The following is a 144,179-nucleotide window of genomic DNA, read 5'->3' as shown; positions in this document are numbered from 1 at the left end:
ACTTTAGTTTGACCCTCGTCTAGCTTTTTTTTTTTTTTTTTTTTTTTTTTTTTAAACCGTTACTATTATGAACCAACATTCAAAAATAACGTCCCCTTAATGTTTTGTCTAACATTGTCTTAACATTACAGAAAGTTTATAGAACATTTATTCAACGTGATCTTGTCTTTAACGCACATTCTCAAAATTCCAGTACAAAAAAGTTATTTATACATCGTTCATGGACCATGGAACGTTTTAAACATTACTTACTGTTAATATATTCTGAGAACATCCAGAAGTGTTCCTATAATGATAAAATGGAATGTTCTTGTCAGAGAACGTTTTTGTAATTTAATAACTAACATTAACAAAACGTTCTAAGAACATATTTTTGTTAGATGGGATAAAATCAGTCCATTTGTGACTTGTAGCTCTGCGTGAGAAATGAATTCAAGACACAAATGAAACCAAACACCAACTGGACATTTCAATTTCAAATACACAGATTTGAAAAGATTTTGAAGACTATAATTGAGCTTGACAGCCCTTAATTAATTTCTGGGGGGCCTAAACCTTTAAGAATTGCTCTGTTTATGAAGCAGGTAACATTTCCCTTCCGTGCTCCATCTATATGTTTCTCTCTCTCCCCTCCATCATTCCTGTCTGTCCATTAGAGCGAGATGCTCCGGGTAGGAGGCTGACCTCCTTACCAACACTGATACAGTCCCCAGAGACGCGCGCCCCATTTAGACATGCTGACTGAGGACTTTCACCGTCTTCTCTCAAACTCCGGACTCTAAACTCATCTCCTCCGTTTCAGATGCTCAGGATTTCAGGGGGATTTGATTCCATTCAACTTTTAAACCATGTCCTGGCACAGCATACTACTTGGCTGCATAATAAAGAAAAATGTCAGACTACAGGGAGACACAACAAAAAATATATTAGACTATTTACTTTGCTTATTAGATGCAAGGTTATACAAATCATACTGTATTTCAATTCCAGTGCTCTGAAATGCCAAAAACAGGCGAAAACGCATCTGTATGCGTTGCAATACCTGACTAGGGAAAATATATTGAGTCACACACACACACACACCTCTGCAGCTGAAGACAGAGACTTCCAAACTAATGTTTGAATAGCAATCCTTTGTATGCACACACAGCTACTCTTACAGGATTTTTACAATGCTTCCAAAATGCAAAAAATAAATAAATAAAAAAAATAGCAGCAGAGAAAACTATTGTTTGCCTTTTTAATTTAATGACAGTGTCACATACTGTTCATTTTCTGAACAAATCCCTGTATTTAAATGATTTCCCCATGAACAACGATGGCAGCAGTGCAGGTTGTGTACATGCATCCTCTGAACACATGCAGCTGGGTTGAATGGGAATTCTAACAGATCGTTCTCAGAGCATTTTGGTGACATCCGTCACATAATATGGAGCAAGAGTACCTTTAATTTTGTATACACTACACTAAGATTCATTAATGATTTTTAAATAAGTCTCTTATGTTCACCAAGGCGGCATTTATTTGATAAAAATTACAGTAAAAAATACAGTGAAATATTATAATTAAAGATAATTTTTTTCTATTTTAATATATTTCTAACTTAACAGATCTTCTTTATGCACCAAAAGCTTGTAACACTCAAAAGAGAAAGGAAAAATTGAAATTGCATCATATGAACCCTTTAATGTTTCCTTGATAAACAAGAAATCTTACTGACCCCAAACATTTGAATAGCAGTATATGAATTTATACATTAAGAGTATCCTTGAGCTAACTTATGAACTTAAAGACTTGGCGTCTTGAATTTTCAAGCAATGCTAACAAGACTTCTGAAGCCTTTTTGGCCACTTTGAGACACTGTGCATGTGCTCTGTATGTCCTCTGGGTCTGTGGAGTCTGAGACAGACAGGAAGATCAGAACAGGTCAAAGCAGAAGCGCTTCAGTCTGGAGCGGACACCTCGGTGCTGTAGCTCAAAGGGACGTCCAGCCTGATGACGGGTCCAACAACACTGAGCCAAGTTACGATATAGTTCACCCTCCTGAGAACAGATGAGATAATCAGAGCATCTACCCATATTACAATGCTGCAAATTAAGAAATTATTATATCTTGTCATATCTAACTAACATCATAAATGGACATGCCAGATCTAATAATTAGACAATGGTCGATGACATCCCTGAATCAACAATGAACTGATTTTAACTAATAAAATGACCTCTTGCATTATCAGCACGCGTTTTTCCTGTTTAATACTTTAAAGCTGCTTTGACGCAATCTGTATTGTATAGAACATTATATAAATAAAGGTGACTTGACACAGATGTAATACTATGAGATGACATAATACCACTTTAAAATGTTAAAAGGAATATTTCTGTAAATGTAACCATGCACTGAACCCAGAATATTCATTTCACATACTGTAATGCAAGACGACTAAAGCTGCAGCAGCGAGAAACTGACTTGTTTTCAGCTTGTGCCAAATCCAGAGCAGGTTTCATAAACTCCTCGGTGCGACATGGATGAAGCATGAAAAACGGTTGGCCCAGTAAAGGATGTTCCTACACACACACACACAGAGAGAGAGAGAGAGAGAGATCGTTCAGCTTTTTGTTAATGTCTATTCTGACCTCATTTTTTATTAGGAACAGGTTCTCACTGTCACACGCTGTAACGCAGCCATTAAAACGATGCCAAAACATGTGTTTTTCCATTTTAACTTAGTGTTAACTAGTTACATGATACTTTTCACTACCTGAATTCAATTACTCTCAAAGCTTTGGATAAATTAAAAAGAAAATTACGAGGCAGATTTAAGCAAATCTGCCATGCGACACATGGGCTTCATTGGCACCCTGCTGAGCCGCTCTCGAGTGAGTCTCACACACTGGAGGGCACTCATGCACAGCAGAGATGGAGGAATTATCTATCCCATAATGCCACACCAGAGAGACCTGCACTACACCATCACACAGAGAGATTATTATGGAGCATTTGAAGAAGTCATACTTAGGAAGACGTTTGGAACAAAGGCAGAGGAACAATCTGAACAGAGCTTTCATCTTGAATCATCAAGGAACAACATCTACAATCAATTCAACATCTGTAACCTCATCTAATCTGAAATATACATCAAGAATTTTTTTTGGAATTAAATACAAATAAATAAATAAAAAGAGCTGAACTGAGAGCACACAATGTGTGATTGCGCATATAATTTGTATGTATTTTATGTATTTTAACATCAAAATAGACTTAAGGAAAATATTCAACTGGAAGTAACAAGTATGATATTCAAACTGACTTGACTTGAAAGCACAAGCCATTTTGAAAAAAGGTTTGCAGATCCACAATTTGAGCACCAACTCTAGTGAGATGTCAATAAGCACCGTTTAAATCCAGTCATCCAAAACCTCAGAAAATAAATAAATAAATAAATAAAAATCTCCTCTACTCTGCAAATAAAAACAACCTCAATGCTCTGTCACTACCCGCATTAAAATTCACAACATCAACTGTCTGGATGCATTGCTCCGTTACTGTTCAAGCACCAAAGACGTGCTGACTCTTCAAATTCCCCCGACAGCCCCTCACTGTTAGCATCAGCGGTATAGAGTTGGACTTTTTCAGGTTATTTGTGAATAGCAGTGCCATCGTGCTCCTATACTGCGGCACGACTCCAGCTCTGTTAGTCAATTATCATGACTTCATCTACAGGCCTCATGGGAGAACAGACCAAATCACTATACACACCAAACTGCTGTGAACATGGACACTAAACACTTTATTCAGAATCTTGTTCTGTTGAAATAGGGACTTCTGTAATATTAAATTCAACATTTACTAATGCATTATTAAAACCAAAAGTTGTGCTTGTTAACATTAGTTAATGCACTTGAGAATTAACATGACTTTTCTTCTTAGATTTAAAATGTAATGTTTATCTCGCAATTCAGACATTATACCTCACAATTTTTGAGAGAAACAAACCCAGAATTCAGACCTTTTTCCTTACAACCTCTACATCTCTTCTGTGGAAGAAACGGCCTTACATACTTTATTTTTGAGAGTGTACAGTCTCAGACTACATGTTCACATTCAACATTAGAGGCCTTATTGCGTCCTCAAGAGTGAAGTGTTCTGTGTCGTCCTAATCTACTTTGGTACCTCCATTATTGGTTATGCTAAGAATGCGATTTGGGTTTGAGAAAATTGGGCAGATAAAGAGAACACGGAGATATAAGAGGGCAAAAACAGAGGAAACGAGAGACCGAGCAGGAGATAAAGAGAGAGAGAGTCCACTGGCGTCACTGCTCATAAGGCCTCGATGTGAGTCATTCATGTTTACCTGCGTCAGTGTTCCATCTCCTGTCAACCTCCAGACCCTCAACCCTTCCCGAATCTCTATTACGGCCATCCCTCTCCTCTAATATCCTACACTGCCTCTAATCAGCCTTTTCCGCATTATTTTTCCACTCTCTCCATCCATTCAATATCTCTCTGTAATCATGCCTACTGCTCTGCATCCCTGGCAGCCTAAAGCAGAGCAGTACCAAACAGCCGGAGTAGGGTTTTCCAAATGCTCCAAGAGATCTACAAGGAGGAAATGCCAACTATCAGCATGAAGTCTGATCCACATTGCAGCTTATTCTCAGCAAAAACTTCCCACTAAGACAGGAACGGTTATCTGATTGACATGTAAACTGATCAATCAAAGGCTGCATGAATTGATGCACAAGATTTTCCCATAAACACATGAAACGATGTCAACTGCATAAGTAAACACATTAAAAAGGCTACTCCTGATGTTGATTTTACAGTTCAGAGTAAATCTGAAATCAGTGATTTGACAATAAAAAAAAAAAAGAAAAAAAAAAAGAAAGACTATTCAAACAACACAAAAGTCTCCATAAACGGTTGTACAGACGATATGGAAATGACTGGAAATGTGTACAACTCATGGATATAGTAAAAATTTAAGATTAATTTTTCCAATTGCAATTCTGCTTAGCAACTCCATTCTTTCAGTACTTTTTTTTTTAAAAGTGGCTTGCATTATTTTCAGATACATTTTTAATTCAACATTACCACACACACACACACACACATAATTTATTACAACTGTATGCATATAATTTAATGTTCTTGAAGGAAGTCTTTAATTCTCGTCAAAGCTGCATTTATTCATTTAATAAAAAATAAATTTAAAAAAACAGTAATATTGTAAAATATTATCAGATTTTCAAATAACTGTTTTATATTTGAACATATTTTAAAATTGGAATTTCTTCCAGTGAGGCAAAGCTGAATTTTCAGCATCATTCCTCCAGTCTTCAGTGTCACATGATCCTTCAGAAATCATTCTAATATGCTGATTTGCTGTTTAAGAAACATTTCTGATTATTATCAGTTCTGAAAACAGTTGTGATGCTTAATAATTTTGTGTAAACCAACATACATGTTTTTCAGGACTCTTTGGTGAATAAAATGTTCAAAAGAAGAATATGTTAAGGGAAGACTTTTGAAACATTAATAATTGTCTTTACTGACATTCTTGAACAATTCATTGTGTCCTGTAAAATTGTTAAATATGATATTACATATTATTAATAGAAATTGTAATTATTAAGAACTCTGATACCCTGTAGACCATGTTGTCTCTACACAGACCAATAAAAACCTGTGCAGCTTGAGTCTTAGAAACTCCAAATCCGTCCGATCACAATGGAGCATTGATAATGAGAAAGCAACTGCCACCTGCAAAATGTGTCTTTGTGAAGACTTTTCAACAAATTCAGTCCACTCATGATGTCACACAGGTTACCTGTTGGGTCAGCGTGTCCCAGGGTCCCTGCTGTAGTCTCTGTCTATAGTTCAGATGAACATTGCTCCAAACCTCCTCAAGAGACAGGGGTTGCCCATCTGCAATAGAGAATGACAGTATTTGTTAACTTTCTCAATAACAGCTCCAAAAATGTTTACATGGCAGCTATTAATGTATTTACAGCACAAAGTCAAACTTTGTTGAGCACAGACGTGAGTCACCGCGCTGCCTGCTTTGTAAAAACTCAAACACCCCCGTCGAAATGGGATCTCAGTGTATATGTTGAGTCTGTTTTTGGAGCGCACATAAAACCAGACACTGAGAAAGCAGAACACAGAGGGTTCTGAAATACACACTGATAAGGGAAGCAAACAGCATATAAACAAGACTGTGCAGTTTAATAATAGAAATGTAGTGAGAGCGATAATGTCGTGTACCTAACGCGGAGGCTCTGAAATAGAGGACAGGGATCTGATAGCTGAAAGAATACAGAACGTGGTATTCATAGCGCAGCACAGCGTGAATTTCACATACTGCCTGAACTCCAACCGTTTCATCCTCAACGTTTGCCTAGAAAACAAGACAGAGAGAAACGGGTAGAAAGTGAGAGAGACAGACTCATGCCATTCAATGACAAATATAAAAACAAAAAAAAGAATGTCAACTTCTATAAATTAATATCAAATCAAATTCTGAGACATTGTACTAAATTTAACCATTAGTTCAATCACAATATTGTTGTTATAAACTCATATGTATTATTTCCATCCATAGAATACAAAATAAATGTATTAGAATGTTTACACAATTGTTGTACACAAAGTTTGGGGTCATTATGATTTTTTTTTTTAAGAATTACACATTGTAATTCAACAAAGATTCATTATATTTGCAAAAGTGACAATAAAGATATTAATAATGTTACAAAAGATTAACATGATATTTGAAATTAGTGCTGTTCCTTTGAACTCTACAGTCATCAAAAATTCCTGAAACAAAATCTATATATAAATAATAAGAATCTTAATAATATTAGGAAATGTTTTTTTTAGCAGCAAATCAGCATCCTTGAATGATTTCTGAAGATCATGTGACACTGAAGACTGGAGTAATGATGCTGAAAATTCAGCTTTGAAATAGAAAACAGTTATTCGAAATTGTTATATTATAGTAATATTCACAATATAACTGTTTTTACTGTATTTTTGCAGTAATGGTAGCCTTAGTGAGCATTAGAGACCCCAAACTTTTGAATGAGTAATTAAGCTCTTAAAAAACAAACAAACAAACAAAAAAACATTAAAAGTGGCCAATATGACTTAAATCCTATAATCAAAGTTTACTGAAGTTATACAATAGATTTGAGTGAAGAACAGACCAACATTTAGTCTTTTAAATCTTACATGCGTGCAAATATGAGCTACAGCATGAATAACTAATATATATATATATATATATATATATATATATATATATATATATATATAACAAAACAAAGAAATGGCAATTAATACAGTAAACATGGAATTTTGAAGAAGAAAGACTGAAATTGCGTTTTGCAGTAAAACATACTTCAATAATCTTTATTTACAGTACAACTTGTGGGCTAAACTTAATAGTTGATTAAAGTTGTTTCTGACAGTGTTTGGAGCTCAACAACATGCATCTGTGTTCATTTTCAGAGTCCACACAAGAGCAGCCAGCACATTCTCCTAAACATCTCCTTTTCTGCTCCAAAAGAAATCAAACAGGTTGAGGGTGCATATGTGAATGGATACATTTTCATTATATTGATTTACAACAGATATGAAACCTTGCCACATAAATGCTAATTCTGTTAACCTCACTTCAATGATCTTCTGCAAGAAAATGAACTGGCGTTCCACATGCAAGAAGTCATGTATGGAGCCATATCGCATATCTGATCCATGGTACGTGTGCAGACTTGCCATAAATTTTGAGCTGTGATACCAAACCCAAAGCCAGCGACATACGTGAGTGATTCTTCAACTAACATGTGACTTCATTCTAACTTGACTGATGAAAATAAGGCTTCCTCTGTGTGAGCAACAACATGTGTTTACCTTTTTGCTTTCCTCTTGCATCCTTCATTCTTTGGATGTTGTTGACATGTTGAGGGAGTTTGTACACTCCCCCTTTGTGTTGTGGAACATGAGTAATGGTCTCATGCACAGGACCCTCGAGCGAGTCCGCATGCACAAATGTTGTGCAGACTATTTACCAAGGTTACCTCTCTTTCGGGTGGTGCGCACTGGATTTTCCCGCTCTTTCTCGACCTGCAACCCCTAGTGATTAATTGGCTGTCAGAATGTGGAATAAAGGTTTAGGGCGCTGTAACTTGCACAAACACAGATAAACAGGAAGGGATGCCTTCATACTAGGGAGGAGTTCACAATCATTAATGGGGAATAACTAGAACAAAAAAACAGTGACGCAACTAGCTTACTGTAACCACATCTTGTAGACATCAGAGACTACATCACAGCATAGCTTCACCAGTAACAAGCTATTTTAATGGACGAGTAGCGATGTAACACAACAAAAGTCTATGTTGCCATTTTATGTAACAATTTGGAAAGTCAGAATTGTTTTAGTAAATCAGTTAAATTGGATAGTTGTAATGACAATGCGACTCAACCAAATGAAAAAGAAGTGATTCACTGATTCGAGGATCTGCAGCATTTTGCAAGAAACCCTTGAGTTTTATTTATTTAGTTAGTTATATATTTGGTGAAGTTAGTTATTTTTAATGAATTTGACCTTGAATAATATAAAAAAAATACTAATTGTTATCTTTATCATTATCAAATATGTATGTATGTATACACACACACACGTATATGTATATATATATATATATATATTATAAGTTATAGTTTTATATATATATAAGTTTGGGATCAGTAAGAATTTTCTGTTTAAAGAAGTTTCTTATGCTCTTAAACTTGTTAAAATTGTAAATTCTTAAACATTAAAATTGTAAAATATTATTGCAATTTAAAATGACTTGTTAAAATACTTTCTGTGATGCAAAGCTGAATTTTCATCAGCCATTACTCCAGTCTTCAATGTCACATGATCCTTTAGAAATCATTCTAATATGCTAATTTATTATCAATGTTTTTTTTTGTGATACTTTTTTCAAGATTCTGATGAATACAAAGTTAAAAAAGAACAGCATTTCCTTAAAATAGAAATCTTTTGTAACAATATACACTACCACTCAAAAGCCTGGGTCAGCATGTTTTCTTTCTATTTTTGAAATAAATTATTAGCATTATAATCATCGTATTTTTATATTTATATGAATTTATAAATACCATTTTTATTTGTAAATAATAAAAGATAAAGATTCAACTCATCTATAATAGATCCTTTCAATGCATCTACTTTTGTTATTGATTTGTAGGCTTTCACCTTACAAAACAATAGCTTGATTGTAATAGATATAATACAATTTTATTGTAATAAAGTCTTTACAATACAAATTCTTTTTTGCACTCCTAAATGGCACCTGTGACGTGTTTTCTGTCAAAGTAAGTGGCTTTGAGATGTTATGACATCATTATGGCCTTTGCGGTCTACATTGATACATGCAGGTTTAATTAGCTATAGTGTCTGAGCGACAAGATGGATCAGCAGCGGCGGGGGCTGGATCCCTGGCAGCTTCATTGCGGACTCAAGGATTGTTCATGCATCCATGCCTCCACTGATAACATCTCCTCCCTCCCATACAAGTGCAGTCTTGAGAGACACACTACTACTGTTTCACATCCGACGTCTGTCAGGAATGAAAGGGTTTGGAAAGAGGGAAGGCAGGTCAAATAAACAATGACTTCATGCTTTATCCAAACAGTACCTGCACTTCAAGGTAAAATATCTCCCCCAGAGGCTGTAAAATAATGTTTGGGATGATGAGTTTTAAAAACAGAGCACAAACAAGCAAGTAGAAAATGCATTCAATTTCGGGTCCGCCATGGCAGGAACTCATTTAGCAAAACGAATATTCACAGCTCACATTCAACCTTTGCATAACTGACTCTTCGACTGCATTTGGAATTCAAATAAAGGACAAAAGTTCAGCTGCTGTTTGTGCACCGCTTAAAATTTTCAAAAGATTAAGTTCAAAAAGGGCCGTTTATGAACTTTGAAATGTGTTTCTAGCAACAACTTCTGGCATCCGCCGCCGTTTGCCGTCATTCAAAAGCTGCTGTGTTTACGTTCACGCAGGTGTACAGACGTAACGGTGTAATCGCTAAACGACGGCACCTGTTCAACTCCACAAACATGCAAGCAAATCAAAGGTCTGCATGGCATGTTGCAGCAGACACTTTAAATAGCATCATCTAAAGAGAACTAACAGAGCCATGAGCTCAGGTATACACTTTATATGCACTCCATTTTTCACTGTCAAAAGGAAGATCAATACTAGACGTGCAATAGCAGAGTAGAAGATGTTCCCCTCGCTTACCTGAATACCAGAGCTTGGCTGGGTAATTTCAGAGGATGATGAAGGATGGGCTCTTTCATTAACCTAAATAAGCCTTAATTATGGGTTTAATTATCCTAGTAATTCCGTTTACATTCTTCGCACTTAAAGGATTAAAATACCTTTTGCTTCTGCATGCATCTCTTGAGGAACAATTATAGATTGCTTTCTTAAATGTGGTTATAAGGCAGCTACAAATTGGTCTCAAAATTCGCGTGGCATAGAGGTGATCAGTTTGTGGCACTGCTGAGGTGGTATAGAAGCCCAGGTTTCTTTGACAGTGACCTTCAGATCATCTGCATTTTTTGGTCTCTTGTTTCTCATCTTCCTCTTGACAATACCCCATAGATTCTCTCTGGGGTTCAGGTCTGGTGTGTTTGCTGGCCAGTCAAGCACACCTACACCATGGTCATTTAACCATCTTTTGGCAGCGTGGGCAGGTGCCAAATCCTGCTGGAAAATGAAATCAGCACCTTCAAAAAGCTGGTCAGCAGAAGGAAGCATGAAGTGCTCCAAAGTTTCTTGGTAAATGGGTGCAATGACTTTGGTTTTAAAAACACAGTTTTAAAACACAGTGGACCAACACCAGAAGATGACATTGCACCCCAAATCATCACAGACTGTGGAAACTTAACACTGGACTTCAAGCAACTTGGGCTATGAGCTTCTCCACCCTTCCTCCAGAGGACATTGGTTTCCAAATGAAATACAAAACTTGCTCTCATTTGAAAAGAGGACTTTGGACCACTTGGTAACAGTCCAGTTCTTCTTCTCCTTAGCCCAGGTAAGACGCCTCTGATGTTATCTGTGGTACAGGAGTGGCTTAACAAGAGGAATATAACAACTGTAGCAAATTCCTTGACATGTCTGTATGTCTTGACCCCAACCTCAGTCCATTCCTTGTTAAGTTCACTCAAATTCTTGAATCGATTTTGTTTGACAATCCTCATAAGGCTGCGGTTCTCTAGGTTGGTTGTGTGTCTTTTTCTTCCACACTTTTTCCTTCCGCTCAACTTTCTGTTAACATGCTTGGATACAGCACTCTGTGAACAGCCAGCTTCTTTTGCAATGAATGTTTGTGGCTTACCCTCCTTGTGAAGGGTGTCAATAATTGTCTTCTGGACAACTGTCAGATCAGCAGTCTTCCCCATGATTGTGTAGCATAGTGAACCAAACTGAGAGGTAAACCTTTGCAGGTGTTTTGAGTTGATTAGTTGATAGTTAACCATATTCTAATTCAATTGAGTGAGTTTTTGCTAAATGTGACAATTAAAGGAACCAAAGACTTAACCTACTTCAGTCTGTGTGCATTGAATTTATTTAATACACCTGTATATAAAAATTAATTATTCAGTGACATTTTGGTTACATATTGTACAATAAATAACTGAAATAATTAGAAGCAGTTGAGAAGCACATTCTGCTGCCTACAAACATAAAGAAGACACTATAATGACGGGTATTATTTTTAACTGAAGAAATGAACCCTTCATGTACAGGTGCTCACAGACAAAGAGTAACATTGAGCACAGCTCCACAGACGTCAGGTGTGTGGCATTGAAAAGGTTAACCCTGATAGATTTTTGTTGAGTGAGGCATTTATTCACTCCCTAAAAGAATTCCAACACTCAAAACAGGATGCCACAAAAAAGAAAGAAAGAAGAAAAAATGGTCCTGGCTTCTCTAATCTTCCACAGATCTTTTTTGGAGTTGTTTTCTTCCTTTCCTCAACAATGGGAAAAAAAAGAGGCTTTCTCGTAGCCTGCAAGCTACTGCTTGCTGGCGAACAGTCATTACCAAGGTCAAGTTTTCTAAATATTCTTTTATGCAGGGCATGTCAGGTGACGTGCGCTGTGGCACGACTGCACGTAAGACTTGAATGATATGAGTGAACAAAGGAGATGCTGATGTTGAGTTGGTATCACTGCAGACAATACTGGCCTTTTTGGTGTATCAGTAATTCATCAGAAATTAATCAATCTCACATGCATTTCACCTCAACAGCAAAAAGACTGAAAGTAAAACAACACATTAGCATTACGAATATTTTGGTTCATCAAGATTTTCTGGTTGAGATTTAAGCATATTTTTCTTTCTAAATTCTTATTATCATAATGCATTGGGACATTTTACTGCCAAGTTGTTTTTTAACCTTATAATACACAAACACTACCATGATATATAAATAACTTTACATTGTTTTTCATATACTATTTCTTTTCATATTTCAACAAATTATACTTTTTGCTTGAGATTTAAGCACATTTTTCCTTTCATAATGAATAAAGTTGTTGTTTTGTACTATATAAAAAATACTATCATGATGAATAAACAGTTTACAGTTTATATATTACACTATACTATTTCTTGGTGCTTTACAACAATGATATTTTTAGCTTGAGATATAAGTATATTTTCCCTTCCAAAATATCATTACTGTAATGAACTGGGACATTTTACTGTTACAATTTTTTTTTTGTACTTAAAATATACAACTAATAGTACCATGATGAAAAAATACTTTACAAATTATATTATTTCTTTTCACATTATTTATTTTAGCACATATTTCCATCCAAATTTCCATCCAAATTTCCATTACCATAATGAAGTGGGATATTTTACAGTAAACTTGTTTGTTTTACTTAAAATACACAACAATGACTTCCATGATGAATATATAATTTACATAATATACTTAAAAAAAAAAGTACTATTTATTTTAGCACAAAAGACACCGTATATTAAATAATTATTTTATAATTCTTAATATTTTATATTTTCTTCATAATATATCTACAAATAGTAATATACATAATATAATTTTACTATAAAAATATTTACTGTATATCTTAGACCAAGCAAGTTTGTTAGTTTGCCTATGGAAGTTGCTCTAAACAAATACTATTTAAGAGCAAATACTGTACATTTATAAAGATATGTAGTGAAAACCATTAATACTTAGCGCAATGGACCAGCCTTAACCACAGAATATCAGACTGGATTGCATTATAATCAGTTACTTAATAAAAACAAAAATTGCTTGCTTCAATAGCAATGAAATATGGCAAAATCTCCTTCATGAAAGGAGAAGGTGTCGAGTCTTCCCTAGAGTGTGTGTGCTGAATGTAAATAAGCAAGTCGAGTCATTTGCAATCAGCCGGAAGGGCTTACTAATGAAATGGGTTGAGAGTGGAGGTAAAGAAAAATCATCCACAAGGCACAACCCCCATTTTGGAGTCATTTAGACCAGTATACGAATCAAAATATTTCGCTGATACTACCTGATTCAAAGACATACTTTTTAAAGTTAAAATATGTCACACACAACCATTTTCTCCAAATGGAGAATGCATGAAGTGTACAGACAATATTAAACAATAATGTGTGCAACACCCTGATGGACAAAAGAGCGAAAACATCTTAACAGTCACATGAAAGCGAATGCCAACGTTAGCAAGTTTTTCCAAAACTAAACCCAGGACGGTTATAAAGCCCAGGATTTAGTTAAAGTGTTTCCTTCAGGTAATTGATTCAGTATGTGGGGAAACACTTAGGTCAAGTCTTCATTTTCGGTGGGCCATTTTGTAAAGGGTTTTTACTGGCTCATTCTACCCAAGAACCACCCATGGTTCAAAGACAGTACACTTTTATGAACAAAATGGGTAAGACAAAGTGCTTTGGGATGACTTGCTCGTCAAAGGTTAATACGGTTTTAGTGGTATCTTCAAATCACTAATCCTAAGTATGAGTAATAGTAATAGTGATACTCGTCTAACCTGGATGTTATCTGTCACCATGTCTTCATCCTGCATGGAACTCTCAGGTTGTTCATGCAAAACACTGGATTTAACAGGGATGAGAAGAGTCTTCTTCATGAAGCCTTCATCAGTGCCCTAGAACAAAGCAGAAAACCTGTCAAGAACATGTCTGGGTAATTTTTCACCCAAAAATCCAATGAATAAAACTTTTTTTTTTTATTATATACATTATAAAGAAATAGTTTACTCAAAAATGCAAATTTGCTGAAAATGTACTCTTCCTCAGGCCATCCAAGATTTAGATTTATTTTTTCTTCATCAGAACAGATTTGTAGAAATGTAGCATTACATCACTTGCTCAGCAATGGATCCTCTGCAGTGAATGGGTGCCGTCAGAATGAGAGTCCAAACAGCTAATAAAAACATCACAATAATCCACAAGTAATCCTCACCACTCCAGTCCAGCAGTTAATGTCTTTGGCAGCGAAAATATGTGTTTGCAAGAAAATAAGACTTCTCTATTCATAATATTGCTTTCTCCGGTGAAAAATTTATCTGAATCAGGGGAGAAATATGCACAGATCAAGCACCATTTACACGCAAAAACAGTCTAAAACAGTTCTAAACAAATATGTAGATGAATTTTGATGTTAGAAAACAACATACGATTAACTTTTTCACTGGAGGAAGAATTATGATGAATAAAGGACAATTTGTCAGAAGCAAAGTCTTACAGTTAAATTAGTTTCTTATGAACATACAGCTTTTCACTTAAGAACTACATGACTCTAGTGGTGTGGATTATTGTGATGTTTTTATCAGCTGTTTGGACTAATTCTGACGGCACCCATTCACTGCTGTTGATCCATTAGTGAGCAAGTGATGTAATGCTACATTTCTCCAAATCTGTTCTGATGAAGAAACAATCTCATCTACATTTTGGATGGGCTGAGGGTGAGTACAGTTTCAGTAAATGTTCATATTTGGGTGAACTATTCCTTTAAACAATGCTTATTTTTATGTTCCTCAATTCACTCTGGATAAAGCATCTTCTAAAGACATAAATGTAATGTAAACAAAGTTGTATTACAGTCCTTGTAAACATTACTGCAGTGACAACCTAAAAAGTAGGGAGAATTTCAGCAGGGAATGTCATTGGAATGACATTAAATTAATGTCAAAATACCAAATAACTTCTAAAAATAGGCTTAAATTTCTTCATCTTCAAAATAAAACTCTTTCTTTCTTGACCTGTTTCGTGAGATTCACACTTCAGGTTCTTTCTTTCATAATGATCTTCTAAGGAGAACAAGTAGGCCCAGACTTTGTGGAGTTACTCAAACATTCACTTCACCTTGATCTGCTCCCAGCTCCAGCCATCCTTGATGGTCTCAGAGTGTTGGAGAAAGAGCTGACAGCAAAGCCGGAAGGTCCTTTCATCCAGGTAACATGACAAAGGGTTTCTCTCAGCTGCCATCTGAGGGTAAGATTGAGCACATTTAAATGGATAATAACTGAAGACACCTTCAACATCATGCTTCAGAACATCACTGTTGACATGAACATTGTCAAGTCAAAATGAAATACCACTCCCAACCAATTTTACTTCTGTAATGTGATTTCCAGTGTAAGAAAAAAATATGAGGTAATACAACGTCATTTTGTCCATCAGGAGTTGATTGCACCATGAAGGCAAGATCATTGGAATAACATGCAAATTAAACATGCACAATTACACCAGAAATCTGTATTAAGAAAGCAAATTGGGACAGTTCTGTTACTGACCAAGATCTCTCAACAAATCCACATGCACATTTGGAATCGTCGAAATCCAAATTCCATCACAACTTTAGACTGCTTGATCGCAGCAGTGGCTCTGGCTTCAATTACTCAAGAGGAAACGGTTGATTCGCTAAGTGGCCCTTTCCTGCTCATGCCTCTTCCACCCCCTCTGCATGAACAAGCAGAAATGAGAAACATCAAACAAACCGGTTTATTTAATCTTCACTGATCAGTCGGTTTAGTGAGCGTCTACAACTCCAAACTAAATGGACTCAACATGGCTTGATTAATTACAGTGTATGAAGCAATAAACAAAATGTGCACACTCTTGAATGGATTAGCAGTGTCTGTGTGTCTAGCTATAGTCCAATTCTGACATGTGGGGAAATTCTTTAAATAACAATTAGTACTTACTACAGAATTGGACTATGTTCACACTGAAAATTTGGTCCAAATCTGATTTTTTTGCTCATATTTGATAATTTAGTTTCATCACTGTGTGAACAGCACAAAATGGAATCTTCCATATGTGGTATTAAATCTAATTAAGCTCATAACTTTGCTACATGACCGGAACGGAATTCACCCCCAAAGCTTGCACAGAACTTAGCCACTTGACTCTGTAACATTAGGCAGTTTTCATTTAAATGCTGCTTATTGTTGATGATCGCATTGTTTTTCATATGTATATGCATACATCTCGCTCGTTTCTGCGTCAGTATGACAGAGAGCTTCATGTCGTCTTGTTATCGTCCTTTTGCACAAGTGGCTCAGTTCAGGACCGTCTTTCGTTCACACTGGAATCTGATATTGGCCACATTTAAAAATTATAATGTGAATAGCCATACAAAAAAAATACAAATAAATCAGCAATAAATCGCAACTGAGCACTAATGTTTGCAGTATGAATGTAGCCACAGAGATAAACAGTGTTATCAAAAAGTTCCACTCTGAAACCATTTTGTTTTCAAACGTTTGCATTTTCAAACCCACAAACAAAAATTTTCTATTTTAAGTTGAAAATGGTGTAGCATAAACACCCCCTCAGAAAAGACACTGACTGTATTCACACAGGTTTTCCCCACATACATGCACCAGCTGCCATTGGTCAGACAGATAGTCCCGCCCCGAACTCACGCCATTGGTTGAGTCCTGCAGAGCCCTACACTTGTTTGGCCTGGTCAAACAATGAAGAGCCTAATAAAATTATAGTATTTCCACTATTTAACCTATTAATGACTTACATATAAACATCTATTTTAATATGCAGTTATCTCTGGTTTTGAAATGTTGATAGAAATTTTTTAAAATCTAAAAACGACTTACAAATATTAATATTTCATTGTATTGCCATCTAAGTTATGACGACAGTCTCCTGAAACTTTAAAGCCTGTATCAGATCACCAGTATGTTAAACATCAACATGTTTTCAAGAAACACCCTTTACTGATATTGACGTTATATAAAGCGTTATATGGCGTCTTAGTGGAGCTGAGCTCGAATACTACAGCGCAGATCAACATAAGGGACGGAACAACAGTTTGAGCATCAGCTCTCGTGACGCTTCAACCGTGCACCAATCGAGAGCAAGTATTTATAAATTAAGCAACAACGTTGCTTTGGAAACTGAATTTAATGTTTTTGACGTTATAATTTCTAAAACGCCGACTGCCTGACATTTTACATTGCTGCTGCATAACTCGGAGCTGTCAGAAGAACATCCACAACAGCGCAAAGTGCTCTACCGCTGTCTTACCATGATCTCACAGGGCTACTTCCGGGATCCTGAGCGCGGAGGGGGTAAAACGGAACAGCCAATGTTATTCAGCACAGGCGGTTTCAAGCCGCCCACTTTCCGGAAAAAAAGCACAACGCAGACATTAGAGGACAGAGAGCAGTTAAAACACTCGGTAAAATAATATACACAACCGAAAAGAGAACAGATCAGCGTACACAAAGAGGGACTTTCCACCCAACTAAAGATTTGACGCATTTTAGTAGCCACTGCATTTTTAAATGCTAATTCTTATGACCAAAACTGCATCAGATGATGCAGTGAATCCACATTCATAGTGTATTTATAAATACGTTTAGTAAGAGGACAGAGAATAAAACAATGACCCTTGAGAGTCTTCCAGTGTCCTTATATGATATTGGCCTAAAATATAACAGGTTGAATACCGGTATTACAGTAGCTAACAGCACGTTAACAAAAGTATGGTCTAGGACTTAAGAGGGGGTTACTTGTATTATTTACAATATTTAACTAAATTGTTGTTATCTGAAAAATATGTAGGTTGTACTTTCATATGATTTTATACATTAAAAAATAAATGTAAAACCTGTATTAGGATGGAATGATCTAACCAACCAACTAGCCGAGATTAAAGGGGTCATATGATGCAATTTCAAGTTTTCCTTACTCTTTGAAGTGTTACAAACTGTTCTTGCATAGATAAGATCCCTAAAGCTGCAAAGACTAAAGTCTCAAACCCAAAGAGATATGCTTTATAAAAGTTAAGACTCGTCCACACCCTCCTAAAACATCTCATTTAAACACGCCCCACATGTCTACGTCACTGTGTGGGAAGATTTGCATAACACCGCCCAAATGTTTATGCAAAGAAAGGTGTAACTTTGATTCTCGCTGTAGTATTGTTGCTGCCGCTGCCATGTCATGGAGACGCTGTGTGGTTCGTTGTGAAAGTGAAACTACTTTGTTTGGCCTTCCAAAAGAGTGCACAACTAGAAATCAGTGGTTAAGTTGTATTTACAACACATTTCCAGAACTGTTCAAATCAAATATTTGTGTGTGCAAAATACAGAGGTGGAAAGAGTACAAAAATATTCTACTCAAGTAAAAGTACCATTACATTAATGAAATTTTACTTAAGTACAAGTAAAAGTACCAGTCTAAAAAATCCACTCAAGTAAAAGTAAAAAGTAGCTCATTTAAAATTTACTCAGAGTAAAAATTACTTAGTTACATTTTAACCAGTGGGAGGGAGTCAAAAATGGGACAGACCAAGGGTGTCAAACTCAGTTCCTGGAGGGCCACAGTCCTGCACAGTTTAGATTTAACCCTAATTAAACACACCTGATCCAGCTAATCTAATCATTTAGGTTTATTTGAAAACTACATGATATGTGTGCTGGAGCAGGTTTAGGGCTACGGCCCTCCAGGAACTGAGTTTGACACCCCTGGAATAGGTCTATTAATCTCAAACTAGTTGTTTTTAATTAAAGGAATCAGTTATTTAGAATAATAAAACATTTGGGCTGTTATCTGGCAAATCAGTATCAACAAACTCATCTTTTCAATACAGAGGAAATGCAAAAGCTTCATCGGATGTGGCATTTAGATGTATTACACTGTTTAGTGCAGGAGAAGAATGCATTTAACCTGCAGTTACAAATGCATGAATAATGTTTTGATATGCCAGACATAAAATGTTGAATACTCATTTGAAATTGTAAAAACTTAATTATAAAAAAAAAAAAAAATCAAAAGATACTTTAAATGTGAAATTAAAATGGCCAGTATGTGTCAGCAAGTCACTGTTAATAAGTGAGTCATTGCGATTGAACCAAATCATTTAAACGGTTGATTCATTCAGGAACGAAACACTGTCATGTTGCTCAGAGATGCAAAACTGTGCTTTGGTGGCTGTGTTTGGAATAAATTTTTGTTGTAGAAATAGAGCAAAAACAATGGCAATATGGTGTCTAAAACGCAAGTCTCTTAGTTTACTGTCCTGTTGTAAAAAAAAAAAAAAAAAAATATATATATATATATATATATATATATATATATATATACATCAGTGGCGGCTGCTGGTCTTTCAAAGAGGGGAAGCTCATTTTCGGCCTACATTATAACCCTCTGATGGTCTTCATTTGTAGTGACACTCGGGGTCTTTTTGACCCCAGACAATAACATTTCATTTTGTAATAGTAAAATATTTAAATTTTTTACAAATATAATTTTACTCTGTTCATTTATGTTTTTACTAAACTTTGTACAGTTTTTGGAGGATTTAAATCTTTTACATTTCTATAAATAAATAAATATTTATTTAAATAGGCTTTTTTTTTTTTACAAAAAAAGAAAAAAGCCTTTCAGGTAAAATTCACTTCATAAAAGACCCAGATTTCTAACTTTCATACATGGGGATACCATGGATAATTTTATAAGGTTTAATGTAAGATTTTTGCCCATTTTTGGGGAAATTCAGTTTAAAAATTGTAATAAATCACTAGATGGCTATAGTGTGTGTGTGTGTGTGTGTGCGCGCGCACATTTTCAATCTGTCTTAGTTACCAATTTAATTTTGTGGTGGTTCTGCATTTTACAAATATCAAGAAATATTGCCGCAGTTTGTCTTTCGAATACACTTGAGAAATCCGCGATCATGGGACTGAGTGTGAAACAGCTTCACCGACTTCTTATGGTGCAGATCGCTGTCAGTCAAAAGGAGATCGACAGATCCTCCAATCATCACGCGGAAGCCCAGTCTTCATTCACCTCCAGAGACGCTGAGCGTCCGTGGGCGGGACATAATCGCAGCATTTATCCAATGACCGTCTAGCTTCGGAGCACTGAAAAAAACTGTTCAAAGCAGCCCCATCGAAGTCAATGGACGCTCGGCTTCAACAGGGAAATGCACTGTGACGCTACGGGAATGTATGAGAAGAAAATCGAGTCAGCCGACATGTAGCTGATTAACACAATACATAATACACAATAGTACATATTTGACCGTTGGGTTTCTTTTTTTACATTAGAGGGGAAGCTGAGCTTCCCTTGCAGTCTTAAAGAAATCCCCACTGATCTATATATATATATATATATATATATATATGTGTGTGTGTGTGTGTGTGTGTGTGTGATTATGATTTTTAGAGGAAAAGACAGCATTCTTTGTGTGATTTTGATTCTAAATGATTTTGATTGATTTCATTCTAAATGCATTTCAACAGACTGAATCACACAGTGAAAGAACACTCTAAATGCGCGCGTACATCATTAAAACAACAATTATGATATTATCGCAGACAATATATATCGCACACTCCGCACCAGTCTTTTTGGCTAATTTGTGCAAAACCTCTTGCTAAAATGTCAAAGCATCATTTTAACCACCAATGCAATGACGCAATTATTTAGCTCACCTCTATATGCTTACGTGGGGTTGATGTCCTGTCGAGATTTTATAAGCTTCTAGTTTGGTCTTCCTAGGCAAGCACAGCATACACAGCATAATAGAGCATACATATGGCCAGGGGTTCACTTCATTTCCTTGAGTTCAACTTCAGAATATTACGGGGTTTCGTTTTCAGCGGTGTCTGCACCACTAACGCCTGTTTTGTCCGTCTGCATCTTTCTTGTGATTTTAGCGCCAGTTTGCCCTCCTGCCCATTATTTACTGACATAGCTTCCAGGGAGCGATTTTTTTTTTTTTACTCAGTAATTAATGTGTTTTAAAATGTAGCGAAGTACAATACTTCAAACAAATTATACTTAAGTAAAAGTAAAATTACAGATTAAAAAAAATACTTAAAAAAGTAGAAGTACACAAAAAAGCTACTCAATTACAGTAACGCGAGTAAATGTAATTCGTTACTTTCCACCTCTGGCAAAATATTTAACGGAGGACTGTTTCCTGAACCTACATTGCTGGCTGTTCTGACTCACAACCTATAAGTATGATTTTTATATCTAAAGAATATGCCACTGGTGATTCAAATGTGAGTTTTGAACAGTGTAGAGTAGCGCTTGATGTTTGTCGCTTCTCCTATCACAACAAATTGCAGACAAATGGTTTTATGTTTACGCGGTGTGATACGCAATGTGTAAAAAGACAACATAAGTCATTATATTCAGTAATTATGTCCCCACTCGATGGCCCCACTCGACTGGACTCGATGGCGCCGCACATGGCTGCTTCAGTGCATGGCTCTCCAGTGTTTGTACTGTTTTTGTTTGTTTTTCCTGTTTTTTGTTTAACAAACACGATCAGTTTCACCAGGGATGAACTGCTGACCATTCGGCAGAACACACCACAGGATATTTTTCCGGATTTCAATTATACAGACGTTTTACTGAACATTGTTATCGGAGGAGCAGAGGCGCTAATCAAACGCTACAGGACGCGCAGACGGGGAAAGCGAGCGGGAGCGCTCCGCAGACTCAGGAAGCTTGGATTTCGAACACCGTTGCCTAGCATCCATCTGGCAAATCTCCGCTCTCTACCCAACAAAACGGATAAACCCCTTCTGCTCTCTCGGACAAATAAGGATTTCTAACACTCTGCTGCTCTGTGTTTCACGGAAACCTGGCTGAATGACGCTATACCGGACAGCGCGCTCCATCTGCACGGCTTTCAGCTGTTTAGAGTGGATCGCGAAGCAGAATCAACGGGAAAATCGTGTGGCGGCGGGACATGCTTTTACATCAATGAACGGTGGTGTACAGATGTAACTGTGTTAAAGAAGATGTGCTGTCCTGATCTAGAAATCCAGTTTGTCAACTGCAAGCCGTTCTATTCGCCGCGGGAGTTTCACTCGTTCATTCTGGTGAGTGTTTACATCCCTCCGCAAGCTCACGTGAGCTCAGCTTTACAGAAACTCGCTGATCAGATCACAGACACAGAACAACAACACCCGGACTCTGTTTTAATCATTCTTGGGGACTTTAATAAAGCCAATCTCTCCCGTGAACTGCCAAAATACAGACAGCATGTTACATGTCCCACCAGAGACAGTAATATATTGGATCACTGTTACACCACAATAAAGGATGCATATCACTCTGTTCCACGAGCAGCTTTGGGACGTTCTGATCACTGTCTGGTTCATCTTATACCGACTTACAGGCAGAAACTTAAATCTGCTAAACCTGTAGTAAAGACTGTGAAGAGATGGACCAGCGAAACAGAGCAGGATTTACAATCTCGTTTTGACCTCACTGATTGGAGTGTTTTCGAAGCTGCTACAACAGATCTGGACGAACTCACAGAGACTGTAACATCCTATATTAGTTTCTGTGAGGATATGTGCATTCCTACCAGGACTTATTTGAGTTTTATTGTAGATTTGAAACCCCCAACACCCATTCTGACCATCTCCCAACACATCCGTTAACACCTCCTGCAATCCCCCTCTCCAGACCTCCTGCTCTTCAAATCTGTGAAGATGATGTGCGCCAGGTCTTCAAGAAGAACAAAAGAAGAAAAGCAACAGGCCCAGATGGCGTTACACCAGCCTGTCTGAAAATCTGTGCTGACCAGCTTGCCCCCATCTTTCCACAGATCTTCAAAAGATCCCTGGAGTTGTGTGAAGTGCCTTCCGGCTTCAAACGCTCCACCATAATCCCCATTCCAAAGAAACCCAAGATAACAGGACTTAACGACTACAGACCTGTGGCTCTAACGTCTGTCGTCATGAAGTCGTTTGAAAAACTGGTTCTGGCTTATCTGAAGGACATCACTGGACCCTTACTGGATCCCCTGCAGTTTGCTTACCGAGCAAACAGGTCCGTGGATGATGCAACCAACATGTGATTGCACTTCATCCTGCAACATCTGGACAAAACAGGGACTTATGTGAGGATCCTGTTTGTGGACTTTAGTTCGGCTTTCCACACCATCATCCCAACAGCCCTTCAGACCAAACTGACCCAGCTCTCTGTTCCTAGCTCTATCTGTCAGTGGATCACCAGCTTTCTGACAGATAGGCAACAGTTAGTGAGACTGGGGAAATTCGTGTCAAACAGCTGCTCCACCAACACTGGTGCCCCTCAGGGATGTGTTCTCTCCCCTCTGCTCTTCTCCCTGTACACCAACGACTGCACCTCTAAAAACCCCTCTGTCAAGCTCCTGAAGTTTGCAGACGACACTACAGTCATCGGCCTCATCCAGGACGGTGATGAGTCTGAGGTTGAGCAGTTGGCTGTTTGGTGCAGTCTTAACAACCTGGAGCTGAACACGCTCAAAACAGTGGAGATGATCGTGGACTTTAGGAGAAACCCCCCCTGCACTTTCCCCACTCACCATCATGAACAGCACTGTGACTGCAGTGGAGTCATTCAGATTCCTGGGAACCACCATCTCTCAGGACCTGAAGTGGGACAATCACATTGACTCCATTGTGAAAAAGGCCCAACAAAGGTTGTACTTCCTTTGCCAGCTGAGGAAGTTAAACCTGCCACAGGAGCTGCTGAAACAGTTCTACTCAGCCATCATTGAGTCTGTACTGTGTACTTCAATAACTGTCTGGTTCTGTTCAGCAACAAAATCAGACATCAGAAGACTACAGAGAACTGTTCGGACTGCTGAAAGGATTATTGGTGCTCCCCTGCCCACCCTTCAAGAACTCTATACATCCAGAGTGAGGAAAAGGGCTCAGAAAATCACTCTGGATCCCTCACATCCAAGTTACCCCATCTTTGAACTTTTACCATCTGGCAATATTTATGGCTATATTTATATTTATTTGTTACCCCTCCATCCTAGTACATTCCTGCATCTTACTCAATCCTATTCCATTATCATTTATAGCACAATTTTTTATACACTTATTTATTTGCCTAATTGTGGTGTTTTTTTTTTTTTTTTTGTCTGTGTGTTGTTGTCTCTGTGTACTGGAAGCTTATGTCACTAAAACAAATTCCTTGTATGCGCAAGCATACTTGGCAATAAAGCTGATTCTGATTCACTGGATGCAACAAATGCCTCGTTTATAATGGGTTTTATTGTTTTTGTCTGGTTAGGCCAGGACACGGCATCACAGTATGTTAAGGGGCGTAACATTCCTTTCACACACTTTAGGTATTCTGCCAATCACAACGCACTGGATAGGTGGCCAATCAGAGCACACCTCGCTTTTCAGAATGATGAACTTTGTAAAAATCAACGTGTTTCAGAAAGGCAGGGTATAGAGGAGCAACAAAAATATACAGTATGTGGAAAAGAATGTGTTTTTTTAACCTGAAACCACATAAACACATTGCATTACAACAAATACACAACATAATGTTCTTTTTAGCAACGTCATTTAACCCCTTTAAAAGAATTAAGTCAGTGTTTTGAACCCTTTTTACTTCCATAATTGTATGTATTCCTGAGTGAAACAGGGAATTGATTGAGTGGTGAAAAGTGTGTGTTACCAGGACTCAAAATAGTTTGGTAAAACAATGGGTGAACTGCACAATAGCATAGTTACTTGTACTATTTCTGCCATATGTTGTGCAAAATCAGCCAATGGCGGAGTAGCTATTGCGCTATTTGTTAACATTATCTAAAAGCATGTGTGGCCTACCTGACACAGGTGGAAAGGGAAAGCCATTTCAGTAGAAATGTATTGTATTTTGATCATTTTATGAAGACAAACATTTTATTTTCTTTGCAATATCCTGCAAATGATCGATCATTTGCAATAAGACGAAGAAAGTGCATTAGGAAATAAAAAATAGGTAAAAGTAAACAGTCCATTTTGGTTTGATGTTGTCTGTCACATTGACTGTTTACAATCACAAGAATATTATTTTGTCTATATTTTGTCTATAATATAATTTTTTTGTACGACCAAATAATCTTACTTTAATCATCTGTACGAGCAGAAGCTGAAGAATCCGCTCCACATTTGCCATATCACTTTAAATTTGGCCAGTGACAGTCGAGGGTGTGATTGCTTATGAGGGGAACAGCCAGTTGTTTAAAATCCCTCTCAGAACGGTTTCAAATTCCCCTCAGTGCCGGGTAAGTCGAAGTAAGCGCGCGCGTGTGTGTGTGTATATGTGTGTGTGTGTGTGTGTGTTCCACAGACAGAACGCTGGAGATAAGAAAGGGGTTGTGTTTCTGTTGGGGCGGGGCCGAGTAACTGTCACTCACGCGAGTTACCCAACAAAATGGGCGTTCCTTCTCGGCGCTCGGTCCAATGAAAGCCGTCGCTCCTGTAGTCACCATGGTGACGGGGTTGTGTCCGGGGAGGCTGTGATGGGTTGACAGGTGCGTGACAATCGGAGCTCTCTGCAAGCATGTACGCCAAAGGCAAGAGTAACAACGTACCGTCCGACAGCCAAGCGAGGGAAAAGTAAGTTTTATTTATGAGGGGGGGAAACTCTACAATGAAGACAGCGCGCGGATAGACTTTTAGCAAGCGGCGGATACGTTCTTTTTCCTCGGATGCTGTGTTGTCTCTGACAGCGCTTGTAGTTCGTGCAAGAAAGTTGTTATCAGAATTTCTTGCGTCTAATTAACGCGACGTGCCGCCTTTAGTAAACGTATATCAAGCGCAGAAGTTAAGTCTAAGCTTCATATGTGGACTATCGATAAAAAGAGTACATTTCTTCATCAGTAAATATGTATTTATGCATGCAAAGTTGCTTTATAGGTAATTTTAAGGATTTCTACATCTCATTTTTGAATTGGAATTAAGGTGAGTACACAAGTTTGTTTGGCTTTAAAGGAAAAGTGCATGTTAAAATATGGTACGTAGCCGTTTACAAGTTTAAACGCCGATTTCAGCTAGTACGGTAAGCTGAAAAAAATAATAATACTATAATAGTAATCAAAAGAACGAACGCCGTTGCTGTAACGTTAGTCCGTGCGCTCGTGGGAGAGTATGATTGGTGTTGTCTAAAAAGTTCCAGCGCACGAGTGAGAGCAGTACAGCGCGCGAAAGAATATGATTGACATCTCAGCATGAAAAGTTATACAGCGCGAGAGAGAATTCTTGTTTGTGACGGTTATTTCTTTTTTTTCTCTCGCTGTTATATAAGGGTTTTGGCTGCGCGCGAATCTCAGTGAAGATGGTGGTTGTACCACGAGGGGTCCGTCGACCTGAGGAAAATATTTATCTTTATTGAATGTCATTTTAAAATGACATTTTATTTTTGGGCATGATTATTTCGTTTGATGGTGTCTGAAACGTAGAAACGCGCTAAATAGGGAAATATAGAGTTTGATGAGTGATCTTTAAATGATGTCTGGTACACTTACCACGGTCTAATGATGGAATATCTCTATTTAAGAGCTTCCAAGAGACCTATAATTAATATATTGCCGATTTAGTTATAAATCTTAGAAATATGGTATATTGAAGTGTGTTTGGCCTAATGTGGAGATTTTAGAGTATCCTAGAAGGATGCCTAGCACACCTTAAAGGAGTTGTTCATTTCCAGTAAGGTGCCCAGGAGGTGCCATGTTCGATTCACTTAGTTTCGTCGAGGCCACAACATAATAACTCGTGGGAACGTCATATTATATGACGTGACCACGAGATCGTTTTGTTGAGACTTACCATCCTTATGTTTGGTCACAACTTCTTATGTTGAGGGAATTACATATTGTTTCTCGTAGCCACGAGTTTCTGCTGGTTTAATGTGTAAACAAACCTGCATGACCATAGCATCCCAGGATTATCAGAGATGGATAAAACAGTTTTATTAACCTTAAACATTTAATATTTGTATATTATTATTAATTTTACTACTACATTACATTATTACTACACTACATTTATTATCGTTACTACATTATTAAAGCTGTATTTTTATATGAATTGTTTTATGCTTATTTTCCCCTTTCAATGTGTGTAACTTGTTTACGTTTTGTATAATTATGCTAGTATTTTCTAGTCCACCATATATTTTGCAAGAAAAGCCTGGCAATTATTCCAATAAAGTTCTGACTTTTTGATTGTATTTATGCCCATGTGTGATGATAAATGAGCATGTTGTGTTTTCATTTACAAATGAAACCACGTGAATGATTAATTCCTCAACAAAACACTATAGTATTTATAATTACAGTCTATTACTTAGCCGAAAATAAAATGAGATATATGTTACATTTAAACTGCATTCCAGCAAAAACTCCAGTCAGCATAATCAAAGCTTTATTGGCATGTCAAGCATTTAGAGTAGGCTGATATTTACAAAAAGTATTCATAATGTTAAGTAAAGAGATCAAAATTAAAGGAAAAAATGAATATATACAAATGTAGAAATATAACCAATAATAGGCTAATAATAATAATAATATCCAAATATTACGGGAAAAAGACGATCAGTTAATGGACTTACAAGACTGTAGAATGGACAAAAATGTTTTCTTGTAGACCTATCATATATTATGCACTTTATGTAACATTTATTCATGATAAACTTCATTTGAATGCTGACTATTGCATGTAACACAATCCAGTAGCCAAGGACTATGGTTAATATAATAAATTAATAATGTAACAATTTTTGTATAAAATAATATAATAATTTCTTAATTCAAAACTAAATATTAATGAATACATCTCTTATAATCCCGGGATGCTATGGTCACACAGGTTTGTTTACGCATTAAACTTGTGACCACAAGAAAAATATGTTGTTCCCGCAACATAAGAAGTCATGGCCATGAGAAATGGATGTCATTCCCTCAACATAGCATCTTGAGGCCACGACATAAGGATGTTGTTACGTCGACAAAATGAAGTGAAACAACAATGGCACCTCCCGGGCACCGTACACCCAGAATGAAAATTCTGTCATCATTTACTCACCCTATACTTGTTCCAAACCTGTATGCGTTTCTTTCTTCTGTTGAACCCACAAATAAAAAATATTCTGAGAAGTGTTGGTATCCGAACACCACTGACTTCCATAGTAAGACAAATATATATACCATGGAAGCCAAAGGTGCTCATTAACTGTTCAGATACCAACATTTTTAGAATAACTTCTTTTGTGTTCAACAGAAGAAAGAAACTCATACAGGTTTGGAACAAGTGGAGGGTTTGTCGATTATTACAGAATTTTCATTCTGGAAGTGAACTAATCCTTTAAACCATTCTGATAAGAATATGTGCTAGGAATCTCCAAAAAGACCTTCATCATGAATATAGAGTGTTAACACTGCTGAGGTGAGACTTATTTGACAAGTGTCAGTCAATCAGAAAGTGTCACCTCACCCGATGATTTCCTGTGGTCTAAAACTGAATTAGTATATTCATAACGCCTTTGTTGTCAGCTTGAACACACAGAGTTTTGTCTTCATGCAGTGAGATCTTGTCTTGAAGTAATTAGTAATTATTGCAGTTTCATTCAGGCCAGTGTGGGACATGTGTGGGCTTGGGATTTTTCGATGAAAACTCTCAAGCATTATTTGAGCTTGAGAAAGCAGTTTTGCTGGTTATGAGATTTTCTTACTGCTTCTCGCTCTGTCTAAATGATTTTTTCTGTCATTTGGGGTTCTTTACTTGTGCTGGGAATGCTTCAGGATTTCAAAAATAATCACTGTTGTGTAACTGTTAATTTTCACCGTTTTTTTGTTGTTGTTGTAATTTTGGGGTTTTGCCACTTTTTTTACAGGGACAGTGTAGAATAGACAAAAAAATCATGGGAAGAGAGTGAAGGAATGGTAAAATCTCCCAAATGAGCATGACAAAGCACATGCTAACAGCTGCACTATGGCTCCTACATTGTCATTCGTTTCTGTTGTTCTTGACTAAAAACTTCATCTTAAATCCAAGTGTAAAATCTGCATATGCAGGGCTCCCACAGCCTTAGAAATCGGAGAATCCGAGTGACTTCCTGGCCTAGAAAACTTGTGAATATTAACAAAATAAAGTCTTTAAGACATCTTGTAATCTTTTTTGAGAAATATGTACTTATTTAGTTATGTTCGGATTTAAAATATTTAATTGCCTAGAAATTGTTATTTGTGCTCAAAATCCTTATGCAAATAAAATAGAATAAAAAATCCATTAAAAACATCTTAAAGCCACATCAGTTATTGGTCAAAAAGTGTGGGAACCCTGTATATGATCATTGTGCTATGAATGAACACAATAGCATGTGTTCTTTTTTATGAATAGTCAGTCATTTTATACATTGGCTGAAAGTGTGGGAATGGAAAGATGAAATCCCTATGGAAGTTTGACTCATGCTGTATGAAATTTTTAATTGCACATTCAGTGTGAATGAAAAGCTTTACCTGTAATACACAGATTCAATCGATATTTAGTAGACAGACTATGTTTTCAGAGATCACAAGCTGGTTTTAATGATCTGATAGAGTCTTTTTGCAAAGCAAATCTCAGCATCAAATGGATAAAAGTGTGATGTCATTAAGTAACAAAAGAAGCTTTTGACATAATGTTTTAGTTGATAGGAGGACATGCAGAATCAGTCAGTTTTGTTTTAACACTTAAGCTGTTTGAATTCGACAACCGCTAGACCGTATGGTGTTGTAGCACCGGCAGGTTTAAAGAGGTGACGACTTTGAGAAGATCACAGTAGCTTTTATCTCTTCTCTTGAGAGAAAAGTGGACAAGTTGTTAACTGTCAAGGAGGATGGTTTGTGTGATGTGAGGAAGGAAAAAAAATGAAAACCTCAAAGCTTATGTCCCGGTGGCTTGAAATGCGTGCATACCACAGAATTAATCTGTTCCATCATTGATGGAAGTTAGGCTTTGTTTTTAGTTTGGTGATTACCATAAACTTAACCCTCTCAATGAACACATTTAGGCCCAATCCCAATTCTATTTTATACCCCTTCCCCTACCCCTCCGCCTACCTCTTCCCCTTGTCCCTTGAAACAGTGTCAAGGGGTAGGGGTGAATATATTCCCCTAAGGATTGGGACACCACTACTTTGCCGTCACATGCCATCATACCACATGGACTCTTCTAACAGTGCAAGCTTAATTTCACACAATGTTGCATTTTCATTATGCAATAGGCACTATAACGAGCACAAGGTAACGAGGTAAATTGTCATCTTCTATGTTTTGGATTTTATTTCATGTCAAGTAGTATGATGGCAAAGCAACAATTGTAAGATAATACTGCTGGGCATGTTAAACACAAGTTTATAGCTAACTACCTGAATCCAGTCTAATAGCACAGACAGTACATTTTTTATGTCTATTATTATGCTGATTTACACACAATACATTTAAATGAGATTAGATGAAAATAGATTAGATAGAAAATAGAAAATAGATAGAAAAATCTGCAAACAGAATTGAAAACTGATTACCTGTTGACGAAGTTGTTAGTAGGGGTGTCCGAAAATATCGATACAAATGGTAAAATGGTAAATCTAAAATGGAAATTGTGCTTTTACAGCTGTCAACCATGTTGGTATGCAAATGCGCTGTCAGAACTTATTTATACAGTGCATTTTTTTATTTTGGTCGTGGATGTGGACCTGCGGACCACTTAAGTGCACCCCTGTTTAGTGCTTTTAAGCGCATTTAAGATCAATTTCATGCATATTGCATTCCCAAATGTACGTCATAAGTGACTCAAACTCGCAAAACATAGAGAGATAAGTTTGTGTGCAGCTGTGTTTACTACAGACCGAGATATTCTGAGACAATGGAAACCACAGATCATGAGCAGCTCGCGTGTAAAAGCGATAACTGCAATATCGCAAAATCGTGCTATTGACGAGCAAAATGCAGAGGAATTAAGGAAACGCAGCAACGATGATTTTTGCATGTTTTCCTTTTTTCATGGGGTTCCAATCAGTGTTTTTGAATGAATAGGCCTAGTTAAATGAATGATTTAAAGACTCACTCAAAGACAGTCCCTTGCTGCCACCTTGATGAGCAACAATCTAACTGCACTGACTGACAGACCTTCTTGAACAGTCTCTTGTCCAGTCGGATTCGATGATCAGAACGAACTGTTATACATATTGGCTAACAATAGCCTAACAATCGTATTGTCAGATTTATGTTCTGTTATGTGGATCATTATTTTGTCATTCTCTTCTGTTTACTTCACTTCCTGTTTCAATCCTATTTGGTTTCGGTTTAATTTTTTAATATAACCTTGTTATATCGTAACACACACACACACACACACACACACACACACATATATATATATAGAGGCTATATGGCAAAAATACTGCATAAAATTACCGCAAGGGAAATTCCTTCACTGCGACAGCCATATGTAAAAGGAGGACATAGTGCCACATTTTTATTTTGATTAATTTGTACATCCAGATAAATACTTTCTGACTCAAACGTTATGTGCAGCATTTGTATTTGCAGTTTTTGAATCTGTGAGTTCTGGAAACATCCAGGTGTGTTTCAGAATGCAGTTTGTGGTTTCACAGTTTGTCTGCCTGCTGTGGGTATATTACTGAGTTTGTTAGTGTTTGTGTATCTGTTTTAGGTTTTGCGTCTCTCTCTCTCTCTCTCCGCTGCTGATTCTCTGGAGAGGAGACCTCTCTAATACCTCCACGCATTAATATGCAAACAGTGTGGTCCACGCAGCGGCACAAGGTTAAGCATGCGTGACGAGAGGAGAGAGAAAGCACCTCAGATACTGTTGGGGAACTTTGTTTCTCTCCTCCCTGTCACTGCGTGTTCATTACGGGAGTCTATTGCATGGTGAGGGTACTGGCCTGTGACATTCATCTTTTCATCATGGAGACAGGCTAGTGAACTGACCTGCTGTCACAGGAGAGTGCAAATTGAATTAAAACAAATTATTATTATAATTTTTTTTTTGCACAGGTTCAGCCTGAGAGTCCTTTGCACCTAGCAATGTGAACAACTACAAATTTACTTTATCTTTATATTACCATGTTTTTCGGACTATAAGTCGCACTTTTTTTCATAGTTTGGCTGGTCGTGCGACTTATAGTCAGGTGCGACTTATCAAAATTAATTTGACATGAACCGAGAGAAATTAACCAATAGAAAACATTACCGTCTACAGCCGCGCGAGGGCGCTCTATGCTGCTCAGTTCTCCTGTAGTCTACACTGAAGACATAGAGCGCCCTCTCGCGGCTGTAGATGGTAATGTTTTCTCTTGGTGCTTGGTTTTAAATAAATGCGACTTATAGTCCAGTGCGACTTATATGTTTTTTTCCCTCATCATGACGCATTTTTGGACTGATGCGACTTATACTCAGGTGCGACTTATAGTCCGAAAAATACGGTATATAATTTTATATAATTTTCTGTAATATTATATAATGACTTTATATTACATAATATTATATGTTTTCAGTGAAGCTTAAAGGGTTAGTTCACCCAGTAATCAAAATTATGTCATTAATAACTCACCCTCATGTCGTTCCAAACCCGTGAGACCTCCGTTCATCTTCGGAACACAGTTTAAGATATTTTAATTTAGTCTGAGAGCTCTCTGTCCCTCTATTGAAAGTGTATGTACAGTATACTGTCCATGTCCAGAAAGGTAAGAAAAACATCATCAAAGTAGTCCATGTGACATCAGAGGGTCATTTAGAATTTTTTGAAGCATCAAAAATACATTTTGGTCCAAAAATAGCAAAAACTACGACTTTATTCAGCATTGTCTTCTCTTCCGTGTCTGTTGTGAGAGAGTTCAAAACAAAGCAGTTTGTCATATCTGGTTTGCGAAAGAATCATTCGATGTAACCGGATCTCGGTGTGTCAGTCTTTTTCACACTGAATCACACATGCGCAGTATCATCAGCTCCTCGGTTCTCGATTCGGACGCGTCTGACAGAAACGGTTCTTGACTCGAGAACGAGTCAATCTTTTGTTGGTTATCTGGCTCGGGTCGGTGTATGAAAGGTCATTTTTCTGCTGTAGTACAAGACTTTTGCTTATCATCAAATGTCATGGCATTGTCAGTCTTACTTCCCGGATAAAGCTCAAAGCGTATCTCATGTGGTCAAGTTTGGACAACCTTCTACACTATGTGAAACAGGATGCTTAAAACTTCTGCTCTTCCTGTCTCATTTCAATTTTAACAAACAAAATCATTAGGATGTTTCCTTGTATCCCATCAAGAAGAATTATTGTTTTGAGTTATTGTTTTGTCAAACGGGCATGATTGAGGAAACCGCCTTTTGGTTTTTGATGGTTTTCCTAGCCCTTTCATTGTAGGAAAAGATCAATGGTTTTAAAGTCGTTTTGTCTGCATTGTCCATCAGTTCAACTTCCTGTTATGTTTATAAATTGTAACTTTCAGAATAAGCCAGATGGCAAGGCCTGAGCATGTTGTGCTTAATCAAAAGTGAAGTGTCAGGAATGTCTGCTCATGACACATGAGGGGCTGTAGTGGTCATGGAACGCCACATAGTACACTGTCTATAGGCACAGTGATATTTTGCCTAATTTTTTTTTTTAAATGGAATTTTTCCTGTGATGCGCAACTGAATTTTCAGCATCATCACTTCAGTCTTCAGTGATACTTCAGAATTCATTCTAATATGCTGATTTGCTCAAGAAACATTTCTTATTACTATCTATGTTAAAAACTGTTGTGCTGCCTAATATTTTGTAGAAAACCATGAGTTTTTAAAAAATAATTGAAAGATTTTTTGGAGTAGAAATTACAAACAAATTTGTTTGAAATAGAAATCTTTACTAACATTATTAATGTTTTTTTTATTATCAATTTAGTGCATTCTTGCCAAATAATTTCTTTAATATAAAAAATCATACTTTTTGAACCTTAGTGTGTTTATAAATATATATTTATATGGTAGAATAATAACTAATATTTTAAACATTTATTGTAATTATTTTTTATATAGTTATAAATTATAATATAATTATAATATAATTAAAATAAATTATGTAAAATTCAGCCTAATTTGTTGTATCAGTCTTGATGTAAATGATCTTTTGTTTATTAGTGCTTTACCTTGTTAATGGATCTGCTATAGTCTTTAATTCAGTGCATGCAAAAGTGCATACTTTAGGAACTTTATAAGCGAGTGGTTTGACTAGACATACAAGCATCCCTCCTGGTTGCTTGATGTCAATTAATAATGAAGCACCACTTGAATTTAAAGAATGCCACTTTGAAGCAGCAGACACATATGTTCTCGCTTTCAAAAGCATTCTGTTGGATGAGGTTGTGGGAGACACTTCCCTGAATCCGGCCTCGGGGGACACATTGATGAAACTGTTTGTTTTTGCCTGTATGTCATCGGTGTCCTCAGAACGTTCTGTCTCTTCTTCTCTGCTCCTCTCTGCTCAGGCAAGAGGCCCTCCAAGATCCACATCAGTGGGTTTTCAGGATGGCCCCTTGCCCTGCTCCCTCGGGGAGACTGGCAGAGTCTGGCTGCAGAAGATAATGGCAAACTGGCATAAACTTCCAGACATCTCGCGCTTCCTAAACGCAGTGCTGCCACGGTCCCTGAACTCCCAACACAGTCTCACAACTTCTTTTGGCGCTGGTGTGTTTAACTTGTTTAATATTTTACCAAACAGGGACACTATTGCCAAGCAACGTCAGTTTATTTCCTTATTTCTGTCTCTAGGGCTATTATCTGTGTTCATGACGAAGCTTGATAGGCAGTAAAGCGGGTTGCCAGATTGATCTGGTTTGCTCAGCTGAATCTGTTGTCCAAGACAGCAAACTTGTGTACAACATAAGAGGTCCAAGTTTTTTGAATGAATCTTTTAAGTGAATGGATCAGTCTTGTTAACGTCCATGCATTGAATGTTGTTTGATGTGTTTGATGTTATGTGTGGGAGTGCTTTAAATATTATCAGATTGCATATTTTAAATAAGCATTTCATACTAAATGAGTATGATTTGGAGCGGCACTGAATGAGTCATCTTGTTTGTGAATGAACTAAATGAATGAAACATCTTTTTGTCTCACTCTTTTTGAAGTCTCATAGTAGATTTTTAGACACATTTTAGTAAAGGATTCAAATTTGTTTCTGGTTTGAAGGTCTGGTGAGAATTTGGTGTGAATCAGTAGACTATATGATTCAAAATGTTAAAAATGTCACTTGTTGCCACGTGGTATTTAGTAACAAGAAAGTGTTATTTTGGTATCACTGATATACTATTATAGTTTTTGTAAATATTTAGAATTAGATTTTAATTGTTATAATTTATTTTGATTTGAGTAATAAATGGGTTTATATTGTTTTAGTTTTAGTTAAATGTAACACGCTTGTCTCGATATGAATATTTTTTCGCTTTGGAAAAATCCCCCCTTAGGTGACTCTTATAGGGGGGATTTTTTTTTTATTTTGAGGGAGAATTGTGTGTTGACTTTTCTTTATATTGTTAGGAAGATGCAAAAAATGTGCAACCACACAGCTTCAGATGGTGTTAATGTGGAAATGGTGTTGCTCAAGGTGTTGCTTACACAAGGAAACTTATTTTCAATCTTTTAATTGAATTCAATTTTACTTAAAAAAATAAATAAATTGTCAGTCAGTAATAAAATAAGAACAAATAAACAAATTACAAGGTATAGCACAAATAAATACGACAGAATAAATGTACAAGTGAAAAGTACAGAAATACTTGAAATTGAATAAATTAGTCAAATATAAAAACACTGGAGAGTCTTTACTCTTTACAGTTAAAGTTACAAAAGTTATTCAGTCAAGAGCAGTGAGTGATTTTTGTGTTTTGTTTTTGATTAACACAAACAACATCATGTAAATTAGGCTGCTGTCACTTTAAAACAGAACACACAGATCTAATATGCGGTTACATATGTGTTTACTTTCTCAACTGTTTGCATTCACTTAAGACATAACCGAATGTTTTAAGGTGAATACTCGCTAAGATCTGCATTTTGACATCATTATGTATGTATTTGACCATTTAAGCACAAATAACAGTGAAAAATAACTCAATTCTGTACTTGCAAGCTGTCAGGGGGCAACTCTGTGCGTGTTTCGGGTGTGAGTGCACAGTTCTCTTGAAAAGGGAAGATGCAGTAGCGCTGAATCACTCAGTGCCGTTTGTGAAATTAAAGTTTCACGAAGTTTTCAAAATGCTGATTTGATCTGATAATCTGTGTGGATTAATACACTCATTCAACCTATAAACTTTAATGAATATATTCTTGCAGGAATTTCCCACAATATAAACGCAGATTTAATAAACATTCTGCAATTAATCAAATTATGCGCAATTCACACAATCCTACATTGAAATTCAAGTCCTAAGGACACACTTTTGATTTGTACTTTTTGTGGAGAAAATATGAGTGGTTGTTTCCATGCAAAAGTAGTCGTCATGCCAGGGTGTTCTGGATGGGTGCCACGACATTAAGACGTTCTGTTACTTTGAATTTGCCAAATGTAAAAAATAGTAGTGGAGCATCAACAATATTCACCAAATGGTGTGGTTTAAGCATCATTGTATGGACAAATGGTTAGTTTCAATCTATTGGTTGAGCACTGAGGTGTTGTGCATTTCAAACAGGGCAATGTGGAAGTGCCACAGTGTTTAGACTCTTTGGGGAAATCCACCTATGAATGCTTTACTTTAAGTTGTCTCGGTACATTAAGGTACAGATAGTGTTTAACATAAATAAATCACCAACAGCACCTGTAAAGAAGGATTCCTCATGAGAAATGTGCATGATGTGTTTGTGGAAGATTGTCACACACATGCCTTCATCCTCGAGTGACCTGATGGAGAAAGTCGGCCGTCTTTGTTTGGCTGCTGATCGTCTCAGAGCAGAAAGGTCACCAATGTTTTTCTCGTTTCTCTCATTACTCCATTCACCCAAACACTCCTTTCATCTCCTGTCCTAATCTGGACCGCCTCACTGTTATGAAACATTAATAGTCCTCTACACCCCCTACCACCACCTCCTGTCAGTGTTTCATCTCAAGGGGGAAGAGAAATACAGATGAAAGCACGGGTTTACTCAAACACTGACAGAAAAACAGCCGTTTGCACAGATGCAGTGGATGCTCCACTGATGGAATGACCTATAGAAATCACATTTCTCTCCATTTGGTGTGTTGGTGTGCATCAGGAAGCATCTAAGCTTTGCTCATCCCAACTTTGGGAACACACCACAATACCTTTTTCCTCACTCTCTGATGCTAGTGTTCACACTTATTCTTTTCAAGAATCTTTCAGTAACCATAAAGTGAACAGATTTTAAAACTCTTTTCACTTGAGTTTTCATATTCCCACTGTTTTTGACTTATTCAATATAATAATAATAATTATTATTATTATTATGATTACATAAAAGTAATAGCCTTGTAACTAACAATACTGTTGTAGTATAAAATAAAGAGTATTTAATTAAAATTATTATATATTACAACTCTACAATGTATTTTATTATGGTGGTTTTTATATTTCATGTAGCCCTAAATATGTTTTAATTTTATTATTTTTCAAAAAATATTTTCTATAAATATTTTGAATTTATATAATAATAATAATCAGGGAACTACACTAACTTTTTCCACTGGTGGCACTTGCGCTACTAACTTTTTCAGTTACTGGCGCAAAACATGATTTGGTCGCACAAATTATTTATAGTATAGTAATTACTGGATAATAATGAACAATAATGAAACTGTATTGCATACAGATGGGCTTTTTATTTTACTTGCCATCTTTTAAACCACATGCGTTGTTCTATTTCTTACAGTACACACAGTGCTGGGGTTAGAGGGGCCCTGGTGCAGGTTGTACAGTGGGCCCTGCTTAAAATTGTTTAATTTGTACTGTATGTTCATTCTATTTATTTATTTGTGCTATTTACACAATGTTTAAATTTTTTTAAGTTTGTTTTTGTTAATTTAAAATAGCACTGCATAGTCTTCACTGTAAAATAAAATACACAGTCAAACCAAAATGTATTCAGACACCTTCAACATTTCTCACATTTTCACAGTTTATTTGCTGTAGTTTAGAAATTGGTAATAAAATATGACAAGAACTCAGAGTTAAACTGTGTCAGAACAAATTCCTCTCGATAATGTCAGATAACTTTGATAGAAAGATATGTAGTGGAATCAACCAAAACTTCAGACAACAGTATTACAATATTTACACAAATATCAATACTTTGTTGAACAATTACCAAGCAAGCAATGCTTAATTTGGTTCAGTCTGTTGTGTGAAAAGGTTGCATTAGCAATTAAAGAAAGAAACACTTAAGCCAAACATGGTCAGGTCCCTAATTATAAAAAAAAAAAAAAAAAATCAATTTCACTGATAGTCTACAGTATGAAGAATTTTTGGGTATAATATTTCACACATCACTGTTTTTTGTCATACTCACTTACATAAATGAATTCGTGTCCTGCACCCACTAGTAACACAATATAATCAATTCTATCTGATTTTTGGATTGACTTTGGATAAATTCTTGTTAAAACTACAAAGTAATTCAGTCAAGAGCAGTGAGTGATTTACTTTCATTTTCATACATTAAAGACACTGACAGCAGATTTAGTAAATTAGGCGCGGCCACTTTAAGAGACAGTGCATCCATTATAATGATACACATCCGATATCTTTCTCAGCTCTTTACTTTCAATTAAGACATAACCATAGACTTTTTCGAACACACTTTCCCAGACGGGTATTTTGACATATTTTGTATGTATTTGTTGTTGGTACAAAAGCAAGAAGACTTTGAGATGCGTCTCTTCGTGAGCCCTGAACACCAGAACACTGCGGTGATGAATTGAGCTCTTTCGCTTTTCACTCTTTTTTTCTGTTTGTTTAAACTGCGATTTGTATTTGTTTGTTCAGGTGCAGGAGGACGCGAACGTCCTGAAGGAGAGCTCGGTTCAGTGTTGCTGTCCGTGAGATGCGGATCTCTCTCGTGCGCACCGAACACAGCGCGCGAGTCACCAGCTGCTCAGTTCAGCTTTCCCGCATCGCGAGGCTGAAGCCAACTTGATGTGTTGAATGCTCGGAGCACGTTATAAAACGTATTCTTAAAATACACATTTCTGTTTTATTAAATGCTCATATTAAATCATAGCATAACACATAAGTAGGTACAAAAATAATCAGTGATACATTTGCGACCCCATTAAAATTTGGGTCACAATGGCACTTCAAAAGGTCGCATATGCGACCCATTTTGGTCGCAGTGTAGTTCCCTGATAATCATTATTATTTTTTATCATTTTTTATGTGCTGCAAAATTTTATAATGGGGGGCTAAATCATTAATTAAAATCATTTTAATTATGATCAACTTGCCAAAGTTTAATTCCTTAACTAATTAGGTTTGTTAAAAAAAAAAAATAATAATAAAATTGTGCACTATGTATATACTAATGTCCATGTATAATGTGTATTAATAATGGATAAAATTTCTCAAGGTTTGGTTTTGTAGCACGTATTTAGAGTCACCGTTTCAGTGGGGTTTTTTTTTTATCACTGTTTTTGTAATGTATTGAGAAGTCAGAAAGTGTATGCGGTGCAAGTGTGTGCCAAAAACCATGTGTGGAGAACAATATATATATATATATATATATATATATATATATATATATATATATATATATATATATATATATATATACATACATATATCTGTATACAGTATATATATGAAAACATATGTGGCTCATCCAATCATATTTCTAATATTAAGAGGAATATAGAGAAACAGGCATGTCTATTTGATGATTAACATTCTGTGAGCTTCTCTGTTCAGTATCTTGCAGGGGGACATTGAGTTTTCTATTGAGTTCATTCTGCAGCCCTGCTAGGGGGTATTTTCAGTGCGCTTCTCCCCCCGTCATTCCCATCACCATGACATTAACAAAGTTTCTAGACCTCTGGAGTATTAATTGCCCCCCGCTTTTCCACCCACCCAGCTCCTTTCATCTTCGCTGCTGTTTGCGTCAGTATCTGTAGTTATTATCCTCACCACATAGTCCTGCTCGTGCTCCTTTGTTCCTCTGATATTCCTTCTCCCTTCATTCATTTCTCTACCTGTGATTGACCACATTTCACATGCTCTTATATAGGTAGAGCTAAGTGGAAGCATATCTCTTGGTGTAAGCTCTGTCCTCGTCATTCATTAGAATTTGTTTGGTGGCATATTACAGATGGGCTACTCTGTGTACGAGGCTCTGGTAATGACAGAAAAGGCAAAATGCTTATGAAACTCATTTGCATTTGTACTAGAGATGCACGATCATGATTTTTCATGGCCGATTCTGATACAGATTTTTTACAAACAAATTGGCCGATTCCATTACAGATTTCCGATTTTTTTATTTATCTATAAGCATCAAACAAGAAAGAAGGAAAGTGTGCATAAACAAGATATTTATTTGGTATTTAATAGGTCAAACTGGCTTTTGGCTATTGAAAACAATATAGGGATGCACCGGTTGACCAGCCATAAATCGGAACCGGACGGTTTTTGCTTAAAATACACGGAATTTTGGTCTTTTTTCGGCCAATTTTTCCGGAAGTGCGCTCGCGTGCACAGACTACATTGTAATCATTCGCTATCATGTAATTTGTGTGGAAGTATTTCGAAATCTGTGTGCAGGACACGGACAGCCGTTCAGCACTGGAAGTGCAGAGCTACATGTCTGAGGCACAGATAGCAGGAAGCGAACAGCCGTTGGTGTACTGCAGCACAAATAAGAGCCTTTCCTGTGCGAGCGTATACTGTACCTGTCCGTGCCCTGTGAAGGGATGTTCAGCTCAACCTCTCACGTGTTGGATGAGAAACGAAACGGACTAAACTGTGACTTTTTGTAAAGTAGAACTTGCATACACGTTTGAAGAGCCAGAAGTAAATGTCAGTTCTGTATAGGATGATTATTTTTATTTTAACTTAAAATTACAGTGACTTAATTTGATTTAAAAATCACCTGCTGTAGCACACTGAAAAAAAGTTTTTCATTCATCCAATTAAAAATTTTTAGGGTAATGATTAACATCTATATTTTTTAACTTGAGACAATAGTTATTTATTTTTCACCGGCTTAAGTAAAAAAATATAGTTGTGAATCATTACCCTATTTTTTATTTTATTTTTTTATTGGATGAATGAAACACTTTGCATCTTTGTTTTATTTGCACCAACATTATTTGATTTTAACATTTTGGAATAATGTATTTATATAGCATACTTTCATTTAGTCTCACTGGTAAAGACCTTTTTTTAATATAAAACCAAATTTAAAAACTAAAATACTGAATGCTGATTAAGATACAGCTCAATTGGTAGAGCATTGCTTATCAAGCGCAAGGTTGGGGGTTCAATTCCCCGGGAACACATGCTATTTAAAAATTGATAGCCTGAATGCACTGTAAGTCGCTTTGGATAAAAGCGTCTGCTAAATGCATAAATTTAATTTTATTTTAATTTTATTAAATGTGTGTTGAAATAACATCTGAAATAAACGGCAGTATCTGCACAGTAAGTAGACTACATTCAATAAAAACATAGATGGTACAGACATCAGCATTTTTAGCTTTTGTTTTTGAATTGGGTTGAAACTACATAGAACTGGCCTTAAATTAAAAGATTAACTTTAACCATGTGAAATTAAAGGCAATAACTGCATAGTTCTATAATCCAAACAACACAATCAACACACATTCAATAAGATGTTTCTTAAATCAGGATTCAGTATTTTAGTTTTTCAATTTGGTTTTAAATTTAAAAAAAGCAGTGTTGTAAATACAACTTAACCACTGATTTCTAGTTGTGTCCTCTTTTGGAAGACCAAACAAAGTAGTTTCGCTTTCACAATGAAACACAGCATCTCCACAACATGGCGCTGGAGGCAACAGTTGCGCCTTCTTTCTTTCCATGAACATTTGGGCAGTGTTATGCAAATCTTCCCACATAGTGACATAGACATGTGGGGGCGTGTTAGAATGAGTCGTTTTAGGAGGCTTTGGTTGACTCTTAACTTTGATAAAGAATATCTCTTTGGATTTGAGACTTTAGTCTTTGCAACTTTACAGATCTTCTTTATGCACCAAGAGCTTGTAACACTCCAAAGAGAATGGAAAAATTAAAATCGCATCATATAAACTCTTTAATTATATTTACTTCATGTTGACATTAATTTGATGATTTTATGTGTTGATGTGTTAGTTTAATCTTTATTCATGATCCTAATATTATAATAATGTATTATATATATTATTATAAAATTTAATATATATTTTTTAAACTTACTGTTCTACATTAGGCCTCAAATATTTTTATATTTGTTTTTTAACATTGACAAGTTTTAATGTTAATTTGTAGATTTAAGACTGCAAATCTAAAGTAATTTGAAGCTATTCTGCTATATTTGCATTAATTTTTCTAATATCTGAATAGACTAGACCAGCCCAGAATGCTTATAGAGCATCTAATGTGTATTAACTTGAACTAGTTACCCATTATGGATGCTTCAGCCATGAATTATATCTCAAATCTTGCCATGCTGTGCTATGAAATCTATGAAAGGTACCATAGATTTACATTGAAGGAGGGGCCCAAGTCACATCTTTGGATCATAGAGACTTTGAATGAGCTCATTTGACTTGGACCTGTCAATAACCACCCTAGCAACCTCATAGCAACCAAACAGACTTTAGCAACCACCTGGCAATGCCTTAGCTTTTTATTAATATTAACTCTCAACCAGTGCTAAATACAGATGTCACACTTAAGATGTGTGGGAATATTTGGTATTGAGGCACAGAGCTGCGGTGTCCTCAAATGAACCGGTCTCAATGAACCGAGTCAAGTGATCAAATCTGAAAATGCAGAACAATGAATGAATGTGGATGCCTCTTTCTTCTCTCAGTTACCATGTTCATCATTCAAAAGAAATGGTAGTTTTTGGCCTATGCTGACAGGCACAGTGATGCCTCTGATGTTTCATTTTGTTTGATAGATCGTTCGGCATCATGAAAGTTGATCTGCATCTAAAGATTGTCTTTCTGTGGTGCTCACCATTCGGGTGCAGTCTCTAGCCTGACCTTTTCTACACCGGTTTCTTCATTTTTTATGCATTCTTCAGGGGTAAAACTTGCCATTTGTTGATTTTGGAAACTTTGGTTCATACTTCAGACAGTCGGTGTGGTCCAAATTATTTCCCTCCTCACGTGTTTTTTTTTTTGGATGACACTGTGAACAGCAAAAATCACACTGAATATTTGTCAGTTCTAATTTTGGCCACTTTGGTATATGGTAATGGATCATGGATTTTGTAATATTTGAATAGATTAGACTAGAACGTTTAGAGCATAATCTTATGTGGATTAACTTGAACTAGCCCCCCATTATCTGCGCTTCAGCCATGGATTATACCTTAAATCATGTAACGCTGTTTATAACTTAAAAAAATTATGCTTTGTCAATTTCAACCGCCCGCTTCAGTTTATTGAAATAAATTTGATTTTTACATGTAACTCAGATTATTAAAATTGCATGCTTGATTTTACCTTTAAATCACAAAATAATTTAGTATTTACACTTTATAAAATATTAGACATTTATTTTCTCACTTTTTTGTGGCTAACTTTTTATTAATAATTTATATAACAACAACAATGATAATAGTAATAATAATAATTTTAAATAATAACAATTATTATTATCGCCACACATTTTATTTATAATGTGCTAAATAAGAAAAGAAAAATAAGAAAAATTAAGTTTCTTAATTTCAGATTATTTCTAATTATTATTAGTATATATAATTATATATATATATATATATATATATATATATATATATATATATATATATATATATATATATATATATATATATATATATATATATATATATATATATTAGTGCTGGGCAGTTTGAACAAAAATGTATATCACAGTTTTTTTCTAAATTATGCCAGTTTCCCGGTTTATGACGTTTTTTTTTTTCATGCATAATCATGTGTACAATGCATTTTCTGCTGGTTGGTATTCCAAGACGTGGTTTAGCCCAACAGCACTTGCATAAAATGGTTGTTTGCTCGACGTCTGATTTTTGGAAACCAAAATCCCTCCAAACAACAGACCAGGCTCCTCTTTTTGGCACAAGTTCTTCTGTGTCACGTTCTACTAGTTCTGCAGCCTCCATCTTCCCTGTAACGCCTGTTTCACACATACTCTGCCTGCAGTGCATATGCAGTCCACAGCACGGACTCATTGTGCTTTCACACAGGACGCGTTTGCAGTCTGCTACTGATCCGCGTCTGTTTAGTCCACAAACACAACATTTACTACCATGTTTGCGCAGCTGTATTGTGGCACGAAAACTCATATCTGTGAAGATCGCGCGCACAGTTGTCAGCGCTGTCCTGTGATTTATCACTAAAGTATTTTAGAATCTCTAAACTTATTATAGCATATTTTTCTACTTTTGAAGGAACTAGGCTATTTACAACCCCCAGCTTCACAATAATATAGAGACGGTATGACTAATTCACACACGCAATCACTCGTACCGGTACTGTTTACCTTTAATCGGAAAAGCTGAACTGAGTAGCTGGTTACTCTCGCTGTGCTCGGTGCGCACGCGGAGAGAGAGCCGCGTCTCACAGACAGCAACACTGAACCGACCTCTCGTTTGCAAAGTTCTCCTTTAAGTTCCTCCTGCACCTCAACGAACAAAAACAAATGGCAGTTTAAACAAACAGAAAAGGATGTGTAAGAGCCCACTTCAGCACCGTGGTGTTCTGGTGTTCAGGACTCACGCAGAGAGAGGCGTCTCAAAACACTTGAACACCGAATTTGTCTGTTTTTGCTCTTGTACCGACAAATACATAAAAAAATGTGAAAATACCCGTCTTGGATAGTATATTTGAAAAAACTGTCAGTTATGTCTTAAGTTAAAGTAAAAAGTTGAAAAAAAAATCGTATGTGTATTATATTGGATGCATTAATTGTCTCTTAAAGTGACCGCGCCTAATAGGTCTTGGGCGCCACATTGCATTCTGGGACGTGGCGGGCATGTTGATGAACAAATAAACAGAACGAACATACAAATTAAACACTTTCAAACAGGGCCCACTGGTACAACCTGAACCGGGGCCCGCAAACCCCAACTATGGCCCTGTTTACAGTACAAACCTTGTAAGTGAACTATGAGGGGAAAAAAACAAAACAGAAACAAAATAATCATTCATTAATCGTAATCGAGGTAAAATGTTCAATTAATCGAGTTTTGACTTTAGGCCGTAATCGTCCAGCCCTATGCGGCCGCAGCATAACGTTCACTCAGAACGTTGAGTAATTAAATACATCGGTATGGCGGTATATTAAAAATTAATATCTTAACAAAAATATACACCGGTTTTTGGTATGAACCGGTATACCGCCCAGCACTAATATATATATATATATATATATATACTTTATATATTAATGAGACTGTATTTGTGTGTTTTTCTGTCTGTTTCTCAGGCTAGCACTCTACGTGTACGAGTACTTGTTACATGTAGGAGCCCAGAAGTCGGCACAGACCTTCCTGTCAGAGGTGAGCCAGTCAGGGTTTTATTTAAGCTCTCGCTTATCGATGTGCCATCCAGGCACACGGCCACGTAAGCATCGGCCCGCCCCCCTGGGGCTCCAGCTAATTTAATTACACGCAGATGATATGCTGAGCAAGCAGGACACATTAGATGTTTGGTGTCCACTTAATGGGATTGGAGGAGAAACAGTACATCGCTGGAAAAACGAACTAACTAAATTGTTTCAGCAGAAATGCTGGATTGGTGCTGGCTTGTTTATTATCACCTCATTCCACTTTCTATGAAGAAAAGCACATCTTTGCTTTGTTATATCAGCTGCTCTTGATCCTGTGTTTTATTTGCCATGTAGTGCTTTTAAGGTAGATCACAATCATTTATGCCTGAATGAGCTCCTTTTAGTGTGACTGAGGCATTGTGGGATTGATCTATGTGAAGGAAACTATGACAGCACTGCTTCGATATTTATAGTCTCACCCTTATTTGCATATGAGTCATACACACTTAAGAGTACAAGCCATCTGGGAAAAAACACAATAATACACATTTAGTGCACCATTTCTGATTGTCATTCTAATTCTAAAGCTCTGACAATCAGAACAAATGGCAAGCACTTCAAATCGCCCGATATATTCAGATTTGTTAGATTAACTTGTCCATATGTCTCAGACTAGAATATTTTAAGTCAGCTACTACAGAAGAGAGAAGTGTGTTTAAAGCACAAAACAAAACAGCAGGTTTGTTCCAGTTTAAATATACTACAAATATTGTAAAATATACACTTAAACTAGTTTAGTACTAGTGGTTGAATCTGATTGAAATTCATATTTTATTCAGAAAGGACGCATTGAATAGACTGAAAGTGACAGTAAATTTCAAATATATACTGTTTCTAATTTTTTATTCGTCAAAGAATCCTCAAAAAAGTATCACAGTTTCCACAAACATATTAAGCAGCATAACTGTTGATTGATAATAATAAGAAATATTTATTGAACAGCAAATCAGTATATTAAAATGATTTCTGAAGGATCATGTGACACTGAAGACTGGAGGAATGATGCTGAAAGTTCAGCTTTGCATCACGGGAATAAATTACATTTTTAAATGCATTAAAATAGAAGGCAGTTATTAAAATTTTTAAAAATATTTTACAATATTACTGGTTTTACTGTATTTTTGATAAAAAAAAATGCAGCTTTGATCATCATAAGAGACTTCTGAATAGTATTTTATGTAAAAAATCTAGAAATTAAAATCCCATTTAATCCTGGAAATGAACAAAGTTTTGGGATTTTGAAAGATCTCAAACCAGGAGTTATGAAATAAGAATAAACAGTTAATATACTGGACTATATTTAGGTTACTAATCAATTAAATGTTTTTTTTTTATTATTCATTATTTAATTTTTATTGATTTTCTTTCTTTTTTATTATAGCTGATAATATAATTTGTATTAAATTTGACCTGAGATGGTATACCTTTGGACTCCGCTTTGTTGCTGAAATTAAACAGATTTGACAAATCATACATATTTACTCAAAAATTACATTTGAAAACCGATGTGCATTATCAGTTAACAAAGATGTCTTGTATTTTGGAACTGGTACAAGCAGGAATCTCATCCTCTGTAAAGTGGACTCGCCAAATATTGACCAGTTAATTAGCTTGGCTGACTAGAAAAAACATGCTGGTGGGCATTTAATGAAAAAAAAGTAGTCTTACTGTGAAACAAGTCTTACAATGTATTTCTCACTTTTCTCTCCAGATAAGATGGGAGAAGAACATAACATTAGGAGAACCTCCTGGATTCTTACATTCATGGTGGTGGTAAGATCTGCATTGTTAAATGTTTCTCATGTGCTGATGTGTTGTTGATGGCAACTGCTTCATTCATCCCTGTGTGGTTTGCAGTGTATTCTGGGATTTATATTGTGCGGCACCTGAAAGGAGAGAAACCTGTGAGCATTCCAGCGAAGCAAAGGCATTCCATGACTACGTAAGTTACTCTCTCAGTGCATGGATGGATGAATGGTGTGGCGTACAGATGCGTGGATGGAATACTAGAAAGTTTGAACGTTAGACAGAAAGATACATGGATAGATGATGGGTGGATAGACAAAAGAAAGATGAATGGATGGATAGTTGGAATGCTAGAAGAATGAATGAATGATGGATGGGTGGATAGTTGAATAGAGCATGAGAAAGACAGAACACTAGAAAGTTCAATTGATGATGAATCGATAAAATGCTAAAAAGATAGATGGATGAATGATAGATGCGTAGATATATCGATAGAATGCTAGAAGGGATGTAATGATTAACCATAAGCCGATTGAAAATCGATTAAAATATGTGACGATTCAAATCGGTTGAGATACTAAAAAAAATCGTGATTCAATTAAGGGTAGGAGCTTATATGAATGGAGGGGAACTTACTGTCTTTAGAATGGTTTAGGTGGTATTTTTTCTTTTCATCGTGCCTCTGTATAATGCATATTAAAGTTCATAAGTGCAGTGCTGCTTTGTTTACAGCAGATACCAAGGAAACACTTTAAGCACCGCCTGCTGGCAGACGGTGAATCTGCGTTTCATTCAGCTCGTCAAGCTCGTCTGTAGTCAAATCATTCTGTTTTTGCTTCATATTTCTAAATTATACAATCTAATTTAGATTAAAATCTGCTCATGTTGCATATATGCAGCATCTTTGTCTGGATCATGATCAAAAGGCAGTGGTTGCCTCTAATTGAAATTGAAAGAGCACAGACAAAGCCTTATTTAGTTTATATGAAGAGATTTCTTTTATTTGTGTTATTTATTTGATTTGGGGCTTGTTTGTTTTATATTTACCTTATATTAAAATGTTGTCAATTAGCAAACACTTTTATCCAAAACGACTTACAAATGAGGACAATAGAAGCAATCAAAACCAACAAAAGAGCAATAATATGCAAGTGCTATATGACTATATTATTATAGTGTTATATTTCAATTAGAGCTGCACAATGTGTCGTTTAAACATCGATATCGCGATGTACGAATCCACGATAGTCACATCGCAGGATGTGCGTTGTAGGCTGTCGTAGTTGATCCATTATTCATTAACTGTACGGGCCAGCTGCTCCCTGGCCCTTGAAGAATGTGAGACGCGCACACGCGAGAGAGCGCGAGAGAGAGAGAGAGAGAGAGAGAGAGAGAGAGTGTGCGAGAGATAGAGAGAGCGCAAGAGAGAGAGATGGAGAGCGCGAGAGAGAGAGAGAGAGAGAGAGAGAGAGAGCGAGCGAGCCCCGGCCGCACGCTCACTGTCTTGAAACAACATGAGCGTCTTGCTCTCTCTCCCTCACGCATATTAATCAATTGAGACGATGGTGTCGATGTTTAAATCATTTAAAATGAGAATGTAAGTGTGCTCACCCCATTTTTGTTTGTAAGAAAAAAATCATATCGCAGTATATATATCGGAGAAAAATAAAATATCGCAATGTCATTTTTTCCAAATATCGTGCAGCCCTAATTCAATTTCACAAAGAAACGTGCAACATTTTGTCCAAGCAATAATTATAGGACACATTTAATTTATAATTTGTCTTAAAGGTCCCGTTCTTCGTGATCCCATGTTTCAAACTTCAGTTAGTGTGTAATGTTGTTGTTGTTAGAGTATAAATAATATCTGTAAAATTCTAAAGCTCAAAGTTCAATGCCAAGCGAGATATTTTATTTAACAGAATTCGCCTACAACGAACGACCTGTTTGGACTACATCCCTCTACTTCCTGCAGTAATGATGTCACTAGAACCGTTTTTTTGACTAACCTCCGGCCAAAGGGATACACAAAAAAGGGGGCGTGGTCTTGTTGCGCTCCGACGGAGAAGAGGAAGAGTTGTGTTTGTGTTTATCACCATGTCGTGGAAACGCTGTTATTTTCATCTCGGAGTCCAATCACCTTTGTTTGGGCTTCCCAGGGACACTGTACTTGGAGATCAATGGTTACAATTTATGTTTAACTCGGTTCCCGAAAATTATAATCCACATGTTAAACTATGTGCAGCACATTTTGCTGAGGACAGCTTCATCAATCTCAATCAGTTTAATGCTGGATTCGCACAAAGATTATTCTTGAAAGATGAAGCAGTTCCTTCTTTGTCTGGAGAAGGCGTTGTTTATGGACCACAACCGGTAAGTGTATTTTATTATTTATGTTGGTGCGTTTAACAGTTTCTGTAACTTATTACACAAAGGGCAACGCTGTTTAGCTTTGTTAACTAGATGGTAGAGCTGTGCAAAAAAATCGAATGCGATTTTCATGCGCATCTCGTCAGTAAAGGCATTCTGTGATTAGAAGTACATCTCCAGCACATGCGTTCAGATCAGGATTGCCAGGTTTTCAAAACAAATCCTGCCCACTTGCTTCTCAAAACTACTCCAAAACTAGCCCAATCGCGTTTCCAGGAGGGCAGCATGCGCTAAGCTGCTGTCGAATCACAACACAGGAACCGCTGGCACAATCAGAACTAGTTACATATTTCTGAAGGAGGGACTTTATAGAACAAGGAAGTCATCAACTTTTTTTATGACAGTGAAAACAGCGGTATACAGATAAGTGAATTGTGTGAAAAATACTGGGTTTTTTTACACGCGAAACATGAACACATGTTATATTGCACACTGTAAACACAATCAATGAATCAAATCAAAGTGAATCGTGAAATCAAAATCGTGAATCGAATCAAATCGTGACTTGAGTGAATTGTTACATCCCTACTAGAAAGATAGAACACTAGAAAGATGGATTGATGTATAGATGATGGAAAGCTATGAAGATGGATGGACAGATGGATGGAATGCTCGAAAGATGGAAGGATAGATGGATAAAACGTTAGAAAGATAGAACACTAGAAGATGGATGGATGGATAGAATGCAAAAAGATAGATGAACCTTGACAAAGCGGATGTTTATCAGTTCATTTTATGAGTATGTCCCATGTGGCCACAGTGAATCAGCGCAGTGATGTTGTGGCTTCATTCTTTGCAGTGCTGTGCTCTGAGTAAGATCAAAAGCTGCTAGGACTTACAGGAAGGAAGCGTGATTCTATTTCCTGTGTTCCCCCGGGCTGGTGGTCACCTTAACTCTCATAAAACAAGAGCGCAGACAAGCTCAGGTTTTCCTAGTTTCAACTTGGCGGATGATGTAAATGTTCAATTATAGATCCGACTACGTTCACCCAAATGCGCTGTCTGCTGTTGTGTGCACCCTAAAAAGCGCAGTTTAAAAGACGAGTGAAGAGCGCAGCAATGCCGATGATCACTGGTTTGGCCCCAAACTCATTTCTCTTTTCAGCACCAATTAGCTGAATTTCCTCTGAGAGCGTCTGGAGTGTAGGCACAACAGGAGTAATTACAGAGAGCTCTAGATTCTTAAACGAGAACATCTCTGTCCAATACATCGCCTGCTTTCTGTGACTAATTGGCAATGTACAGTCAACAGCAAATGCACTTTACAGTTATTATGCACCATATCACATGACAGTGGTTTTAAAAACTCCAAATTGAAGAAGTTTGATTTATAAATTAGCATTTATGTTTCTTATTGTTAATGGTTCATCATTGATACACATTAATCCAACAGAAAAAAACTTTTTTTTTTTGTCAAAGTGTAATGACTTCGTATGGTTACAAATCCATTGTCTGGCTCTATACTCTGTTATGATACTTAATGGACTTTTTACAATCCACATACACTACCTTTAAAAAGTTTTGACTCCATTGTAAAAAAAAAAAATGTGTATATATATATATAATTTTTTTTTTTTTTTTTTTTTTTTTTTGAGAGAAAGAAGCCAAGATGCCAAGGTGACATTTATTTGATAAAAAAAAAATATATATATAAAAAAAACTGTAATATTGTGAAATATTATTGTAATTTAAAATAACCTTTCTAGTTGAATATATTTTAAAATGTAATATATTCCTGTGATTCAAAGCTGAATTTTCAACACCAGTACTCCAGTCTTTAGTGTCACATGATCCTTCAGAAATCATTCTGATATGCTGATTTGCTGCTCATCTATTATGCTGATATATTTATTATTATTACCAATGTTTAAAATATTTAATAATTTATGTTAACTGTTGTTCCTTTTTCAATGAATAGAAAGTTCAAAGGAACAGCATTTATTTAAAATAGAAATAATTTGTAACATTATAAATGTCTTTACTGTCACTTTTGATCAATTTAATGCATCCTTGCTGAATTAAAGTATTTATTTATTTCAAAAAAATATTATTACTGACCCCGAACTTTGCAACAGTAGTGTAATTCTCAGTCCTCAAAAAAAATATCCTGATTAAATATTGTATTTCACTCAAAATATGTAACTGTGGAAAAAAATGACATTTCACGTCGACTTACAGATGTTGCTTACAAATGTTTTGTTTTTCTGGCAATCTAATAAAGTTGCACGGGGGAGTTGTTTGCATCCTGATTTGGAGGATATCAGGCTCAGGCAGACGTGCAGTGCCATCCTACATGCCAGAGTCAGCGTGGTGGGTTTTGTGCTAAGAATAAAAGCCACAGCAAGAGGGAATAAAGCCCTCCTCTCTTCCTTCTCACCTCCCCTCATCCTCCCTCAGGGAGTGAGAACACATCTAAAGGGAGCTCCTAGAGGTCACTTTCCAAGACAAGGTCAAAATGTCACCTCTCTCCATAAGTGTGACGGGACGGTTCTCCCTCCGGCTGTTGTGTTTTCAGTGGCATACTAGCATACTACTATTTGGGAAGCGTGTACTGTGTACTGCCTACTGATCCTTTGCATTTATTCATTTGACAAACGCTTTTATCTGAAGTGACTTACATGGCATTCAAGGTACGCATTTACATTTTATCAGTACTTGCTTTCTCTGGGAATTGAACCCATGATCTTGAGGTTGCCAGCGCTGTGCTGTACTGTTTAAACAACAGGAAAGTTTTGTAATAGATTACCAAGCAGATTGCTGTCCATATAGTTCAGAAATAAATATGTATTTTTTACATTTTTTATATATTATTTTACATTTTTATATGTTTTTTTAATTATTATTTTTAAGCAGTTTTGCATAAAATAATTCTACATTTTGTCATAATTTAGGGACCATCATCAATTTTAATTTAAACTTTCACACACACACACACACACACACACACACACACACACACACATATATATATATATATATATATATATATTATGTAATGTATGTAGGGCTGAAACGATTCCTCGAGTAACTCGATTACAAAAAATGATCGAGGCAAATTCCTCTGCCTCGAAGCCTCTTTTAATTTATTTTAAATCTCACGTCAGGTTCTTTCGCAATGATTTTTTTTTTAATGTGACACAACGCGTTTACGTCATCCACAAAGCGGAAGGAGACACAAGCGCTGCGTCGGACATCGCATACTGCAAGGAGCCAGCAGTGTTTTGATTTGAGGGCGCGGGCAAACGTAAAGAGAACGTCGTGGCGTGTGTCCATTGCAAGATAGAGCTGGCATACCACAACTAGGGCCCTGTGATTTCCGCGATGCAGAAAACGAGGAGGGAATTGCGGAATCCAGTCATAAAAACGGAATTTACAGTTTAACGCGGAATCGCACGGAATTTGACAAATTTTGCATGAATTAATCAAAAATAGGTCATTGCACATCAAATCACGATATGGACTAATATTTGTAAATATTAAGCCGGAACAGTCTATTTAAATATGAATCCTGCATGTTCTGTGTGTCTCTGTTAATGAATGGAGCAGAAGCGCGTCTTCCTTTATTAACACACACTGAAGTGCGCGTGACGCTCCGGTAATTTCAGCGTCTGCTGTCTCGTGAACACATGAACAACATCTCCAGAACTGCTCTGACAGTCACTTCATGAGCATTTGACCATTTGATTTGAGTAAAACTAGCGTCACATCACATACACAAAACTGTAAAGGTACGTCAACCCGTCAAAATAAAAGTCCAGTTAAAGACTATTGTTCAGCAGAATGTACATAGCCTACTACTACAAAAAAAAAAAAGGTTTAAGGTTTAATCACACAACATTTCTTCCAAGTTTTATTTTTAATAGTAAATCCCCTTTGTTTACCAAAAGTTAAGTTAATTTTCAATAATTAAAAGATAAATTAAATTCATGTTTTATGTGTTTAATGTTTAATGTGCATCTCAGATGCTTTATTTAAAACCCCAGCTGAATCGCACTTAAATGCACTTAATTCATCTGTCAACTTTATTGTCATTGTTCACAGTACAAGAACAGACAGAGAAACAATGGGTAATAATTAAATGTTTATTTTTGATGTATGCATTGCATTCTATGCATTTAAAAAATACAAAACTTAGTTGTTCATTTTAAGAGACCCAGGAGTCTTATTTTCTCTTGCATAATTCATATTGCACTTTAATTAAGCAAAAACACATTTTATCCGATTACTCGATTAATCGATGGAATTTTTGGTAGAATACTTGATTACTAAAATATTCGATAGCTACAGCCCTAAATGTATGTATGTATACGTGTGTGTGTGTGTGTGTGTGTGTGTGTGTATATATATATACATACACATACATAAAATATACATATATGTAATCATTTAGTTTGAAACGTGACCATGTATATTTTATTGACTATTGTGTCATTTCATATTAATATGATTTTCATAGGCATATATTTAGCAAGATGTTCATTCGTAGTTGTTGTGTTTTTGTTTTTTGTTTTTTTACTTTTTTATTTATAACTTCATAATTACACAGAAAACCTAGTCTGAGTAGTATGGTGTTATGGCATTTTGAACATGGAATGTTTTGTTTTCTCACACTGTAACTTCAGTTTTTTGCCCTCGGATGTCTTCCTCCAAAGCTGCGGTCCTTGACCCGGCCTCAGTCTGCCTTGCATCAGTCCATTTTCAGCATAATGACTTCTCTGTCGGTGGTCACGTTAATGGAGTTAGTATAAAACCATACACAGACATGGCAGCCTAGTCTGTTCTCCCTCATTACACCGTGTCACTGTGTTCGTTTGGGCTGTCGGGGAGTTCTAATGCACTCCAAGGGCCCTGCGAGTGGTGTTGAATGCCATGCTAATTGATCCTTGGGCAGATAAGGGTTTAATGCGATCTGCTCAAGACTAATTTCCTATAAGGATGCTGGCGCTGGTTTCCTTTCAGCGATAAGAGCCAAGTGTGTGGTTGTCATATCTAGAAACAGGCTCTGGGATGCTCCTGATACTGTTGATGCTTGTGGAAGTGCGTCACAAGAGCTAGCAGAAGATATGTCATGTGCCAAGGCCAACCCAGAGAGCAAATGAGCCCAGCGTCCACAGTTTCTTTCATTATTAGCACATTAATATAACCTATATTCATCCTGGTGTCCATTCTCATGGTTACCTCATGATAATAAAGTCGATTGGGATATGTAACTTGCTAATGCACAAAATGGAAACGGTTTTTACTTCCAACCCCAGCAAAATGTGATCTTTGGAAACCTAATTTGCTTTTCCATTGATTGACCACAATCATATAAACGATAGGGGAGCTAATTTCTTAAGTGACGGTGGATCATCTCAAGTGTTTATGACATGACGGCCACTAAAAGCTTTCTAGTGGCATTGCTTAACATCGTGTCGCTGCTGTTGCTGCAGTACAGATAACTGACCTCTACTTTAGACTCAATGTATTTTTAAATGTATAAAAATATCTGGAGTTACATATTTGTACCATGTTATTTGTGTGATTTTTAAATATGGCCTGTTTCCCCCCACATTCTGTGACAATAGTATTACATGTGCACATGCCCTATGAGCAACACAACATTTATAAATTCTGACTGATCACTGTTTTTACATATTATTTTATTTAATGTATTTTTTTATTTATTTTATATATATATTTTTTTTTATATAATTAATTTATATATAATATATATTTATTTATATATAATGAATATATTTTTTATTTTATTTATAATTGCGCCCATGGGCAACCTAACATGATTTATCACAGAAAATAGTTTGCATTAAAAAAAAAAAAAAGGTAAATAAATAAAAAAAAAGTTCCTTTTTACATTTTTAATTCATGAGTTGGAATTTGAATTTGATTTGAAATGGCCACAACACACAGAAAATTTGAATACGAAGTAAAGGAAGTGGAATTACTTACAATTCAGAAAGAATTTGGAAATTCCTTCGGATGAGACGTTAAACCAAGATCCCGACTCTCTGTGGTCATTAAAAATCCCAGGATGTCTTTCGAAAAGAGTAGAGGTGTGACCTCGGCATCCTGGCTAAATTCGCCCATTGGCCTCTGACCATCATGGCCTCCTAACAATCCCCATATCTGCTGATTGGCTTCATCACTCTGTCTCCTCTCCACCAGTAAGCTGGTGTGTGGTGGGCGTTCTGGCGCACTATGGCTGCCGTCGCATCATCCAGGTGGATGCTGCACACTGGTGGTGGATGAGGAGATACCCCCTGACTATGTAAGCGCTTTGAGTGCCTAGGCTATATAATAATAAAAAAAATGTAATGAATTATTACATATTAAGTTTCTTTTTAAATCCTACGTAAGTAGCCACTGACCGTAGTATGGAAGAAATAAAATACTGTGGAAGTCAGTGGTTACTGTCAACTTTGATTACCAACATTCCTCAAAAATATCTTCTTTTGTGTTCAACAGAAGAAACAACACCTTGAGGTTAAGGAAATGATGACTGATCATGAAATGTATTTTTTTGGGATAACTATACCTTTAAATTCAAATTCAGTTTGCAAGTTTGCATCTTGTTTGCTACCTCAATTTAAATAAAATTAAAATTCAAGAACTGTATTTAAAATAATCTCAGTCCCTTTCTGAATTCTTGCTAAGTATAAAAACATTTCAACCAAGTATTTAGTTTCTACAAGTAATCATTTTTCATCCCTTTAACCGAATGGGATGTAATATCAATCCATATATATTCTTTTCCCAGACACTGTATGTGGTTTATACTACCAGCGCCAAAAGGGTGTTGGATCCGTGGCCTAACAGTTCAGGACACATTGAGCTGTGGTGCTCATGAGGGAAATCCTCTTTTTGGTTTCCTATTATTTTCTGTCCTCATTCTTCTGTTCTGTAGATAAAAAGTGCCTAAAAGTGTCAGGAGTGTGCAAGCCATGGGGATTTGATGCTTGTCATACATTTATGCAGACTGTGTCTGGATTTGGACGAATAGAGTGTGTTAAACCTCCCACAATCTGCTTTTGAAGTATGTAAATCATATATGGTTTGGATCGGCACAATCACTCAGAGTTTTCAGCATCCTTTTGAGTTTAGATTCTGGGAGGTTTCTTCTCGTCTTTAACAGCTGGCTGCTCAAACCACAGAGAGACAGCAAGCTTTCAAAAACCCCACAATAAAGTCAACTTCTGCACAGATCAAAGTCGACGTGCCGCCTCTTTGCCCCAAGCATCCTCAATTGGGATTTTTCTCCATGGATTAAAGTCTGGCAGGAAGATCGGCCTCCACAGTATTCATGGCTGCTTTCTTTGGGAAAGGGACAGACGAGACTTTGGGATAAGCTTCGGCATTTTCTCTTTGCACACCTCCAGTCTGGAGCTTTGTGATGGAGGCTGTGCGTCGTCGTTGTTTACCCAGCATTAGGCCTGCCATCTCTGGGTTCAATTGTTTGCACGGCCCTGTTCTCTGGTGCAGCACAAAGCTCTGCGCTAGCCGCCACTCAGCTTCCTAATAAGCAGGAGAATTGAAGATTGAATTGCTCCCGGTTTCCTGTTGGGCTCATGTTCCCGTGATTTTAACTGGATTAAGATGCAAAAAAAGGCCTGTTCCGAGCCATGCGTTTCGGACACATTTGCTTTGAGTGCACGGCCACCCTTGTAATACAATTTCCAAATGGCCTCACTTTCTTTTGATTGTTGTTTAAATGCGTTCTGCTTTACAAATGTTCTTCCTCTCTTGGCATTATGCATCAGATGCGATTGTCACACACGATTTCAGATATGCATTTCGACTTTGTCTGAACACACACTCTGAAATGCAGCATATGCTCAGCTTTATGAAAAAGGGTGACTGCTAAATGGCTTAAATGTTGCTAAAACTATGCCACAAAAGCTTGTATATAAAAATGTATGGATACTTTGGTGAAAATATAAAATATAATACATTTTATTAAAATATTGATGTTATCTATACAAATTACTTTTAAAAAATGATTGTGTAAATCAGTCATTTTAGTATTATTTATCTATAGTACTATTTAGTAATTATTTATTTATAGTATATAGAGTATGGTGAATTAGTTTTGAATTTTAATTAACTTAACTAAAATATTTTGTATGCTTGTATTTTAGTTTTCATTTTGAGTGTTTACATTTTCATTTCAATTTTAGTTTTAGTAATTTTATGTTTTTGACATTTTTATGAGGTAATATTTATTTTTATTTTAGATTTAGTAATTTTCGTATTTCAACGTAAACTTATTTTGGCAATTTTTTTCATCTAATATTTAATTTAATTTGACAGATATTATTATTATTATTATTATTATTTATTTTATTTTTGTTTAGTTAACGATAACAACACTACTTTAAATCTATATAAGATAACATTGTGGTATCCAGATTTGTATTTTTTTTTTTTTACTTTTTGGAGTTTTAGGTTATTGCTGTAAAGTTTTGTGGGCTGAAGAGGTTGTCAAACGTTTGCTGCAGTGCTGTTCGAGTCGTGTCGGTTGGCGGTACGAGGCAGCGAGTCAGTATTTGAGCTTCAGCTGCCTCTGCCTGAGTAAATGATGAATGAGCATTGAGACGGCAGGCTGAGGAAGAGGAGGCAGGCGGCCACTTGCTGCCTGACAAGCTCCTTCATAATGCAGGATAGGGATGCCGAATGGGATTTGGGAGATGCAGGTGGTCTTTTCTTCACTCTCAATTTTTTTTATTTTATTTTTTTATTTCAGTGGTGAAGATTTATTTTTAATGTTTCTCCCCCAGAAATGGAGAATTAAGGCAAAATATATAAAATAAAAACCCCACTTCACTGAGTCTTCTTCGGCTACACCTCCTGATGTGAGCTGAAGTGGAATAGTGAGATGAGATGCTGATAGATGGGAGTTCATAGTTTTGCATATGCTTTGAATAAATTTGCATTCAGTAATATCATTGGCTCATCTAAGACTCACTTTCCATAATTGAATACCTTCAATATGATACAGTCCTTAAAACCAAAAGGCAGTTTTGATGCAATTAGTTTTGACTTAACCTCACTTTGGCAGAGTTATTTAGTACTTGTTAGACATGTTTGCTCATACTTAGGGTTAGAGATATGAACAAACCCTGAAAACTTCATGTTTTATCAGACACCATTTACCCTTAAAATCTTATTTTTTTTTAAAGCATATTAAGTATTCATTCAACACTTGAGGTCTTGAATTTGTATGTTAGAAATGACTTTTATACCCTTCGGCTATCTGGGATTCAATGACGGTGCATCTAACAGCATGCTATTTAAGGCATCTTTTGTGCGTCGCCCCAAAACATCTCCAGGATGCCCTGCTGAATTAATTAGGCATCCAATTAGTGAGATTCTCCATATTAATCAAAGCAGGATATGACACTGAACAGATTTCCATTGATGAGTGTTATGATTGTGATATTAATGTTCACAATGACATCAGTACGTCATGGCAGTTTGTGCGCAGTGAGTCGCACGAGTCGTAGCATGACGCACAGGCACAAAAAAGCCTTAAAACAATCCACAACTGCTGCCTTAATGACACGCATTTACTAAGTCTGTGTCACTGATGCTTATTTTAGTCAAATGATTAATTCAGATATTTATTGTTCTAATTTGTGCTTGTTGTGCTGGTTTGTATGCATGGTCTAAAATTAGCTGTTTGCTACTTCTGCCAATAGCAGTAGCAGGTCGAGAGAGAAAACACCAGTCATAAACAATGTTTAGATATCTTGAAATTAGGGATGTCAATTTTCGATAATTTCCATGATCGATCGTCGTTTGAATTAACGATCAATGAATCAAATAAATCGTTAACCTTAATGCTGCAAAATGCTTCTATTGCAGCAGTGCAGTCACTGGTATGACAGAATGTGCAAAAAACAAACAAACTCCGAATTAAATCTGAATTAAAGGGGGTTTAGTTTGAATAAAATGCTAGTAGCAGGATTATTAAAATCAATAGATGTGATTATGATCATTTGATAAAATGAAAAGCGTGCTGTATGTTTGAAATCATTTTACTTTGTTGAATGATTCCCGGCACAGAGACCACTGAACGCACCTCTTGAAATGGTTTCGTTGTGCTTGTTGTTGTATTTTTAAACACAATTGCAATGTTTTCAGCTGGCATTATGGCATTTAAAATTTTTACAAATGAAAAAACTTTTTGTGTGAGTAGGCAATTTTTACCAGTACTTAGTTTGATCCTGCTGCATCCTGTGCCGGAAAATGTTAAATTTTTGCGTCCAGGTAGGCCTATTTGTTGTTAAAAATCTGCCATTTACAGTGCATTAGATCGTGACCGTGCATGTGTGCAGACGAGGACGGAGCGAGCGCAGGTTTGGCTGGATGGATTTGGAGGTTATTGCTCACGTCTCATTCGCCACAAATCCAAATGTTTCCATACTTGGAATGTATTTGAATGTTAAACTATTATTTATAATTTAAACTAATAGGGTTGTACTTTACACGCATTCACATATAGACGGAAAAGATCATCCTCTTCACATGAGCAAAACATCCTTGGCATAACAGCAGATTGGATTGGTACACTAAGATCTATTTAAACTGACCAGTATAACCTTTTATGTTTGGTTGACGGTGTTTTATTTTGATAATAAACAGACTGTGATGTAAGTTTGAATTGCTAGAATATTTGGGATGAGTGCACGTGAGGCGACAGCGTGATTGAACAGCGGAGACATAAAAAAAAACTTTATGGAGAAGCCTAAGATATAATATATAAGTGTTTACTTTTATTTGTGCACACTCACAATAAAAACAGAAGATTTGTGTTCTTGTTAAATAAAGCTATCAAACGTGTTGTCATCCTTTCTGTGATTTTGTTCATGGAGCACCGCAACACTTCTGTTTTAAATCCGTTATCTTAATTATTTAAGTCAGATATATTTAAGTCAGATATAATTATCTGGTGAAATTACTACATTTCTATTGCTTTCCATGTTGAAGAACTTTGTGTTGTTTGCATTTTAATGTACTTTAAAGGTTTAAATCACATTAAAACTTAATTTGTACATTATGAATGAATGACGACACATTCATATACGTTTGCCGCTCACATGTGTTCTGTGCATGAGCCACACGCAGCCCAACATTAAATCGGTTAACTGACCATCAATAGCTTTAATTGATTGCATCTCTTATCGACAATTAATCGATCATCAAATAATCATTGACATCCCTACTTGAAACTATGTTTTGCATTGATTGATTGATTGATTTATTGTACAAATATTTTCTATTTTTGTATTTATGTATTGTATAAATTTTTATTTAACATTTATTTTATTATAAATTATAATCTTATTTTTATGTATTATTTATATATAGTATTGTTTTTATTTTTTTCCTTATCTTTAAATTATATATTTTTTCTGTATTTATGTATAGAATTATTTTTATTTAGCAATTATTTTATTTTTTAAGTTATATCTTTATTTTTTGTTTTTAAAATTATATTAGCATTTTTTTATGGAAATGTATAGTAAGTATTTATTTAAGTTTTTTACTATTATGCATTTGTCAAGTTTCACGTCTGACCTGTCCTTCTCTCCTCAGCATGTTAGGGATGCACATCATCCGCCATAATGCAGAGAATTTGCTGACAAATCATGTTTACGCTCCTGGCTTACATAACCATGCAACTGTGTGTGCCTGTGTTTGTTACACACAATACTATGTGCCTGGTGTCGGATTTGTGCATGTTTGGGTATGTTCATATTTTTATGCACTCTCTTATGTAAACGTCACCTTTGGCTGGGTCTGGCCTTTCTCTGTCTCTCTTTCTCCACCGTGCCAGGGTTATTACAGAGTCTGTCGGATACACCTCGGATCAGCAGAGCCTCATGGGAGGGATTGGGAGGGACATGGATGTAATGATTGTGTATTTCTGAGGCTGTACCCTCTTCGATAAATCTGTCAGTCTGAATCTCAGGCCAGTGACACAGCGATTTCTTTCTTCCCTTTTTCCTCGCAAACATCCTCTGAGGGCGAAAAGTGTCTGGTTATTTGAAAGGTATTCAATCAGTCATTCTGAAACTACTGCGGAAGCCTGTTTCCACCACGGAATAAAAAGAAATGAATAAAAAAGTAATTGAGACTTTTTATCATGCAATTTTGAGTTTCAATCTCACAATTCAGACTTGTTTCTAAGAATTCAGGGGAAAAAACTCATAATTGCCAAATATTTTGCAATTCTGAGAGAAAAAAAGTGTAAATAGTTAGATATAAACTTAAGTCCATGGTGGAAATTAAAAAACAGAATTGCAAGATGTAGATTTGGATTTGAAAAAAGACATCTTGCGGCCTTTGGTGGAAACAAGCTTTTATAAGAAACATCCCTTTATTGACCTTTTTTTTTATATCCTTACTTATTAAGAATAGCACAGATAATATAATAAATCAGACATATTCATTATTTTTTTTTTACATTGCATTGTAGCTGGTTGCAATCTTCGTTTGGTGGTTTATAGTGCATTTCTTTGCGGTTTCTATTGTGTACTGTGTGGTTGCTAGGGAGTTATGAGTTCTAGTAATTGCAATGCATCTCTGCTGAACTCGTAAGGAACTTTGGCATTAATTGCAGTATCGCTGTGGTTAGCTGAAGTTGGCGTGTTTGGCCGTCGCAGCGCTGCTGTGTTCACTGGTAAAGATGGGCTGCTGGCAAGTGCTGTAGTTTGTGTTCACATTAGAAACATCCTTTTTCCCAGCTGCACCCATTTACTTCTAATCTACAATCTAGGTAATCTAGCATTCTGTCACAGATACAATTCCAGTCTATTCCAGTCAATACTCCATTCCTGCAGCATGCACCCTGAAACTGAGCAGTTCTCTGTCTAGACCTCTGTACTTTCAGTAACACAATTGCAACTCTGTTTTTCCCGCTACAGAAAATAAACTCTTACAATCATTTCATTTTACTTATTGTTTGCTGTTTAATGGTTTGGTCAGACCTCATTTAGAAAAACGGGAATGTACCATGGCAAGAAAGAACATAAATGAGATCTCCTTCATATAATGCATTAATTGTTTCTCCATGACAGAAATGAGATGTAAATGAAGAGCAAATGGAGACCTTTTCCTAAGTTTCCTAGTTTTCAGATTTTTCTACTAAGACATATGTGAAATTTATTTTATTTTATTTTAAACCTCAAGGGAAAAAATAAATAGCCATCTTCACCAGTTTTTTATTCATATGTGACATTACTACTAATAATTACTTTTTTTCTTTATTTACTTTGCTTTGGAAAGAAACATCTAAAGCCAGCTCCACAGATTTGTCTTCACCTGAGACATATGTGAGACATATTAAATCTAGAGTTGTTCCGATTCCGATACTAGTATCGGAAATATCTCCGATACCACAACAAATTCTGGCATCGGCATCGGCGAGTACATGAACCCATATACCGATCCGATACCATTTTCAAGACCTAGTTATGAACGCTAGCTTTGCCTAACCGCTGCACGGTTCTTCTTCGCTGATCAGAATGCATTGCAAACACAGGACGTTGTGCTGTAATGCCACAAGCAACCCCTGTGTAGAGCAGCGAAGAAGAAATGAAAACGCGTTAGCAGCACTGATCTATATATGACTGGATCGCTCATCGCGTTCTAAACTGCCAACAGACAGTGAAGCCGCTTCTATATCATAGATCAGTGGTTAGCAGTATGTCCGCTGTTTAGCAGTATTTCAGACTGGACCAACCAGACAGTAAAACGGCGACTAGGGACCAAGACGGTGCTGAAAATTTTAAAATGTGATGATACCAGCGTCTCTGTAGAACCGGTAGTAAGTTTGAGTATATTCGTTACCCGCAGCTGCGTTCAGTCGCTTCCGTGTTAGTCTAAGCGCAGGGCTCCAGACTGTAGCCGAATATATATACTAGTGTCTGTGAATATTAAACTGCAAAATACTATTTAAATATTACTCCTGCAAAGTCTACATCTCTGTGGGAGACGGGCGCAGATGCACGGGAGCTCGCTGTTTTGTGGCCTCTGCCGTGTGTCACTATATGAGGACATGAACGCATAAACCGTCACTTCATGAGAATTTAACGTTTCATTTGAGAAAACTGTCATATCATAAACACAGACACTCAAAGATCTTCATGGCGAGTAAATTGACAATATATTAAGCTACTGTTGTAGCCTACAGTAGATTTAGCTACGTCTCTATGTAGTAATAATACGTCTCTATTAATAATAATAATTATGCCTAGACGGTTGCTTGTTTTTTACTTGTTTTGTTGTAAAGAGATTATCTGATTAATATAGAATTTTTTATATTCCTAGACTTATTTGTTGCAGTTTTTTATACACTAATATTGTAAAACTAAAATACTAAAATACCTTTTTTAGTTTGAGGTGTTAGATTTTTGGCTGCATTTGAAGTTCTTTTTCGCTTAAGAAATTAAATAATATTACTGTCAAATTCATGTCAGATAATAAAAATACTGTAATAAATACAGTAGTTAACCATGTATTTGTTCATGTTTTATCAAGGGATAAGTCTGGAGCACACCATAAAATAATTCTAGAAATTTACACAGGGCTAGTAGTATATACAGCTGTATATACAGATACACACCCAGGTATCGGATCAGTACTCGGTATCGGCCGATACCCTGAGCCCAGGTATCGGAATCGGGAAGAGAAAAAGGGTATCGGAACATCTCTAATTAAATCATATAAACCCTAATAATATCTAAAATGATAAAAAGACATAAAAACTAAAAATATTACTATTTGATATTATGTTATTATTATGTTAGTAATATTACTATTATTGGCTGAGATTTTCCAAAAGAACTGAAGTCTATAATCAAAGAAGTCAATATAAACTCTAATATTTCTAATCTAATTATTCTAAGACTAAATAATTGAAGTTATTCAGTCTGTGTTAATTTTATAGCTGTAAATTGGTACTGTATGTGAGCAATTGCCTAATTTGTGATTACCTTTATTACTCCTCAAAATTTTGTTGTATAAAAGTAACATGATAAATCTGTAAAGTCTCCTAAGCTATGAAAAAGCAGTCTCTGAGCAATAAAGTTTTCTACTGGGTTCTGCTTTACTCACACTCAAATGTATAAACTGCGAAGGAGGAGGTATATCTAAGAGTTAATGGTTTTTACGGGAGCAGTTTTACAGGCCGCCAGCAGTAAGGCAGTCCAGTAGCCTTGAGCGGCATCCAGACCTCTGATGAACTGATAAAACACTGGAGAGCGCATTCACACTGGCGCCGAAGATGACACAGCCCTGCCATGCAGACGTGGCCAGATCCACAAGCCACAACAGCACCATGAGCTCATAATGCAGAGAACGGGACGGGCCCATTTGCTGAGATGAACTGGAGAAAAGTGTGGGAGAACCAGGTTTATGGGGCATCTGTGAGACTGAATACCTCTCTTCTTGAGCCCTGAAGTCAGGTCAGATTCTGAACAGTTAAAATGAAGAGCACAACATTTCCAGTTGAGCCCAATCCGTCCCACCCTGGAACCACCCTGCTGTCACCCCACATGGCCTCTGTTGTAGTCGGTGCCAGAGGTCACCACCCTTCAGTCACACCCTAAAGTATCACTCTTATCTCTGATGTTTGTCCTAAAAGAAATACAAGCACATAAATTAGACAGTTGTTCATGCATATTGAAGGTCATATTATTAATTTATCATTACTGGAGGAAATATTTCACCCTCAAGAGAAGAGAAGAGAAGAGAAGAGAAGAGAAGAGAAGAGAAGAGAAGAGAAGAGAGACTGTTTGTGTCTTACTAATGTCTTGAAGAAAAAAAATTGAAATTGAAGACATCAAATTTTTTTGTTTTTCTATGTTCATTCTCAAAGTTCACCCTTTATCAACCTCCTACCAACCACAAAGTGGTTAATGAAACTTGTGGTCTTTTTCTTTCAGAAGAAACATCTGAGAAGCATCTCAATCTCCTGTCTTTTTTCCATTTGAAGAAACGGTTTTTAAATAGATCTACTTTTCTTTTCTGTTGATTCTCAGATGTGACTGTATTGAAACCTACAATGCATATGAAGCGCTAAAGGATGCAAGTGGTAAATTATTGAGAAATCTTTCTCAGGAGAAAATATTCAGGAGAAACATTGTTTGGGTCTCTAAAGAGAAAAATTGGACCTCAAATTGAGATATCTGAGCACAGAATGAGATATTATTGAGACATCTATTGAAACTCAAGAGGATTATTGAGATCTTTGTCCTCAAGAAAACATCTGAGAGTCTCAGTATGCTCTCCATTTCATTCAGGAAAAAACATTTGAGATAAAAAAAAGTTTGTGATTTTTATTTTCTGTGTTGATTCTCAGAGTTCTCCCTTTACCAACCTCCTACCGACCACAAAGTTATTGTGATGAAAGCCATGACAAGCGGCTGGTGTTGTCAGAAACCACACGATGGCTTTGTTGTGGTCACGTGTGTGACGTGTCAACAAATACGTATAGCCTTGCAGATGATACTGTAATAGTTCACTGTAATTGCTCTGTTCGGATGGAGGAGTTTCGACACAGTGTGGTTTATTCCGGGTGTGCGCTCGGATCTCATTCCTTGTCTAGCATTGGTGGACCTCCAGGGAGGTGCAGTGCACTAGAGCCGTTTCCTAGGCAACCTTTTTTTTCATCGGGGTTTTGAAATGAGGACCTGATGTGATTGTTAGCAGCTTGGGCTTGTGCCATTAAGTATGAGGCTCTGTCTTAGCCTTCACTTCCCTGAAACAACATGACATCACTGATTCCCATAACTGACATATCATTTGATGGACACACATTAGCACGGCGTCAATAGGAAATATGCTTATGTAAGGGGTTTGGATTCATAATAGATTTATTCAGTTTTGTTGGGAATCCACATTTTGATGCGATTGCATTGGTTATATGAACGTATGTTTTTAATGGCACTTGCGATCATTTTTATTGATTGTTTGTAGTTTACGTGAAATGCATGATTATATTTTCAAGTGCTATCATCATCTACAGTCACTAGCAATCAATTTCAAGCAAGCATTACTTTTACTATTGATTAAAAGAGTCATATTAAAGGTGTAGAACACCCTAGCAACCATTTAGCAACAGGCCAAATATCAGTCAAAACGCATCAAAACAGTTTTGGACCAGCATTTTTTTTTTCAGCAAATGAATTCTACAGAATGAAATATTGAGACATCTGAGAAATATTAAAACTCAAAAGGGTTTTTGAAAATACCTGAATAGTAAATATTAAGAATTGATACAAAAATAAAATATGCATTCAAAAATAATTTTATAAAGATAGATTTCTTTACAAGACAGTTTGAAACTATAATTCGCAATTGCTGAAAATCATACAACTATACTTATAAAGAAATAAATTCATAAACGCTTTTGCAGGAAGATAATGGAATTCATAGCAAAATATGGTAATTTACAAAATGGCAAAAAAAAAATCTTAACCTTCTTTACTGATGCTCAGGGCCCGAATTGAGGGGGGATGCAGGGAAATGGCATCTGGGGAAGTGCAGTGTGGTAACCATTAGCCCCTCCATCCCATCCCAGGACCCCATGCTGGTGACCCAGACTGTATGCTATCCCATTTAAGAGCCTTGATTTGAGGATTGCAGAATTCTTAACATACTTTACTGATGCTCAGGGCTCGATTTGAGGGGGGATGCAGGGAAATGGCATCCGCTTTGTTGATAAAAATGACAAAAAGCATCCACTCTGTAAAACCACCATCCCACCCTACCATCCCCTTTAGTTTAATAATGTTGTGTAAAGCATATCATGCAAAAGAAATATATAAAATTCTCTACATGTGATAATTTACAAACAATCAGAACTTAATATTGTAAAAAGCTGCACGCAAACTCAAAAATGTTTCAAGCTGGACTTCTGACATTCTTAAAAAGATGACAACAGAGGGTATATTTCCGTGATTAGATTTTTAAGACATTCTCCTGACAAAATGTTATTATTAGGGCTATCAATCGATTAAAATATTTACATTTACATTTATGCATTTAGCAGATGCTTTTATCCAAAGCGACTTACAGTGCATTCAGGCTAACATTTTTTACATAACATGTGCTCCCCGGGAATCGAACCCACAACCTTGCGCTGCTAACGCAATGCTCTACCACTGAGCCACAGGAACATTTAATCGCATGTTTATTCGCATATTTAATCGCAATTAATTGCATGATTGTCATAAGTTAACTCGTGATTAATCGTAACTTAATCACACATTTTTATCTGTTCTAAATGTACCTTAAATTAATACTTTTAACATGAACATGTACAAATATTTAAATTCAATTCATGTATTTAGCAGAAGCTTTTATCCAAAACGACTTACAGTGCATTCAGGCTATAAATTTTTACCTATCATGTGTTCCCGGGGAATCGAACCCACAACCAATGCTCTACCAATTGAGCTACAGGAACACTAGAAACAATATAAAATATAACAAGCAGAAAAATATGGATGCTTTATGCCAATGTATGTTTATTATTAGTGAAACTATACTCAACATAGAGCATAAAGTATTCAGATAAAGGTTTTCACAAAGACAAAAAAATTTATAACCCATTTTTAATAAATCATTATATTAATTTAATTAATTATTAATGTAAACAATTATTATCAATTAATTGTTATATTTATTAAACAACATATAACTGTATTTTACTGGCTTAGTTGTTTAGATTTTTATAAAACATTATTATCTAATTGATCTACCAGTTCACATTTACAACTGCATATTTGCTGCATAAAAACATAGGGAATGTTCCCATTGGTCTGAACAGAAACAGCAGACGGGCTTATTGAAAATGCTTATTCATTCTCTGCCAGCTGATGGCGCTGTCAGATTGCCAGAAATACATTGTTTTCCCCGACTGTTAACAAAACAGCGCAGCAGCTTACTTTGAAACATGCAGCACTCATATTTATTCAAGGAGATCATTGACTTTTGAAAATAAATCTTCACATTAAGCCATATCGCAATTCTTGTCTTTCCATCCCCAAATTTAAGACCTCTTGAAATCATAATTAAAACTTTCTTATACCATTTAAGACTTTTTAATGGCGTTAAATATAATACAATTCAACCTAGTATGTGGGCCTGTTCTTGCACACCCCCAAACAAAATCAAGACTTTCTAAAAGAGCATAATAGGACCCCTTTAAGTTTAAAAAGTTAATATGTCACAGAAAGCCAAGACTTTTACTTTGCAAAGCATAAAAATGCATTTACATGATGATACAATAATAATAATTATAATATAGATAAAGTGCTGGAACAATAAGGCAAGTGACATTATTGAGCTCTGAATATATTAATGTTGTTATGTTAGGTTTTTTGTTGTTGTTTTTTTACCTCTATCTTTACCTTTATGAATATGAGCTTAGGTGAACTTTATACATTCAGTTGAATGAATCTTAGAGCAGATACAGTGTCAACACAGAACAGTAGGAGGAGTTTTCTCAGTAATCTCATCTTTATTCCGATCTGAGCCGTTAATCGCCACTGCAAAGGCATCGCAGAGTGTTGACAAATGTGCGTCAAGCGCTCCTGCCAAAACAAAGACGGAACAGACTTAAGGCCAGCAGTATTGTTAGCTTCCCAGGAGAAATTTCCAGTCCAAAATTTTTGTCCATTCATACAGCAGAGCTGGCACCGAAGCTGGCTGCCAGAACAGGATCCTCATTACCATTCCCTGTTGCGGATTTGCCTTCTGGGGAAGTGCAGTGTGGTAACCATTAGCCCCTCCATCCCATTCCGGTACCCCATGCTGGTGACCCAGACTGTGTGCTATCCCATTTAAGAGGCTTGGTTTGAGGATTGCAGAGTAGACCCCAAATCTCCAAATGTCCTGAACTGACCCCAGGTGCATCATGGGCGGTATTTGTGTTCTTTCTTCATGTTAGTCACTTCTACAAGCAACTCAGTAGCTAATATATTGTGATTTGCCGTTTTATGGGGTAACAGATGGATGTTCATAGCAGGCTGCGTCCAATGTTCTCAAATTACTAAATGGGAACAGTAATGAGAGGAAAAGTGTTTTTAATTAATTACTTTATATCCAAATTTCTTGGCTGGATTTTCCTGAATCGCCACACTTTGACTGTTTCCATAACATTTGTTATTTTGCTTTTCTCACACAATATTACAGTTTACATGGAGTGACTATCTTAAATAGTGATGCTACCACTATATTTTTCAGTAGCGAGACCTCAGCTCATTTTACTAGCATATACAACTAAATTCTCTAGAAAACACAGTGTCACAAAATACTACTTTGCTTTTTTCATGTCACATTCTTCCTAAGATTAATTTTAGTGAATCAAATAGTTCTGATGGTTTATTTCAATGAACTAGTTCCAGAAAAAGTAATTGATTTGTTTGAGTCCTTGCTCATAAGTCAGTTTCACTTTTTGTTTTATTGAAATACTTAGTTAAAAGTTGCTGATTAGATTTAGCTAAAATTATTTAAATGAAATATTTACATTATATTGCATTATAAATATTTTCTCTATTTTCTCTTTTTTAGATTTCTCTTTGGTGCTTTTGTCTTTTAATTACAAAAAATATTTATTGAAATATTTAGTTAAAAGTTATTTAGATTTAGCTTAGGTTTTTTATGATTGTTACTTAAATATTTACATTATATTAACTCTGGGCTTCTTCGGGTCAAAAAAGACCGAAACCATGTACGTTTTAAATTTTTAAATTTTTTTGCTTCATCGGAGGGGGATGAAACTTGGTGACTTTTGTTGTATTACCTATGTGAACACACAAAAAAATCAAGGAGATGATTCTGATATGTTAAAGGGTCGTAAAAAAAAATTGCACACTTAGCTTCCTACGGGTCAAAAATGACCCACATAGGAAATGAATGGGAAATACAAGAAAATCCGAAAACTCAGAGAAACTTTGGTGGTACAAACTACAGATCAGCCACTGTGCAGAAAAAAAGTGTACAGCAATGAAGGGGTGACACTCTAAAACATCAAGAGTGCAAATAAGACACCCTCCCCCCCACACACACACACCCACACACACAAACACACACACACACAGAGAAATTAACTGGTAAGACTGAAACAGCAAATTTTGCTATATTTTACTATATAATCATAATAACTCCAAAACTATAGCAAGGAGAGTCAAAAGGTAGGTATCGTTTGAAAGAACTCTTTTTAAATTTTTCAAAAATATAAATTAGATTACATTTAGACATTGTCCTGCAGAGAAATTGCGGATAAAAGACAAAATATATATATAATTTGTATTATGATTTTGCATATCTTTCTTATTTGTCATGGAATAACTCAGGAAGGAAATAAGGTAGGAGGAAAATTCTTTTTTAGTGAAGTCCCCCTACATGTTAGCTGCATCTGGATAAAAAATAATAATAATTTGGATAAAGGAATCAAAAGTTACAGCATTTGGAACAGAGATAGCCTTTTTGTACAGTCTTTGACGCCCCCTCATGGGCAATTGTTTCTCCATGAAGAATATCTAGTCATAAAAGCAATAGATTATGTTAATTTTAGGCTCATTGTAATTGTAATAATATGCTGTAAAAAATGAAGTGCCATTTTCAATGATCTGTGAATGTTTCATGAGCTGTATGATGTTTTTGACACATTGCAGTACATTATTTTATAGATTATGAAAAAAAAAGAAATTGTATTTATCACCAAATAACTCAGCAATACTTAAGATTTTTTCAAAGTGGATACATTCACTGTAAAGGTCATACCCTAAGCTTTCAAATGACATCAACTTTGTGTTAATCAAGGCAATATTTTTGAAAAATATGGTAATGAATATTTTCGCAGCTAGGTGGCGCCTGCTGGCGGTACACTCGGTTTTAGAGGGATTACTCAGCACTCGTTAAGAGTTAATAAATGTGATTAGATGCATTAAAAAGCTGAGATCCTAAGCTTTAAAATGATATATAGATTGTGTTGTTCCATTCAGTGGTTGCTTAGTAATTCGATTTTTTTTCTTTCCAAATGGGAATAAAAAAAATAAATAAAAAAAAGCTATGGCAGCCTATAGGCGGTTACAGGACATTACACACATTTATTATATTTTAAAGCCACTGGATGGCGCTCTTCTCACTTGAATTTTTTTTTATTTTAGGCCTGCACTCTATTTTGATGTGCAATGGTGCATTTATTGAAAAAAAATTAAAATTAAAATAAAATAAAAATATATATATTAATTCTAATGGAAAAAATTGCTCATAAAAAATATATAATTAATGCAAAGTATCATAAAAATCTTTAAAAATTCTAAATAATATACAAAAAATATTATTGAACAAAAATATATTTGATTGGTTTTCCTGGGAAAAAAAAAGTTACATTTTTAAGGCTTCGGTCTTTTTTGACCCGGAGGAAGCTAAGTGTAACCCATTTACGAAGAAGCCCAGAGGGTTAAGTATGCATTTATCTTTATTATTGCTTCGATTGCTAAAATAAATAATGTTTTCTTAATGTTTTAGATTTTTTTAGTTTTTTTTTTTTATTTATAAATTTTTTACAAAATATTTCTAAATATGTATTTAGCTAGATTTTAGTAGCTGTGTCCCTGCACAGAAGTCTTTTCTTTTTTTTTATTGAAATATTTTGTTAAAAGTTGCTGTTCAGATTTAGCTCAGGTTATTTAAATGCTGTATTATTTAAATTAAACTAATATTTATATTTAATGTATATTTATCTTGATTTAGACAAATGATTGCTGTCACCATTATTTTTTTCTATAGTGCTCCGACTGCTAAAATAGTGACAGAAAAATGTTTTCCTTTTTTTAGATTTATTTTTGCCGTTTTGTCTTTAATTATAAAAATTTATTCAGCTAACTTTTTAGTAGCTACTTCTTTTATTAGTTGTTTGTTGTATTGTGAATTATTAATGAAACAAAAAAAAAAGTATTGTTGTAATTGTAAAATTGTAATTTGGGTACAGTTCCCAGTGTTAACAAACATTATAGGTCATTTTTGCTTTTAGGGATATTTCTCAGAAATGTTGATGGCAGCTGCTTGTTTGGGGAATGCTGTAAACATTACTAAAACGCATCTGATTAAACTTTATTCTCTGTTTGACAAGAGTTTTTGTTTAACATTTTCTAATGTCGTACTCGGGGACTGATAATGCTGCTATTGTGCATCAAAACAATTCTGCTGAAGAATCACAAATGTTGAGACCCATTAGCCTTTTTTTCCACTCAGAGGGTGAATTTGTTCTGCTGTGACTGCTTGTTTGAAAGGTTGACAGACTGTTGTTTGGCCTCTACTGTATATCAAGGCTGGATAAAGCTTCATTAAAGCAGGATCTTCTCTTGTAACACCATCTGTAAGAAGGTATTTGTAGGTAGAAGACACTCAGTTTTAGTGATCTATTGCTACCTTCATGTCCTCTTGGGAAGATTCTGCTTGTGAGTTTGTGAGTTGCATTTAGTGATTTTTGTTGCATCATGTATTATCCTTTCTCCAAAGACTGGAAGCATTAAAAATGAGTTATTGAACATTATTGTATATGAAAATGTACATTTGGTGAAATTAGATTCTGTGATGGCACAATAATACTTTACAAAGCTTTTCTGGTCAATTGTGTTGAAAAATTGTTTGTCAATACAAGCTTTTTTATTTATTTTATAAACGCAGTATACATTGTGGCCATGTAATGGTCAAAATCACAGGAAATGCCATGATCACAAGAAACTGTGCACAGACATCTCTTGGATATAAAACTATATTTACTACTAATATAATAATGTTTTCCGAGATGGTTTACTGCATGGGTTTTCAAACTTAGATCCATGCAAAAAAAAAAAGGGGGGGGGGGGTAATAATAATTTGTCAATAATTTATTTAATAATTTAATAATAATAACAGCAACTGAATTATTATTTTAATAAACCATATCATTAAATAATGTGATAATAGATTGTTATTATAATACACTTATTTTAATTAAATTATTAATTGTTATTATTATTAATATTACATTATTTAATGATACATTGGTTTTAATTAAATTCATAATACTTAAATTGATAATAATAAAAATTAAATAATAATAATAGCGATAATAGTAAATAATTTAGTACATTATTTTAATTATTTTGTTAATATTCCCTGTTTTAGTGAATCCACCTTATAATATTTACAAATTATTTGTAACATTAGAATTATAAAATGACAAAACATACTATGATACTAGAACAATATTATGATTCTAAGATTTAGATTTATCTTTGGTGCTTTTGTCTTTTAATTACGAAAATATTTATTTAAATATTTAGTTAAAAGTTATTTAGATTTAGCTAAGATTTATTAAATTATATGTTACTATTATATTATATTATATTAATCTGACACAGAAATCTAAATAAAGATAAACGCACACTAAATATAATTTTGATTGCTGAAATAAATAGGGTTTTCTTTTTTCCCTCTGTTTTAGATTGCTTTTTTGTGTCTTTTGTATAATACATTTATTTTAATTAAATTATTAATTCAGTTATTATTATTAGTATTACATTATTTAAAGGAGCATTGCGTAGGTTCTGAAATTTCTAACCGTTACTGACACCAGTGGTCGTTAGAGGAACTGCAGCCAGTCTCATGCTCGTTCTCAGTGCGCATGCTCTTTTTTTTTTTTTTTTACTTACGAAGAGTGTCCGTGGGTGTCTGAATTGTGCTGGAGGCTGGTCGCTTCTTTCCATCCGCAGAGTCCATTTGAAAACACTATTGCCGCTGCTTACTATAATGGCTGGCGTGCAGTACGGTTGTAAGCCCAAGTAGATGAGAACGCGCATGACGTCACATTTTGTGAATTTTGGCGCCAATTCGGGCCCGACTCCTCCACATACAATTGATACACAGGCTGATAGAGGCAACCGTGGTGGACAGTCGAGGCATCATTCTTTTTTTTACATCATGGCTGGCTCATACATGTACAAATTAAAACTCTATCTTAAAGACTTTTTTAAGTAAAAACCTCCACATAGCTCCTTTAACGATACATTGGTTTTAATTTTTTAATAATACTTTAATAATAATAATAATAATGTTCTAAATAATTGTTTAATAATTAAAATTTTATTATTATTTTTAATTATTTTGTTAATAAATTTGTATCATTATTATTCCCTGTTTTAGTGAATCCACCTTATAATATTTACAAATAATTTGTATCATTGGAATTATAAAATTACAAAAGATACTATGATACTAGAACAATATTATGATTCTATAATAATACTATTATTTTCAGAATGTAAATGTGTAAAGGATCTTAATGTTGTTAATACTAATAATACAAATAATAATAATGCCATTATTAATATTACATTACTTAAAAATATGTTTATTTAAAATTAATTAGTTTTTATAACAAACGCGTAACTCCAAGTAACACCAGTGAGTTGAGTCACTGATATTGATAGTGGACTGTCTGTTAGAACACCAGTCACTCATTCCTGCTCGCTGTCACAGGTCATTGATTTTATTAATCAGTGTTAATCAGGAGCACGCTCTGTGAGCACCAGGAATCAAGTGGGCAGCACAGGTGGAGGGAGTCCCGCAGCAGCCTGTTGAGTTGTCAGAAGTCCTTTAATTAACACTAGCAGACTGGACACAGGAGGACGGACCTCTCAGTTGATGGCAAGGGTCTGGCACACGGGGACAAGCTCAAACGATTTACCCAGAACTTTTCTGCTTAACGGCATTTACCAACGAGATCTGTGCTGCTGTTGAAAGGTTTTAGAGCAAAACCTGTGTTTAAATAGCCGTTAAGCTATACCCTGCCTGCTGAATATGTGACAAGCCACGCTGTTTTAATCCTTTTCCCTCTTCTCTTAAATAAACTCCCAGCAGGATGTGTGTTTTATCAGTTCCCTCACAATTCCAAGAATGGCATTATTACACTCGGCACTTCAAGCTTTCTGTCACATGAACGTAAAGCTCACAGGTCCATTACACTCAACTGAAACGGCCGCTTCAGAACCGAATTAAACCCCAGGTGCCACCAAGCCAAGCGGTAACTGTAGTCACTGAAAAGTAACCGCTGAATAATTAATAATACAAATGCCTTGGCAAAAAGGTGGTAGGTTTACAGTCGGTGGGGCATGTGTTATTTCCCCCCAAGCTTCGTCTTAAGTTTTTGTTTACTTCTGTTTACATCGATTGTTTGTGAGGGTTACATTTTTAAGAAGTAATTTGAATGTTTATGCTTAATTTTAATGTAATAGTTCCCCTGAAAATGAATGAATAATACTTGTTCCATTATTTACTATATATATCTCTTTAAATAAAAGAGTTAAAACCAAATTAAAATTAATAAAAAAAATGTATCTAGATAGATAGATAGATAGATATACTGTAGATAGAGAGACACACAAACACACACACATTTTTTATATTAATATTAGTAATATTACTAATATATATGTGTGTGTGTGTGTAACTATAATTATATTAATAATTATAATAATGTGTATATTCATATTATTTATTGCTTGAACTATACATATAATGTTTTGTTTTTATGAAAATGTAGTACACAAAAATATTGCTATTTATAATTTATTTAAATTATATATATATATATATATATACATATATATATGTGTGTGTGTGTGTTTGTTTGTTTCACTATGTATATTTTATGATTGAGTTTTATCTAAAAAGATATTTTACAATTTATATATAGATTTATTTAATTAATTGCAAATAATTAATTTAATTTATAGTTATTTTGCCAAACTGAAATTCATATGATTTAAGGATGAGTGCGTTTTAGGGTGAACAATCCCTTTAATTGTGCAACGAGAGCGTCAGTGAATCTCTAGGTTTTCAAGTCATTTTAATCACATCTTCTACACAGCGTTCTGTATACAATTGTATTACAAACACCCGCTGCAAATCAACATCAACCCAAAGCTTAAACACATCACCATTAACACTTTTAACAGCTCGCGTTTAAGACAGTCAGACATCTTTGCTTATTACATTAGAGCCATTTTGGTTTCCCCTGATTGGGATGCATGCTAAATGAAAGTTCCTCTAATCAGAGGCCAGATTTTATTGCTGTGCCCTCGGCAGCAAGGGTTCTATGACTGACTGTGGACCCTGAAGAGCCGAGGGACGTTAGTTTATCTTTGTTGGTAGTTTTGATAGAGTGCTTGCTCAGCACGGAGGGCATTAGGCTCATTATTGTGCCACTGCTATCAGGAGATGAGACTTCAGCATTACTGCAGGAAAACACAATATTCAGTCCCTCACAGCGGGATCTTATTTACCTCCACAAAAGATGGCTTCGCCGTCAATAAAACGCCACGGACGTTTGCACGACTCTCTCAGTTGTGATTTTTATGTCATCTTGTTGATGTAGGTGAACTGTAGCTAAAAGTTCTGTAGCTGTTTTCATCATCTAGCATTAGAAAACGCTCCTTCCAAGTCGTGTATTTCTCCACCTTCAATTTGCCATAAACTTCTTTGTTATTACTGGGCGGATGTGAGTGCATTTCCCCTGCTCATTTCCTTGTGTGCCAAGGGTAATCAGACTGTTGTGTCTAAGTGTGTGTGTGTCTCTCTTTGCATGTCAGTAAAGCTCCACACACACACACACACACACAGTCTCTAGTCATTGCGGCACAGTTTGTCTTGGTGCTGCGGCTATGTCGGTGTGCCAATCCGGCCTGGAGCCCAAGTGCTAGATAAAACATTCAGTCCCAGCCGGTTTGTCACTTGATGGCTGTTGTTGGATGGCAAAACAAAGATTTTCGTCATTACTGTACATCTAATCTAGTCCTCGTGTACAGTGTTAACTAACTAAAATCAGCAACTCTACGAACTTAACTACATTTTTCAGTAGCGTGACTGCGGCTCATGTGTTTTCAAAGCAATGGAGCTTTTCTAGTACTTTTTCCAGTGAGAACTGGTTAAAAAAAGTATTCTGTTTTGTAGCAAAATATTTAGTAAAATGCTGCTGTTCATCACTGTGTTGAACTCTGTTATATAAATCAATGTGTTTTAGCTGATATTTTTATTACATTCATCATATTTATTTTAGGTTTCAAAAGTATATAACATTTTCATAAATATAATTTTAATAATAATAATAAAATATATAAAAAATGATAGATAGATAGAATAAAGGTTTTGAATAAATATATAAATAAATTTTAATAAAGTGGGCAAATAATACAATCATATTTTTGTAATGATATTTAAATAATATATACATTATGTGTGTTATTATGATTTTTCATTAATTATAAATATTAATAATGTTAATAATAATGTATACAATATGTATAGTAAATTATAATATATATATATATATAAATATATAATTTTTGTTTTAGAGGTTTAGAGTAAATATATAAATAAATATTATTTTTGTAATCATTTTTAAATAACATAAATTTAGTGTGCGCCCACATTATTTGCATTATTGTGATTATTCATTGTTAAATATAAATAACATTTATATAATAATGTTTAACATAATTATTTATTTATATTTAGATGTGTATGTAAGGTAAATATATCGAAGTAATTTTAATAAATAAAATTTACATATGTATATATAATATATTTATTGCTATTGCTAATATTATTAATTATACTATCATTAATAACAATTTATGTTTTAAGAAGAAGAGGAAAATGAGAATACATCAGAAAATGTACTAATAAATAATATTTGATTGATTAGATTGACTTCACCAGAAGAAGACCTTAAGGTCAACATGATGACCCATCATCCATCCTCGTCTGCAGACTGACCCATTCTCTTGTGCTTTACTGAGTCTAACACATTAGTATCCTCAGACACAGTAATCCTGTCTTATTTCATGTGTCTTTGGCCTGCCATCTGACCTCTACCATCCCTGCCTGATGCTTGAAATTTTCAGAGGCGGCTGAATGTGTTTTCAGACAGAAAGCCAATTCTTCTGGTGGTTAGCAGCTGTTGACACTATCCATGTGTCTGTCTAAGACATGTAGATTTTGGCTTTTACTGTGTGTTTATGGGTGTGTGTGTGTATGTGTATGTGTTTGTCCTTGAGTGGTGAATGACCATCACAGTACGGTGTTTGGGGAAGCGCCGGTAGCTGTATATGTGTGTGTAACTGGAATTGTGTGTGTGTTTGTGATTGCAGAGTGCAGCAGCAGCTCCGAGTCCTGTCCTTGGAAACATGCCCCCAGGAGAGGGGATGCCGGTCGGCCCCGTTCCTCCGGGCTTCTTTCAGGTACACACACATGCATATGCTGCATAGCCAATATATTAAGTAAAAAAAAATAACTATCAGACTGCTTACGGTGTACTACTGCATACTTTTTACTATGGATGGTCGAGTTGACTGCACTGAATTGTGGGAATATGCTTCCATTAAGTTTTTGAGGTTGTATAATGCAAAATTGCTCACAGATAATGTGTGTGTATGTGAGTGACACCATCATATTTCTCTAATACTAGAGTTGGATTGCACAGGTTCAGAGTGACTTAAAATAACTCATGTGTGCACACTCATGTCACATCTCTTCAGTCAAGTATTCTTCGCTTAGACCTTTGATAGACTTGGATCTAGTCCATCTTGATCTTTCACTGGATTTTAGGGCTAAGGTGTCTTTGAATCCTTTTAATTTTGTCTCCGTGAGCCATAACAAAGTATTAAAATTCCTCAAACATTAACACAGGCAAAGACGAAAAGAACGCGCACCCATGGCTTATTTCTGAAAGGCGGAACAGTTTTGCTTACTGTGTGATTGTAAAATCCACTTCAGACAAAATGACTGTGGTCCTGGATACTTAAAAGAAAAGTTTTCTTTTTCACAAGCATGACCTTTGACCTGAGTGACTCCCAAATAAAGTGTGGCATGTTTTCATTTTGATCTGGTGTGGCTGTTTTGGTCTCAAATCACCGGTTTGAAGGAAAGATGTGCAGATGCGATGTGACCCAGATGCATAGAAAAGTCATTATCAAAGAAGAACGGAAACATCCTCTAGTATGTATGTTTGTTTAACTCAACACCTGTGAGGCATTGCTTAAGAAAAAGAGTTGAAAAAAGTGGCAGATGGGCCCCGTCAGCTTAAAGAGCGCTCATGAATCAGCCGTCTTTGTGCGTAACGTCACTATCCTAAGGAGCTGTGGTATTTGACGCCCAGTGTGTTGTAATTGGTTTGATTAAGAAATCAGGATTCCAGCAGCCTGACAGACTGAAGCAGATCTCCAAGCTTGGGGTGGGGGGTGCAGGAATCCCCTGCAGATCGCTAATGGTGCTCGTCTAATAGAACGATAAGATAAGAAGATCAAATCATCTTTCTTAAGTGGCTCAACAAAAGCTCATCTAACTCCTGCGGTTTTTGACGGGAACAGTCTGACTTGGTTATCAACATTTGAATTTGTTGCGTGTATACCGTCGAAGGGTTAACTAAAACTACAGCAAAAAAGAGAATTCATTATTTTAAATAAAATAAACATTAACTGAAATAAAATATTTAAAAACTTAAAACGTATTTTATTTCAGATAGAGGCCAGGCCAATTGCATATATACATTTCTGTATAATTCCTTTGTATTGTTTGTAACAAATTCTTGGATAATTTTTTGTATTATTTAGGAATCCAATGAAATGCAAGAAAGTTTTGATTTTGCAAGGATGTTATTGTTAACTAAAATAAAAAATAAAAACTATAAAAATTAAAATGAACTGAAATAAAGTTTTTGTATTTGTTTTGTTTCAGCTAGTTGCAAGACAAAAATTTATATATAAAAAAACATTTGATTTTGCTCTGTGTTCACAGTTACAAGATTGTTGCAGGGTTATTGTTAACTAAATAAATAAAAATGTTACTTAAAAAAATGTAAACTGCAATAAAAGAAAATATTTAAACAAATGTATTTATTTTATTTAAGCTAGTTGCTAATCAAATTGCATTTACATTAATTTGATGTATAATTTTTTTCATATTATTTGCATCAAATTCTTGCATAAAATTGTTTAAGAATGTTGAAAAAATATAAAACTCTCTGTGTACACCATTGCACAATTGTATCAGGGTTATTATAGTTTAAACTAAAAAAAAAAAACTTTTGTTGCTTAAAAGTTAACTGAAATAAATGATATTAAAACCAGGACTGGGCAATTTAACGCGTTATTATTATGTTAACACATTAATTGGTTAATGCCGACAATTATTTTATCGCGCGTTAACGCAGTTTTTTATTATTATGAAAGTCCGTTGCTCATTGGCTCTTAATACACATACAGACAAATCATGGGTCAAAGGAGGGGAAGCTCCCGATAATTATTATAATTGATCATTATTTATCAAACATCTTCCAATTTTTTTTTTTGTAAATGCTTAAAAAAAATGTCACAGGGTCATTATTATTATCTAAATTTAAAACAAAAAAAATCACTTAAACTAAAAAATGTTTTAGTTTAAGTACTAAAATAAATGAACTAAATTATTTAAAAAAAATTATATTAATACTAATACTAATTAAAAAAATATACTAATAAAAACAATAAATACTATATAGGCATATTTAAAAATGAAACTAAAAAAAAGTATTGAGTATTAAGTATTGAAAATATAAATATATAAACAAAAACTATAATAGTATAATCAGTGATACTAATATAACAATATATTTTGTTTATTAAGGGAATAGTTCACCCCAAAATGGAAATTTTGTTTTCATTTACACTGTTTGACTTTCTTTCTTCTGTGGAACACAAATGAAGATCTATTGCAGAACATCCAGACTTAGTGCTCTTTTCCATAATGGAGGTTATCAAGCTCCAAAAAAATAAAAATAAAAAGTTCCACAGAAGAAAGAAAATCATATTGGTTTGGTAGGACATAAGGGTGAGTTAATGATGACAGAATTCTCATTTCTTCTTTTCTTTTTTTGGTGAACTAATCATTTAATGGACACAGGCTAGGGCTGGGCGATATGGACAAAAAGTCATATCCCGATATATTTAGGCTGAATATCGATATACGATATATATCCCGATATTTTTTCCGCAAAGTGAGAGCAAATGTTCTGTCAAAGCCAAATATGACGTCACAAGTAGTTTTATTGAAACCGGCCATTTCAGTGAACAGTTGCAAAATCAACTGAATAAATAGTAAACAGGTTTCTTCACCTGGTTCATAATTAATTGCTCAGCTGTTCAAATAACAATAAAATTAAAAAAATATATATATAATACTGTATAACAATAGGACAGGAGTACCTTTTTTGAAATCAAAGCTCCATAAGGTGCACATTTAAATAAAAAAAATATCTTAAAAATAGCCTATAAAATAGGCTATTAAAATAGGCCAATCTTTTTCCTAAATAAATATATTTAAATGAGAAAAGTACAATATAAATTTTTTTTAGTTTTACAACTATAATGGCTTATTAAAATCAAAACAGATTTTATTCTCCTTTCTAACAAATCCACAGATGCAAATAACGAACATCACAAAAGAATATGACAAACCCTAGTAACTTAAGGGCAGCATTTACATATAAAGAAAGAACAAAAAGTGATCAGTTTAAGAACATTTTTTTTAAACATCAGCCTGAGGTTACCTTTTCCTTTTTGTTAACTCAATTTCTTATCTGAACAGTCTCAACCAGTTGCACAAGAAACAGATTATCAACTCAATAAACATTTTCCCCCTTTTTTTTTACTTTGATAAACAGTAATGCTGTCTTGAGGTAGACATTAGAAGACAGACAAGCGTATCCTCCTTCGTTTAAAGATTTTGTGCGAGAAACACCAGCCTGTCAACAGCATCCGGCTTCAGAGATGCTCTGTGGCAGGTCACGATATTGCCACTACAGCTGAAAACCCTTTCGGAGGGTGAACTGGTAGCTGGTACCAAGAGATACTTTTTTGCCAGGTGGCTCAGAGATGGAAAGAAAACTTCATGATCCTTCCACCACTTGAGAGGATCAGTGTCACTCTCCACACTTGCGGACTGCAAGTAACTTGACAGTTCATTTTCAATAGCCTCCCTCTTGGTTGGTGCAGTGGTGGTGGCTGTGCGCTTCTTGAAGAAGCTTGCCAGTCTCTTAGCTTTTGGTGCTGAAGTGAATGTCACTTCACTTCTTGAAGAAGCTTGCCAGTCTCTTAGCTTTTGGTGCTACTGCTGCTTCTCCATCTGCAGGCTCAGGCACAGTGGGCACACATAGGCAAGGCGGTTGACAGCTGCTCTGATCAGCCAGTAGCGTCTCCACCTCCAAGACAGCTCTGTGCTTTAATGCATCGACTTTTTCACTTGGGATGTAGGTGGCCCTGAACCGAGGATCCACAAATGAAGCCATCTCCAAAAGGTCAGTAGTGGCTGGGTCAGAATATTTGCTGTTGAGGTACTCAACAATGCTGGTCTTGATCGATTTACAAAGCTCGCTATCACCCTCTTCACATGCCAGGAGACTTTCGTTAAAAAGGTGCAGCACAGGTTTCACATATGATAGAGTGACGTACTCCTCACCTGATAAAGCATCAGTAAAGTCCTGGAGAGGTTTCAGGACCTTTTGGACTGCTTCTAGGACCTCTAAGTCCTGCCAGGTAGGGACAAGATGCCTGGTCTTTTTGTCATTAGACAGGACTTTGGCCAGTGCTCCTTCCTGCTCCAGGACTCTCTCTATCATCTGCTGCCTGGATCCCCAGCGTGTGGCAGACTCGGTTATGAGTTGGTGACTTGGCAGACCCAGCTGAATCTGGACTTCAGCAAGATGTCTCCTTTTCTTCCAGCTGTACGAAAAACAGCTTACAATTCTTTTGCACAAAGAAATGGCCCGGGTGACACGCTTGTCATTCATGCCATGTCCTGTCAGAATCATAAATAACTATTAAACAAATGTGCTTATGCGAGAAATTTGACTCTGGTTTCACTTTAACACATTCATACAACTAATCCAAAATCAAGCTTTAGAAATATTCTACATTAATATTATTTTCTTGTTTCATAGTTTATTTTTTTAATCAACACCAGTACTAATCATAAATATCAAATATTATATTTTTATACACAATGTCTAGGCATATGTGTCAACATTAGTTTCTAGTTACTTTGCAGTTTGCTATTTTCAATCCAGAGAAAAAACTATAGTCTATCATAATAGCTAAATATATATGTTACCTTGATGATAACAACAGGCTAACCAGCATTTTAAAGTCATAATTACCTCACCTTTACCAGCTGTAACATTAAAGTGGTAAATACATCAATGCATCACTAATTCTTATCCAATAACGGAAACCTAATAAAAATGGTTCTGAAATCTACCATTCTGTATTGTAAATGATTTTACATTTAGCACTTTAAGTTTTGTGTTTTATTAATCTATTTAACCTATATTTAACAATACATACTGCATTTCAACGGACACCTGGCCAAGACAGCAGCATAAAACACAAAGTTGCAGACAGACACACAAAGGAAAATAAGGAAAAACTAACATTTTAATGTTTTTGATTAAAGTAAAATATCTGAATACTCCTTACAACACTGCACTCACCAATAGCCAAGTGCAGTCTGTGACCGAAGCACTGCATCCTCAGCCACTCGTTCAGCTCAACCGCTTTGACGATGTTGCTCCCGTTGTCGGTTGTTATAGCAACCAGATACTTTTCTTGGAGTTTCCAGCTTGCAATTGCGTCCTGCAGGGCCTCAGCTATGTGCTCACCGGTGTGGTCCTGGGGGAAATAACTTGTTTGCAGACACGCTGTTTTCATCTCCCAGTCTTGAATGAAGTGAACTGTCATGCTCATGTAAGGCTCACACGTCCTGCTCGACGTATCGCTGGTCAACGCAAAATGGGTCACGTTAGCGAGCCGGTCAGCAAGGCTCTGTCTGATTTCAGTGTACATTTGTGGCAGTGCTTCTCGTGCAAAGTAGTTGCGACTGGGAAGCTCATATCTCGGGTCCATAGTTTTCAGTAGCTTTTGGAATCCGATTTGTGCCACAGTTGCAACGGGGACCATATCTTTAGCAATGTGGTAGGACACCGCTTTAGTTATATTACACCACTTGACACTTTTCTTTTCATAAGGCACATTGCGGGAAAATGAAGTTTGCAGTGAGCTTTGTTTCGGGGCTGGAGCTTTTTCGGGTTGTCGATGGCTTGCGGCTGGGGCTTCTGCAGCGCGCAGTTTCAAAGACTCTTCGTACTGCAGTTTGTGCCACTGTTTTAGGTGGTGAAAAAGATTTGTAGTGCTTCCACCCCTGGCTGTAACTTGTTTATTGCACTCCCTACAAATAACGTGATGTTGTTGCTCATCTGATACTTTGAATCCGAACCATCTCCAAATTACTGAGCCACTGCTTTTTCTTTTACTAACCAATTCCTCCGTGCGCTCCGCAGACGTAGTTGCTTCCTCCATGTTTGTTGAAGAGTGGCTCTGTGCCTGCACCCCCCCCCCTCGAAGAGGAGGGGCGCTGGCGCGGGGAGCAGCGCAAATTTGAACTATATCGATTTATGCGATATGGTCTAATTCCATATCGCGTCTAAAAATATATCGATATATTTTTTATATCGATATATCGCCCAGCCCTAACACAGGCCATGCTTTAGCGGAGTGCTGTAGTGTTTCAGATTAGCTTCAGGCCAGCGGGAGGGCTCTGGGACCACACATACGCAGAACAAGCTGGAGGATGTTGAAGTCAGGATGATTCCGGTGGAGCGAGAGCAGAAGAGCAGCAGTTGCATTATTAAAGGCACTGCATCCGCATTCCGCTCCACTCCAGTATCTCATCTTTAACTTTCTCTACACTCCCACTCTCTCTTCTCTAAGAACACTGAGGTGTATCATTTCTCACTCAAAGATTCTATTGTCCCCCAAGACGTTCTGTGCTGCCCTTTAAATGTGTTCTCAAAGCAACACCTAATTCCCAGCTGACCCTCGCCCTCCAGTGCCCTGTTACTGATGGCATGACCTAATGTTACTTTTCACTTGGCAACAGTATGTATTAAGTATTAAAGATGGAATAATATTTATATAGCATTTTATATATATATATATTTAATGCCTGAACATGGTGAATATAGCGTAAGAATTATATGGTGAAATATAAATTCAAGCAATAGTTAAGCAAAGTCAAGCAACGGATGCTATATTTGTGTTAACATCATTCTAGCTCAGCAGTAATGATAAGCTATAGTTTGCATCAAATAGCGGTGTAGTGTGGCAAAATATTAGGCTTTATTTATACATTTTATGAGGTATGAATGAGATAGTAAACATACTTTACAAAAATATCATCTTCACTTTCGCTCATACAATGGGTTTGGATATCATTTATTGTAGTAAAATAATTTATTTTAGTAAATTTGTTCATATTTACTTATTGATTCTGCAAAGGGACAGTAAAGTTTGATTCTCTTAATTTAGCCATTATATATATACTGTATATGTATATATATGTGTGTGTGTGTGTGTGTGTGTGCAAAAATGCAAAAATATACTATATATATATATATATATATATATATATATATATATAAATCAAAAACCGAAAAAAGCAAAAACGAAATATATATAATTGCAAAAATCATCTGTATCATTGTCATGTGTTTGTATTTAGGAGTTAAAAAAAAGTTACATATATAATGTATGTGAGTGTATATATATATATATATATATATATATATATATATATATATATGTGTATGTGTGTGTGTGTGTGTGTGTGTGTAAATACATATAACCCTCCTAATTAGAATCATTATACAATATACAATAAGCTACTAAAATAAAAAAAGCTAACTTTTTTTTTTTAAAGGACAGCTTAACCGAAGTTCAAATTCACCATGTCATGACATCACTATTTTTCTTTCATGATGTGATGTATGTATTTCTGAAAGAAACAAGTTTTGTTCATCAGGAATTGATTGGATCGTGAAAACTGGATTTGTTTTTAAAGGCTGAGCAAGTTATCATGTTTGAATAAAGGCAGTATTGAGTATCTTGTAGTTTGAACGCAGCTTCCCGAGCACCGCTGGGTTGTAACAAACGTGTCCCCCGTACCATGTGGTCAGACGAGGACAAGCCTTTAATCTTTAAGCTCGGTGTGAAAAAATCCACAGATGCATCAGGCTTGTAAAGTGAATGCAGGCTGTTGAGAATGCATATACTGTATATGAGATCTGCTTCTCAGATGTCTGTAGAGGTGGGTGGAAGTTTCAGGAATTCCGGCAGATGGTTTGTCAGTCAGGTGTTCTGCGACTCTACTGTCCTCTACTGCGGCACATCTGCCTGTGCTGGAAATCATTATATCATTATATCATCCAATTCATAAACTTTATTCTTGATCCTGAAGTATTGAGACTTTAAAGTGCCATCTGTTTAATTTGTGTTAAATCAGCTAACACAATCAGAATGTGTATGTTAATGCAGAAATATATACATGTTAATTTATATACACATAATTTATATACACATATAGACCTGAAAGCCACATAACACTGTCACTTCACCTATCTAAATCATTTTGGCTCAATGCATTTTAATCAGCTGGTATTTTGGTGATTTGTTTTAGTGGATATATGAAGTCAGTTCATCACTATGAACATGTTACAACAATACATTTTCTTAATTTGGAACATTAAATCTATAGTTTTATAAATATTGTTTGCTTGAAAAGTTTGAAATCTAATGTAACATTCATGCAATTTAAAGATAGTCAGAGGTGGGTAGAGTACCCAAAAACTGTACTCAAGTAAAATTAAAAGTACTTCTAGAAATATTTACTCAAGTAAAAGTAAAAGTACTAGTCTTGAATAGTTACTTGAGTAAGAGTAAAAGAGTATCGGATAAAAAATCTACTCAAGTAGTTAGTTACTAGTTACTTTTGGTCATATATATACTGAGCCTATTTTTATTTAGATATATAGATAAAATGTATGTAATGTATGTGTGTGTGTGTATAGATGTATATATTTCATCAGCCTTTACTCCAATTTATGTAATTTATTATAAAACCCTGTCTGTTAACTTAAGTAACAGATATAGGTGTCATGCCATAACATATTTTTAATACGACTGACTTTATATTAAATGTGAATTTAACATTGAAAGTTAATGTGATATAAATATTGCTACTAATCTTTCATTGTTCAGAAAGAGAGCAAATAACGTTTACATTATTAAAGATCATTTTTCACTGACAGTCTAGATTTCAATCACTCTCAGAAACTCCCATTAAAATTACTGAAACTGTTAACACTGTGAAATCAATATCTTAATTAAAGATTCGTACACACATCTGCACTTTGTTGTTTCTGACGAGAGAATTCGCCAGAAAGAGGTATTCAGGCCCTGTCCCAAATGGCACACTCCGGACTTGTGGACTTCCTCAGAGTCCACACTTCGGTGACGTCATGTAGTGCAGACCTATAGGGCCCTTAGCGCGAGTCCGCGAGGGTGCATTGAGAGGTATTTTGGGACAGACTCGATCGTCACGCCGGAAACAGGAAGAAGGTCTGGTTGACTTATCCCTCTCCATACGGAGCTGAATAAACTTAAAGGTCATCTCATCAGTCCCTTTATTAGAAAAATATCACAAATATCATTAAACAAATTACAGTCTTTAGCATAGAGAACAGGATTAATTTTAATTTCCCAAATAATATGTCCATGTGAAATACACAGCCTGCTTTTACAGTTCTATAATTGTAAATGCCACCTGGGCATTAGAATAGATGTCATGGTTATTTAAATGATAAATACATTTGTACATAATAATACATAATGTTAAATTTTAACACAAAATTAAAATGTTTAAGAAAAATGTATAGGTTTCAATATTCATACTACGTTTATATGACTCATAAAGCCATGACATTCGGTTCTATTTATGTAATGAATCATAATGCGATCGTATTATTTAACGCGCTATTATTATGTTTGAGATATCAACTGGTCGATAATGTTTGTATAACTGTAAGTAACAACTGGTAAAATGTACGCCTATGTCATAAAAAACATTGATACTTTTACACTTAAATATTCTCTTCTCAGCCATGTTTACAGTCCGTGAGCGAAATATCCTCCCATCTGTTGTCTGATTGGTCTTTTGCAAGGATTCCTGGGTAGTTGAAGTGCGTGGAGCCTGCTTCTATGCGGGCTTCGCGGAAGACCGCTTCAAGGGTACAAAGGGGGCGCTGCTGAGCACACTTCGGAGCGTTAAAATGCTGAATGGGACGGCCTACGGACTCGTAGACTCGGCGAGCACGCGCATTTCAAGTCCACGAGACCGAAAGTCCACATGAAGTGCGCGATTTGGGACAGGGCCTCAGTCAGCGAGCGAGTGAAGGAAGCAACGGCATTTTAGCGATGACTCATCTGAACGCCTCTGATTGGCCAATGCTTTAATAAGCTCAAAAGAATCATGTGTGATTTGTTATAATGCGCAGCGCTGTATAAACGCATCTATCTCTGGCTCAGCGCCAGCAAGCAATCACAGATCTGAATTTAGCAGCTGATGATATGTATTAAAATTAATAAAATCTTAATCGGCTATTTTTTGTCTTTTGGAAGCTGCATTCAACTTGACTCCCCTCTGTTATAAGCCACACGTACAACAAACTAATGTCACAGTGGTATCGTGTACTGTCATCGAATGTAGCCCAAGTTATTACCTGTTAAACAGTAGACAGCACACGCGGTGTTCATCTAATAAGGATCTCCATCGCAAGCGAATAATAGCCTTTGCAGATTTGCTTTCATTTCAGTGAAGTTCCATAGCCACGTTTTCACCGCTGATGATGTTAAACGTTACAACTCCGAGTGAACTCCGCTTCAGATGCTCAGCGCGTGCGGCAGGGAACTGAACGAATCATTCAAACTGATTCATGAACCAATTCACTCGTTTGCCAATTGGTTTGATCAAGCCTTTGAACAGAATTGACTCAAAAGAATGAATCATTCGCGACTGGGCATCGCTCATTGCCCAGAGAAAAGTAGACGGCGCGTTTGGAATAAACTGAAGCATTTATAACATTTATTGCATTAAGATAAAGTAACGAGAGGAGCGTCGCCCACAGTAACGAAGTAAAAGTACAGATTTTCCCCCAAAAATTTACTCAAGTAAGAGTATAAAGTACCCATCTTTAAATATACTCCGAAAAGTATTAGTTACCCCAAAAAATTACTCAAGTAAATGTAACGAAGTAAATATAACCCACCTCTGGAGATAGTTCACCCAAAGATGATTAAATCTGTCATTGTGTAATCACTCGCATATTGTTCCAAACTAGTATGAGTTTCTTTCTTCTGCTGAACCCAAAAGAAAATTTTGAAGAACGTGGGTAACCAAACAGTTGGAATTCAGTGGCTACATTCAACTCATTGGTTACCCAGGTTCTTCAACATATCTTCTTTTTTGCTGAACGTAAGAAAGAAACTCATCATTTGTAAAGACATGAGGATGAGGAATTAAAGACAGAATTTTAATTTTTGGTTGAACTATCCTGTTAAGTGTCTAAATACATTTTTGCATCACTTTGTACTCTTTGGATATCAGTGATTTGTCTCCTTGCCTTCTAAGGAGCAGTGTCCAGCACTTAATATTTCATGCGTGTAAGTTGATGTAACTTGATAACAGGGAAAGATGGTACTGCAGCAGGGCTGAAGGCCTTAGAGATCCACGTCCTGCTGATTAGAGTCAGAGTGAAGCATGCTGGGTATTACTCTGCTCCGAGTGTGAGAAACTGCTCTTCCACCAGACTAATGGAGATGATTTACCCTGGGGATGCTTCAACTCGCTCTGGAGTTCTCGGTCTTTATCTGTAGGTTTTTGCAGGAGTTAAGCGATGACGTGCCAAACCTGTATTCGGTGGATATGCTGGGTCTAAAAGCTTGTCACTGGGGCAGAACTCTCACACATGTATCTACCCATTGAGGCAACACATTAGAGTTTAGGTTTGGGTATCCTGACAGTTTTTGATGTCATGTTCACTCATTCATTCATAATTCATGTTTTTAATTTTCTTTATCATTAATAAATATTCAGAATGTTTTTTTTCTGTTATGCAAATATTATATTTAAGGGTGAATTAAAATGTTGATATATTTTATTTTCTTGTTTTATTTAATAACATTTTTTATTTCCAATAAAAAAGGCTGGTTTTATATATTTATATTACAATGTTAAAAAAAAATACACAATACAATATAAAAGAAATACTTTGTATGCTAAAAGGGAATTTATGGATCATGATATTTTAATGTACAGTATGAAAGATGTATAAATAAATGCATAATATTGGCCAATAAATTATATGGTGCTGATATATCATGCATTATCATTTTTCAAATGATTGATATTAGTCTGACTATGCCAATAATATTATATATATATATATATATATATATATATATATATAAAATTATTATTATTATTATTTATTAATATTATATTATATACATAACATTTTTATGTTTAACTGCACCATGTGCAGTTGTGGACTGAAATAAAGCTTTGAAACAACGAACACACTTGTACAGATTTACAATATCAATTATCAGTTATTGGTCACAATAAAAAGTATTTACATTTCTGCCTAAATTTCTGTAGCATGTCAATGCATTCTTGATATGGTTCTCTGATGTTTGATTTTTTCATTAATAAGTTGTAAAAATAGAAAAGTCCACAGGCACGTACAGACACGCTCAAAATTCCAGCCTTAAGCCGGATCACCTTCTTTGTGCCTTTTTTGCCAAAACCTGTTAGAGAGATGAATGATTGTGCCGGTGTGTTATTTTTAGAAAGCTTAAGCCATGAATTATGCAGTGGACAGATATTAGATTAGATGAATGGCCTGTTCAGTTTTATTCTGGCTTTTAGATATTAGACCTGGGCAGGTATTCATAAAACATCACACACAGTATATATGTGTATACAGTATGTATACACTACATTGAGGGATTTGGTTCTTGATCAGCATGGCTTGTAACCTGAGGGTAGTAAACAGGGACTGAGAATGTACTGTCTGCTGGTTCTACCTGTAAGGAGACCTTTCTGTTCACCTCGGTGAAGTCCACAGACCTCACTCATCTATTATTAAAGAGGACAAATGCAGGCCTCTCACCTCGGTCCATAATTAATCAGTGACTGAGGTGTGCAGGAACACAGTGAGCATGTCAGACAACGCTGAGCAACCCAGCCACTTACTCCTTCTAGTCTACAGTAGGTACATCATGATCCAGATTTCAGCAGTCGAAAGTCAGAGATCTCAAACATTTGTTATCAAATTCTTCAAGAAGACTATAGAGTCAACTTGAATATTATGGAGCTATAATCACACTGTGTGTGTGTCTGAGACCATGTTGAGATGTCCACAGATGAAACTTAATACTCCAATAATTCTTGTGAGCAATAAAACTTTCAAAATTTAAGTTTGCAAGTTGTACAAAGGCTTAAAAAAAAAAAAAATATATATATATATATATATATATATATATATATGTGTGTGTGTGTGTGTGTGTGTGTGTGTGTGTGTATATTAAGCCATTGTACAGTTTGCACACTTGTAAATTTTGAAATTATATTGCATTTATTGTAATATAGTATTTTTGTCCTGATCTAGTATATATAATTCATGTAGATATTGATCTTGGGTAGACTAAACTTTTGAACCAGTTCAGTAAAATTGTTCAGAACAGCCTGAATGATTCATTAGTGAATCAATTTGAATCCAATGGCTTTAAACATTATCACAGATGATTATAATAGAAAGTGTATTGGTCAAAAAGTGTGAGATCCCTGAATACATGTGAAATTTAAATCTAATAAAGTAATATAAATGGACAGTATTTATGTTTTACCAATGTGATATGGATCCTCGTGGAAAGTACTCCAGCAGCCTGCTGTTGCTATGGTTACTTCCTTAGGCGATCACGACTCATGAAAATCCAAACTCTGAAACTGAACTTACTCTTACTTTTGTGTTTGTTGAAATGTTCCTTATGCAGAACTAAATCTGTTGAGCATCTGCTTTTGAAGACCCTCAGCGTTTTGTTTGGACTTCAGAGCTTCTGTAATTCAGACTGTATTTTATAAGAGATGCACACACACAGAAATGTGGCTGAAAATGCATCGCGTATGCGTCGAGTTCAGGGCATCTTCTCTTCACGTCTACGTTCCCTTTGATGAACAAAGAGCTGCATTTTCATGAAAACTGAGTGAAGACATCTAATTTTCTCATCATAATAACTAACTCTGAATGAACCTCTTATTGCCCTTAATTATTGATAGATGTTGGCCACTCGTCTGAGCTTTGATCTCTGAAATGAGACGTGATCACCAAGCCTTGTGAACTGATCAATAGACACCTTTTAACTCTTCATTTATTTATAGAAGGGACTTATGACTATAGGGATGTATTACTACATACAGTACATACATGCATATATATATATATATATATATATATATATATATATATATAGGCAGATAAAAGCTTAAAATGCAAAGATCTGCATTGGCCCGATATGTAAAATGATGTCAATATGTTTTGCTGATAAGATGAGTAACTCACCTGTGCTCGGTGTGTGCTTGCAAAAAGATCACATCAGCATTGTTTCACAATATTTCTGTTTTACAGTATGTTTGCATAAGAGACTTCCTTCAAAAGCATTAAAGCATCTTACAGACCTGAGCATTTGATCTGTAGTGTAAATAGGGATGTTTTCTGGAGCCTTCTCATCTTAGATACATGTGTTATGTTTATTTTGTCATCAAGGGTTTTTTCTTACTCTTAAGACGTGGAGGTGGAAATGGGTTATCACTGCTGGTTATCTAGATGGTGCTTTAGTCATTGTTAGAGGAATGTTACTCAGTTTCGATTTGATGTTGACTTGAGAATAGAAAGTTGCTGATTTCATGTGATATCTCTTCTTTTTTTTAGCCTTTCATGTCGTCACGTTATCCTGGCGGCCCCAGACCTCCTCTCAGAATACCCAACCAGGTGCTTTTCCATTTCAATTTTGTTTTAATACACAATGACATCTCAAGACAGAAATACAAACTCATAATGGAGTGATTAGAGCTTTAAATGTTTTATTTTAATCTTGTCTAATTAACTTGCTGAGTCATGCTAAGACTTTTCAGCCAAGGCTAATATTTCCTTTGAATAATGTTTTTTTCCCCATTCCTGTCACCTAAAGACTACACAATTTTTATTTCCAGTCAGACTGTCTCAGTCACATGAATGTGGTATTTTGGGTCCTGATCTAATGTCATAGCCCAAGGGAACCTAATGGGCCTCATCTGCTCGTGCTAGGAAGATGTTGACAAGAGTAAATTCATTTGTTCATTTGTACTGTATCTTACTGGTTCAGGCGTTAGGTGGAGTCCCTGGAAACCAGCCGCTGTTACCCAGTGGTATGGACCCATCGAGACAACAAGGTTTGCTTGCAAATAATTAATTAAACCCTCTTATAATGGGAACTTTGCAAAGAAATGTTTGGGTTATAGTTAACACCTGAATAAAAATGAAAAATAAATGATATTTTGAAAAGAGAAAATGAAGCCTATTTTAGGATTATTCTTTTCCATGATGACATTCTTTCCATAACATTTAAGCACTTTCCCCCCAGAATTCTAATTATCATAATGCAAAAAAAAATCTCATTCTCATTATGGTAATTCAGTAATGAAAATCAAGTCTGGACACAATGAATTATTTTTTTTTCATAATGAATTAAATATTTCCATGCTGTTTTTCATTTTATAGTAATGATAACAATTAATTGATGGTTAATTGTCATGAAAAGATCATGAGCCTAAATAAAAATTGGTCATGTTAAAGAACCACTTTTATTATTCTAATATTTATATTACTATAATAATAATAATGTATATTTAATATTACCTTATTAAATTTAAATTATTATTATTATTTCAAACTATATTGTAAAAAAAAAATTATATTTATATATATATATATATATATATATATATATATATATATATATATATATATATATATTTTTTTTTTTTTTTTTTTTTTTTTAGTACCATATATTATTTTTGGAGGAGGTGAAATATTATTTATTTAATTCTTTTTACATTTCTTGACCACTTTCATGAGATTCACCTAATGCTTTTACCACTAATTTCTATTTGATCATTTGACTGGTTAGGTCATCCAAATATGGGCGGGGCTATGCAGAGAATGACTCCGCCCCGAGGGATGGTACCTCTTGGGCCACAGGTAAGACCATCACACCCATATGTTTGGATCGCTCATCTAAACTGTGTGCACAGTAGACTTGTGCCGGTATTCGGTAATGCGATATATCACGGTAATGAATATGCACAATATTGTTATCGTGGGCACTTATAAATACCATGAATAATTATATATTATGCATTTTAAGAATACTATTCCCATCAACTGGTCAAAATGAACAACAACGCTGTATGCTGCTTGAAAGACTCTGCGCTCTAATGTAAACAAGCACGTAAGAGAAGCACATGGAGGAACCCGTGAGAGACGCACTGAATGAAAGCACATTCACTCTCTGACAGCAGATGGCGCTAAACTGCAGAAAATGCAGTCGTTACCCTTGAAACACCACAAATAAACCAGCTGCCCTACTTTCTAAAACATATTTAATAATTTTAAATAGCCAATCAGATTTGTGTATTTGCTATGATGTTCATCATAGTGCCAAATACTTAAGTATTAAGTCTTAATATGCAATTTTAATCTGGACTACAACATGACATAGAAATTGTTTGAAAGTGTTTAGATTTTTTTTATTGTTAATTTACATTTTACATTAGGCCTTCATTTTTAACATTAGTTAATTCATTAGTTCACATAAACTGCCAATGAAAAATTCTTCTGAACATTCATTCATCTTAGGTATTCCAATATTTTATAACACGTTGATAAAATCTAAAGTTGCAACTTTGTTGTATTATTTAATGAGCTAACATGAACTTAAACCTTTATTTTTTAACAAAGATTAATAACTTCTGTAGCAAATGTAGCTATTGCTAATTGTGAATGTTAATGGTGAACTAAAGAGATCTTATTGTAAAGTGATACCTATGGGTCTTTATAGTTCTTTTGCACTTTAATCGGTGCAAAACTTTTAACTTTATATATTTTTCTATATTGCTTTATTGTATTTAAATGTTCAGTTATTTTTGTTATAAGAAAAACTGTTTTTTAACCTGTTATACTGTATTATGAGCACTTTTTAAAACTAAATTTTAATACCGTGATAATACCGTTTACTTTGATAAAAGTTTGAGCAATTAATCGCAACAGCATGGCATTTCTATGGTTCCAGGCATATGGAGGAGGCATGAGACCACCACTCAATGCTCTTGGAGGACCTGGGATGCCTGGGATGAACATGTATGTACTTCTTCTAAGTATTTGCCTAAAAAAAAGATAATTTCCTATTATAGCCTTAAAATAATCAATGAGTACAACACGTCTCATCCTAATATAGGGGTCCCGGAGGGAGACCGTGGGCAAATCCACCAAATTCCAACTCGGTGAGTCATTTCTCCAATCAGTCGTTGTGAAATGTCAGCAACTACATCTGTAGGTAAATGTTTGCACTTGAAGAGCATCTGATTTGTTGACATTCTCTGTTTTTTCTGTCTGACCGGATCCACGTGGCATTTAAGATCCCGTACTCCTCGGCATCTCCAGGGAGTTATGTGGTAAGTGTCCTGACCTTCTTCATTTACAACAGCCATGAATGCTCACGTCCAGCTGTTAGACACGCAGCAGATCGCAGTGGAACCCAATTAATGTTGTTACTAGAACATAGTTAAATACTGTACTTTCAAAAGTTTGGTATAATGAAGATATTTTATTATTGAAAGAAGGCTCTTCTGCTCACCAAGACTTCATCTATTTGACCAAAACTACAGTCAAAACAGTAAAATCGTGAAATATTATTGCAATTTAGAAGAGCTGTTTTCTATTGTAATATATTTTGAAATATAGTTAATTCCCCTTTGAATTATTTTTTTAAGCTTAAACTTTTTTAAACTTAATTTTGATAGATTCCTCAAAAAACAAGATTTAATATCTTAAGTATATATATATATATATACATATAGCTTGTAGAAAGATGTCTAAAAATCTGGTGAAGTATCAAATGAAAGTCCTTGACACATCTAGACATTGCCAGATACACTGAAGCACATGTGAGATACCCAGTGTAATCAAACACGTCATTTTAAGACATTTACACAAGATATTCTGTTAACCGCTGTCAGTAACTCCCTGCTGAGATGATTTGTGGAATGGAAGCTGTGCTAGCTTACTGAAAGCAGCCAGACAAGACGAGCTGCTCGGGAAAGCATAGCCGAGTCAGCAGAGAGGAGGAGAGATAATTAGATTTGGGAAGAGGGAGGATGGAGCAGATATGCCCAGTGCTGACCACAGCAAGGGCCTCGGGCCTCTTGTCATGAACCACACACACACACACACACACACACAGGACTGTCCTCACATTTACACCTGTACGTATCACGAGTGCATGCAAATATAACTAATTACTGTGTGTTACATAAGATTCAGAACAATATTTTTCTTTTCTCTTTCTCAGGGTCCACCCGGAGGAGGAGGGCCCCCGGGGACTCCCATCATGCCTAGCCCTGCAGGTAGGACTGCAGAAGATGGTTTTTCATACATAGTTAAATTTAATTATGAACAGATATATTGAGATGAAAAAATAAAATTATATATCATTAAAAAAAATAACACACCAACACACAGATTTTAGAATTTTAACAATATCATTTTTATTTTTTTAATATAGCAATAAAATATTTTTATATTTTGTTTTATTTATATACATGTATATAATTATTATTTTTAATAATTAGTAATTTATAACAATACATTTCTTATATTTAAATAATGTTAAAGTGTTACAATGTTAATTTATATTTATTTAAATATAATGTATTTTTAAAAGATACCATTGACATATTATTGTACTTAAAAAATATTACATTTTCTATTATAACAATAAATGTTTTTGTATTAAAAATATTTTTAAGGATTTTATTTATTTATATATGTGTATTATTTTATTTTTATTTTGATCATTTTATTTTTAAGATTTAGAAATATTTAATTATTCCAAATGCTTTTTCCAACCATATCAGCTGAGCATTAGCTAAAATGTTTTTGATGAGCTTGTGTGTTTGGCTCTTCCTCTACAGACTCGACAAACTCGGGAGAAAATATTTACACTATGATCAACACAGTGCCGCCAGGAGGAAACAGACAAAATGTAAGAGAGCATGATGAGCTTAAAATGTTATTTTAATTAACATGCATCTCGGTTCACAATGAAGTGCATTTGTTCATTCTGTATTTACTGACAAAACTTTCTGCTCTGTAGTTTTTATAATAACATTATATGAGCCATGTGTGTGTGTGTGTGTGTGTGTGTGATTGACAGTTCCCTATTGGTCCGGGTGGAGATGGTCCAATGGGCAGCATGGCAGGAATGGAGCCTCATCACATGAATGGATCATTAGGTAAGAGCGTCTCTAATACAAACAAGCACTTTAGAACGTACTCTTGGACATCTTCGAGTGCTGCCTACTTACTTTGCTTGGACAGTAATAAAGCATGTCATATTTCAATGTGAAATTGCAGCATTAATGCTTGATTTATTGAGTTGTCATTTTTTTGCCTTGCATGATTATGCCACCTTGTGGTCATTGAAGCTTAATCACGCATTGTAAAAGTACTACCTTTGCAGCTATACATCTACAATATAATTTAATATCAGAAATCTGTATTTTTATTTCTTTAGGGTCAGCTGACATGGACAGTATGTCCAAGGTAAGGGTTGCTGTTTCACATTATAAGTAGGACTGTCAGTTTATTAAATATTTTAATCAAATTCATTACATGATGAAAGATGGGCATTTTTGAAAAAGTTCAACTTTTATTATAATTATTATTATTTAAATGGGTAAACTGACAGCCCTAATCTTCATACACAAGTTGGGTCATCCACAAACCTTATTGGACTGAAAAATCAAACTATCTGTCTGTACAGAACTCTCCTGGTAACCTAAGCATGAGCAACCAGCCTGGAACTCCTCGAGATGATGGAGAAATTGGCGGAAATTTCCTCAATCCTTTCCAGAATGAGAGTGTATGTCATTTCCTGTCTGCCAGTGCATTTGTGATTTTACTTTGACTAGAGCCACTAATCCATTAAAGAGTTTATTTAATGATCATTTTATGTATTTGTAATTTTTTTGTGTATATTTAAATTATAAAAATAACATTTTATATAAAAAAATAAGTGTGCATGATTAAATTTAAATGCATATTTTCATATACACTAAAAGATGACAATTTCCAAAAAAATGTACTCACCCTAAGGCCTTCCAGGATGTAGATTTTGTTTCTTCATCAGAACAGATTTGAAGAAATGTAGCATTCCTTCACTCGCTCAACAACGGATCCTCTGCAGTGAATGGGTGCCGTCAGAATGAAAGTCTAAACAGCTGATAAAAACATCACACTAATCCACACCACTCCAGTCCATCAGTTAATGTCTTGTTCATCGTTGTTTCTAAGTCTTCTATCCATAATATTACTTTCTACAGTGAAAATTCTTCTCTTGTGAATCAGGAGTGAAATATGAACAGATTAAGCACCATTTAAAAGTGAAAACAGTTATAAACAGATATGTCTGTTGTTTGAAGTTAAAAATGCTTTAACAATGGATTTGTTTCTTAAAAATACTCAGCTTTCCACTTCACAAGACATTAACTGATGGACTGGAGTAGTGTAGATTACTTGTGGATTATTGTGATGTTTTTATCAGCTGTTTAAACTCTCATTCTGACGGCACCCATTCACTGCAGAGGAACCATTGGTGAGCAAGTGATGCAGTGCTACATTTCTCCAGACATTATGAAGAAACAAACTCACCTATATCTTAGATGGCCTGAGAGTGAGTCAGTTTTCAGCCACTTTAAATTCTATGGTGGATAATTCCTCTAAAGTTTTTAAAAAACCCACTCAAATTTGCCTCTAACTCTTATGTCCTTGCAGTATTCTCCAAACATGACCATGAGTGTGTGAAGACCTCATTTGGAAATCCACCACGTGACATGGAACTTGTGCAAGCGCGCTGTAGCCAGCCCTCTTCTGCTCTCTGAAGAATATGGGTCCAAGCCTCCCCTTTCTCTCTCATTCCTTCATTTCCTTTTTTCTTCCAACATCATTCTTTCACCTCCTCGGCCGCGTCACACCGAGAGACCAAGCTGAACCACGTTGGGGCGAGAACGACGATTCAACAACCTGTCTATATTTACGTATATCTTTGTGTATATATGTGGGTGTACATTCAAAGTTACATGTGCATGTGTATGAAAGGACATATATTGATCCTAGAATGAAAGACGATGGACTTGAACTGTTTTTAACGAAAACAAAAATCATATTTTGTAAATCGACAGATCTATGTAAACCGATTTATTGCAGGAAACACTTGTTAAGATGCAGGGGGGGGGGGGGTCGAGTTGGTAAAATGACATAATCGCAATGCTAAAAAATAAATTACGACGAGAGAGTTTGAGTCATATTTTATTGAAACAGAGTAGAATTGTCACAAACAGAAATGTGTTTGTAATTGCAGCTGATGTCTGTGATTTATCATTTGGCCTTCACACATCTGTGCTCCTCAAGTGCAGCCCAATCTGATCAGCACTCTGGAGGTTTTGTTTGTATATAAAGGAGATTTATTTTTCAGGACGATGCCTACGAAGAACAGCCATTCCATATGTACACTTAAAAAAAAATCCAACCGGGCGACACCAGAGGAACGTCCCCCGAAACTGAGATCGTCGCACTAGCTTCAGTTACCGTAGAATATTTCTGTCATGTTTTGAAAACACTCCTGATCATGTGACGTACACGGATACAGCGTTTACTGCTCTTGTATTACAACGTTTTCTTTGTAAAAAACTTTGCATGTGAATATGGGAAGGAAGGAAGATTTTATGGAAAAAGGAGACTGGTCCATTCAGAGGAAGGAATTATAATTCCGTACATCTGTCATTCTATTAATCGACTTATTTATACAGCCGTTGTTGTGTCACCCGGAGAAACTGTGATTTGCTTTGTTTAAGTTTTTTTAATTTCAAGTGGAATTATTATTATTATTATTGCAGAATTTCTCAAATATATATGTGAATTTTTTATAGCTTGGGGATCTGATTCATCTGTGTCTCTGTGAATTATTTAAAACAATACTGTACAATAACAGGTGTTTTCGTGTTTATTTGTAATAACTTTTGCCCTATTTTTTTTCCTGACTATGAGAGGGACCCCATCATGAGTGTACAACATTTTCACTTGACTTACTTGATGTTTGATTTTGTGAAGTGTTTATTTTCTACCTTGTGTTGACTTTTGTAAATACACAGAGAAGTTTTGGATATACTATACTGATATAAAGCTTCTCATTGCTGTTTAACAGACTGTCAAATCACTTTGCTTGTTTTTTTTATTATTATTATTTTATGTGCTAAGCTAGTGTTCATTGACAAATTTTTCTGTTGATACAAGATAAAATATATGCCAATTTTAGCTTTTATAATCTAAAGATTAACTTTTTATCATATTTATGTGCAAATTATTAAAGGGTTACTCCACCCCAAAATGAAAATTTTGTCATTAATCACTTACTCCCATGTCGTTCCAAACCCGTAAAAGCTTTGTTCGTCTTCAGAACACAATTTAAAATATTTTGGATGAAAACTTATGAAAGACATCATAAGAATAGTCCATCAGTGGTAGTTCAACCGTAATATTTTGAAGCGACGAGAATACTTTTTGTATGCGAAAAAAAGAAAAATAACGACTTTGTTCAACAATTCCTTTGTCAACAGTCTCCCCTGTGTCTCTCCATATCACCGTATGGATTTGGAACAACATGGGGGTAAGTGATTAATGACAAAAATGTCATTTTGCGGTGGAGTATCCCTTTAAGGTTTAGCAAGTTTCGCCAGATTATTAGTCAATTATCTATAAGAAATATTATAAAATATAATTTACACAAAAATCACTGATATCCTTATGGAAACCAATCAACCTCCTGTTTGTTTGCTGACCTCTTAACTACTATTAACTGCTCTTTTTGTGGGTGAAAAGACAACTCCATTATATATATATTACCGTATAGACACCACCTTATGTTTTGACTTTCTTTAAATGGAAACCAAGTTGGTGTGATTGATGCTATTTTGTTGATTTGATTTTATCTGTTCGGTAGAATTTATTTGTGTATTATATATTTTTTTCTAATTGGTTACTAGTCATACCTACAATTTTAGATCAGTTCAGGCTCTTTCACTCCTACCATTCAGTTAAAAGAAATAGCTCAATAGCCCATTCTCACCCACTACGATAATTGTTTTTATTCTGTGAGAATAGTGGAGTCTTATGTTAATGAAAAGATCGAGCTTTTTTAAAGTTGGTTGGGTTCTGATGTTTTTATTGTCAGTTCATCAGCTGGAAAGAAATCGTTCTGAAAGTGATTATTGCGTTATCGTTCCTCTGTGTTGTTCTCCTTACAGCTTTCCTATTCTCAGAGAATTATAATGATTATTAAATCTTTATAGTTATCGTCAATGTCAATGTCAATGTCACCTTTATTTATATAGCGCTTTAAACAAAATACATTGCGTCAAAGCAACTGAACAACATTCATTAGGAAAACAGTGTCAATAATGCAAAAATGATAGTTAAAGGCAGTTCATCATTGGATTCAGTTATGTCATCTCTGTTCAGTTAAATAGTGTCTGTGCATTTATTTGCAATCAAGTCAACGATATCGCTGTAGATGAAGTGTCCCCAACTAAGCAAGCCAGAGGCGACAGCGGCAAGGAACCGAAACTCCATCTGTGACAGAATGGAGAAAAAAACCTTGGGAGAAACCAGGCTCAGTTGGGGGGCCAGTTCTCCTCTGACCAGACGAAACCAGTAGTTCAATTCCAGGCTGCAGCAAAGTCAGATTGAGCAGAAGAATCATCTGTTTCCTGTGGTCTTGTCCTGGTGCTCCTCTGAGACAAGGTCTTTACAGGGGATCTGTATCTGGGGCTCTAGTTGTCCTGGTCTCCGCTGTCTTTCAGGGATGTAGAGGTCCTTTCTAGGTGCTGATCCACGATCTGGTCTGGATACGTACTGGATCCGGGTGACTGCAGTGACCCTCTGATCTGGACACAGATTGGATCTGGTGGCCACGGTGACCTCGGAACAAGAGAGAAACAGACAAATATTAGCATAGATGCCATTCTTCTAATGATGTAGCAAGTACATAGGGTGTTATGGGAAGTGTTTCCGGTTCCGGATTACCTAATTAATGCAGCCTAAAAATCCTTTAACGGATTTGGATAATAAAAGCATATTAGTATGTTATGTGTATGCCAGGTTAAAGAGATGGGTCTTTTTTATCGTCTTTGGTGTGAACGAGCCTTTTCATATTTTTTTTTCATAACACTTGGTGTTGGTGTAAAAACAGACCTTAACTCTAAATAGTGTAAGTCCACAACATTCAGAGCGAGTTTATCAGGATGCTAAAAGTATTGATGGTGTTCTGTAGATTTGGCCTACCCTCCTTATTGAAAAAACCAACATATGCTGGTCAGGTATGTTTTGATGCTGGTTTATGCTGGACATGTGCTGGCAAAGGACCAGCAAATGACCAGTTTAAACCAGTATCCCAGCATCAAAACATACCTAACCAGCATATGCTGTTTTTTTTTTCAGCAGGACTGTCAGATTTTGCAACCTCCCATTAAAATAGAGGGTAGTATTAGCTACAATTTGACAACGATAAATGCTACCTGTAAAGTAATGGTTTATTAACATCTACAACTACCACAACCATAAACCTACCCTTACAGTAATGCAAATACAGTAATTAGGAACCAGAGCTCCTCAATTCTGCCACCTTACATACGTCCGTCAACACTCAGCAGCTTTATGGCTCTCTCATATAAAACAAGTTAATAAAACACACATAGCAATTACATCACAATCCATGTGTCGTAACAGCAACTGCAGCACGTGTGTGTGTGTGTGTGTCCTGCAGCTAGCAGTATAGTTCAGGTATTCAGCTTGGCTGTTTGGCAAACGTCACATGGTTCCACAGAACGTCCAAGTTGGCCAGAGTTGAGGTCACCTGGCATCGGCCTTGATAAGAGTCCAGGAACGAGCTGACCTCCCGTTATTTCTACTCTCCACATCTCTGAACGAGCCCCCATGGATCAGAACTGTTCAAGAGGAACGTCAGACATGGACGGATCCTGTGACAAGGGACGGAAGAAAGAGTCCGGTCCGGTAGAGGTGCAGATGTGCCAGTCCGTCCTGCCCATGCATGCAAACCCCCAGGGACAGCTGGGAGCGGGACAGCTGCTGAAGTGGATGGACACTACCGCCTGTCTGGCAGGTGAGTGGGACTGTGCTGTAGTAGATGCAGATTTATTGAAAGACAAATTTATTGAAAGGTTACATCATGACCTTTCATCTGCCACATTAACATTTGTAAGATTTATTTCAAATGAAAAAGTGTTCGGTTAAATAAAGTAATGTTGTCAATAAATAATAATGGATAACTTGATATGAATTTTTGGATGCAGTAATTCATTTAGATTTGTATGCTAATAATGCTTTTTATTTTGAAGTAGGCTAAAACGTGAGATTATTGGGGTAAAATGCCCCTTTAAGAACTAGGACAGAGGATCACCTTTGGCATCTTGTTCATGGTGTTTAAAAATTATTTAATAATTTCAGTTATAAATTCAGTTAATATATAATATTTAATTATTCATCACAGCCTGTAGGCCAGTTGAGTGGAATCATTGTCTAAATGCATAGTTTGTAGCTATTATGACATCAGTTTAATTAAAAACATAAGACTGCATAGAATAGTGCAATTCAGATTCTGTAATTCAGGGGTTCTGTTGAGTTTGAGAGGTTTCTTATTAAAGGTAGATTATTAAATGTGAAAATTAAAGTTAAATATTATCATTATAAAATTGTTATAAATTGTCAAAACATTTAAATTGATATAAAATATTTGATTTGCTGTTTTAATGCTTTTTTTTCTCGATTCAGAATGCTTCAGTAAAATCAGTGTGAGTGACACAGAATCCAGCTTCAGGAATCAATGGTGTCAATAAAGACAATTTTTTCAAAATATAATATTTAAAATATTATTATATAGAAATATAGAAGTTTACTTCATTGGTCTATGTCCTAGTAGTGGGACACGATAGCCCCCTTTCATGGTTTTGTGTAGTAACAACTAAAAGAGCAAATGTTAATTTATTTCTCGTAGTATAATATGATGCATCATCATCCTGTACATACCAAAGATTAAAATATGTAACTATTGAGCAGTAAAATAAATAAATAAAAGTAAATAAATTGCTTAAATATCCTTTGCTGTAAATCCATTTGGATGAAAGAGTCTTCTACATGACTACTTAGTCTTGCCAGTGACACGGTGATCTTTAATAAACTGCATAAACAAGAACGCAGAAACCTCGACTGACCTGCAGAAGCAGTAAAAATGTCCTATTTCCAAAACAACCTAGTGTGTTATCAGCCCATCAGAGCAGGTTCAGATAAGCAGTCACCTTTGGACTGTGACGGAGGAAGGTAACTAGCATCCATCTACCTTTTACCCACAAATCTGATGAGAATCCACATTTCTCCGCCACTGAAGAAAAGAGGCTTGAGGAAGGCCCACATCAATGATTTACATGTGTCCTCTCTGATAGTCGAAGCTCCATCTCCTTCCTGTTTCTGCTCCAGTTAGACACATGAAATATAAATAACGTTGACAAGCAAATATGAACAATAAGTGTGTACCCATCTTTGATAGTTCATGCTATAAATCTCTATTTCCTTCATTTCTTCCCTCAAGCTGAAAGACATGCAGGAATGGCGTGCGTAACGGCTTCCATGGATGATATCCAGTTCGAAGAGACAGTAAGGTACTAGAATGTGTCCTTTACTCACTGTCTTGCTATCCAAGATGTAGATGAGTTTGTTTCTTCATCGGAACATATTTGGAGAAATGTAGCATTCCATTACTTGCTCACCAATGGATCCTCTACAGTGAATGGGTACCGTCAATATGAGAGTCCAAACAGATGATATAATAATACACAAACAACACATATTTTGGCCAGAAGCAATGGTTAAAACATCTTCGTGATACATGTTGTTTCCAGGCATGCAGTAACATGTTAACTGATGGAGTGGTGTGGATTTTTGTGATGTTTTTATCAGCTGTTTGTACTCTCATTCTGACGGCACCCATTCACTTCAGAGAATCCATTGGTGAGCAAGTGATGGAATATAAATTTTTTGCAAAAGTGTAGCAAATACTGGATCAAGTCCTTCTGGAGTACCTCGTGTTGTGTGATAAATTGATGTGTTATCATATCATATCTCTCTGTATTTCAGGGTTGGGCAGGTTATCAGTATCAAAGCCAGAGTGAACAGGGCTTTCAACACGAGTATGGAGGTAATACAAGACCAAACAGATTTAGAGTATTAAATATTCAGAAAATAACTATAATGCATTGCTGTCTGATCCGGTCACTGTTTGATCAGGTAGGCATCTATGTAACAGTACAGGAGGTGCTCAGTGGAGTGATGAAGAGGGTTTGCGTGGCCTTCTCCACGTTTGTCGCCAAACCAACAGGAACACACAAGGTGAGGAAACATCTCTGTCAAGATGGCACACTAGAATTTGGGGTAAATTACTCTATTAAGCCCACTCAAATCTAAATGTTGCACTACCAATTAAAGGTTTTGGGTCTATAAGAGCAAGGGTGCATTAAATTGATCAAAAGTGACGGTGAAAACTTTTAATAATATCACAAAAGTTTTCTATTTAAATAAATGCGATGTATATTCATCAAAAAATCCTGGAAAAAAGTATCACAGTTTCCACAAAAATATTAAGCAGCACAAAAATAAGAGATGTTTATTGAGCAGCAGCATATTAGAATTATTTCTGAAGGATCATGTTACACTGAAGACTGGAGTAATGATGCTGAAAATAAAGCTTTGTCATCATAGGAATAAATGACATTTTAAAATATATTACAATAGAAAACTGTTATTTTACATTGTAATAGAACATTAATGGTTTTACTGTATTTAATCAAATAAATGCAGCTTTGGTGAGCAGAAGAGACTTCTTTTCAAACAAATAAAAAAATTGTTTATATTGGGTATATAAGCCCAATATGTGTTGTTTCACGTAAATGCTGCAACCAGCATTGATTATAATTACAGACAGAGAATGAAAAGATATTTAATTTAATCTGGATATCAATCATCATTTTTAGGAACATCAGTGTCTTGTGCAATGGTAGCTGCAGGTATTCATTAAATTAATCTTTAAAATCCAGAATGTTACTTTTTAAATATCTACAAATCTTAACGTCACATTTGATTTATTCATTTTAATGATCAATATTAAACATTTCAGTAGCAGGATACTATTAAAATAGCACCTTTGTAGGATGTCTGAAACAGCTAAATTTACAACGACAATCAGAGAGCAGCGACATTTGATAACAGTGACAAACATCAATTTCAGTTCAATTAAATTTATGCATTTAGCAGACACTTTTATCCAAAGCAACTTACAGTGCATTCAGGCTATACATTTATACCTAACATGTGTTCCCTGGGAATTGAACCCACAACCTTTTGCGCTGCTAATGCAATGCTCTAACACTCTATTTCTTTAACTTTATGTATATAAAAAATAGAATTGTTCCTAAATATTCACTGATACCTATTTCGCAGGTGTCTCTGAAACCTTTGGACATTCAGGGCTCGGTAGAGGAAATGCTGGAATATTCACTAGCTTCAGAGCGACGACGACTCCGTCTCTACAACGAAGAGGCCTTCAAGAACCTCATGAAGGACTATTACAACCTTCAGGACAAGGGTTAGCACTTTACTTGAACGCTGTCATTTAATCAGTATATACTTGTGTCTGCTTACGAGGTTCTGAGGTGGGTGGTGTATTGAGTGATCTGCAAGCTATTATGTCACACATCAGTGTACTCCAGGAGATTGTACTTCTAAAAACTTCACCAAGTCATGGAAACAAACTTCATTGGTTGTTTATTGGCAATAAATCAAATGGTGCAACATTTGCTATTAAAATCACTCTCCAAACACACTCGGTGTCTCCAGTGGAAAGAATCCCATGATAGAGTCAGCCAGAGGACAGACATGAGACTTAACAAGAGCCGCCACAACCATAACTTGGCAGTGGAATCAAAAGTTCCAGTCATGAGTCAATGCGCACACATTCATGACAGCGTCAATCTAAAAAACTGCCGCTGATAAAGTTCATGTAGAACAGGACTTGTTGACATTCCAGGACTGTGTAGCAGGAAGCCCGTCGCGCCCGTGGTGTCGACCGAACTCACACGGGTCGAGGGCATTGAGCTGGTGCTGCCTCCACACGCCAATCATCATGGAAACACATTTGGAGGACAAATCATGGCTTGGATGGAGAACGTGGCTACAGTAGCAGCCAGGTACCAGATCCAAAAACATGCGTATTCATGCATGGGCAGTTTTATGTTTCTTAGGTCTAACAGCATTTCTACATGGTGGATCCATGCTAGATCACTCCTTGGGATTATGGGTACTGTAGTTCTTTTACTGGAAGTAATAAATCTGCATTTCATCTTCTGTGTGTTTCTGTTCTCCTAGTCGTTTGTGTGGCTGCTATCCTTCTCTCGGAGCTGTGGACATGTTTCGATTCCGAGGTCCGTCTAGTGTCGGTGACAGACTAATGTTCAAAGCGATGGTCAATAATGCCTTTCAGACCAGGTACAGTAGCTATATAACAATAGATGTGCAATCTTAAACAAAACAAACTTCTTTTGAAGAATTAACTGTCAGGACTGTTAAAGACAGCATGCATTTGTAATATGACATATTTGGTCACTCACAATAACACCAGGTAGATATATTAAGGATTTAAATGGGGTACATTTAGATTTTGTATCGACTTTAATACTAATATCTAATAAACTGAGGAATATTATAAATACATTGTTCTCTTATTCTGTGCATCAGTGTGGAGGTGGGTGTTCGGGTGGAGGCGTATAACTGTGAGGAGTGGAATGAGGGAACACCAAGACACATCAACAGCGCCTCCATGATTTATTACATCCCAGGACATGACGGGGAGAGACAGATATTTCCTGAAGTCACCTACACAACTCTTGTGAGTTATTTACATGTCCAGCAACACAAGAATAGTCATTATACAGTATATAACCGTTCTGAGCCTCACTTAAAGCACATGATTTGTATCATTTTGTTATTTTAAGGATGGAGAAAGACGATTTATTGGTTCAATTGTCAGGAAGAGAATTCGCATGGCCAGGTACTTTCTGTAGAAAAAAAATCTCAAAAAATCTTAAAATTCCTCATTGTTTAACATACCAAATGTATCTTCCCAGGAAACACATTCTGTACTCAGGAAATGAGGGACCAATTTCTGTGCCTTGGGACAGAAGTAATCAGGTACCACAAAAAATAAAATAACAATCATAAAAAGAAGGATATATATATATATATATATATATATATATTTGTATATATAGTCAATGCCTAAATACAATCAAATAATTAGCTTTAAATAATACACTGAATAATTTTGCGTATTTAAAAAATATGTTTTTGTAATCATAATGAGGTATTATAAATTATACTGACGTGATAAATGTTTCAAATGTTGTTTCAAACATTAGTGGGTGTTTACTAGTGAGTGGTAGATTTTGTGCAAAAAATTTCTCTTCTAGAAGTGTGATCAAATGAAAAAGACTACAGATCATTATTGATATCATTACCAGTTAAATAGTCACATGAAATGGAGCATTGCATTATAGTATACTGTTTTTCACACAGTGGCTGCATCTGAAATATAGTATGTGAAAACAGCATGTGAAAAGCATGTGTGTCCAAATGCACAGTATTCATAAAACAGTAGGCGAGAAGTACCTGGATGACTTAATACTTTCTGTGAGATTCTGAAGTGTGCTTATAATGGACACTTTACTATCGCATGAGGCCACAGGAGAGGATTTGTGAATGTCAGTGATTCAAAGGGATGCAAATGACAATATAAGGTCACACTTACACTCAGAGTATATTCATACTACACATTCATACCATATCGTAACCTTGATTGGTTGCAAAGGAATTACTTATTCAAAAGTACATACTCAGAGAGTATGAGATTTTGGACACAACCAATGTACTCTAGAAAAAGAGAAAGCGGCCTTAACAGTATACATGCTGCATACTACATACTGCTTATTCCAAACATACCCATTGTTATAACATTGTACAACATCTCTGCCCTCTGCAGGTGTTCTTGGGCTATAACAACGTGGCAGCACTCACAGTCTTAGCTGGGAAGCGAGGCTGGGAGGCCAGTAATATCAATGATAAGGTCAGCACTTGATTTATTTTATTTATTTATTATGTCTAGTATGTGGCTAGAATGCTGAATTTACTTGTGTTCTGCAGGTAGGAGTCTACGTGCATGAGGAGGCAGATAAGCTGAGTTTAAAAGTTGAGATGAAGGTCAAAACTACGGCTCTTTATGCTTTCTCGCTGCTCGCTGACCTGCGGTTACGGCCACAGTGGGACAAGAACTATTTGTAGGCTAATAAGGCTTTGTTACATCCCTTTATATTCAATTTATTGTGTTAAAGTTTTGCAATTACATAAAATAGTTTTTCACCGTCTATATCCTTCCGTATGTCCTCCAGGAGTTGTGAAGAGGTCGAGAAAGCAAATGAGGAGGAAACCATTTATCACATTAAATGCACCACTCTCAATGGAAGCAAAAGTCGGGACTTCGTGGTTCTTTTGTCTAAAAGGCAACCCTGCAAAGATGGGTATGATTCCACTGCTAACATGAATGATTCTGTTTTGGATAAGCAAATCTTTGACGTTATTAAAGGAATAGTTCACCCAAAAATGATTAAAAATAAATAAATAACTAAACTTTACTCACCCTCACACTGTCCAAGAAGTAGATGAGTTTGTTTCTTTATTGGAAGAGATTTGAAATCTAACATTCCATCACTTGCTCACCAATGGATCCTCTGTAGTGAATGGGTGCCGTGCTGTCAGAATGAGAGTCCAAACAGCTGATAAAAACATTAGAGAAATCCACAAGTAATCTACACAACACAACAATGGACTGGAGTCCTATTGATTACTTGAACTTTGTGAATTATTGTGATGTTTTTATCAGCTGTTTAGACTCTCATTCTGATGGCACCCAGTCACTCCAGAGTGATGGAATGCAACATTTATCCAAATCTCTTCCAAGAAACAAACTTATCTACATCTTGAATGGCCTGAGGATAAATACTTTTTGAGCATTTTTTTATTTTTTGAGTGAATTATTCCTTTAATGTGAGGCTCAGACTGTATTTTTATCATCACAGAGACCCGTATATCATAGCACTCCGGTCCGTCACCATGGCAACAGTTCCACCGGAGGAGAACTCCATTCGGAGTGAAGTTAAATGTGCAGGATTCCTCGTTCATGAAATAGGCTATTCAACTTGCAAGGTACCAACTATAACATCTGAAACCCAATAAAACATCACTCTCATGCTCAATCTGATCAGTTCTGGCTGCTGTTCTAGGTGTCATACTTCAACCAGGTGACCTCTGGAGTGCTGCCCTACGTGGAGGGAAATATAGCCGGCTGGTCCAAATCTATGGAAGAGACGGCAATGTCCTGCATTTCATTTCTAGAGCAAGATTTGCTGACCACACAGTTCTGATCTGAAACATTTGGACAATTCTAGGATAGATTTTTTTTTAAATTAAGGTTACGTTAACTGCCATGATGAAGTAATCATAAAAATGTTCAGTTATAGCATGTTGTTCAAAAAGCCAATAATGATAACTGTAAAGCCAACTATAATGATATCTATATTAGCATCCACACCAGTGGACAATACAATTATTTATTATAAGCATATGCTCCAGGTATGTGCCTGTCACTTTAAAGTGTAACTAAACCCCTGGTCAGAGCCCGACTCCACCCACTGACAATATTTGAAAAATGCTGAAAAGTGGGCAGATCACAGCGGAGATAGAGGGGACGAACCGAGGGCGGGGCTGAGCGAGTGCGGCGTGATCCTGAGACTCGCAGTGACGGATTGATTGACAGCTGCTGTCAGAGACGCTAAAATGGAGAGTGACTGTAATGACGCAAGTAGCTTTGCAACAGAGCGATCATTTGAAGTAGAGGACTTTTCTCACCTACCTTCACCTGAAGTGGAGGATGTCGAGGTGTCTGTTCATATCAATTCGATCAGCGCGAGCTGTGTGGAGAAGCCCATCTCCACCTCCATTGCGTTGGAGAAGCAACCCCGTGTAAAATGCAGTTTGCACACTCCAGCTCTAGGCGGGAACTCACAGTCTTCCAGGCCAAGTGCATGCAACCACTGGCGCCTAATTTTAAAGTCTGCTGGAAAACTATGCAGTCCAGCAGTGCTGTCACAACCAGCAACACACCTACGTACCATCCTGACCACTGTACTAAATACAGATAAATCTACGCTAACTTGAAGATCAAAATAACTATATAATTGATATGCTAAATAGATGCTATAATAGTCTATCCTGGTCGTTTCAATACTCGCAATTCCAACTCCTGACTCACTACAGTGATTTTCTTCCTTCTTCTTCATTGGATTTTAATGGCAGTTGGCATCCAAAGCGTTGCATTACTGCCATCTGTTGTCTCACTCTAGCTTACTCAATTTTATTTAAACTCGTCTTTCCAGTCCAGTTCTCCTTAGAAAATTAAACAAATATCTCCGTCTTTGATCATTATTTCCTACAGTGATTTTGACGGAACAAGATGGTTTTATACTGCCAAGGGCGTGGTAGCTCGTACCAGGGGGCGTGGTGAGCTGGAAACTGCTTACGTCACCTGCCACCGCTTACGTCACTTGCCACCGCAACATCCAATAGGAAAAATCAACTGCAGTAGCCACCGTTCAACCTGAAGAGGGCAGCACTCAGACGTTTTTACACCATATATTATAGAATTAAAACACTTTATACTCAAATGTCAAAAGTTACCTGAAACAATGAACAGAACTAATAAAGCCCCATTCTTATAGATCATTAACTAAAAAAAGTTGGTTTAGGGTTTAGTTACTCTTTAAATGCTCATTCTCTGTAGAGTCACAAGGAATCTAAATGGATGTCAATTATTTGAATGTTCATCAGCTGAAAAAAAGGTTTTTTTTTTTTAATCTAATGAGATTTATAAGAGTTTAAAAAAAAAAATAGTTTTGATAAACCTACATTTTTATGCATATATTGCCAGGAAAGGAATTTGCATGGCCAGGAACTTTATGTATAGAAAATTCACAACAAATCATTGTGAAACCTGCACATTGCATTATGGGATACTGTTTTCCACACAATGGCTTCACCTGAAATCACATACTTCCCTACTATATAGAAAGCAAAAAAAAAAACAACCAAAAAAAATCCATGCAGAAGAACAGCAGCAAAGCATAACTAAAATAATGTTCTTCTGCAAGACGCGTGCGGTTGTATTCTTAACCTCTTAAAGGCCGAAAGTTACATGAAGCAATATGGCCCACACACTTAACAACACTCTTTCATAGAGTATATTTGTACAAAGTGTCTTATAAATAAATGCTGCTTTTCATATTCAAATGATCTTCTCTTTCTTGAGCATATCAATGAAGACCAACATGATTCATAATTAAAACTTAGATTTCCAAGTCAGGCAAAAATGTGATGTTCAGAAGTCTCAGGCAATTTCATCGTGAGGACATTTAATAGTAAGTAAATAGTCTCAAAACAGGAAGAGTCGCTTTAGTTGGTCTCTAAAAACACTTCAGTCCATAATTGCAGAAAGCAAATCTAAATTGCAACAATCGGTTAGATAGTCCATTTCGATCCCCTCAAAAAGCTGTGGATCAGAACACCACCACCTTGTCTTTTTTAGGTTGTGCTTTCTTCACAGGCACATGGACGTCCTCGTGGTCGGCGCTGATTCTGTTGGACAGCCGGCCGAGGGTGATAGAATTAGCTGCAAAAGAAAAGTGAACTTAGATGTTTGTATGTCAGATACCAGATTTCCAGTGGACATGGTCACATTATTAACTCATCAACTCACTTGAGTTCTGGTGTTCTGGACAGTCTTTCTGAAAGTGTTCCACTGAACCACAAACCCGACAGCAACCGCCTAAAGGAGAGGAGCAAAACCCCACAACATGAATGTTCAAATTCTTCAGATATTTAGTGCTTAAACAGGTAAATCGCTGACCTGCAGCATACAGTCCCTTCGGGTTATCAGGACAGGCTTTGGACAGATGTCCAGTCTGACTGCAGATAAAACACTTGGCATATGGGTAATTACCTAGAAGAGAGCTGCATTAATATGATAAGTCATAGCATTTTTTTGTTCCACTTTCAGTGTCCAAAAGTCTCATTCAGCTCATACCCATGGCAGGATCTACTTTAGCACGACATCTCTGGATCTCATGTTCAGTGGAACCACACCGATAACAGATCCCGCGGCCCATCTCTTCATCGTTATCCGCCTCTGGGCAGTCAGCGAGACCGTGACCAGGCTTCCGGCAGTTGAAGCAGATCTAAATGGAAAAATATGAGAAAACGTGTCAGATATTTCATATTAAGTCTATGGAAGCTTATTTCCACTATGGAATAATAAAGTAAAAAATTTAATTGCAACTTTTTCATCTCATAATTCAAATTGTTTTCCACGAACTGAGATTATTTTTTTACAAAAAAAAAAAATAAATAACCTTAATTTTTTGTTCTCACGAGTTTCTCCCACAATTCAGACTTTCCTCAGAATTATGAATTTGAATCTTGTGTTTGCAAGTATATATCTCACAATTCTGAGTTTATATATCAAATTTTTGAGTATATAGGCTATCCCACAATCTGGGATATTTTTTTTTATATGCTTCCTCACCATATCGTTCTTTTTGTTGTTTTGTCTCTTTATGCGTCTGTTCTCTCGTCTCTCGTCTTTCTTCAGTGCCGTTGCCACTTCTCCCCTCAGATCCCGGTCTGGGGTTGTCTGACTGGTCTGCTTTAAATACTCCAGAAACCCATTCACGTCATCACAGTCATGCTCTCGTTCCTTCTTTTTCGGGTTGTGTTTCTTTACACCTGGTCCCTGCTGGATGTGTCGGCCAGCGGCTCTGGCTCCTGCTTCTCCAGCGTTCCCACTCGCCTTCAGCTGCTTCCATGGTGTGGCGTCTGCTGCTTTGTGTTTATGGACATTGTTCGCTCGGGCCCACCTCGTCATTCTGAGTTCTGTTAGAACGAAAGAAGTTGTTCATGATCAGATAAATAACTTATTTACTATATGCTATAACATATCAACTATTACAACCATATTTCTGCCAATATACCAGAGTCCACATACTAACGAAAAATCCATGTACTATTAAAGTGCCATGACAACATACCATGAAAGTGCTTTGAAATACTTTGGTGAATGTGGTAAACATTCATTAACATAGTATACAGCAATAAGTATATTTTACAACACAAAACACACACATATAATGTTATATATATATATATATATATATATATATATATATATATTAAAAATAACATATATAAAGAACATAACTCTTACACACCTTTAAACCTAAATGTATGTAATTTACAGTAACAATCACTTTTGATTCTGTGGTAATTATACCACGGTCAAATTTTATAGGGATACATGTCATAAGGAATATTTGAGATTCAGTATATTAATTTGGATTATGTTTTCTTCGCAGATAGCATGAATAATCATAATCAAAAACATATTTTTTGAAAAATGACCTTGTTATTTCGAAATGGGCGAACATACGGCAGATAAATCTATATAAGACATTTCTGGTTGGTGGAAATCTATCTCTCGTAATAAAAAATATAATTAATAAATAAATTTTACAAACTCACCACAAAAGAATATCACCAGTCAACATCAAAACAGTTCACGTGTTTTTTTTTTTTTTTGTTTTTTTTTTTATTGTCCCACCAATAAATCCGTCCGGAATGAAATTACAACATGAGCGCTTTGGTTCCAAGCGGGCCCTCGTTTAAGTTTTTATTGTCAATCAAGAGCCCCAGGTGGCCAAATAATTGGCGAATCCTGGACGTGTTTGAAAGGACACGTCCGTGTAGTGGTTTCATTTAATACTGTCACTGTTCCGACAAGTTAACAACTATTTAAAATGCTGGGGTTAATTTTAGTAGTTGCATGGTTTTGTGAAGGTACAATGATCAGACATGTCTGTCAGAAATGAATTATATTCTAAGTTTAAATTTGTAGTTATAGCATCTAGATTAAAATAAAGATGTTTTTATGTTTAAGCATGGGGAACTCCTGTGGATACATTGAACGCCACTGATATCCAGAATGATGAAGGTAAAACTTGGCTGCTTTTTTAATGAACTAAACCTTTAACAAAATTTATATGACGCTTTCTTTTATCCACAGGATACTCCTCAAATATTGGACAACCTCATCTGGTTAAGACAAGTGAAACACAGCTGGGTAAGAAGTTTGAATACATGACAGCATGACCCATTAGAGACTTTAGACCTGATTAAATGTCTCTCAATGACTTTAACAGATCTTGAGGGAGACTATGCTGTACACGAGGGGGATATCATACTACCAGTAAGCCCAAATTATGCTTTTTACATTCACAATTGAGACTAGATCTAGTTATCTTTCAGTTGACTTGTCAGGCACTGGTCAAGTTTGGGCTATTTTGCTTCCAAAATACCTCTAAAATATGCATTTAAGTGTTTATTTTATTACTCTTTATCTGTTTGTTTCTGTAGATTTCGATTACAGTATGTATCTTTAACACTTTCTCATGATTATTTTTTTATTTTTCTCATTAGCTGAGCCAAAAATCTCTATAAAGGGTTAGTTCGCTTAAAAACAAATATTAAATGTATTATTTTCTCACCCTCAAGTTGTTCAAAACCTGTATGAGTTTTGTTGAGCACGAAAGAAGAGAGAGATTTAAATAAAATGCTGGTAAGCAAACAGTTGATGGTAGCCATTGACTTCCATAGCATGGAAAAAAATACCATATGGAAGTGTTTGGTTACCAGCATTAGAATATCTTTATCAGAAGAAATAAACTCATACAGGTTTGGAGAAAGTGGATGGTAGGTCAATGATGACACAATTTTCAGTTTTTTGGATGAACCATCCCTTTAAGTAGCATCAAACCGATCTATATTCTAGTGTTTTCTGGTTTATGGAGTGGTATAAAGACCATTCCAAAATACTCACCAGTGCTTATTTAATTCTATTGCTACAAATATACCCCAGTGACTTAAAGGCAGGGTAGGTAAAAAATGTATAAACAACTTTCTTCCAAATTTGTTTAAACTTTCTATATATATCAATGCATAATTAAAATATATACGTACTCTGATAAAAAGAGTATAAAAATCGAGTGACTCTAGACCGTTTAATCTGTATTAAACACAGCTCATTATTTCCATTCGGGACGAAACATAGGATTGGCTTAGGCGACTGTCACTCTCTCGCAACCATGGCAACCACCCTTTTGCCACACATGACCTGCCCACTTGCGCGCGCACGTTTGATTTGAGGAATTCAAGAGGCACGGAACCTAGGAATACCAAAACAATGGCAGAGAAACAGCAAGCAAAATTCACAGTACCGGCCTATGCAGTTAGTTAAGGCAAACCAGGCAAAAAAGGAAGACCGTAACAGTACAAGAAAAGGCAATGAACAAAAAGTCTTTGGATAAACAAAGAAATAAAACGCGAGTTAATATCGGCGTGGCTTACCAGCGATGGCGAGAACTGAGGGAACTCAAGGGGCTGAAAAGTGACTCCTTGAATGGCTTTATTTCTGCTGGACAGGTAAATCTTTTTTTTTTTTTTTTTTTTGTATTTTGATCATACATATTTTTGTTTATTTTTTCATGAAGCATGTGTCATTAGCACACGTAGCTGCGTAATATAGCTAACATAACATTACTTAGCGAGCCTTAGTAGAGGTAGTACTTAGTAGAGGCTTTGGAAGGAGCCCAGAAGGGAGGGGGTGGAGTGAATGGAAATAATGAGCTGTCTTTAAAACAGTCGTGAGCGGTCTACAGACACTCGATTTTTATACTTTCTTTTTCAGAGTACTTACATTTTAATTATGTATTGATATATAAATAGTTTAAACAAATTTGGAAAAAAAGTTTTTTATAAATTTTTTTACCTACCCTGCCTTTAAGACTAGTTTTGTTTTTCCAGGGTCACATTTTAGAACGCTTGTTATACAAAAACAATTGCTTCTGGTAATTTTATTTGTTTTTAGACTGAACGGAACGCAGTTAGTTCGCTATGGACCGAGCTGAATGGAAATTTGTCAGTGCCTTATGAAATTGATGCCGTTATTGGTGAGTTTTTCTGTGTGTTTGGTGGTATGTTTCCTGCAGATATTACCCTATTGTGCTCTTGTATTATAGACACAATTTCAATTGTTTAAGTGATAACCAGTGAAGATGCATTGATATTCAGAGAATTTGTTTGTTTTTGTAAAAGTTTATGGTTAATGGTTTTCAGAAAACAGGACTGAAGACATTCTTGATGCCTTAAATATGATCTCCGAGAAGACCTGCATCAAATTCCATCCACATAATAATGAAACTGACTATTTGCACTTTATATATGCAGATGGGTGAGTCACAGATTTTAATTCAGTGTCTTTGTCACAACACTTTCACAGTATATTTCCGTCTTGGAAGAAGTCAGAAAAATGTTCCGTCTAGTGCCGTCTAATCTAGATTGCTGTTTCCTAAAGGTGTGCATCTTACGTCGGATGTAGAGGGGGTGAGCAGCCTCTTCTGATTGGGTCAAAATGTACAGTTGGAAACATCTGCCACGAGATCATTCATTCCCTCGGCTTTTACCACGAGCATTCCCGCTATGACCGTGGTGATCATATCACTGTACTTGATGAAAACATTGTCTCTGGTACATTACAGTATGCATACTATTACATTTAATTCAGCTTTTCAGCATGTTGCTAATGGAAGTCCTGTCATAATTTGTAATACTAAAGGGCTCAAAGTGGAATCCTCTAAAGGTCACATTCTATAGATACACTGAAATTCTATACTGTAGGTGTATATGACTTTCTTCTTTCAGACAAATACACTCAGAATCGTATAAAAAAAAAAAAAGTCCAAGCTTTATAATGGCAGTGAATGGGGCTTGAGATTTTCAAGCAAAATAAAGTGCATTCATCCATCATTAAAAACTCATTTTTTTTCTTTTCTTTTTTAAATATCCATATTTAAAACTACATTTTTTTTTTTATATGAGAAAGTGCCATTCCAGCGTAGCATAAGCCCCGGTGAGAATATGCTAGTATCATGAGAGACAAGTTTTGTTTGCAGTAAAGGAGCAGTCTCCTCTTGACTTCAAAATCCAAATCCTTATTTTTTACTTCTAATTCATGACTGTCGTTTTGCTCTTTTCTTAAATTGACATCTCGCACAATTTAATGCCCTTGAATGGAACACGCATGCTCCCTTCGAACTGGAATTTAGTCTGTTATTGTAATATTGGTATTTTGCACCATTAAAAAACAATTAATAATTTTCACATACTGTAATAGTCAGAAAAAGAGGTATTGTCTTCCAATATGGGCTTAGAAAGATATTTAAATTCATTTTATGATCTCATTATTATTATTGTGGAGGGAAAAACATAATGCAGTGCAATACAGGGAGTGAGAAATTAACAAACCATCCTCAAAAGTTTGATTTGATCATGTTTGAGACTCCCATTTAACGGGATTTAAAAAAAACATGATTTAAAAAAACAAACGCCAAAAAAGCAAAACAATGAATGATCAAGTCAAATAATTTATTTTAGTTTTCAGTATTCATCTTAAAATATTGACAACTAAATAAAAAATATTTTTATTTACTTTATGAAAATCTGTAAAGATTTTACTGCAAAAGTGTGTACCATGACCTGAACAGGTTCACAATGATACTAAATCAGACGACAGCAGGCATGCAGTAGACTAGTTTTCCAGCAATGTTTTGATCACGTTGATAATTTAGGGGCCTTAGAAATTTGAGTATCAAATATGATAGAGTAGTCAGCCAGTAAGGCTTGTGGAGTATCAATGCATCAGTTACTGGTAGTACTGTCCTCTTATTTTACAGGGAAAGAGGGAAATTTTTTGAAGAAAAAAGGGAACACACTTGGTCTGAAGTATGACCTGGATTCAATTTTGCATTATGGAAGGTATGGGAATAGTGTGCATGGCTGTCTGAGTGCATGAAGTCATATTTATGATGTGCGTTTGGCTGGCTGAAAATTTCCTTGGTTATGTTTTTGTTCTGTTTTGCAGTAACTATTTCTCTCGCAATGGAAACCCCACAATTCAGCCCAAAGAGAGCAATGTAACTATTGGCCAGAGGACTCACTTGTCTGATCTGGATGTGCAAAGGATCAGGAAGCTGTACCACTGTGGTACGTCATGTGCACTTGTCATACCAGGGTTATTATAGTTTGACCTAAAACCATAGAATAGTTGTTACTTGAAATAAACCGTTAACTGATAGAAAATATAAACTTAAAGCAATATTTCATCCAAAAAGGAACATTTGTTGAAAATGTATTCACCCATCCAAGATGTAGATGGTTGAGAAGTGTAGCATTCCATCTCTTGTTTACCAAGTGAATGGGTGCTGTCAGAATGAGACTCCAAACAACACAATAACCCACAAGTAAACCACACCACTTAAGTCCATCACTTACAATCTTGTGAAGTGAAAAGCTGTGTGTTTGCAAGAAATCCATCACGTCATAAACACATCATCCATCCTCTCATCAAAATCCACCAACATATTTGTTTAGAACGGTTTACTGTTTCCCTCCTGATTCAGACATGACGTTTCAGTGGAGACGGCCATATCATGGACTCTTATTTTAGTTAAAAGCATTGTTTATTCTAAACTTTTAGAATGTTTTGCCTCACATGACCTTAATTGATAGATTGGAGTGGTGTGGATTATTGTGATGTTTTAATCGGCTGTTTGGACTCTCATTCTGCCGGCACCCATTCACTTCAGAGGATCCACTGGTGAGCAAGAGATTCAATGCTACAGTTCTCCAAATCCGTTATGAAGGGAGAAATTGATCAGATGGCAAATTACAAAGAAAATCAGGATTTGCAGTATAAAAATGGAAATCCCTATGTAAAGGAAGTGAACAATCAATAACTTCATCAGGTATTTCGGAGATAGTGCTATTTATTGATTTTATTTTTGCGTTACCATTGTTCTGTGAGGTTTTTTTTTTTTTTTTTTTTTTTTTTTTTTTTTTGACCTTGACCAATTTTTTTAAATTGGTGCTTTCTCAATTTCAGACGACACAAAATCAGGATCAAGATAAATCTTGTCCAACCTCACAGCTGTTCTGACTGGCTTTTTTTTTTATGGATACTTGATGACAGGAATTCTGAATCGAAGAGGACAAATAAAGGTCTGATCGAAATATGTGTGTCATTCTGAATTTGTCAATGTTGTATGACTTTACAATAAATTAATTTACCGATCCTCCATTCGCCTGTTCTGGTTCTTAATTGTCATTTTTATATTTGTCCAGTAGGTGGTAGTCACTGTGCACTTTTAGTTGGATAAGGTGAATGGAGTCTGTTGCCAAAAAGAAGTTTGCAGTACAATTTCATTTAATCAGTTCTATGACATTGCAGTGTAGTGTTTCTCTCTTGAATTCTTAAATGGTTTTGAGTTTAATTCCACCAGCATACTTGCTAATCAAAATCATTTTTTTAAAATCTTGTTTTCTTTTTGAATTTTGTAACAGCAGTCTTAATATGCTCTGTGATTCTAGTAAATTGTGTACTTCAGTACCTTTAATTGTGGCCTTGTAAGTATTAGGTTGTAAGTTTAGTTTTATTCGCCAGACATCTTTTGCATTTAAAGTTCCATGATTTTTTTTTTTTTTAACGCGAGTGGCTGTTTAAAGTTAATTCATTTTTACTTATTTGCATAGATCGACGTGGTTACATTTGGAACCACTTGCCCATGAATGTGGAGAAATTACAGAAATCTAAATTTCGAAACTTGACCATGAGAAGGAGTGATTCTCTGAAGTGACGTCATGACGGGGAGACCGAGACGCGCTCGGTTAGACCGGAGTCAGTTCATTTGGGTTGATGCACAAAGTTCTTGGAAACGTCTAGAAAAACAAGTTGGTGTAAGACTTAAATGAGAAATGAACTGAAGGATTAAACATTCCAAGTTTCTTTATTCCATTGATGCGGAGGACGTTTATTTAAAAAAACTGGAGCTTTCCTTACTGGATTTTTTTTCTTTCTGTCTTTCTCTGACAAGGAACTGTTTCTGCAAAGATCGGTCGTCTTCAAAGTGTGACAAACTATAGTTTTGGCTTTGCTTGTGCGCGTATGGAGACGTTGAGCCTTTTTACGCACCTTGACAATTTCACAGCTGTTTGGAAACTCATAAACCCACGGAACTACCATGTTTGAATCATTTTTATATTTATGTATTCCATAGATTTTACTACATAAACGTAGTGTGTGTGGGTGTTGTGTGTGTGTGTGTGTTGATCCTTGCGCTTCTTTACGCACCAAGCGCGTGTTTGTTCCAATACGGCAAATGCGCGCTACCTAATTTTTTTTGGACTGATATTGGAACAGATATAGAAAACGAGCTTTTTTGTTTAGTTTGAGCGACTTGTGTCTTAAAATTGTTTGGCTTATGCGGTGACAATTTAATACCGCGTTTTTATTAATAGTGACCGGTTTTGTAGTTAACCATGTTACGTTTTACTTGATTTTAAATGATTCACTTGTGAAGTTGACTGACTGCACGACCCCCTTTTAAATGCAAATGAAACCTATTGATTTGTCAAAGGAAGTACAAGGAGGATATCATTAGTTGCTGTAAAGATTCATTTTATTCATGTCACTTTTAACAATTTTCTAAAAGAAAGACTGTTTGTGGAAGGATTACGCTAGGATTTAAGTCTACATCAAAGACTGCTTTGCACTTCTCTGTCTAACCTGGAACTTAAATATGACTGGGATACCGCCTTCAGATATAGCCTTTTGTAATTCCAGTACTCCTTATTCCCCTGAAGCCACGGCTGCGTTTGCCACCGTAATGACACTCATCATGCTCTTCACCATCTTTGGGAACATCCTGGTGATCATTGCTGTCCTGAAATGCCGCTCTTTGCGTGGACCTCAGAACCTGTTTCTGGTGTCCCTGGCTGTGGCGGACATCCTGGTGGCCACATTGATCATCCCATTCTCCTTGGCCAATGAGCTGATGGGCTGCTGGTACTTCGAGGCCTTTTGGTGTGTGATCATCTTAGCTCTGGATGTGTTCTTCTGCACGTCTTCCATCATACACCTGTGCGCCATCAGCCTGGACCGCTACCTGTCCATCTCCCGGCCAGTGCAGTACGCATCCCAACGCACCCCTTACAAGATCAAGTGGGCCATATTTGTGGTGTGGCTCATCTCTGCCATCATCTCTTTCCCCCCGCTGGTCTCCATGAACAAGACCCAGCAGTCGGAGTATGGGCCTGGCCCGCAGTGTAAACTCAATGGGGACCGCTGGTACATCCTGTACTCCTCCATCGGGTCATTCTTCGCCCCGTGCCTCATAATGATCCTGGTGTACATTCGCATCTATCAGATTGCCAAGAGGCACAGTAGATGTCCTCCAGGAGAGCCAAGGAAAGACTGTGCAGGCTGCGATTCTCTGGGACGGGAGCTGCAGAATGGGAAAAACCAAAGAGGAGATGTCCCTGAAAATGTCCCGAATGTTCCCAATGCGGCTGCTTCCAGATCTGACACCATAAACCAGTTTCAACCACCAGTAGAGAGTGGGCAAAAGATGTCTCACTCAAGGAGGTGCAAGGACAATGAAGACCGTTCGAGCTCTGGCTCTGATGTTGAGGTAGTTGGGGGACATAATTCTAACAGGACAGCCTCTAACATGAGGGCACTGGAGCCTGGCTCCCAGACATCCTCACCAACCCAAACATACCAAAACTTCATCGCAACATCAAAGGGCAGCCAGCTGGCCTCTTTCTACATGAAACCAACAGTAACACTGAACACGAGGAGGAAAACCCTGATCGTCCGTGAGAAGCGTTTCACATTCGTCCTTGCAGTCGTTATTGGGGGTTTTGTCGTCTGCTGGTTCCCGTTCTTCTTCAGCTATAGCTTGCAGGCCATCTGTCCAAAGGCTTGTGAACTGCCAAAGGCGCTTTTTAAGTTCTTCTTCTGGATTGGCTACTGCAACAGTGCCCTGAACCCACTCATCTACACCATCTTTAACAGGGACTTTCGTAAAGCCTTCAAAAAGATTCTGTCTAAAAAAGTGTAAGGACTGTTCTTTTTGAAAGTGGACAACCCTGAAAAAGTTTCATACCATAAAGTGACATTTGTTTCTTCCAATGGGTTAAGCTTACAAAAACTGTCAGGCTCATTTCACTCCAGTATTTTAATAAGACATTTTCGTGACAAAAATGGCCTTTTAACCCAGATGACCATAATTGTGTTTTCTGGAATATTTACTGCTGAGAATTGATGATGATAAAAATGCACCACAATTTTCAGTACTTTTTCTATATAAATTAGAAGATGGGAAATTGCAAAGATATGATGATTTATTTTTCTTGCCAAAGAAACCAGCCATTTTTCATGTAAATAAATGTTCGTTATTGTATGTTCAATATTGCATTTGTGTCTTCATAAATGTTTTTGTAAGGCAGTGTTTTGGAAATGCATGTTTAGTTATTTTATTTCTGCCCTTAATTGTCGTGTCAAAAATAATGCCGAAAAAAAAAATGATTGTGGGGTAAAAAAAAAAAAAAAGACCTGGACACTTTTTTTGAGAGGATTTGAAATTGTTTAAGGCTAAATACATATCCGAGAATCACACTGTGATTTCCTCTGTGTACAGACTTTTAAATAACTGCTATTCACTATTCTCTTGATGATTTGATTTAATCAGCAGTTCCCTATCCTGAACTGAGTGGATATATTGGCACATATTCTGTTAATTTTTGTTTCTTCAGCTGAGGTGCCACATCAAACTCTCGTAAGATTGTGCCGGTGTCTCTGCAGAGACTGTCCTCCAGGATGTTGCTTGTGACCTTTCCAGTGTACTTTCAAAGACAGTGTGGCTCTTTCTCAGAGACACCTCTGGCTCCGCTGCACTGTGAGATTACAGAGCTGGATATGAGAGGATTTCCGAGAGCTTCATTTCTGTGGGAAAGTGCCAGAACTCTTAAAGCCCAAGAGAGGCGTTTCTCTCTCTCTGGGGTGAGAGAGAATAAAGCAAATGCATAGATGTACAGTTTTATGTAGCTCTAAAATGGAATCCGAACACCCTCTGTTTAGATTAAAAGCATGGTTTTGACTGACATTCTTGCTGGTTTTCAGATTTTAACCAATTGAATGGCATGTATTTCCTGGATAAGAGTCTGCTTGGTCTCTGTGATCATTTCATTTGATGGGTTCTGATTGAAAGTAACGCGATGTGTATGCAGGCTGATGCTTTGGGTTATCAGAACCTGTCCCAGTAAATGAATTGTGCATTTATTAATGCCTCTTGATAAGACTTTTATTATTTTTGGAGCTGTCATAAGAAGGCTTGTGCAGTTTAATTTGGCTTCTAAATGATATCTCTGATTGTGTGAGTGATGATAAGTGAGGCTAGGCTTGTTTCCAGCATGTTTTTGACAATAAAAATGCCTCTCCAAATTTGGTTCCATTAAGTGTCCTGTTTAAATGAGCTGATGTGAAGCAAATGTATTTGAGAAAATGTGAGTCATCTGCATCTTTTGCTTTTTCGGCAACAGGTGTGGAAGTTGCTAATGTATCATTGCAGACTGTGTTTAAATATCAGAGATATATAGTTCATTTATATGATGTTATGGTTATTGGTATATACAGTGCCCTCCATAAGTTTTGGAACAGTAAAGACTAAATTGCTTTGCTGTGGAGTCAAGACATCTACAAATATGATTAAAAGATGAATAGGAGACACAACAATGTCACATTTTATTATTGGGTGATTCAACACATATATGTTTTACCAAATAAAAAGGACAGCACTTATAGAGTTTCATTCCCTAATAATCTAATGTGAGTGTAAGTATTGGGACAGTTGTACTTAATGCAAATGAAGAAGTTTAAAAGCTAATATTTAGTTGCGAATATCTTGCATGCAATCACAATGCTTTTCCCAGCCTTTAAGTCAGCTTCATCTGTTGCTTGTTTCTGTCTAGTCTCCTCTTCAGCTGGTGAAATTCATGTTCAACTGGATTTAAATCGGGAGACTGACTTGACCAATCTAAGACTTTGCATTTCTTTGCTCTGATAAACCCCTTGACTGGGCTAGGTGTCACGATCATTAGATGGAGTGCCCATGAGCTTCAGTAGAGGGCACTCCAGTCAGGACCATTCCACCCATTCACCACCAGTTGTCACTTGGACACTAGCACCTCTCAAACTGTTGCACCACACCCGAACTACATTACCCATGAGTCACTGCATCACAATCACCCTGCCACACCTGCACCTCATTCATCAGCCAATTTCCTTGCCACACCTGCACCTCATTTACACACACACATAAAAGCAGCACACTCACTCTCACTCACTGCGAAGTCTTGTTTAGCCATTTCCGAGCGTTTTCCCTGTGTTTATTATTCCTGTGTTTATTATTCCTGTGTTTTGACCTTTGGACTGTTTATTCCGACTCTGATTCTCCGCTGCCTGTCCCGATCCCTGCTTGTTTCTGATTACGATTCTGGTTATCCCTGACGCCATTCCTGATCTCTGCCTGTATGACCATTCTGTTTAATAAATGCTGCATATGGATCCGAACGCCTCCGACTCCTTGTTACACTAGGAGGGTGTTTTGGGTCACTGTCCTGTTGCAATATGAAGCACTTTCGGATGAGATTTGTGGCATTTTCTTGAACATTGGTAGCCAAGATGTTTTTGTACACTTCTGCATTCTGCTGTCACCGTCATCCTTTAGGTCATCAATAAAGTTGAAAGAGCCTGTTCCATGCATGCCCATGCCATGATACCATCTCCTGCAGGCTTCACAGATGAGGATGTGTGCTTGGGATCATTTGCAGTTCCTTTCTTTTTCTCCACACTTTTTGCTTTCCCATCAAAATGTCGGGAGTCGGAATGCAGAAACAATGGCTATAACTGATACAGCACATTCCCTGCTTTTAACCACATCAACTCTGGGGACCCACCGGTGGGTCCAATATTGCATATGCCTAATTCTCAAAAAATCAAAATAACAGCTCAAGTGGTTAATATCTGAACAATTAATGCAAAAGGACACAGCTGATCATTTAGAAACACCTCTGAGCCAACTTTCCCAATACTCACATCAGAACTCTGAAAGTGCTGATCTTCTTGTGTATATATATATGGGTCCTTCTAAAAAAATTAGCATATTGTGATAAAGTTCATTATTTTCCATAATGTAATGATAAAAATTAAACTTTCATATATTTTAGATTCATTGCACAACAACTTAAATATTTCAGGTCTTTTATTGTTTTAATACTGATGATTTTGGCATACAGCTCATGAAAGCCCAAAAATTCCTATCTCAAAAAATTAGCATATCATGAAAAGGTTCTCTAAACGAGCTATTAACCTAATCATCTGAATCAACTAATTAACTCTAAACACCTGCAAAAGATTCCTGAGGCTTTTAAAAACTCCCAGCCTGGTTCATTACTCAAAACCGCAATCATGGGTAAGACTGCTGACCTGACTGCTGTCCAGAAGGCCATCATTGACACCCTCAAGCGAGAGGATAAGACACAGAAAGAAATTTCTGAACGAACAGGCTGTTCCCAGAGTGCTGTATCAAGGCACCTCATTGGGAAGTCTGTGGGAAGGAAAACGTGTGGCAAAAAACGCTGCACAACGAGAAGAGGTGACCGGACCCTAAGGAAGATTGTGGAGAAGGACCGATTCCAGACCTTGGGGGACCTGCGGAAGCAGTGGACTGAGTCTGGAGTAGAAACATCCAGAGCCACCATGCACAGGCGTGTGCAGGAAATGGGCTACAGAAAAGCAGCACTGGACTGTTGCTCAGTGGTCCAAAGTACCTTTTTCGGATGAAAGCAAATTTTGCATGTCAATCGGAAATCAAGGTGCCAGAGTCTGGAGGAAGACTGGGGAGAAGGAAATGCCAAAATGCCTGAAGTCCAGTGTCAAGTACCCACAGTCAGTGATGGTCTGGGGTGCCATGTCAGCTGCTGGTGTTGGTCCACTGTGTTCAAGGGCAGGGTCAATGCAGCTAGTTATCAGGAGATTTTGGAGCACTTCATGCTTCCATCTGCTGAAAAGCCATCCATCTGCTGACCATGGTATTACTGTGCTCAATTGGCCTGCCAACTCTCCTGACCTGAACCCCATAGAGAATCTGTGGGATATTGTGAAGAGAAAGTTGAGAGACGCAAGACCCAACACTCTGGATGAGCTTAAGGCCGCTATCGAAGCATCCTGGGCCTCCATAACACCTCAGCAGTGCCACAGGCTGATTGCCTCCATGCCACGCCGCATTGAAGCAGTCATTTCTGCAAAAGGGTTCCCGACCAAGTATTGAGTGCATAACTGAACATAATTATTTGAAGGTTGACTTTTTTTGTATTAAAAACACTTTTCTTTTATTGGTCGGATGAAATATGCTAATTTTTTGAGATAGGAATTTTGGGTTTTCATGAGCTGTCCAGCTCACCCCTAAACCATCTGGATTGGGTTCAGGTCCGGTGACTGTGGAGGCCAGGTCATCTGGCGCAGCACCCCATCACTCTCCTTCTTGGTCAAATAGCCCTTGATGCCTTCAGTGTGACTCTACAATTTTCATAGTCATGAAAATAAAGAAAAATCTTTGAATGAGAAGGTGTGTCCAAACCTTTGGTCTGTACTGTGTGTATATATATATATATACATACACACACACACACACACATATATATCACGTCACATGCAGGAGTACCTCTAAAAGCATGTATATTTGGATGTAATTTAATATTGCTCACACATTCAATGATTTTTTTTCTTATTCATTGGTAGATCACTATCACTAAAGTTTTGTTTTTTTTTCAGTTCATTTAAAATTGTATTTAAAAAATAAATAAATACGTTTACATATTAATTTTATATTTACATGGCTTTTTAACATAAATACATAAAAAATATTTATCAATAACAATAATGTTAAATTATTTATTTATATTTTCTTAAATTTTTTTTTTTACTTTTTTACTTGCATTATCTATTTAAGCAGTTTTACCCATGTCAGTTAACAGTCAGTGGGTTTTAATGTAAATACATTTAAATATTTCAAATATTTCTATTTTGAATTGATCTATTTAAAATATTTATTTTAAAATATTTTATTTCATATAATTTTTAATTGTTTTAAAAATTACAATTTCCCCTCAACACCTAGCCTGTATTTAGCCTGTAAGTATATTTGAAATTTGTTTCTTTCTTTTTCTCCTTTTCTTTCTTTTTTTCTTTTTATTTTGTTCTTGGTGACCTTATATAGTCTCTTGGTTTCCCTGATAAGTTGTTTGCTACTTTATTTGGTTTCCTAAGATTGATGACTTTCTATCATGACCACAGACTTTGATCACAGCTCTCATAACTAACCATCCTTTATCAAATTTGACATTTTATGTATGAGAGATATGCATGCATGGTGATATCCTGTTGTTGTTAGTGCAACATTGTATTAATGCTTATGCAAACCTGAGGTCGTCTGAGGTCCTAACACACAATGATCTGAATCATTCAATGTATATACATACAATGTAATTCTTGGCTATTGCTACAAATATACCCCAGTGACTTAAGACTGGTTTCGTGGTCCTGGGTCACATATATAATTTGTAGTTGTCCTCAAAATGTTCTTTGTTCTTGATCCTATTATAAAGCCTACTTATATTTGATATGCACATTTCTAAGGCATCTAAATTATCCCAACTTATACTGTACATGCTGTCTCTCATCTGATTAACAGTTTATACTTTTTTAGCAAGTAAATTCCTTTTATTATAATTTGAGAAATGTTGTGGTTCATGTCTTTTTCCTGTGAATTCTTTACTAGTTTTTATGAAGTACACATAATAATGATATATACGTATACTGTACTGTTAGCACTATTTCAAGATGAACACTTAATCGACTAAAGCAACTTAGGTTTAATTGATTATCACATCATGTTGTTTTGTTGTTGTTATTTTTAAATATGCTCACGTTAAAATGTATAAAATATAATGCATCGGGATTTTGAGCAACATTTATTTGTTCATCTCTCAACCACCATTGTATGACATTGCATTGTAAGTTTTCCCCCAACAATAAAAACTACAGAGCTTTCATCATAAACTATCAACTTATTAAAAACATATTACTGGGAGACACAGAATGATGTTTTGACCATACAAATATCAGCAACTGCACTAAATTTGATATTTTTGCTCAGTTTGGGTGTCTGAAATAAATTGGAGGTTTTTCTTCATTCACAAAAACTCCATATAATCACTATATTATATACTAGGCTAGCTATATGAGCCATGCAGGCCTTAAATATCAAGCAAAATGCATGAGCAAATGCACTCCACGATCACTCTCTCTCATAGGTGGTTTACAGACAGGATCAGAGCCGCTGAATGGAGCTTTCTGAGCAGATTAAGATTAAGAGCTGTTATTTAAAGCGTCTGAATTTATTTCACGGCTCTAGTTATCTGGACTCTTCCAGTAGGCTATGTTCAGTCAAAGGTCTGTCCTGTTAATTGATGGAAACCGCTTGGGTTCATTTGTACATGTATCATTTGTTAAAGAGCTGCTGGGTGTTTGGCAAGCAATGGCCATTGGCGATAATGCGAGGACAATGAACAAGCGATATGAAACAGGATGTTCAAATGACGCTCTCACTGATATGAGGAACTTGGCTTCACATTCTCATGAAACGGTTTGGGTGTGGGCAGAAGTTTGGGTCTCTGCGACAAGAATCTTGTTCTGAGAAGGTGATAAGAATTACTTCAATGATGTATATCAGTGCAACTGAAAATGTTTTACCAGGTGTGTCATGATGTTTACCTGTAGAATTCACCACAGCATGGCTGATGTCTGTAGGAAGGACTGGGTCACACAGGAGTTTATTTTTTATTTATTTATTTTTTTAAGTGAGACGCACCAAGTGAAATGGAGAAAAGAGTTTATTTTCTTTTTGTAATTCAACTTAATTTGACTTTTTTTCAGGATGGCTGCTCCCTACATGAGCAGAAGTGAAAGCTCTAAATGCTATAATATTTTTTAAAGCTTCTGTTATATTCCCGTATCATTACTGAGTCATACACTCATTACTGCCCAACCTTTATCTGTGAAGAACACGTTGCTATGGTGCATGAGTGTCTGCAGTTACAACACTGCTAATGCTAACATGAGTGAACTCCATTCCATTTATTCTGACTTCTCTACTGGAACATGTTCTACTTGGTTGTGATGTCATCTATCTATCTATCTATGTATACACACACAATTGATTAATATCTATTTAATATATAAAGTTATCTTATAGAGTGCCACACAGTTTGTATACCTAAAAAGAAAACTAATGAGATAAAACTGGCGTAACTCAATCACATTGCTAAGCGTTTTGTGCATGCATTAGATGATTGCAGCAGCCAGTCGGTTTGATGGTGCTACACATTGGCCTCATGAGTCAGTCATCCCACACTAGTTCTGTTCACACCGCTGAACGGTGTCCATTAGAAAGAAAACACTATTAATCAAATACAGAGATTGCTTATTTGAACATAATGAACCTTTTAACAGCTGTTATACAACAATTCATCATCTCAAAGGCCTTTGTGAAATAAACAGCAACACAAGACTGCTTCAGATAGTTTTGCACTTTCATGTGTGATAAGACTATGCTAAATGCTTAATGGTTTCAAATTTAATAGCATTTTTATGCTGGGAGGTTGCTTTTTTAGCTGTGGAGACTTCATGGAGATATCGGTTGTGTTTTGTTTAAATATCTACTTTGTTTCTGATATTTCTGTTGAAAATCCTGACAATAGTTGACCATTCAAATGGAAATTTACACTGAAAATTATGAAAATGGTGCCTGCCTTGCTTATTTGTCCTTTATGATAAAGTACCAATCATAACCTTGAGTAAATCTCACCAGATGCTCAGCAGTTTTAACCAAGCTAAATGTAACTTTATGAAAATATTAAAAGAGATTGCAGTCGTTCAATTTCATCTGAGCACTAATCGTGTAAAGAACTTTAGTATGCACAATTATGCAATTGTTCAGTGCAATTATACTTTTAAAAAACACCATGTTCTTAGTGTTTGCATATTCATGAATAAAAGCTTTTCATCTTGAAGTCATTAAAGCAAGTAAATACATGTTAAATATGGTGTTATGTTTGATCAGGTCTGGCATGTTTCAGCATCCTGAATATTATCCAGCCATACACATACTGTCGTCTGTTGAATGAGGGTAAGCATGCTGGGTTTTGATTTAATTAAATTTATTTTGGGCCAAAATACATAATTCATAATCATGCTCCCTAAAGTGAGAAAAAGTCCATTCCCTTCTGTTCTTTCATAACAAAATCTACAAAAAAATGTTGTTTAGAATGGTTCTGGACTGTTTTTACTTGTAAACTGTGCTTGATCTGTGCATATTTCTCTCTTGATTCAGATATGTAAACTTTTTCACTGAAGAAAGCAATAATATGGATAGAGTCACATTTTAGCCAGAAATAATCGTTTGAAATAAAAAATGTATTGATGGAATTGTTTCTAACAAACATGTAGCTTTTCGCTTCACAAGACATTAGAAGAAAGTCGTGACATTTGCCAAGTATGGTAACCCATACTCAGAATTGGTTTTCTGCATTTAACCCATCCAATCGCACACACACCATTAACACACATTAATTGATGGACTGGAGTCATGTGGATTATTGTGATGTTTTTAGCAGCTGTTTGGACTCTCATTCTGACGGCACCCATTCAATGCAGAGGATCCATTGGTGAGCAAGTAATGCAATACAAAAATTGTCCAAATCTGTTACAATGAAGTGGGGGAGTACATTTTCAGTAACTTAATTTTGGGGTTACTATTCCTTTCCTTTAATATCATTATACTTTTAGTTTAAGTCTTTTTTTTCTGTTTTTATTTCTGAGACTATAAAAATAACATCTGATGCTAATTTGGTACTTAACCCCACTTTGAAAGAGCATTCACTGAGTTTTCTTGTGTGCTTATGGCACTTTTTCCATAACATTGTTATTTATTATGATTTTTTTGTATTTTTTGTTTTTGGACTCTTTGCTTTGAGTATGTACTGCATAATTTATTTTAACCCCCTAACCCAGTGAATACATTTTATTTATAAAACTGATCGCTTAAGCTTGATTATGTGCCTTCTCATGCACTATGTTTGCATATGAATAGTGCATTAGGTCAGTCTGTCTAAGCAGATTATCGTGTTATCTTTGTTTATACACTGTGATTGTGTCTTATGCTTTAGCCGCAGGTAGTTAACATGCTCCATAGGTGATTTTGAAAGTTACATGAGGCTCATTTAGTTCATTTGTTTCCTAACCAGAAAACAAAAGAAAGGGCATCTTTGTGAGTCATGTCTTTCAACAAAACCACAAATTCCTATTTGTATATATTTTATAATATTATTATGTGTTTTTTTAAACAAATGAAAAGTCATAATCATCACCTGCTCCTTTTATATTTTATGAATAAAATGGTTTTAAGGTTTAAAACTGAATTTTTAACCCTTAAAATATTTCTATTCATGAAATTATAAATTATCACAATTATCCAGTGGATTACTTGTGGATTATTGTGATGTTTTTATCATCTGTTTGGACTCTCATTCTGACGGCACCCATTCACTGCAGAGGATCCACTGCTGAGCAAGTGATGTAATGCAAAATTTGTCCAAATCTGTTCTGATGAACAAACAAACTCATCTGCATGTTTGAAGACATGAGAGTACATTTTTAGCCTCAAATTTGTGGGTGTTAATTTATAGTTGAAGATGCCACTTTATATAATGCAACTGATATTTTTCAGAAAACAATATGGCTAAAGTTCTCTGTCATATGAAGCCTTTGACATAACAGCACTGCAAATATTGCTGGCTTATGTTAGATTATTGCATTTTTCCTCCTTTTGTAAGTATCTTAGAAAAAAAGGATGATGTGAATAAATGTAAATGATCAAAATGTATTTTTACAAGGAAGCGTGATAAAAGAGAACCACTGATCTATGATTTAGCAAGGGCCAATTCCTTCCACATTTACCCTTGAGTGATTTCAACACAAGCTGACTAACTGAGCAAATCAGCAGAGGTGATGTCACAAAACTACAATAATATGCATACTGTAACCTCATTTAGCATGCATGTGTCTTTGCTGCTTTTCTTTTTCACATTTGAGGAGAAATACTGAGTCAAGACAGATGAACATGACAATTCACCCAAACTAGATTATGTGGAAGCACAAAGACAGAAACTCCCAGCCTAGAAAGTTTCCAGACCACCTTTGTGTGTGTGTGTGTGTGTGTGTGTGTGTGTGTATGTGTGTAAAGTTAATTATAATTGCCACTGAAAAACTTTGACCCTAAAAGAGAACCTATTTTTAGAAAATTATCATGCCATATTTAGCTAATGTCTGGGGGCACACACACACACACACACACACAGATACACACACACACACACACACATGTTTGTTTTAGTGAAAAGTGGGGATATCCCATAGGCAAATGGATCTTATACTGTACAAACTGTATATTCTATGGCCCTACACCAATCCTACACCCAACCCTAACCCTCACCTAACCCTAACTCCAGACTGTGCATTTTTACTTTCTCAAAAAAACTCATTCTGTATGGTTTATAAGCGTTTTGAAAAAATGGGTACATGGGTTATGTCTATAATATATAGTAAGATTCGACCGTTGACCTTTCCTTTAGCAACCTTTGCAAATACTAAACCTTACTGTTATTATCATCAATATACTGTTTAAATTAAAATGTATAGTATATTCCAGGAGGAAGCTGCAAATTAGTACTGAAGCAAATATTTTTAGAGCAATATGAGAGCACTAGAGGAATATTTGAAGTGATGTGTTCTGGCATCACACAAAGCTTCATACATTTGTCTTAGTTTGCATGTATTATGCTTCTGAGTGCATAGGAAATGGTTGTGAATTTTTCCCTCTGGTGTTATAAAGAATGCGTAGGCTGTAATCATCACAAATGTCCCTCCAACATCCAGACTGCACAGTGATTGCAAGGCTTTCTTTACTTTAGTCAAACTTTCTATAGGGAAATATTTATTTCCACGCTCAGATGCTTTTGTGATGCAAACGGTGCTAAATCATAGTTTTAAAAAAAGTTGCAGAATGTGTGATTCAGCAACATATGGAGAAAAATAGAATTCAGTGTATGAACAGTTCAATATCAAAAACATAAAAGCTAGAAAAAAGAGAGGCAGCTAAGAAAACAATGGGCAAAAACAGTTGTTCTACCTGAGGAAATATTAGAGGAGTGTTTGAATTAAATGATGTGCTAATGGAGGAGGTAAGCTTGTTATGAAGGAACCCATTAGTCGATACACTCAGGCATATGTCAACTCATTAGTGAAATGAGGATTTGTTACAAATGGCATCAGCTCTTTCCTCGTCCCACTGCTGTGAAGAACTGCAATTCCCTTCAGTAGTTGACCATAACATTTACAAGCCATTCAGTGCATCATTTAAATAATAAGATATGAGATATGAGTTTTTTTCTTTACATATAAAACACAATATTTTTTCAAAAGGACAATAGTTTTATAATATAGTATATTTTGGTATTTGTAACATTTATTTAAATCTCTTTATATTAAAACTCTTTGCATTTGCATTTTTTAAATGTAGAAATACAGTATTTGAATTACTATATATTAAAAATAACATTTAGAATATAAAGAGATGAGAATAAAACTATATTTGATACTATAAAAAATATATTATTTATAGTTATTGATATATAGTTTCTCACACGCTTATTAAAGAGGTGTCCAGTGGGTTCATGTCAGGGCACACAGGGTTTGTTCGAACAATGGTATAAATTATTTTGAAAAATGTTAAAATATTTTTAATAATTTTTAAATGATAAATGTTCTTCGTTTTCAGAGCCATGAGCTCCAGGGCATCAGTGGCCGTTCAGTGCTCATGAGCAGCCTCACCTCGGCCAGATCTTCTGGAATTTTCCACTGACTCTGATGTCTCTAGAGTGGTTAAACATGAGATATAATTCATTTTTGGTAAATCTAACAAGCAGTCTTTGGTCTCAATAATCTATTATTTGTTCGAGAGCAAATAATTTTGGCTGAGAGCAAAATTTCAGCATGTTATATTTTATAAATGTAATGCTGTACATCAGAGCGCTGCCTTTGGACTTGTGACTGAATTGCCTTATAGTAGTATTTAATTGTAGTATTGGGAAACTTTATGTGTTCATGATGATGATTAGTTACATTGTTCCGCCTTTAGATGGCGACATGAGACTGTTTTTATGAGTGAATCTGCAGTAAAGACTTTTATATTGAAAGAGACTGAAACAAGGTTCTAAACAAGCAAATTATTTTTACTTTCAACAACACCTTCAAATACACTAAGCAGCGCTGTCATCGGAAATCACCTTAAACAGATGAAAGGACAGTACGACAAAGATATCAAACTTTTATTGTGAAGATTGAGCTGAAGAATGAATCCTGTATCAGATCAGTGGTCCTCTCTTCTATAATACAGTGAGCTTTTCATACAGTGATACAAGAAGCTTCTAATGAAGCAACTCAGTGTTCCTTCTTTACTAGTTCTAAAGAGACATTTTCGACCTTATGAAATTTTCGACCTTATAAACAAAGCATTATCAACACACTATTTTCTTGTTTAATATTGTAAAGCAGCTTTGACACAATCTCTATTAGATAAAGCGCTATATAAATAAAGGTGATTTAACTATTATATGTATGTGTACACACATGTAGTATTAGTATACATGTAGTATTTAATTACGTATTAAACTGTTATACTATTTATATTATAGCTATTTATTACATACATGTACATACACACAGCACAGGCTTTGGTGAACTCACATCAGGTGAAATATGGAGAGGACCTTTAGTATGGAGACTGATTTTGATATTGCCTTATTTTATAAATATTTTCATAAATATCTGATGGTGCTGACAAAAGGTAGGGAGACAGCTGTGAAACCTTATGTATGAGCTAATCTTTTTAGATAAACCTCTTCCTTCTGGACATTAAGTTTCTTCAAAAGATCCACATTTATATTTAAGTTTCTTAAGTTTAATGTCTTAACCTGTATGAATTATTGTGCTGTGGACTGAGCACAGCTGGTTTTAGGGGTATAGTGAGCGTTAATTTCATAACCTTGATCAAATCAAGAGAAAATATGTTTGGTCCATATGAGAACACATGGGGCATTTTATATCTGCTTGTAAATGATGGAAATTTTCATCCTAATGCATCCAATTTATCCAGTTTGCACATTATTAGATGCAAATGTATTTATAGACACAGTAACTAAGAGGTTTTTTGTTAGTTTCTCTTAGTATCTCTCAGCAACCAATTAGAAGCCTTATAAGGAGAAAAGATAAATGAGCTGCGCATGGACATTATCATAACCTCCACTCCACGAGGGATCAGTTTGCATATTTAAGTTGCAATATCAGTTTGCAGAAGACTAAAGCAGCTCCATTATTCATCGCAGGGTCACATATGTGTGTGAAACATTGTCAGCGGTGGTCACTTTATGCACATGCATGTATGCTGGTGCACGTGTTTGTTTCAAATAAGTGTTGAAGGAGCTGAAGTGCAGTGTGTCTGCTGTGAGTCTCAGCGAGCCCTTGTGTTATTGCATTATTTAAGTGTTCTGTAGAAGTGCAGAGGATCATGCCGCACTATATGACACACTCTCAAAATCTTTTAACTTGGCGTGCATCACAGTGAGGTTTGTCAATGTTTGTGCAAAGTGTTTTCCCTAGTGTTTATTAGTTGACATTTTCATGAGTGATATGTAAGACATATATGAAACCAAGTGGTGTTTCTTTTAAAGAAAAACAGCACAAGCACACGGTTTTGAAGCAAAACATTGATTTAAAATGATTTTAAAATGTCTTTATTTTAAAGAATAAATCTAAGTGTCACTGTTTTTCAAATAACTTCATGTAACTAAATGTTACTTTATTTTAGTATAACTAATAATAAAGTTTTTATTAATATTTTGAATTTGTTTTTATTTTTATATTTTAAGTTTAGAATGTTTTAGTATATTTTTTTTTGTTATTGTCATTTTTATTTCATTAACTCTTTAGGGTTTTTATTTGTTAATATTAGATTATGAACTAATAGTTACACTTCTAAAGTGTTTATTATCCCTTAAAGTTCATTTCAACATTTAGTAATATGTTATTACAGTTTTTTTCGATTGCTAAACAATAGTGGGCACATCTGGAGCTACATGTGCAAAACTCTAACTACAGTCTGCACTAGCAACAGTCACCTGAGCTAAACAGTTCACATCACCTGCAAAACTCATTCCAAGCAACACGATTCTTAACACAAGGCTCAAAACACTACACACAACCCTCACTGAGATAACACACACTGTCACTCAGAACACACTGAGAGGAAAAACACTAGCATCAAACACCAATACAGAAAATACAAGCCTTTCATCTTTACAGTTTGAACTATTTCAGTGACTTCATACAAAGTCATATTTTCTTCAAAGAAAAGAGTGACATTCTTTCACATGATTTACTAAGGTAAATGAAAATTAGCAGTTTGCTTTAATAGTCTGTAGTAATTTACAGAATTACAGTAATGAGAAAAAAGGTAGAAACTAAAAGTACATACTGTAATTCTAACAAATAATTTTCAGGGCTAATCCTGAAATTGCAATCAGCAGTGTTTGAAATCTCTTCTGTTTTGAATGTGTGCTGCACAGTTTTGACAGCAGTGTGTTAGCATTTGAACAAAGTGCTGTAAATCCACAGTGTTGTGCAGGTTGTGGTTAAAGTCGTGGGATAAGTGTGTAGAGTTTTGAAAACTGTGTTCAAGCAATGAAAAACGAACTAGAGTTTGGTCCACATGAACTGCTGCTGTGCAGACTGTAGTTAGAGTTTTACACATGTGACTCCAGTTGTGCCCACTGTCGTTTAGCAATCGAAAAAAACTGTAATACAGTAACAAATATTGTTAATTTTAGTTAATGCTAAAACTAATTAACAAATGAGACCTTATTGTAAAGTGTTAAATATCTATAGTCGTTATTTCACTGTAAGTTTAGTTGAACTAAATGAAAAGTATATATAGAACTTATATAACAACAACAACCAAATAATTTTGGTTTACTGTAGCAAGTCCTACACTGACTCTCTCCAGTTTTCTCTCAGGGAATATATATATTCCGGTGGAATAAACCTTGTGGGAAGCATTGGAAATGTTTCTGTCTGAGGTCAATATGGAAATGAGTGTTGCATTGAAGCTGGAGCTAGTGTGATATTTCTCCCTCAATATGCACTCAAGCACTCCAAAAGCATCTGTCCTGTGGTTGGAAGGTGTGAGATCATTTCATGATTCTTAAATTTACATGTACGTAGGGTAAATTGGGCCACTTTTTGCCATTTATCTCTGTGACAAAAATGGCCCAATTTACCTGAATCCTCCATATTACCATAGTACATTCAGCTGCTTTTGCTATGCTTTGTGTGTGTCTGCTCAGCATCCATGGACAATAAATCCACAAACACATGCAAAACAACATCCAATTACCCATCCATTGCCCATTTTCAGATGTGTGCGCTAAAGAAACACTTCAGATGTCATCATGTTTTATGTCCAGAAGTGCAGCGACCATCCCTGCCCACATCTCTCAAGACATAATTATAAAATGCAGCAGATAATGTAATGTATGTGTACAGCTGGCTGCTTCTGAGCCTTTCTAAACAGAAATTTCTGCTAAACGTTGCACTAATGTAAGGATGTTTTTTTAAAGTGGCTAGCAGTGAGTCACAGAGTTGTGTATAAGTGAGACTCACGATGGATGATTGCAGAACTACATTTCTACTCTTTGATATGTCTCTATCTCTTATATACACAGTTGTCGGGTCATACTATGCACTTTGAAAAAATTATAATAAAAGCAGCACCTAGTTTAAAAAGTGTCTCTTAAAAAGAGTCATTCCACTATAAATTACACTGATATATTAGAAAAAATATTATCCCACTAATCAATAAATAAATGATTTACTTATACTTATATAAAAAAATAGTCAAATTGTCTGTGACATGGAGTATATTCTGCAATTTTTGTATACTATAAATTTTTATACATTTAAAATACAAACAACACTGGAAGTAATGATGACTTGATTTATAAATAATACTATATAATACTATATATTATCCAATAAATTATATATATATATTCTACTATTTTCTTCAAGTAAAATTATTATTATTAACTGAACTCATCTCTGACTCCTGGTCTTCATTGCGACATATCTGGTCCTTGGGTTTTAACTGTAAATTCCCCTACACATGGATATGTTGTTAACTGTAAGTTATACTCTATGTTTCAGCCTTCTAATTATAAACTTGGGTTGAGCAGACAGTAAAATCGACAGAGTAAAGAGGGAAAAGACACATCAAATCCTTTATATCAGCGAAAGTTCAGTAGAAGACAGCAGGAGAGGTAGGCCAGTGTTCTCCTAGCTTGAGAAATCTTTAAAACGTAATTGTTCCCTCATAGTGCTGAGCTGGCAGAGGCAGAAAGAGCTTTGAAACAAATGATGTGGTTTTCTGCATCTCTCCATGAAAGTTTTTCTTCATATCTTCATCCTAATGTTATTTTCAATATGTCTGTCAAAGCTGTATATAGATGTGCCATATAAAACGCCTACCTTTCTGAAGATAATATGAGTGCTGCTTGCCTGTGCAAAAGTTTCCAAGGAGCTGATACGGGAAAACTCTGCAGTCACCAGGGTGGTTCTAGGTGGTTGCTATGGCATTGCTAAATTCAAAAGGATTTTTTTTTTTTGCCCATTTTTGTTGACTTATCTCAGGGTTTGACAGAGACAGAATTTCACATTGGCAACTTATGTGACATTTCACATTTGCAACTTTATAACCCAAATGCACAGTACTTTTTAAAAGTTTTGCCCATTCATTTACATGACAATGGCATTTTGGTGGCCTGAAAATGCAGGTTTTTGAAAACCATACTATTATCGCAAATTTGAAAAACGGCACATGTGTATTAATTTTTGAGTCTATAGAAATGCATATGTGGGCAGACGCATAGTTTTTCTCTACAAAGTGACCATCGCCAACTACTGGCCTGCTTTTTTTGTAGATCTGTGTGAACCGGATCATTTTGACAGTAGTGTTGTCTGTATGTGAAATTTTTCAAAAGCACAAAGGAAAAACTTTTCAGTTTGTACTAAATTCTTTTGCTAAAAAATAAGTAAATGATTAATGGGACTGCACCCGGAAAATGGTCGACGTGTTGATTTTGCTGTATGTTTCATCGGACAGCTAATAAGCCGGATGTCCCGTAGGGCGTCAGGTTATCTCGGAGCCTGTTCCTCCTGAGAGTGATATTATTGAAAACAAAGGCTGTAACACAAGCAGCCATAATGATAATGAGGTGCAATGAGATCCCAGCTCTCTGTGGGATAGTGGGAGATTGTGAGCTCACCGCTGTTAATGAGTGTAATTAGAGAGTAGAGCGTCTGATTCACTAAATGTGACTCGTCACACAGACACAGCCGCAGCCCTCACTGTGATGAGGTGTTTCAGAGACGGCTGTGGTCTGGATCAATCTTTAAGGTCCATAAGTGCTGTGAAGGTGTTTGTTTTATGAGCTGCATATGTCTTTTTAAATAAGCACATTACTTATTGTCATTCTAGATGACCACTGCATGAATTATTAATGTCATTTTAGTGTAACATAATTAAATGTTTCCATTCGCATGCCCCCAGTGTATAAACTATATACTAGTAAAAATGTGTTTACTGGAGGGGTGTTCTCATTTTTTTGATGGCAGGACCCCAAAATATGATAATGAAATATAAAGGTGAGAATTTATTTTCATAGATTTTTTTATGGTTTTGAAAGAAGTCTCTTACTGTATGCTTACATAGGCTGCATATATTTGATTAGAAATACAATAAAACAGTAATATTATTGCAGTTTAAAACACACACACACACACAAAACCTCTTTAATTATCTTTAACCTTTATTTAATTGAAAAAGGTACAAAGAAAAGTTATCCAATGTTTTCACTGACCAGGTTGATTGTATTTTATAAATATAAGCCAATTTTGAATTTCATGGCTGCAACACGCTCCAAAAAAGTTGAAAAGAGGCATGTTTAACACTCTTGTTGCATCCACTGTCCTTTTAATTACAACGTTTTACAATTTGAGTATTGAGGATACTATTTGTTAAAGTTGCATGCAAAGCTTTTTGTCCAATCTCACTTGATACAAGACTTCAGATGCACAGTCTGTAGTCGTTATTATCTGATTCTCCATTTCATGATGGGCCATACATTATCAATAGACAGATCTGCTGGCCAGTCAGTCACATCCACATGTGTCTACAAACCGCACTGTTGTAGCAAATGCAGAATGGAACCTAGCATTGTATTGATCTAATAACCATGAACTTCCCATGAAAGATGTCATCTTGATGGCAGTATATGTCTCTGTACAATTCCAATATATGCCTCCATGTCAATTGTACCTTCACACATATGCCAGTCACCACCAGTCACATCTGCTGCATCCCCATACCGTGACACACGTTTGCTTTTGCTTCTGTTGCTGATGGAAGTCTGGATGGTCCCTTTGTCTTTGGAACTGAGAATTTGATGTCCGTTTTTCCCAATAACAAGCTGAAATGTGGACTCATCTGACCACACAGAACACATTTCCACATTTTTTTGACTATCTGAGATGAACTCTGGCCCAGAGAACCCAACGGCATCACTGCATAGCATTGCTTTCTCCTAGAGTAACAGAGATTCAAGTTGCATATACGGATGCAGCAGCAGACTGTGGTAAATGACAGCAGTTTTCTAAAGTACTCCTTAGTCCGTGTGGGTTTCTTTAACACAGTGGCATGACGGTTTCTTATGCAATGACATCTGAGGGATCAAAGGTCACACACACACACACACTTCCTGCCTTGCCCTACACAGACTGAGATTTCTCTGGATTCCCTGAATCTATTCACAATAATCTGTATGGTAGTTTGTGAGAGCCCTAAAATCATTGTGATTTTCTAATAAGAAAATAGTTAGACAATAGACATTTGGCACAAAGTCGCTTTGCTGGCAAAGACTGAGATGCTCCTTTTATACCCAAACATGATCCCCTCATCTTTCAAGTCAGCTG

At 35.9% G+C, this 144,179-nt stretch overlaps 6 protein-coding genes across 11 annotated transcripts; 4 read left to right on the top strand and 2 right to left on the bottom strand.

Annotated features, from left to right (window-relative positions):
* Positions 1-317: 317 nt before the first annotated feature.
* On the bottom strand, positions 318-17,758 carry LOC132132672 (ubiquitin-like-conjugating enzyme ATG10). Of its 3 annotated transcripts, none has more exons than XM_059545138.1 (8): positions 17,641-17,758; positions 15,457-15,579; positions 14,121-14,237; positions 6,269-6,401; positions 5,832-5,929; positions 2,471-2,568; positions 1,962-2,043; positions 318-899 (listed from the first exon to the last, which is right to left on the bottom strand). In XM_059545138.1, exons 1-8 carry the CDS (start codon positions 17,641-17,643, stop codon positions 867-869), a joined length of 687 nt encoding a protein of 228 aa, XP_059401121.1. In that variant the 5' UTR covers positions 17,644-17,758; the 3' UTR covers positions 318-866. The 3 variants fall into 3 exon arrangements, with proteins under 3 accessions (XP_059401121.1, XP_059401122.1, XP_059401124.1); XM_059545139.1 differs by lacking the exon at positions 17,641-17,758 and adding an exon at positions 15,888-16,270; XM_059545141.1 differs by lacking the exon at positions 318-899 and having other exon boundaries at positions 1,590-2,043; positions 17,641-17,755.
* A 7,968-nt stretch (positions 17,759-25,726) lies between these two features.
* On the top strand, positions 25,727-101,898 carry LOC132132187 (single-stranded DNA-binding protein 2-like). Its single transcript, XM_059544500.1, has 17 exons — positions 25,727-25,976; positions 46,036-46,108; positions 47,870-47,931; positions 48,016-48,100; positions 79,548-79,637; positions 94,310-94,369; positions 94,743-94,809; positions 95,547-95,617; positions 96,708-96,775; positions 96,873-96,918; positions 97,054-97,089; positions 97,986-98,040; positions 98,608-98,678; positions 98,850-98,928; positions 99,210-99,238; positions 99,459-99,557; positions 100,469-101,898. Exons 1-17 carry the CDS (start codon positions 25,921-25,923, stop codon positions 100,496-100,498), a joined length of 1,077 nt encoding a protein of 358 aa, XP_059400483.1. The 5' UTR covers positions 25,727-25,920; the 3' UTR covers positions 100,499-101,898.
* Positions 101,899-104,406: 2,508 nt separating this feature from the next.
* Positions 104,407-112,518, top strand: LOC132132800 (acetyl-coenzyme A thioesterase). Its single transcript, XM_059545331.1, has 15 exons — positions 104,407-104,870; positions 106,353-106,422; positions 106,898-106,958; positions 107,048-107,149; positions 108,257-108,401; positions 108,843-109,002; positions 109,181-109,300; positions 109,550-109,700; positions 109,807-109,862; positions 109,939-110,002; positions 110,850-110,933; positions 111,011-111,144; positions 111,256-111,384; positions 111,943-112,069; positions 112,147-112,518. Exons 1-15 carry the CDS (start codon positions 104,684-104,686, stop codon positions 112,285-112,287), a joined length of 1,731 nt encoding a protein of 576 aa, XP_059401314.1. The 5' UTR covers positions 104,407-104,683; the 3' UTR covers positions 112,288-112,518.
* A 1,793-nt stretch (positions 112,519-114,311) lies between these two features.
* On the bottom strand, positions 114,312-116,629 carry LOC132132620 (zinc finger CCHC domain-containing protein 9-like). Its single transcript, XM_059545063.1, has 6 exons — positions 116,492-116,629; positions 115,500-115,846; positions 115,002-115,152; positions 114,825-114,917; positions 114,675-114,743; positions 114,312-114,587 (listed from the first exon to the last, which is right to left on the bottom strand). The coding sequence occupies exons 2-6, from the start codon at positions 115,836-115,838 to the stop codon at positions 114,475-114,477; spliced, it is 765 nt and encodes a 254-aa protein (XP_059401046.1). The 5' UTR covers positions 115,839-115,846; positions 116,492-116,629; the 3' UTR covers positions 114,312-114,474.
* A 37-nt stretch (positions 116,630-116,666) lies between these two features.
* LOC132132618 (zinc metalloproteinase nas-13) lies at positions 116,667-126,362 on the top strand. Of its 4 annotated transcripts, XM_059545059.1 has the most exons (10): positions 116,669-116,806; positions 116,907-116,960; positions 117,033-117,089; positions 117,169-117,215; positions 118,893-118,974; positions 119,141-119,255; positions 119,379-119,551; positions 120,757-120,838; positions 120,945-121,066; positions 121,965-122,075. In XM_059545059.1, the coding sequence occupies exons 1-10, from the start codon at positions 116,767-116,769 to the stop codon at positions 121,988-121,990; spliced, it is 798 nt and encodes a 265-aa protein (XP_059401042.1). In that variant the 5' UTR covers positions 116,669-116,766; the 3' UTR covers positions 121,991-122,075. The 4 variants fall into 4 exon arrangements, with proteins under 4 accessions (XP_059401045.1, XP_059401042.1, XP_059401043.1 ...); XM_059545062.1 differs by lacking the exons at positions 120,945-121,066; positions 121,965-122,075 and adding an exon at positions 125,675-126,362 and having other exon boundaries at positions 116,667-116,806; XM_059545060.1 differs by lacking the exon at positions 117,169-117,215 and having other exon boundaries at positions 116,720-116,806.
* Positions 123,267-125,398, top strand: LOC132132299 (alpha-2B adrenergic receptor-like). The gene has a single exon (XM_059544682.1). The coding sequence runs from the start codon at positions 123,658-123,660 to the stop codon at positions 124,978-124,980; it is 1,323 nt and encodes a 440-aa protein (XP_059400665.1). The 5' UTR covers positions 123,267-123,657; the 3' UTR covers positions 124,981-125,398.
* Positions 126,363-144,179: the final 17,817 nt, after the last annotated feature.

This window comes from Carassius carassius, chromosome 49, assembly GCF_963082965.1.
Source record: "Carassius carassius chromosome 49, fCarCar2.1, whole genome shotgun sequence".
In the NCBI taxonomy this organism is placed as follows: Eukaryota; Metazoa; Chordata; class Actinopteri; order Cypriniformes; family Cyprinidae; genus Carassius; species Carassius carassius.
The sequence above is the reverse complement of the archived record's forward strand: the minus strand, read 5'-3'. Positions and strand labels throughout refer to the sequence as shown.

Coding starts and splice junctions, on each gene's coding strand:
- LOC132132299 (XM_059544682.1), top strand. CDS start 123,658: ATGACTGGGATACCGCCTTCAGATATAGCCTTTTGTAATTCCAGTACT.
- LOC132132800 (XM_059545331.1), top strand. CDS start 104,684: ATGGATCAGAACTGTTCAAGAGGAACGTCAGACATGGACGGATCCTGT. Junction 108,402..108,842: donor TTACAACCTTCAGGACAAGG/GTTAGCACTTTA, acceptor TTGACATTCCAG/GACTGTGTAGCAGGAAGCCC. Junction 110,934..111,010: donor CCAGTAATATCAATGATAAG/GTCAGCACTTGA, acceptor TGTGTTCTGCAG/GTAGGAGTCTACGTGCATGA.
- LOC132132672 (XM_059545138.1), bottom strand. Junction 14,238..15,456: donor GGAGCTGGGAGCAGATCAAG/GTGAAGTGAATG, acceptor GCTTTGTTCTAG/GGCACTGATGAAGGCTTCAT. Junction 6,402..14,120: donor TGGTGACAGATAACATCCAG/GTTAGACGAGTA, acceptor CTTGTTTTCTAG/GCAAACGTTGAGGATGAAAC.
- LOC132132187 (XM_059544500.1), top strand. CDS start 25,921: ATGTACGCCAAAGGCAAGAGTAACAACGTACCGTCCGACAGCCAAGCG. Junction 96,919..97,053: donor ATCCACCAAATTCCAACTCG/GTGAGTCATTTC, acceptor GTGGCATTTAAG/ATCCCGTACTCCTCGGCATC. Junction 99,558..100,468: donor ATCCTTTCCAGAATGAGAGT/GTATGTCATTTC, acceptor ATGTCCTTGCAG/TATTCTCCAAACATGACCAT.
- LOC132132620 (XM_059545063.1), bottom strand. CDS start 115,838: ATGACGAGGTGGGCCCGAGCGAACAATGTCCATAAACACAAAGCAGCA. Junction 115,153..115,499: donor ACAACAAAAAGAACGATATG/GTGAGGAAGCAT, acceptor TTTTCCATTTAG/ATCTGCTTCAACTGCCGGAA. Junction 114,918..115,001: donor TAAAGTAGATCCTGCCATGG/GTATGAGCTGAA, acceptor GCTCTCTTCTAG/GTAATTACCCATATGCCAAG.
- LOC132132618 (XM_059545059.1), top strand. CDS start 116,767: ATGCTGGGGTTAATTTTAGTAGTTGCATGGTTTTGTGAAG. Junction 116,961..117,032: donor TGATATCCAGAATGATGAAG/GTAAAACTTGGC, acceptor TTTTATCCACAG/GATACTCCTCAAATATTGGA. Junction 117,090..117,168: donor GACAAGTGAAACACAGCTGG/GTAAGAAGTTTG, acceptor TGACTTTAACAG/ATCTTGAGGGAGACTATGCT.